The sequence below is a fragment of the Cryptomeria japonica genome, chromosome 2 (assembly GCF_030272615.1).
Source record: "Cryptomeria japonica chromosome 2, Sugi_1.0, whole genome shotgun sequence".
NCBI lineage: Eukaryota > Viridiplantae > Streptophyta > Pinopsida > Cupressales > Cupressaceae > Cryptomeria > Cryptomeria japonica.
The window spans coordinates 155,090,475-155,234,653 of NC_081406.1; the positions used below are offsets into that span (position 1 = coordinate 155,090,475).

Here is a 144,179-nt window from a genome sequence, read left to right on the forward strand (position 1 = left end):
GGAAATGCATTTTTTGGAGGCATCTTAGAGTGCTTTTGACCTCACCATTGTGTCCAGGAGGCCATTTCCATAAAAATCGAGTATAAATTCGACTTATTTTGGCGAGAATCATTTTTTGGGTGTGGAGGAAATTTTCTGCCCAATTTGAGCGGTACGGTACGAAATTTTCGGAATTTTTTTCAAAAAAATAAAAATAAAAATTTCTGAAAATTATTTTCCAGTTTGAAAATAAAAATAAAATAAAATTTTTTGGAAATTATTTTTTGGGATCCGTACCTTCTGCCCAGTCAATAGCGCACAGTCAACACCACGTCAGCAATCTAGTTGGCTGACAAATCACCCTGCCACGTTAGCAGCCTTGTTGGATGCCACATCACCTACCAAATCACTTGCATAGTCAGTGCCAAGTCAGCGCCCAATCAGCCATGAAGTTTGGGCGACGATCATACGACCGTCAAATTTAACCCCACAGTCCGCTGACGTCATCATTTTTTCAAAAATTTTGCAGGCCCCTCTCATTGAGCTTTTTGATTTTGTAGTTCAACTTCAAATGGCCATATCTTGCTCATTTTTGCTCCTTTTTTGGTGCAATTTTTTTTGAAATGGGCTAAAATTTCGTGTACTTTCATGATGGATAGATTTTTCATAATTCTCAGTTTTTGGTGACTGTACCTGTCCAATCCCCGTTTCAGGTGCCGTTTTTTTTGAAAGTGCATTATTTTTTGTCTACTCTCAGAATATGCTATCAGTTTGTAGCAATTGTGGGTAGAAATTGTACTTTCATCATATGGTCTTATTTGGCCAATTTGGCATTTGTATTGCATAGATCTATCTTTCTGATCTTTTGCTTTATAGTTATCAGCCTATTGGGGCAGTTGTAAAAAAAAATCAGATGTCCACCTTGCCATTGTTTGCAAGTGACCTATTGTACACGCACTACATATAAAGTGCCAAAATCATCATTTTTGGGGGGTACTTTGATTGAGTGAATTTGGGGGGGTGTCTCTTGTGCTTTTGTGCTCTTGTGTTCCTTCATTTTTTGCTGCTATGGGTTCTTCTAAGTTTCCTCTCTTAACTCCTCATAATTATGCTACTTGGAAAATTGATGCATGGAGTAAACTTATGGAAAAAGGACTAACTCATTACATTGATGGAACTATTGTTGCTCCTGCTGATCCTAAGGTTGATCCAGTTGGTCACTTGGATTGGCTTACTAAAAATATCATGGCAATTGTTACCTTAAGAAAGTATGTATCAAATGATCTCATTTTTCATATTGAGAAGTGCACTCTAATCAAGGATGCTTGGCAAAAGTTTCAAGACTTGTATGGTCAAGTTGATGAGATTAGGGGATATCAAATTAATAGTGATCTCACCATGTTGGATCCCAAGAACTTTGATACTATACAAGATTATGTCACTAAGGCAAATGAGTTGAGGGCACAACTCAAAGATTGTGGCATTGATAAGAAGGATACTCAATTGATCTTCAACTTGATAGGCAAGCTTCCACAAGAATATGCAACATTTGTTTCTAGTTTCCAAACCCATAGGATGACAATGGGTTCAAGCTACACAATGCCTACATTTGATGCTTTCAATGAAATGTTGATGATGGAACAAACTAAGTTGATAAGCATGGGCATTCTTAAGGCTTCTAAGTCTCAAGCATTAGTGGCAAATCAAGGGAACAAAGGAAATCAAGGAAAGGACAACTCAAACAAGAAGAAATGGCAATCAAAGCCTACGGACAAAGCACCATCTTCTCCACAACAAAGAGATTCATCCTCTTCCAAGAGAGATAAATCACCAAAGAGGGAGAGACCTACTTGTGCCTATTGTAAAAAGGTTGGTCATGAGGACCGTCGTTGCCATTCTAAGAAGATTGATGAGCTCACACATATCATCAAAAAACATAACATTGATTTGCCTAATATCTACAAGAAGGATGATTCATCAACTTCCACTTCCTCACATTCAAAAGGAAAAGGGCAAGCATTCATGGCTTCTACAAGTGGGAAGACTCGCTCTTTTGGGACAAGAAAAGGAAAATCTCTTTGTGCTACAACAAGTCATGATTCAGAGAGATGGCTTCTAGATTCAGGGGCTTCTCATCATATGGCATCTTCGCAATCTATGTTCTCTACATTTGAGCCTTGCACCATGCCATAGATTTTGATGGGCAATCATATATACATGGATGTGATTGGGAAAGGATCTATTGACATTGGGGATAACTCCTTCAATGATGTGTTGTGTGTACCCCACTTGACAAACAATCTCCTTTCCATATATCAAATCACACATGGCGCAACTAAGAGAGTTGTGGAGTTTACACCTGAGTCAGTTTTTATTAGAGACTTGGAGACTAGAGCTATCATTGCGACTGGGGTGGTTGATCATGCATCTCAGTTATACTCCTTTTTAGATTTTGTTGATGATGATGATTTCACATTTGATGATTCTACACATGTTGATCACACTTCTTGTGATGGTTCAGTTTTTGAGGAGAACTTTGGGCACTTGAACATGGGGATTCTCACATGTGACCCCATTCTTGAGCCTTGTATTTCATCTCCTCATATTGATATCACATCACCTACTGCACCTAATGATGCAGATAGTGCGACAGTTTTGCCTTCATGTGATTCAGTGCAACGGGATATTCATTGTCTTCCAGCTTCAGATTCATGGGATGATTACTTGACAGACATTGCAGGTTTGTTTGTGGAATCCTACATTGCAGATTTGGGAGACATCATTGATGACATTCATCTTCTCTTTGATGAAGGTGATCCTTCTTCGATTGTTGTGAGGGAACCCTCTCTTGTTCATTCTCTACATGATCATTCTTTCGAAGTTGACATGATTGTGGATACTTATGTACAACAGTTGGAGGAGGTCTCTTTGTTTTTTGAGGAGACATGTGAGTCTTTGGGACATGTTCTACATCCATCTCTACTAGATCTTGGAGTGCCTTTTTTAGAAGTGTGGCATAGTTTACCACCTTTGGAGGGGGTATCTTTCAGCATCGACATGGGGACACTTGAGCAGTTTTCAGAGATTCCTTTCATCATGAGTTTTCTTCATACATCTTCCCTTCATGATTGGGGAGACTTCATGGATACACCTTTGGTTTTGTTTCTTCCTAAGGGGAGGAATGTTGTTCGTCGTTCGTGGAGCAGTTTCTGCATACATCGAGCTTCTATCATTGGTGCAGATTCCACATTGAGGGGGGGCTTCCTAGCTTCTCTGCTTCTCTCATATGGGGGGGACTTTTTCCTCACATGGGGTTTTGTCCTTCACATACTTCTATGAGAGTTCTTTGTATCTAGTTTTCATCTCTCTTTTGGGGGAGGGTTTTTTCCCATTGGGTTTTTCTCTCTTTCCCCACTTTGTGAGAGATTTCATTACATTGGTTTTCATGCATTTGCATTTGTACATGGGTACCTAACATGGCCTACTAACCGGGACCCATCTTGCATTGCTTAGTTGCATTGTAGACTTAAGTGCATTCCCCTATGTTGCACTTAAGGGGGGGTGTTGGTGTAAATAATTATTCATCTAGGATATTATTACACTTAAGTTTACTTAGGAAATGCATTTCATAGTAGTTTGGGTATGAGACACTTGGGTGTTTGTGCCACATTGGGATAGTGTGTGTAGGAGAATTTCCACCTTTTATGGTGTTGATCTTGTTGTTACACTCCACATTCAGTGGGTGATCCACCTCATGTGGACTATTATATTATTTCTCCTACCTACCCACACCTATTTCCTACCTACCCTTGTTTCTTATTGAGCCACATGTCATGTTTGTGTGCTCACATATCCCTAGTCGTGCCTATATAAGTAGGCTCATCTACATTGTATGTAATTGAACAATTGATCATTTATATATTGATGAGAATAAAATTTATTCTTATCCTATATTTTGTCTCTATTTTACTTTTCATTGAGCTCTTGATCTTAGCAAAATCTCACAAAAACAACAATAGTGGCCCATACACTACTTCCATGCCTCCAAAGGATATTCAAGTTCCTCGAGACTAGAACGCTAATAATAACCCAAGTTATCATAGGGGGCCGCAACAGTACACAAGCCAAGGTCAGCCGCAAAAAGTGCATGCTTCCCCTAAGGCACCTATTTTCCCGAACCAACTAACTGCTGCCGCAAACCAAAGCCAAAATACTAAACCCTCTCAGGTAGAAAAGCCTTCCAATAATTAAGAAGTTATTAGGCTTAGGCCAATTGGTGGCAGATGAATTCAGGAAGGTCAAAATCAGTTTGTCCCTTGCTGAACTAATGAGGGTTTATGAGGTCAGAGATGTAATCTTGGGCAGCCTTAGAGAGTCATTGTCAGCTCAATCCAAGGGAGGCAATGAGAACTCAGGACAAAGAGCTCCACCAGAACAACCTCTGAAAGTCAATAACGAAGTAAGAGAAAGAGGACCAACAAATCCTAGAGGTGTAACAGTTAATTATGTTGCACATGCGGAATCCTCGGTTGATCAGTCCATGGGATCTGATTTTGGAGTGCATGCATAGGGAAGAGCTCAGGATATTTCGGTAATGAACAATGATATAGTCCTAATAGAACCCACTATCAATTTGTTCACGGAAAAGTTGGAACCCCCACCTTTCTTACTAGCACTTAGAATCTTTGGCAAAAATCTACACAACTGTCTCATAGATTCAGGAGCTTCAACTAATGTTATGCCCTTGTCTGTATGTACTGCTTTAGGCCTAACCCCCACCAAGACTAACCAGAAAGTGACACAATTAGATAAATCCGAGGTAAGTGTGGTGGGTGAGTTAAATAATATCCATATGCAGTTGACGAAAAATATGCGCATTCAGATGGACATTGATATCTAGGTAGTGGACATTCTAGGAGCATATGGTATGTTGCTCAACTGAGACTGGACCTGCGTCCTTAACGATTGGTTGCATTCAAGATTTACCCATATGTGGCTGCCATGGAGAGGACTAGCAAACCAAATCCGAATTGAGTATGAACCTAGGCTTAAGCTAATGATTATTGAGTATAACCAGACCAATGAGACTCTGTTTTTGGAGTTTGATATGGGAACTTACATAGCTGACATAAGTTCAACAAATGAAGTTTTGTTGGTTCAATGTTTGAATCCAGTTCTGAATCTGGAAATAATTATAGAGGATCATGATGATGTGACATCATCACCAGAGGAAAATGAGTTGTTTAGCAGCTTCAGAGACTTTTTCTGCAAATGCGTAGAACAAATACAACACTTGAACTGCATAATTTTCATTGAAGACCTGCTTCTACTCAACTAGTGCAGGGTCCACAATGTTGCCCATTCTTAAATAATGTGTTCATTATGTAGGGCAACATTAAACCAGGTATGCAAGAAACACCTGGATGTGTTAAGGACCCATACATTTAGCCGAGAAGGTACTGCTTCGCCCGTAGTTCCCGGAAAGGAAGTCCCTAAGCAAGAAAAGGATGGAATGAAGAACCCGAAGACTCCAACCGGTAGGGTGACTGACCCAAATTAGACTTGGACATTAAGGTTTGATGGTTCAAAATCCAAGCAAGCAGCCGGGACAGGAATAGAATTAATAAGCCCTACTGGCAAAACTTATTTAGCTGCCTATAGACTGCAATTTCATTGCACTAACAACATAGTAGAGTATGAATCTTTGGTTCATGGACTGATGTTGGCCATTAAAAAATGAGCCCGAATGTTGCATTGTTTTGGGGATTCAAAGGTAGTGGTCAGACAAGTTAGGAAGCAGTACACCTGTCAGGATAAAAGACTCAATGGTTATCACAACCGTGTGTGGGATATAATGGAAAGTTTTGATTATTTCAACATCAAAGCTATTCTCTGGTCACAAAATCAGGTCGCTGATTCATTGGCACAAGCTGCGAGCTCATTGGAATCCCTATCAATGCAGAGTTTAAAAAAATTCACGGTTGAGTTGACATCAGTCTCATCCATTATGGACAATGTCACTAACTTCCAAGTGTTCGATGACAACAGGCACATCATCGACTTCATCACGAGCTCAGATGTGTTTGCAACACAAATTATTGGTGAGGAAGAACTTCAGGAAGCCGAGATCGACATGAAAGGGGTCTTGAATGCCAAGACAAACACTATTCCTAGAGGTATGGTGCAACTGGAAAGGATCTTTGACTGGGATCAACTCAAGTCTCGTAAGGAAGGTAATTCCGAAGGAGGCATCTGTGATAAAATCAACGTCGGCACGAAAGAAAATCAAAAGAATGTGTTGATTGGGAAGGTATGCACATCTCAAGAAAGAGATGGAATCCTAAAAAATATGAAGGAATTTCCAGATATCATTGCTTGGGGGTATCAGGACCTTAAAACTTATGATACTTCAGTCATAATGCATACTATACCACTAAGGCCAGATTCAAAACCATTTAGGCAAAGGCAGCAACAAGTAAATGCCCTCTTAGAGCCTCTGATCTATCAAGAAGTAAAAAAGTTGCTGGCTGCTCGCATTATTTTCCAGTAAGACATTCTACTTGGGTAGCTAATCTTGTTCCAGTAAGGAAAAATAGCGGTGAAATCCGATTGTGCGTAGACTTCCGCAATTTGAACAGAGCATCAAAAAAGGATAACTACCCACTACCTTCGTTGGATGAGGTCTTGTAGATGGTCAATGGGTCCCAAATGATGTCATTTCTAGACTGATATTTCGGGTACAACCAGGTAATGGTTGAGTACGAGGATTGGCTGAAGACCGCATTCACCACCAAGTGGGGAGTGTTTGCTTACAGAAGAATGCCTTTTGGTCTGATCAAAGCAGGGGCAACACTTCAGCATGCCATGGACATTGCCTTCAAGGACCTCGCGGGCAGGTGCATAATCATTTATATGGATGACCTAACAGGCGTTCTCCAAAAGAAGAGAAGACCATGTGAATGATCTGCATAAATTTTTTCAGTGTTGTCACCAGTTTGGGATATCTCTAAATCCCATAAAGTGTATGTTTGGAGTGACCGAAGGTAAGCTTCTGGATCACGTTATTTCAAAAAAGGAGATCTCAATTGATCCTGATAGGATCAAAGCCATACTACAGATCAACCTCCCTGCAAGCAAGAAGGAATTGAAATCATACTTCGGGAAGATAAATTTTGTTAGAAAATTTATAACCGGATTTGTAGAGATAGTCTGCCCGCTCAATGACATGCTCAAGAAGGATGCCAAGATAATGGACCTCGGTAACCAAAAAAGATTTTGAAGAGGTCAAACAAGCTATTGTCCAAGCACCAGTTTTGGTAAGCCCAGATTATCTAAGGCCATTCTACATTTACTCTTTTGCTTCTGAACACACCTGTGCAACAATTCTAACTCAGCAAAAGGAGGAAGAAGGGGAACACCCAATAGCATTCATGAGTACTCCACTAAAAGATGTTGAGCTAAGGTACCCCAATATCGAGAAGCAGGCTTACGCATTAGTTAAGGCCATTAAGAAGTTCCAACATTATATATTAAGGAGTAAGATACATGCCATAGTGCCAGATGTTGTTGTGAAGACATTGCTAATGCAAAATGAGTTGGGCGAAAGGAGGGGTCAGTGGGTCACCATCATCCAAGAGTACAATATTGAGATTAAGCCCATGAAGCTAGTAAGGAGTCAAGCTCTAACACAGACCCTCATGTCGGAATGTTCAGGAATTGTACACCAACAATACCTACTAGAACAAGTCTCGCTAGACAAATGGTACGATGACATAACATTTTATCTTCTCAATCAAAAATGTCGATCACATCTCAATCCAGTGCAGAAAAGGGATTTAAGGATGAAGAGAAGTCATTTTATGCTGCAAGGAGTTGTCCTGTATCAGAGAAATCATGAAGGGATTTACTTGAGATGTGTAAATAGAGAAGAGGCAAGTCACATCATAGAGTAATTCCACGCTAAGTATGGAACAGGTCATGGGTCAGGCTTGGCAACAACCCATCAAATCCTAAGGGCAGGCTATTATTGGCCCACCCTATTCAGGGACACTCATGAACATGTGAAGACCTGTCACGTTTTCCAAGTAGCTGCAACCAAGGAGCAAACCCCAACAATGCCGTTGCGGCTAGTCGTAGAGGTAAAACCATTCACTCAATGGGCACTCGATTTTATCGGTATGATCAATCCACCCTCCTCTGCGCAACAAAGGTACATTCTAACCACTTTTGATTACTATACGAGGTGGTCTGAGGCTCAATCTTTAAAGCAATGCAATGGTGATGTTGCTATTAAATTTCTAGAAGAGAACATTATTACACGCTTTGGATGTCCTCATGCTTTAGTTTGTGATAACGGTCCCGCATTTGCATCATTAAAATTTTCTAACTGGGCTTTTGATTATGGGATAACTTTAAAGTTTTCATCTAACTACTATCCCCAAGGGAACGGTCTAGCTGAGTCCACCAACAAGAACCTGTTGCAAGTGATCAAAAAACTGCTTGACAAAAACCCGAAAGATTGGCACACCCAACTTAGGTTCGCCCTTTAGGTAGACCACACTAGATGTAAGTTGACCATTGGAACTTCACCATACCATTTGGTATATGAACTTGATCCTATTTTCCTCATACAACTGAGAATTCCAACCCTGGAGTTCATGCAAGAGCATTTAGGGATTGATAACATTGTAGAGGCCAAGTTGTCTCAACTGCTATATTTGGAAGAGAAAAGAGACAACGCCATTGATAACTTTGCCAAGCACCAGGAGGTGGTCAAGCATTGGTTTGACAGGAGAGAAAAGGTGAAAGCCTTCCATATTTCTGACCTCGTTCTCTGCTAGGACAAAGCGCATGAGCAGAAAGGAGAGCACGACAAATTTGAAAATCTGTGGCTCGGTCCTTTCCAAATTTTTGAAATTCTGGGAGAGAATGCATTTTGATTGAGGACCCTAACAGGTGAGGACGTTCCCTTGCCTATAAACGGTCAACTCCTTAAGCATTACTTCCAACCTTAGGTTTCCTTTGAAACCTTTCTTATGTAGATATTAGGGTAGTCTTTCCGCTTCCCCATTTTAGTTTAGTTTGTTTCCTGTTTTGGTTTGAGTTCGCTTTTTGAAAGGGAGTTTGTGTTCTTTGTGCGACATTGGTACAAAGTCGAAGTTTGGCAACCTTTTGCTTCTAGGATCTTAGCTCGGGTACGACACTTAATTGTCGGAGCGCCCCATAGAGAGTTCGGATCAGTTTAGATAGCCTTTCATCGCAAAATCTTGTTTCTTGTCAAAACCCATCCTCGACATCGTGATTACTGCACAATGCATTTTAATAATCGCATATAATTAGTTGTTCATCAATGAGACACTACGTCAATGATAAATCCGAAGCTCTGCTTTAGCGACCATTGTTATGCTCAATCCTGCGTGGGCTTCATTGCCTACAATACCAAAAAAAAAAAAAGAGAAAAAGAAGATCAAGAGTAAAGAAACTTGGAACGCAATTTAATATCAAGCAGAAATTTGGCAAAATGACTGCAGGCATCTCTACAGGTATCGAACGAAATAAAAAAATTCTTCTATCGGAAACAGAACAATCTCTGTGAGCTAACAGGCGATAACTCTGTCGGGGCTATGAATGCCTGCTGGTAGCAGGGCTCTATCCAGGTTGCTTTTGAAGTATCAGCCCACAAGATGACTTGACATAGTGAAACGTTGATGCTTCAACTCTTTCTAAGATGGAGTGAACTTCACTTGCACACACTGGCTAATCTGATAACACGTGATTTGATTTGACCCGCAACATCATTTGGTTTTGAAAGACCTTTCTCTATCCTCTCCTCTAAATTGTGGTGGTTAACCGAAGATTCTAGGTTCGGTCCGGACTAACGTCCCTGAAATGACTTAAAGCATTTCTCCAGCAGAGTCGCCATTTGTTGTGCATTGCACACACTCCTCGTTGCCGACAGGATCCCTCGTTTCTCTTTTCTGATTTTCATCTCACCCCCGATGTGGGATTTTGATTTTTATCCGCCATTTGAGATGCAACAGGTAGTAGTGAAGAAATTATCCTGCAGGAGAGTGAGCCTGCCCGATTCCTTAAGTCCTGAGGAGTTTGTAAGAGGTCAGACATGATCCCGTCCATGATGAGAAGGTTGAATCATGAGCCATGCAAAGAGATGGGGTGTCTATTAATTTAAGTCACAGGGCCAAGGGGTGAATTTGTAGAGTCTCGTAATTTTAGATGTTCAAAAATCTCACAAGGGAGACTAGTTTTCGCATAAGTTTGAAAATCGGCTAAGTAGGCAAGAATGTCAGTTGTCCATGGGTTTTGCATAAAGGCCTTTTAGGCCGAATTTGGCTTTAACATTAAAACTTTTCGAAAATGCCTTCCAGGCCGAAATTCGCTAATAGAAGGGAAGGCGTCATTTTAAAAAGTTTGCAAACCCCCCCTTTTTTGCCCGAAAATGGGAAAAGGTAAAAGCATAAACCTTAAAGGTGTTTGCAAAAAACCCTTCTAGCCCGAAAATTGCTAAAATGAGAAGTAAGGTTATTTTCATAAAGTTTGCAAAGTGAGCCTTCAGCTGGAATTTCAAAATAAGGAAAGGCGTTTATAATTTAAAAACTTTTCAAAACGCCTCTTTTGCCCGAAAATGAAAATGAGGAGTAAAGCACTTAATTTAAAAACTTTTCGAAATGCCTCTTTTGCCCGAAAATGAAAATGAGGAGTAAAGCGCTTAATTTATAAACTTTTCAAAACCCCCCTTTTGAGCCGAAAGTGAAAATCGAGAAATATATAAGTTAGGCATCACTTTTAAAAACTTGAGAAAAGTGCTTTTGGCTCGAAAATTCCAATACAAGGAAGGCGTCACTTAAAATGTTTTCAAAAGTGGGTTTTAGCAATAAAATGGGCAAACATGAAAATTGCGCAAGTCATGATAAAAGCGTTATTTTTATAAACTTCTCAAAAAGTCCTTTTAGCCCGAAAATGGGCAAACATGAAAATTGCGCAAGTCAAGAAAAAGGCGTTAAACTTAAAACATTTTCAAAAGGCCTTTTTGGCCCGAAAATGCCAATATGAGTAAGGCGTGAAACTTAAAACAATTTGCAAAAGTTGATTTCAGCCCGAAAATGGGCAAACACAAAATCGTGAAATATATAAGTGAAAGCGTAAAACATAAAAGGCTTTTTCAAACGCCTCTCCCAGCCCAAGATCAAGTTGAGGAGAGAGGTATTTTCCTCACGCGATTTTGTAGAGCCTTCCTTTGCGTCGAAAATGCGAAGTTCAGGAGTGTGGTGAAGGCGTTAGATTTTGCATTCACCTCTTTTTCGCCGAAATACAAATCGTGTAAGGAAAGGGGGCGTTGTTCTTAGGCTTTTCAAAATCCTCCCTCAGCCCGAAAAACCCTTGTAGTCCAAGGTCGCGCAAAAGGAAGAGAAGTTGAAAGGCATTAGACTTTGCAAAATCGCCCATCTCCGAAATTTCAAGAATCACACTTTGCAGAAGGTCATTTTTGGCTGAAGATCATTCTGCATTGGGCAGTTCGCCAGGTAAGATTCGATTCTCTCCTTCAAATCGTTAATTTGTTCAAAATTGGTCATGATGTTTAACCAAATGATAGAGAGTGGATTAGAAAGTGAATTTTTGTAGGTTATGATTTTATAAAACATCAAGCACAACATGCAATAACAATAGCCACCTAGGGAAATTAACCGTTGAAATAAAAAATTCAGACTTAGAGAAATTTTGAATATTTTAAATCTAAACTTAAGCAAAACTCTTTTCCCAGTGCGAAAGATTGGCAATCATCAAAATATCCGAACCTTGAGTCGCAAGATTGAACATATGCCCTTGCCACTGTAATCAATCGGAAGTAGCATTTGTGAAACCCGCTCCAAGCAGCGAAATTTAAATGAGACCAACTTAATTTCCCATTTCATAACATTTTGTTTCCAAATAATCAGGCTCTTTTTATTGAAGAATCACACTTTTTCGAATTCGATGTTCCCGTTGATCATTGGTTTTATGCGCTAACATCGTCCTCTGTTTTAGCTAACCCTTTTCCATTGCTATATCTTGTCTCGTAATCCATGTCTGGTTGTGCAGGATAGATGCCTAAATCGGCGGTTGAATCCTCAAAGACACCTGGTGCAACCGGAACGTCTCGGGTTTCCAAGTCTGATATTCCCCGCAGAGGCAAGAAAATGAAGTACCAATACCAAAGGGGAGGAGTTAGGGAGTCGAAGGTCCAAAGTGTATGGGAGAACATAGGGGACACAGATTTGGGCCACATAGACATTCAAGATTTCAGGAACAGGGTATACTCTCCAAATGCCTATGGCAAGCCCAGGCGGATGATGGAGAGTGGTATTGCTCAGGCAGTTGGTTTCCCTTCGGCCGTACAAAATTATGAACTAGTGGTTTAGGCTGCTAGACATTATCAGCCAAAAACCAGATTAGTGGTGCTAGAGGGGATGGTGCTAGCTGATTTCACACCTGAGGCCATTGGGGAGGCATTTGATATCCCATTTCCTGATAATCCTATTGCTACAACTATTGATGAGGTGCAGGTCGTTTATGACATGAATCCTGCTAAATGCAAAACATTGATAAATGAAGAATGGTACAAAGAAAGAAGACCCCCAAGCATTAGGATCAGTAAAAAGACCCCCATAAGTGATTTTCATAACGAGCATGTTGATATGGTCACCTTACTCAACCGGGTTATGGGACTCTCTCAATCTAATTTTTTTGAGGAATGGATGTTTTACTTTACTGAGCAAGTCTTCACTGGGAAGTCCAAGTTTGATTGGGCTTAGATCATCAGCGAAAATATCCATACACAGCTGATCGAGTTTGAAGAAAAGAAGTACTTTACCATGACTTCATACTTGATTTACATATTTGCCTGACACCGGCCACTGACAGGGTTAATCAAGAAAGGTGAGATCGGGAATGGGCCGAATCAGGAAAAGGTGTATGAATGCTACCCTTAGTTGCATTATTATGACATTGCTCAAAGAGAAGAATAACATTGCCTACACAATTGGTCAGTATGAGCATGTCAATGATGCCTTTACAATGCGCCTAGTTAGATTAATGCAAGGAGGATTGCACATAAGGCTTTCAGAATAGGCTATCATTTTGATCCAGAAATATGGTGCATGGTTTATCCAATTCCCTAGGTTCACATACATTAGAATAACTGGCTTTGAGGGAACACCATTCCGACTTCCATGCTATCCATCAGACAAAATAGTCCTCATGGAAGTTGCAAGACAAGCGCACTCAGCAGGTAGTCTACTCAGAGATAAGAAGCAAACTGGTTTCACCTTCCCCATGATTTTGGGTACCCTTGATGTGCATTTCAAAAATTCGGTGCAAGCTGAGGAGTCATTTGCTGAATTGGCGTCCTATGGCCTATAGGAACATTTCCCTAGGAAGTGCTTCGATCATGATAATTTGGCAAAGAGAGCCCATGATAGGCTCTACAGGTTAAAGACGTCAATAGAGGATTATTGGAGCAATTGTTTCGATGACTTTGAGGTCCAACGACGTGAGTATTCTAGGCTAAGTGTCCAGCAAATGCGGCTTTATGAGTACTGTCAGGTCCCAGATCAGGTGACAGATTATGGTAATTGCTTGCAAGTCCGAGAATTTGAGGCAATTAAATACCTCTTGCCAGGCACTGATTGGACTCAGGACCCAATCACTGATTTTGAGGTAGTCATGGAAGCTCCAAGGAGGTATACCAATTACTGGCTATCCCAACAAATTGAGAAACTGACCCATGAAGGGACCCAATTCACATACAATCTGATGGGCAGTCTCGATTCCTAGTCTTCAGAGGATGAAGGCACCTCAAGCACACCAAAAGAAGAGGTTGAGAAACCTAGAAAAAAGAGGAAGAAAGCAAGAGCTAATAGAGGGACTCAGACATCAAAAAGAACAAGGAGAGAAAAGATCCCTATCAGGAGGTCAGAAGTTAGTTCATCATCCAAAGACCCTAGTTCGGAGGATGATGTAGTTGAACTTGAATACATACCCACTCCACCTTCACAGAGTGATGTTGATGCATTCGAGGCAAACAATCCTCAAGCACAAGATGAACAAGATGCAGAGGTAAGGGTCGTTGGCCCTAATGAACCTAGAAATCAAGTTGAGGAGGGAGAGATTGCACCTAATCAAGAGGCTGGTAAGCATGAGCTCACACAAGGAAGTAGGCATGAATTACAATTGAATAGCAATGGCAAGGATGACACCACCATTGAGGGAGATCAAAAGGAGGATGAGACTCAGGAACCCGACAAAACTAAAGAGCAACCATCACAAGAGGATACCTGACATTTGTTCAGCGAGGTAGGAGAGAACTCAACCATGAGTAAGGGATTGGATACTGCATCCGTTCCTTCTATGAATAATCAATTGCAGGTAGGCAGTGAGCCAACTGACGCCTCCAAGGGGCAGAGTGAGAATTTGGCAATTACATCTGGACAGACCATCCCTCAGGACTGGCTAATTGCTCGTGTACAACAAAAGGCAGTCGTCAAGCCACTTATTAACCTAGAGGATATCTTCTCTCGCATAGGAGAAATAAAATCCAAAGGTAAGAAAAAGCCCAAGACCTACTCCAAGATCACTAAGGATGAGCAAACGAGCCACACCATTCATATTGCCAACCCACCTGCAGATAAACCAGCAGATCAGATTGCATTAGATGATTATAGTATTGCGACCATCCCAATAGGGCGAGCCACCAAAGAGCAGGAAAGGGAAGAGTTCAAAGATTTAGTGCAAAATATGCTCAGACAACTCGACGAAATGACTGCTAAGAGAGACATGTACCGAGTTTGTGTCGAGCAAGCTGAGGGGTACATTGATCACTTGTTGAAACCGATGCAACATGCCACTGAATCCCATGTTCCCCCATTGACATTGGCACAAAGGACTACAATAGAGTTTGAAGGAGTGCGTGATACCGCCAAGGTCAAGGAATGGATTCGGGACATTAAAGAAAAGGGAGAGCGGATCATTAAAGATGTGAAGGAAATGGCCCACCACCGAGAGACCATTCATGTCAAGATGTTTGAAGTGAAGAGTGAATGTTTCAAGGTCCATGAGGTGGTTGGTGTGATTCTTCCCCTCATAAGGGCTCTTTTCTGGACCCACACGCAAATTCCCACATTGCCTACCATCCTGGATCCCTATGACATTAGCACTTTCAAGGAGTGGTATTGGACTAGCAACATGAAAAATGATACGAAAGATACCATTAATAAAGAGCAAGAGGAGTGTGAGGAAATTTTGTCAAACATGAGGGATCTTGGTGGAAAGATCCTCAGATCAATGGTCCTTGGCTGGAAGAATAGTATGTCCGATAATGAAGTACAACCAAGGTGGGAGGATAGGCTGAGAATTGATAAGGTAGTATACTCCATAGAGGACCTGAAATTTGCCAGTGGGCTGCATGCGGACATATTAAGTTTTAAGGCTCATCGGTCCGACTGGAAGGATGGATTGAAGCATGTAGATCGCCACCTGGAGGGTATGCAATACAAAATACACCATCCTCCTATGCCTCCAAGCATGGTGTTGTTCCAACTATGCATCAAATTTCAGGATTACGTTCGAGTAGAGCGTACAACAAGTCGAGACATCTAGAAGGAGTATTTGCACGATGAGGCTGAATTTTTGGAAAAAGGGTCCATAGCAGAGAAGGAAAAAGTGCTTTCCTAAAGTATATGTTCCTTTTTAAATCTTAAAATGCACTTTTTCAGACATAAAGTTCTTTCCTAACTACCAAAGCTATTGTAAATTTTGAGCTCCGTGCATGTGCACTTTTTGGAGTAGCTTTATTGGGTAGTTATTGATTACCTTTTTGGTAGTTATTGTTTCCCCCTTTTGTTGTTGTTGACTTTTTGCCTCCCATTTATGGGTATGGGCAGTTTTGATTAGAGGATGAATCTGGCCAACTTGTCCGAGTTTAATCTTGGCCATTCATCCATTTTGAGAACTCTATATAAAGGAGTTAGTTTCTCCTTTATTTTAGGTAGAAAAAAAAGATTGTTGCCAAAACTCTGGCAAAATATATACAGAATTTAATTGATGTTAAAGTTGTCTTTTTTACTGTGAGTGCATGTTCCTCTTCTCCATCTATTTTATATTTCTTCAACTGTATTTATTTTCAGACAGTTTATTTATGCATGTATTTGATGGAAGTCTTGGTTCATACCATTAAGAAATAGTTGCTTATTATTCCCTCTGCATGGATAGTCTGAGCCCTTTTTTTGTGCTAAGTTTGGTTGTTAGATTTGAATGAGTGGGTGTAAGAGTCCATCATTTGTATTTAGCAGCTTGAAAATTCAAAATCCTTAGATGATTGCATTGGTTTTTACCTAGTTGTGCTAATTAACTGGCAAAGTAATTTCTAGTTATTTTAAGACTCACGCCTATGTGTTCAAATATGTTGTCTTAGTTAAATTAGCTAACTATTCTTATTTACTCTTTATCCTTATCTCCCCCCTTTTTCCCTTTTTTTATTAAAAGAAACCCGCAAGTCAAGTTGAAGTAGCATCAATTAGAAGCAAATCAGATGAAATAGGACTATAAGATTTTAGGGAACCTGTGCGAAACCAATTTCGTCTAACCGTAAGTCCCCTTTGTGTTTCCAGCAAAACACATCAACTACTAAGCTATCCTGCAGTCAAGACTTGACAACCAAAACATTGAGGTCATCCCCATTGATCAATTTAACACAACATTAGGGAGGATAGTGTGTAGGGGAAAAAGTGACACTAAGCAAACATGCCCTAATCTCACTTTCAATCACACACTTGTGGAATACGAAAGAGCCTAGAGGTATCACACAATTGGCTACTTCCTTTTGTGGAAGAGAAAGCCACGGGCTACCTATTAAGATTTCTATTCCTTTGTTGCAAATGATAGATAGAGTGATGCAAGTTCAACTATTAACCCTAAAGTCTAAGTATGAACTAGTAACTTTGAGCACAAGATTGTAGAATTGAGATTTAATGATGAAAAATTGTAAGGATAAGAGGAGAAATGTAAATGTGTACCTTGAATGGCTTTGATTCTGCAAGATCTACCGCTGAAGCCGTTGAAGCCGGAAGCCTGAAATACTGAAGTTGCTACCTCTAAAACTGCTAAAATTCACTGAAACGGACAAGGACCAGGGCGCCCAGCGCCCCTGTCCTGGCAGGACCAGGGTGCCCCACACCCCTGTCCTAGCTTTCTGGGTTGGAATTTGGTGTGAAGTTCTGTCTCGGTCCGCTTCCGTCAGATCTGCAACTTGCGGCGTCCTTCGAATTCGGAAATCTGCACTTATATCTGAAAAGGGTTGTAGGTGGCTATATAGGGTTTTGCCTTAGTCAAACCCCCGCTTTGGTGATTTCCACCTCCACGAATAGCCAAGTTGTATAGTAAAAGTTGTGTATGCAGACCTTGTGTGTGTGCAAGATCCTAAAATGAAAGTAAGCAAACTAGAGCAACCTAGAAAGTAAACCCTAATTGCTTGTAAATGATAATGTAAATGCTCCAAATCAAGATGCAAAGTGATCTAAAGCATGAATACAAATGATATAATGAGGCTTATGCAAAGACATGAAAACAACATGAAATCATACCCAACCCCAAAGGAGGGGTACAAGCCAATCTTCAGTCGGTGATCCCCTATTGCTCTTCAATGTCTTCAAAGCCCTAAATGGATGAATGAAATTGATGAATGCTTGATGGATGGATGTTGAATGTTGTTGAAGTCTTCAAAGATCTGCTCTTTCGCTGCATAGAAGGCCCTTGAGAACCAAAATTCGGATCCTTTCCAATGAAGAAAGAGAGCTCTTATATATGAAACCCTAGGTCTTAATTTCAACTTTAGGTCGACTTAGAAATTGAATCTGCCACCAATTTCTTGGGGTTAAGCTTTATTTTATGATTGGATCGCGCTCCTAAAATTTCGGGAGAAATGTCCGGGACCGTGTGCACTCCGAGCGCCATGGTCCTCTCCGGGCGCCATGGTCCCGACAACTTTTCACCAAATTTTCAGGGCCATCGGATATGATGATTTTAGAGAGAATCCCGAAGTTATAGCTGATTTCAAGATGTTTTGACCCCCGAAATCAGGCCTTAAAGTTCAAAATAGGACCTAATTAGGGTTTTAGATTAAATGATGTATTGAAAGAATAAAATGAAAGGGGCACACTTTAATGAAAAGGGCCCAACTTTATGATATGGGAGATGATAAAATAGAACCTTAGACCTAATTAATTTAATTAATTAAGTGCTAAAGGGGAAACGCAATGCAAAATGCAAAATGCGTCAAGGCGGGTGCTAAACTAGGTGTGAAATTGTACCACCCTAGCAAGTGCGTACAATTTACGACGCTGCGGATAGAGATATAGAGAGAGGGAGAGACATATGGAGATAGTGATATATGTATGTATGCACACACATGTGTGTGCGCGCGCGTGTGTACATACACACTATATTCAGAGAGAGAGGGAGAGAGAAATAGAAAAAGATAAAAGAGAGGGAGATGGGGAGGGGAAGAGAAATAGAAAGAGATAAAAGGGAGGGAGATGGGGAGGGGAAGGGGAAGAAAGAAAATAGAGAGATGAGAGTGGGAGGATGAAGAGAGAGAGTAAGAGAGAGGAAAAGAGTAGAGAAGGAGAGGGAGACACATCAAGAGATATTGAGAGACATAAAGACATAAAGGGATAGAGAGAGAGGGATAGTGAGAGACAAAGAAATAGAGAGGGAGATATATATAAAGAGAGATAGAGAAGTAGAAGGAGAGGGAGTGTGAGGGACATATATAATGACAATGTGAGAGAGATAAATCTAGAGAGGGTGAAATAGAGAGATAAATATGAGGGAGAGATATAGTTTGACCTAAACAAATAGGGTTCCTAGATGGAAGATTTAAATTCTTGATATCTTAATTCTTGCCTGGGAAACATGTGAACGGGAACAACAATCAAGATAGAATGCTTTGCTAGTGAAGCTTGATTTTGATAAGGCCTATGACAAAATGCAATAGAGATTTATTAACAAAATATTACAATGGTTGGGTTTTGGTTTCAAAATATGTAAACATGTTCAAATGTTATTTCAAGATGCAAATGCTCAATTGGTGATCAATAATTCATTGTCTATTTCATTTCCCCTACAAGAGTCCATTTAGAAAGGTTGTCCTTTATCATGAGAAAATCTACAACCCATACATTAGAGTTAGTAAGTAGGATTCTACATAGTTGATGACTCATTACACCCAATAAATAGTTGAAGCAAACACTAGAAGTTTTTATTTGGGTCATGTTTTGAGTATGCACATCAATCTAATAGAGATCATAGCAATAGGTCAATTTTGGTCTAGTGAGAAAATTTGGAATCAAAACTTTCATTTGGGTATTATTGGTCCTAGTTTATCATATATGTGTATATCTTTGGTTGTAACAAAAGCTTTGCTTAAAATCACCTCTATGAATACCCTCCTATGATTAGCTAAGCTTAAAGCAAAGGAGATTTTACCCACTCTCAACAATTGTCCTTTAAACCTTCTTAGCCTATTGATAAACCAATGGTTTTCCTTATTGATGACAATTCTCTAGCCCTAAAAGGAGTTTCAAGAATGTTAAGTAGCAATTTTCGAGCACAACAATTGTCATCAACAAACTTATTAACTTCAACTTCAAAACAACCTAATATCACAACCTTCAAATTATCTAAAAAGGAAAAATAGAAATGTGAATAAATCAAAAGACATGAATAACTTGAAAAAAAAAGAGAAAAAAAGGTAATAGAACCTTATGTTCAAGCATGGTGCATATAACTCAAGGCAAGTTAAAGAAAAGCAAGACAAAGGGAACGGTAAAATTTTCAACGTCCAAGGTAAATGTTAGTGCTCCTTCACCATACATTAAAACTATTCTTTGAACTATATATTGAGCGACAAACTTGTTTGCTGGATTAGAGATATTGAGCAACTCTCTTGTGGATTTCCAAACTAGTTATGGACCTAAATAGCACAAAATTGTAGAACTCTTGCTATTTTCTATCTTTTTACATACAAAATTAACAATCTAAATATAAATCAGTCATAAAAAGGATCTTATGTAACAATAATTTTTTATGCTATAATTATAATAATGTTTTTTTAATTCTTAGTCGAGATAGCACAATTTAAAGTAAACTCTACTATCACAATGAAATTCAAATATATTTAGATCATCATAATAATTGATAATAATTTAAATTATGAATTATATAACAAAAATACAATTGAAACAATATTGCACAACACAATTATTTGTAGAAAAATCATTGCTATTAAGAAACCTCACAAAAAATTCATTATTAAAAAACTTAAACAAATGTCTTGTGAATAAACTTGGAGATAATATCTTCCTCCTTTTCCCAAATAGTATTTCAAAGATCTAATGCAAGTCATTCATTTAATATCAATTGACATCTTCAAATTCATCTCAATATTAATTCCCAATGAAAATTCTCTTAAATATAGGAAATTAATGTACATAGGGCCCATACAAAGTTACTGTACATTTTAATAATATTATTATTATATTTCATTAATAAATCAATTAATAGCAAAGATTAATAGATTTATTAGTTAATAAACATTTTTATTGTTTTATAATGTGATAAAATTATTTATATTATGAGGTTATAAACTTTATAGTAGAGTATTTTATAGATGTTTATTTACAACCTATGTATGGAACCCCAATAACATTGTGCTCTAACAAATCTCCATTGACATACATTTTTATAAGCTTTACCTGCATTCTTCTCAATGGTGTCTAACTTCATCTGCAAAACCGTGTCTTTCTTATATTTCTTGTTGCAAATCCTCCAGTAACATAATTTCAGTACATCACTCCATTTTAGTTTTCTACAGGTTCTATGAATGGTACCAAGAAACCCATTTGAGTTAAAAATTGTGTGACATGTCCCACTGATGTCTTTTATGTTTCTTTGATAAGCTTTTAAATTCAATTTCTACCACTGCTGGGTAGCATCAAAATTTTCTCCTTATGAGGAAGTATTGTTCATGCTTTCACAACTAGATTGCATCACACAATGCTTATCTCCTTCAATAATTTCATTCGATCCATGCTTGTTGTCAAAGTGGTCTGAATTGTATCTCTAAATGTCGGATGCACTTTCTTGGTTATTTATTCTTGATTGATCATCAGCCACTACATTATTTCCTCACTGTTTATTAAAATGGGATATCAAGGAGCCCTTGCTTTTCTTTTATGGACCTACTCTTTTATTTTTTCTCATTTCAGAATGTCATCTGCAAGTCAGTGTTACAACAATGTTAAATCAACTTGTAATGCTGCAAAAATGAGAGACTATTCAAGTTATGCATATACAAATATAATAATCATGTGAAATGAAGATAATTAAACTAATTACAGTGATGAGTTAAATTTCATATGAACTTTCGTTTTTTGTCACGGTCCTCTTGTTATCTTCATTTGTCTCTGGAATCATGAATCACTATAGTCTAAGCCCTAAATCATCAATTTAATGATCAAATGATAGTATAACAAAAGAACTGAATCAACTCATACATTACCACCCGAAGTCTTATAGCATGTTATCATGTTGCTTCAGCCGTAGAGTCCTTTAAGCATGATTATGAATGAACTGTTGTCATGCCCTCAAGTAATGGAAGTATGAACTAGGGCCTATTGGCAAGAGGGGGAGTATTGAGTAATGGATGCTTGAGTATAGCAACTAGCTAACGCACGAAATTCACCTAACTGCGTATGTCATTGGCACATTAATAAGTTAAAATTAACCAAACATATACAAAGGAATAAATGGGTAAGTGATAATAATATTAGTTATAAAATAATCTAGCAACATGGTTACTCCCTAATAAGAGTTTATGATGGTGTGATTTAAGTGTGATTCTTAGGAAAAAATTGCTACTAGACACATGTTCCTTCATCACATAAGGACTTAGATAAATTATCACGTTATTCACTAATTGGGGAATGAAGGTAGTATAGTTGATAAGTGGAAACTCCCAAGTGATTTAACCTTAAAATATGTCACAAAGGATACCTAAAGCTATACTACATTAGCATTCATCTCAGGGTGTGCATAAGGAGTTGTTTCACATTTTCTAATAATTAACAAGTGATACTATCAATCATTTTCACTTATCAATGTGTTAAGAACATAACTATTTTGGGTTGTTTCATTCTTCAAAAAAAATAATGGCTTAATATCTACTTTCGTGACAAAAAAAAAACGGGTTGAGTTGTGTCACGCCCTCAAGTGAAAGTAATGGGCATATGATAACTGTAAAAGATCTTTGCAAATCTGATTGGCCTCATTTGAGACAGCAGATGCAATGTCAACGTTTGGATTGCTGGGAATGATGCTTTGGAAGGAGACTGTGGCCTCCTTCCATCCAATAAGCCTTTTCCTGTTTGTGGGATAGAATTGCGCTTTTAAGATGTGGGTGAATTCTGTTGTGGGTGCGGATATAGCATAAGTAGGTGGATACACTAGAGGTGAAGCACGCTTACAAGCTCAAGATTTAATTGCTTACTATAGCATTAGTACAGTTAAATTCATTCCTCCTCAATTCTAAATGCTGTTATTAAATGCTATAGAAATCATCTAAAATGGTTACTTTTTAAAATATTATATTAAAAAGCAGGTTGAAAGAAAATAAACAAAGAAAGCAGAAGAGTACTACATGACCATGAACTCACACATTCACATAAAGGTACAAGCTTTAATAGCCAAACTGTTCCTCGGACCTCATCCAATAAATATATATATAATGAAATAAAAATGCCAAATGAAGGGACAGAAAATTCGAGGGGCTATACTGTCGCAAAAGAACATTAAGTAAAATCAATTCTCCAAACACGGCAAAACATTGAATCCATTCCTGAAGGCCCAAGATGTATCTTGCAAAGCATTGTAAAGAATGTTCAATAACATGATTATGTGTGGTCCAATTTTGGCCAACCTTGATCTGCTTGTGCCTTTACATATTCAGCCAGCAACCGAATATCTTCATCACTAAGCCGTGGACCAAATGTACACTGTCCTCTTGGTGTACACTTCTCGCCAAATCCCTGAAAGGTGGTTTTAAAAAATACACTGAATTATTAAGAACATAAGAAATCATAACTATTGCAAATATTAATATTATAAAAAAATGCATCTTCAAACACTGGATCTCATAAGTACCAAGGAATGCTTATTGTTGTAAGTTATAAGAGCATATATAGATTGTCAGAAACAAAAATATAGTAAAATTGTTTTTCTAGTGCAATGCCAATATTGTCATTTCTCCATTTACCAATACTTAAAAAATTGTGGATTTGGGATATACTGGAAAAAATATAAGGTGAAACTTACAGGCATTCGAGCTTTCCCATAATATGTTAAGTTGAATATGTCTTCTACTGTTGCAACGCCATTTCTACAAAACTTGCATGTAAAACATTTTGAATATGGCCCAAGGACCTTGAGGACGTAAGTCAAATTCACACCAATTCACTGTATTTACAAGAACATACAATTGTACACTGAACAATGTTTAAGAACAATGCCTGAAAAAACCAAGAAATTTACCTGTGACCTTACAACATCAAAAACGCATGCTAAGAGAGCATTCAATGATAAATGATATGTCCTCATGTCATGTCCTCATTCAAGACTGAAAGACAATAAGAAGGACGAAAGTAATCTTGGCAAGCATCAATTAAGAGAGAAGGTAGCAACTGGAATAAGGAAGAGTTAGCTAATCACAGGATTAGTTATCATCGATAATATCGATCATACACCTTAGCAAACAGAGATCGGCATTGTTAAGCAATATGGACTTAAGAAGAAGATAATTAGTTATCAATGATTAAGGTGGCAGCAATCATTCAAACCGATGTTGACTATCATCTAATTGTTACCAGTTATGAAGAGACATGATAATAAAGATTAAATGTCAAACAGCGATTGATATATTAAGTCGACGATCATCATTTGTCATGAGAGGGTGTAATTAGCATAAAGGAAGGAAGACATTTATGAATAGGCATGAGACATGCCTTTTTGGACATAACTTATCACCCATTCGAAAGATATAAGGAGTCTCTCAATCTCACTTCGGAAGGCACAGAAAAATATCTTATTCCTTATGCCGTAATTTGCAGAACTACAGCAGTAACCCCTGGGCACTAATTGATTGCATAAGGAGCGATACTTATAACAGTAACAGCAACGTATCACCGTAAGGGAATATTAATCCTTACACCTGTGTACTTCACCAGTAAATCAGACACAACAGCATTCAACGAGGAGCACTGCACATCTTTTCATCTCAGGGAGAGCAAGTATACCCAACATCTGCTAATCATACAGAGAAAGCAGACTTCCATCTGCATAAATAATCTATTCATCATACACAAACACTGAGTTTCCCTTGTTGTTCACACATATTTATCTCTGAAATAGCATGGAATCTATATATTACAGTTATCAGATACTTGTGCATAAGAGAAACGAGACTTGCCTGAAATCGCCCAAACTCGGCGAGTCTGAGTCCGAGTCAGGCCAAACGAGTCCTAGGGGCTCGGACTCGGACTCGGCCGAGTCTGGAGAGTAAACTCGCCAGACTCGCCGATTTTGGCTCAAAATCGCCAGACTCGGCTAGACCTGAGCCCCAGACTCGGCTACTGGCTGGGTTAATAAAATGACAAAAAAAAAAAACATTTTAAAAAGTTTTTTTAAAAAGTAATAAGTTTTTTTGGAAGGGCGAAATTTGACATTTTGGTCTCTCCGTCAGGATTATTTTATGGAATATAACATTTAAGTATATATTCCATATATACTGTCAGGATGTTTGAGAGTGGTTTCGGGCCTCCAGGAGTTATATTGCAAAATCTAGTTTTTGGAGGATTCTTCAGTTTTCCAGACTTAGTCAAATTTCAGGATCAGGACATTCCAGACTTAGCCAAATTTCAGGGCATTTGAAGATCAGGATGACATTCCAGACTTTATCACTCACCAACTTGACCTAGCTTGGACCTTCAAGAATGATACTCACTCACCAAGCAAGACCCAATTAGCAACAAGAGCAAAACCAGGCCCTAAGGAAGACTCTCAAAGAAACCCTAATTCAGACTTGTAATAAGTTTTTTTGGCCTCGCGGGGCGCTGCCCCTCGACCTCGCCCTGTATTGCGACAGGGAGCGCGCAAGGGGCGCTGCCCCTTGACCCCACCTTGGGGGCGCTGCCCCCAAACCCCCGTTGAAAAATATGGGGGAAACTGCGTCGATAGAAGTAGAGAAAATTTAACCTACGAGTCTGACATTGATTGGATCGACCAGGTAGATATAGAGGTTGAGACTGTAGCCATGGCAGAGGAGGAGCGGAGAGCACGAGCACAGACAGGAGATTCAGAGGCAGATAGTGACACGGGTGTTCCTGATGTTGGTGAGCATGGCATGGTGTCACGGGGAGCGGCTATGGCAGTCGAATCATCCAGGACCTACCTTAGACACCTTCGTAGGGGGCTGGAGCCGAAGGGTGCAGGCTCCTCTGAGCCATAGACTTGTAGTTGTATTTACCTTTGGTATTTGTATGAAACATTTGATGATGATCATATGATGACATGGATTTTTTATTCCATGAGTTTTGTAATATTGTATACATTTGACAATATTTATATATCTATGTTTGTTATTTTCTTCAGCTACAATTTGCGTTTATGCTTATGTGATTGATGTATACTTGTGTATGTAATCAAATGAGCCGAGTTTGATGATGTTATTGTGTCTTTAAGGTGTATTCAATAAAGGGTGTCTGAAACAAGTTTTAAATATTTAAAAATCTCTAAATTTCTTGAGTTTTTCACTATCCCGAGTCCAGACGAGTCTGGAGCCGAGTCTGACGCCGAGTCCCGAGTCCGAGTCCGAGTTGGCCTTGCCGAGTCCGAGCCGAGTCCGAGTCCCGTTTCTTTGATCAATACATTTTGATAATTCATATTATCTACAAAGGACATTAGAGTCTTCACAATCATATTATCATCCCTATTTCATAAATCACCAGTCTGGGACATTACAGTGGTATCAGAGCATAATCCTGCCAACCTGTGGAAAATAGTCCATGCAAACCTTTCGACGCAAAAGAGGTACGTCAGCCATGGCAGAACAGCTAGCAACTGAACTTACAACATTCATGGAGCAAACTAATGATAAGTTTGAAAAGACCAATCAAGTAATCCAACAAGCTATTCAAAGTATGAACAACGATAATCATGGGAGACCTATCCCAAACTCAGGAAGAGACACTCATTCAAACCATTCTGAGAATGAACATTCAACCCAAAGCTCAGCCCTTAGGCCAACCATGCCTCCATTCCTACCAAGAGAAGAACCTAGTATGGAAGAAGAGGAGCCATCAACAAACAGTGTAGAGGAACTTGCACAGTTGTATGCTGGATTAGATCCTGAAGTACAAAGACTTATTCCCTTTAAGGAATACTATGAGGTCGAGACCGAAGTTAATCCGAATAGAAGAAAAAGACACACCGACAAAGATCTCAAGTCAAGGATAAGCAAAATGTCCTTACCCTACTTTGATGGGTTGGGGAAATCTACTGCCCAATCATGGGTCCAGAAATTGGACACATATCTATCACTAAGTTCTATGACGGAGGAAAATGCCATCAAGTTTGCTACTCTTCATTTAGTCGGGACAGCTCACGATTGGTGGCATCACAGCCTCATCACCCAAGGGCATCAAGACATTACAATTTATGTCGAATTCACTCAAAAACTCATCAAAAGGTTCGATCAGAGGCACCCAGAGTGGTACTTCAAAGAATTAACACTACTCACTCAACAAGAGTCCGTTGAGGACTATGCCAATGAATTCCAAAACTTAGCAGTCATGGTACCGGATCTCTCTCAAGGAAGGCTTACGTAGGACTCAAAGAGTCAATTAAGAAGATAGTAAACCCATTGGAACCCCAAAGTTTGGGTGAAGCTATACAAAGGGCCATCAAAGTTGAAGCCAACTACTCCAAAGAGAAACCGAAATATATGTCCAAAGCATATCCAAAGAACCCTTGTATAGATGAAGATTATAAGGAGGAAGGAAGACCATGCCACTTTTGCAAGGAAATATGGAGACCTGGACATAGGTGCCAAACCAAAGATGGCCTAGAACAAAGAGAAGACCTAAGGAGGAAGAATCTATGTTTCAAATGCAAAGAACCTTGGAGACATAGCCATCAATTCAAAAGGGGTCAAATACATCAAATAGAAGAAAAAGAAGAAGATATTAAAACATTCAAGGAAAAAAAAAATTAGCTTGAACATGAATGAATACTATTCTACACAGGTTAACATTATTGTAATTAAAGTAGCATCAATATAAGAAGGTAGATATCATTAATGAAATTGCCTAAAGAGATTTAATAATGCATATAGATATAGAACAATCAGGATGAATGACTTGTGAAAGGGTCCATCCTAGAACATAAAGATCCTTAAGGACATTACCTTAAGGAGTTGAGCAATTTGGTTCCAATCAGTCAGAAGAGGGAAGTGAGAATGGTGGTCAAGATAGTGAGGGCCGCCAAGTAGATGCTTGGTGTAGGAATGGCTCAATAAAGACCCCATTCCTTCCAAAGAATAAGTAGGGGAGTAAGTATGTGGAGAACAAATAAGGGCCACCAAGTGGAGTAAGAAGGTTGTAGAGAACAACCTCTCTTAGGCTTGGTGTAGAAATGGCTCCGATAGGCTCTCCCTCCCTCCCAAGAAGAGGATGAGAATGGCACAAAAGCTAACCTGAGCCGCCAAGCAGAGCAAGTAAGTCTCTTAAGCTTGGTGTAGAAATGGCTCAAGGGAAGTCCCCATTCCTTCCAAGCATAAAGAAATGTAGAGGAATTATGGCACAAAGAAGGCAGTTCCTCTCAAGATTGGGTAAATTGGCTCAAGGAAGCCAATGTCCCTCAAGTGGATAGAATGGCTCAAAGAAGCCAGTCCTTCTCAAGTTGGGAAATGGCTCAAGGAAGCCAGTCCTTCTCAAGTTGGGAAATGGCTCAAAGAAGCCAGTCCCTTCCAAGTTGGACAGAGATGGCTCAAGGAAGCCAGTCTCTCTCAAGTGGACAAAAGGGCTCAAGAAAGCCAGTCCCTCCAAGCTGCAATAGAAACTAAGTAGTAATTTTCTAACATTTATCATTACTTTGATTTATATGATTTGTATTGGTACTACTAATCTATGTGCAGGTTCATCCAAGAAAAGAAGACAAGGAAGAATTGCTTGAGGACAAGCAAATTCAAGAGGGGGAGACTGTCATATCCCCATTCAAGACTGAAGACAATAAGAAGGACGAAAGTAATCTTGGCAAGCATCAATTAAGAGAGAAGGTAGTGTAAGCCAGTTAATTAGTAAATAAGGCTTTTATAATGCTTTAAAAGAAAACAATAGTATTAAGTTATATCTACGGGTAGTTAGTTGCCTGACGGTTGGTGGCCTAACCAACCGCTAACTCTTTATATTGTAAACTCGTAGCACATTTTGGACACATTGGATTGGAGAGGAATATGATATACATCTGTGTTACATGAATTTATCTTGGTATACTGTGTTGTGTGTTATTGGTTCCGTGCTAATGTTTTACTATGCTCTAGTGTTATAAATTGTATATTGATGTTCTGTATGCTACAACCTGAACCACTTAGGCTACTAACATTTTGGCGCCGTTGCCTAAATCGAATCTGGAGGTCTCAAGAGGGAAAGCTGGCGGGATGGAAGTATAATGGGTCATCCATTCGACCAAAGTATCCTGGTGACACTGAGCGCTGTCTCGACTGATACGGTACGGGCGGAACTCAACGTGAACCAGGTGGTACATGATCTCCTGGGTAGCCTTCCACAGTTGTTGGCACGTGTACTCGTGGAACGTGAGGAGAAACGAGAGAACACACGAAGGGAGCAACGTAGGCAGCAAGTGCTCCAACAGTATAAAGCAAGGACTCAAAGGGAAGAAGAGCAGAGGGACTACACACAACGACGAAACCACCGCAGTTCCAATAATTAATGCCAAATACACTCAACAAATATTGAAGCCAACAAGCCTTGGAGGAACAAGAAGGGAACCAAGAAGACATAGTAAGAAGATCCCTGCGTATCCAGGAGCAACTGGAGAGGCGCCTGAAACTCTACCGGATAGTTGAAGAAAGAGGGAGCCTGGCGGAAGGTTCTCGACAACATACACAAGAGTGGGACAGGAGTCACAACAGCCTGGAGGCATTAGGCAGTAGTGATAATTGGGAACAAACAACCGCGCCAACCAAGTCATTTAACAATTCCCAGGATAACTCGGGGAGTACGAGGAAGATGGCACATAACCCCGAAAAACAGAAACTTCCCAGATTCAATGGACTAGGATCGGAGGACCCCGCTCGCCACCGTAAAACTTGTGTCACCATATGGCAGGCCAATGGCGAGGATGATGAAGATAACTGGCTGAAAGCATTCCCAGCCACCCTCCGTGGAATTGCCATTGACTGGTACATGGACCTACCCACCACTTCGAAGGATACTGGAAAAAACTTGCTAAGGCATTTGAGGAGGAGTTTCGGCTACTGCGGGACGATGATGAGATCGTCGCAGAAATATACAACACCAAACAGGGCAAGAGTGAGACGGTACGGTCCTACTACCGCAAACTAAAAGAATTAATTGGCAAAATGGACAATACACCGACCGACGGGTTAAAGAAGCGATGGTTCATTGAGGGTCTACAACCATCCCTGCAGAAAAAGATGAAGGTAGTACCCCCATCCACTTTCATGGAGGCATACAATAGAGCCATGGATATTGAAAGCGAGAACAAGACATCGAAGGGCAAGAAGCGCACAAGTGATGAAGATAGTAATGATCAGGAAAGCGAGGAGTCACGAACAATACAAGCACTCCGGAAGGATATGAGACGGATGATGCGGGAAATGCGGACGCAAAAGGAAGAAAGTAGGGAGGGCAAGGACCTCTGGTGCACAGAGTGCAAACTGGAGGGACACACAAAAACCAATTGTCCAAAGAAAGCTTTTTGTGACATCTGCCAAGTGTTGGGGCATGCTATTAAGGAATGCCCCTACAACTTGAAGGCAAGGAGTGCCCACGTACTATATACTCAAGAACAAGCAACACCACCCACTACACCCTCCAAGAACACAAACTCAGACGCGTCACCAGGTGGCTATAGGAATAGCCAGAGGGGGAGTAACAACAACAATAATAATAATACCCCATGGGGTCGCATCCAATACGATGCAAAAGGGAGACCAATGATACAATGTCGACGATGTAACGAATGGGGCCATTTTGCAAGCGACTGCCAGAGTGGTGTTGGACAAGGAGGGCTACTCTGCAAATGGTGTGGGTCAGGCAATCACGAAGATACGAAATGTCCAAGGCAGAAAGGCGTGAACATGTTGGAGGTAGTACGGCCAGAACCAGAAGTACTAGCCATTACCCGATCCCATACAAGGAAACTAATATACCCTGACCCAGGTACAGAAAAGGGAAGACTAAAAGAGGCGGGCACAGAGGGAAGTAGAAAGGGAAATGAGTGAGGAATGGAGAAAGCCAGTATCCCACAAAACCACCAACACCATACGAACCGACTCCGAAACAACCATAATGAAACAGCTACTACAAACCATTGTGCCGGTCCGCGTAGTGGATCTGTTGCAGACACTACCACAACTGCGGATAGGTATAAACCAAGTGGAGGAGACCAAGAAGGAGGGGAAGACGCCGAACCACAAGGAGGAAATGGAAGAAAGGAACCACTCAAAGGAGACCAATGACCCTATGTTGATGACAGTAGGGGTAGGCAGGACACCAGCCATAGTAGAAATGGAGATTCTCGGGTCCAGGCTTACTAACACCATCGTAGACGGTGGGTCTGTTGTAAATGTGCTACCTGAGGAGACATGGAAAACCTTGGGGAAGCCGATGCTCTGGCTGCTTGCCTTCCACCTCGTAGGAGCCGATCAGCATGGCATCAAACCATTGGGCACGCTTATGGGCCAAAAGGTAACTATCGGGACACAACACTTCTTTCTAGATTTCATGGTCATATTGTTGGAGCGGAAGGGATATGATGCACTTTTGGGAAGAGGATGGCTTGTCACGGCCAAAGCAGGCCACAACTGGAAGAAAAATACCCTTTCCATTGAAAGTGAGGGGAACAAATATGTCATTGACCTGCGGAACCAGCAGGTGAGTCAAGAAATGGCCTCAGATTCTGGCTCGGAGGAGGATGCCGCAAGGGAAAAAGGTGAGATAGAGCCGAATGAAGAAGGGGTGCTTCGCCTCGGTAATTGCTCAGAAGATGAGACAAGTTCTCTCAGTGGACTATTCCATTGGCAAATGGAAAACTATGAGATCTTCCAGCCAGAGTGCAATGTGTTGGAAATCCTCGAGTTGGGAAATGATGACACCTACCCGTCACAATTTGTTGAGTACAAGGAAGGAGGGGCAGAGGTAGACAGCACCCCAGCACACCAATTTGACAAAGAAGTGGTACAATACGAGGAACCAAAGGTTCAGAGCACCAACCTGGGAGATGAAAAGGACCCAAGAGTAATAATGGTTGGAGATGATTGGGACCCTGTACTAAAGACGGTGGCATTTAAGATATTCTTGGAGTATAAAGATGTGTTCACCTGGACTTATAAAGATTTGAAGGGAGTACCCCCAGAACTATGCGTACATCGAATACCTTTGATGGAGGGGGCAAGGCTTGTGCGGAAACGCCCCTATCGCATGAATAAGAACTACGCTGCCAAGGTGCAAGAAGAAATAGAAAAAATGCTAGACACTGGGATCATTTTTTGAGTGCAAACTAGTGAATGGGTTTCCCCCATTGTTATTTCCCTGAAAAAGGAAGGAAACCAGATCCTCATTTGCGTGGACTTCAGAAGCTTAAATGCTGTAACCATTAAGGACCCGTTTCCGATACCGTTTAGTAATAGTTTCCTCGAAGAGGTAGCAGGGCATGAGATTTACTCCTTCATGGACAGCTTTTCCGGCTATAACCAGATCAGCATCGCGGAGGAGGACAAACTCAAAACCACATTTATTGTGGAAGATGGAGTTTTTGCATACAACCGTATGCCATTTGGGCTATGCAACGCTCCAGCCACTTTCCAGAGGATCATACTCCACATTTTTGACAAAATGGCCACTGGGAACTTCAAGGCCTTTTTGGACGACTGGTCAGTATATAGTGATAAGGAAAACCATTTGAGGATACTGGGGGAATGCATGGACCGGTGTCGACGAGCAAGACTTGCACTCAATCCCAAGAAATGTCGGTTCCTGGTGGCACAGGGGAGATTACTCGGCCACATAGTCTGTAAGGTAGGGTTAAAAACAGACCCAGATAAGATCAGAGTTATTCTCGACATGGATACCCCAACAGATGTTACAGGGATAAAATCCTTCCTTGGCCATGTTGGCTACTACCGACAGTTCATTAAAGGATTTGCAGAAGTGTCCCTTCCACTTGAATGCCTAACAAGGAAAGGGGAACCATTTGTATGGGACAAGGAGTAGAACGAAGCCTTCCAAGAACTCAAAACCAGATCGGTAAGTGCACCTATTTTGGCATACCCAAATTGGGAGAATAAATTTCATGTACATGTGGACGCTTCTAACTTTGCAATTGGAGCCATCTTAACGCAACCTGGATCCTCAAGCTTAGACCACCCAATATATTTTGCTAGTAGGTTACTGTCAAAGGCAGAAAGAAATTATAGCACCACGGAAAGAGAAGCCTTGGGAATGGTATATGCAGTACAAAAGTTCCACCATTATCTTTTAGCCACACCATTCACATTCTTCGTGGATCACCAAGCACTCATGTACCTGGTGAACAAACCGGTTATTCAAGGACGGGTAAGCCGATGGTTGATCTTGCTTCAAAAATTCACCTTCAATGTCGTGGTGCAACCAGGGAAAAGTCACGTAATGGCTGATCACCTATCTAGAATAAAATCCAGGGAGCCAAGGGAAGGAGGAGTGAGCGAAGATTTCCCTGATGGCCATTTATTCAAGATAGTTGTGTTACCTTCCTGGTACGAGAAACTCGGGCAGTATCTTTCTACAACAACATTTCCAGGCGACATGGCCCCAAGTGAGAGAAGGAAGCTCGCACTAAAAAGCACCACGTTTCAATTGATCCAAGGGCTTCTATATAAACTAGGGTCGGACGGTATCCTGCGAAGATGTGTCCTGGAGGAAGAAATTCCTGGAGTCCTAAGAGAATCTCACGAAGGACTAGCGAGAGGACATATGGGGCCGGATACCACGGCACGGAAAATTTTGCTAGCAGGGTTCTAGTGGCCTACACTCTATGCAGATGCGAGGGAATGGGTGACCAGCTATGACACATGCCAAAGGGCAGGTAAGCCACTCAAACGAGACTTCATGCCCCTGTTCCCGTCCCAACCACAGGAATTGTTCGAAAGATGGGGACTAGATTTTGTAGGACCTCTGAGGACGAGCAAGGTGCATAGATGCCACTACATTGTGGTGGCTACAGAACACCTCACTAAGTGGGCCGAAGCCAGAGCTTTACCCGACAACACAACCTTGAGCACCGCCAAGTTTCTCTATGAACACATTGTGACCCGGTTCGGGATACCCCTGCAAATCACGAGTGATAAGGGGGTACACTTTGTCAATCAAGTAATACGCAATATGACAACAGAATTCAAGATTTTCCACACATTGTCTAGTCCGTACTATCCCAGGGCGAATGGCCAAGCGGAGTCCACCAAGAAAGTACTTGTAGCTATTCTCTACAAGACGTGTGGAGTAGAGCAAGGGGATTGGGAAGAGTGATTGCCAGCAGTATTGCGGGCCTACCGGACAACGTACAAGGTGACAACGACACACACCCCCTTTCAGCTTATGTATGGACAAGAGGCAGTGATGCCAGTAGAATACACTGTGCCAACCTTGCGGATAGCAGTGCAGAATAGATGGGAGGATGAGGAAAGCCTAAAGGAACGACTCATGACCTTGCAAAAATTAGATGAGCGCCACCTAATGGCACAATGGGCCATAGAAGTGGCTCAGAACAGAAGAAAAGCTTGGCATGATAAACATCTAAGGCAGATGAAGTTCTCGCCAGGGCAGCTGGTACTCAAGTACAATGGCCGGAATGAACTTCGACCAGGTAAATTTCAACTTCGATGGCTAGGACCATACAAAGTAAGGGAGGTGGGAAAAAATGGAGCTATTAAATTGTCCAACTTGGATGACAGTCCCATCAAAGATCCAATAAATGGATCAAAACTAAAAATCTACAAAGAAAGGGAGTCCATAGCCATTAATATGGTGGCCATTAAAATGGTGGAACCCATAGGTGGCCACAAGGACAAAATGATGGTGATAGGAAAAAATAAAATAGCCAATTTCCACGAAGTCCAAACAGAAATATGGGAAGGTAGAGTAAAGTGGAACAAAGAAAAAATGAAGAGAGAAGAGGACGGAGAGAGAAAAAGAATAAGAAAAAACGCAAGGCAAAAATATTTAAAAATAAAAGACTAAGGCAAAATATCAAAAAATAAAGCCAAAACATTAAAAATGATAGCAAGGGAAAAATATAAGAAACGCGTAGGATACGCTAAAACCCGAAAAGTGAAGGAAAGCAAGGAGAAAAGGCGGCACATCACTCATACCACCGTACGCACACCGAGGGAAAGAGACGCATTGCACGCACAGTGGGCGTACGCGGGGTGAGCATACGCAGGGTGGAGGAGAGAGTACGCAGCGTGGAGGAGAGAGTATGCAGCAGCGGGGAGGGGAGCGTACGCAGCGAGGAGGAAAGCGTACGCAACGTGGAGGTGAGTGTACGCAGCGGGGAGGAAAGCGTACGCAGCGTGGAGGTGAGTGTACGTAGCGGGGAGGAGGGCGTACGCAGCGTGGAGGTGAGCGTACGTAGCGCGGAAGGGAGCTGTGACGTGGAACGAGGACACAACATCAGCGGCACACAAAGCAACGGCGCGAAGGGGGAGAAGGCGGCACGTAGGGAGAAACGTACGCACCCACCAGTGTACGCAATCAGCAGACGGAGGGGTGGCGGAATTCGGCTACGGTGTACGCAGCCCCAGGGAAATAGGCTATGGATTACGCGGCACCTAAAAAACGCAACACCTTAGCCACAGAGTATACACCCACAGCCCTCGGGTACAGCACCATACACGCACGAGATGGTGAAAGGGAGTCACGGCAACCCTAGAACGGGAAGTTACAATATAAATTACAAAGCCAGTACCTCTAACAAGCAAGCAATGGCCATGCCAGGAACCAGCAAGAAAAGCCAGGAGAGGGCATCGGAACAGGTGAATGTAGAGAATGCCACGTTTGAAGGAGTGCTTGGAAGCGAGTGCAGGAAGTGGTGGGAAAACAATGAGGAGGACCACCCCCTAAAGAGTTCATTGAAGAAAGCAGAAGTTGATAAAATCATTTTTATGCCCATCTTCAACCTAAAAGAATTTGAGCCTATATTGCGTGCCATGGTCCATGGGTATGAGCAGGACAGGCATAGATCAGTAATTGACTATTTGGGACAGACAGTGGTCATTTCTTATGCACCCAAGCAATTCAGCAAGGTTTTCGGCATTCCCAGTAGCGGCGATTCAGCTATGAAACCGTCAGCAAGAATGCCTACAGAAGAAAAGAAGTGGCTACTGGAACACATCTGCGGCGACGCACTCACAGAAGAGCAATGGAGTAGTTTATGATGCGATAGAAGGGGCCTGAAGAAATCTTATCTCACCTCACCAGAGTGGAGATGTGTCCTGGATATCCTGAAGAGTAAGCTAACAGCAGCAAGCCGAGCATCCGATGTTGCAATATGGATGCTACGCCTCAGGCACGGATTGAGTAATGGCAAAATTTACAATTGGGGCCACGTCCTTTCCAGCCGGGTGAAGGAAGCCATGCTCCTCAAACACAAGACTCTATACGTGCCCCATCACCTCATTGCCCTCTTCTTGGAAGCATTGAGAACTCAAGTGGCGTTGGAAAATAGAGGAGGTTTTGTGGCCTCAAGCCGGGTAGAGCCCTACAAGCCAGCCATGCATTATTGGCTACACCTGGACACTTTTACAGTAACCACAGAGACAACACCGAGGAAAAAAGCAAGGCAAGAACTGGCAGGGAGCATAGAAGATGGAGGAGAAGAAGACAACAACTCTGAGGAAGAGGTAGAGACAGGGGAAGAAGAAACATACATATCATCTTTAGAGGAAGACGAAGGAGAATTCCGGATGGAGCCAATGGGCATGGAACAGGAAGGAGGACACGTAGGAGGTCTGCGGTAGGTAGGGACAGAAAGCCGTATGGGGGGCATACCAGCCGTACCAAGATGGGGAGTAAGGAAAAAGGTACTTTTCAAACCAGCACAGATTCCCATCACGGCACAATTGGTAACTTGGGTCACAGGGACCCCATCTTAGTTAGTAGACTTGAGGGGACATAGTGCTAGGGCCCACACCCTCCATATAAACACACCCAGGGGTGTGGAAGCGGCTAGAGCTGTCGCATTGGTAGTGGCACCAATAACTGATCCACTTGCAACCATGGAGGTAGGAAATACCGAAGGGGGAATACACTGTGAAGGGCCAGAGGGAGACAAAGGAAAGGGGACCAAGGAAACGGACATGGAGACAAAAGCAAACAGCCTACTAGCGAGATTCCAGATGGACATAGAGGTTCCACCTCCTTCACCATCACTGGGGCCTGATCAGCAAGAGGAGAGCCTGAGGATTGAAGAAATCGGGATAGGGCACAGTACTTCCTCACCAGCAGAGGGGATCCGAGAGTGGGAACCGGTTGCGCAGCATTTTCTTTCCGAGTTGGAAGTAATGAGGGCGGTGTTGTGACCTTTTCACACATCGCCCCATTGCTAACGGGGACCCCCTCTTTGCTAGCTTCCTGCGTCGTTAGGTTAGGGTTTTGGTTGCTTAGTGGGCAATTTTGCGTTTTCCGTGCCCGAGTCTCAGAGTTTTGATCATGCCTAGTGCCATCTAGGGTTTTTGAAGTGTTAGGATCAAGTTGCAAAAGATGATATTTTTAATGATCCTAAGTTTTGCTAAGTGTTTGAGCATTTGAACGTTAACGTGTTTTTAAACACGCGCATCAATGATTTTAAAGTGCTAAGATATTCACAGACCTTTTGGAGTTGTTTCTCGCTCCTAAGGTAATTTTTAAATTGGTTTCACACTTTATTCCAACATTTTCTTGGCGTTTCGCTCATATTTTTGGAAAATTAGTCTAAGTCCAGTTAAATTTAAAGTCGTTGAGTGATTTTGAGTGGTTAAAATGTTAAAATCCTAAGGGAAATCCATATTCCAAGGGTTAAAGGGTCAAAATCCATGCTAGAGGTGATTTTCCCCTCACATTCTAAACTACCCAACCCATTCCCCCACACAAAATCCATACTACACATGGGTTTCCCCTGGAATCCATACTGGCCACTAATTTCCCCCACTGTTTATCCACACCTGGAGCGATTTTCCCCTGGAGATGCTAAAATTTGGCTAAGTGTTAGGATTTATCCAGACACCCATCGAATTTCCCCTGGGAGTGCGGACTGGAGTGCAAGGATAATTCCATGCCTGGGTCGTTTTTCCACCAAGATTTTTGTAACAACTAAGTTAGAATTTTTGTCCAGATTTTTGTCCAGACAGGGATCGATTTTCCACTTGGAACATTATGAAGAGTTTTTTGAGTCCGGATTTTTGTCCAGACTGAGGTCGAATTTCCACCAGGGAGGTATTTTTTCAAGTTAAGTGATTTTTGAGTGTGGATTTTTGTCCAGACACCCATCGAATTTCCCCTAGAGCGTGATTTTTGCAAAATGAGTGCATTTTTGTCTGGATTTTTGTCCAAATTCATATCGATTTTCCCCTGGAGGGTGATTTATGTGCATTTTGATGATTTTGAGCATGGATTTTTATCCAAGCATGGGTCGAATTTCCCCTATGGGGCAAATTTTGACACTTAAGCGATTTTTGAAGGGATTTTTTAATCCCAACCTATAGCGATTTTCCCCTGGAGGCTTTATTTTGGATTTAAATTGGAATATTTTAAATAAAAAGCCCCATTTTGATTGCTTTTAAATAATTATTAAAAGATTATTTAAAATTTAAAAGCAAATTTAATAACTTGCAATAATTATTAAATGTTTGAATCTTCTAGAAGCAAGTTAGGGTTTCACCAAGCAAGTATTTATACAAGTGTTTTTTATCCCACATTGCTTGTGTGGTGAAAGTTGGAGCTGAAAGCAAGTATATGAGAGGAACTTCAGCATTATTTTATTATTATTTCTGCCAGGTGTCTCCATGAGAGCGATTTTTTTTTCAAGTTGGGAGAATTTTTTAGCAAGGCGTTTTTGTGAAGAGTGGGATTGAGGATTCATTTTTCTCCTTTTTTTTTCCAGCTTGCTGATTTATTCCTCTTGGCTGCCATTAAAGACCAGTTTCATATTTTCGATTTTGCTAAATTCGGCGATTTTTTCCAGATTTAGCAATTTTTGGTAAAAGTTGGCAAAATCTTGTTTGGAGACCTTGGGCGATTTTTCCTCCACCATTGTTGCTTGCTGTTCAGTCCTTCATTTCTGCAGATTGCTGCCATTAACAACAATTTTCAGAATTTTGAAAATTTCGATTTTTTGCTAAGGCAAATTTTTGTGTTTGGGGTTTTCAATCCCAACTTGGGCGATTTTTCCAAATTATTGCCATCCTCCATTATTGCAGATCCGAGCTATCCATTGGCATCAATTTTCAGATTTCCATTTTAGCGCTAGACTTGGGAAAATTTCGATTTTGCTTGGAGGCCACATTTTGGTGGATTTTTCATGCATGTTTTCTAGCCTGCTGATTCGCTTCAGATCTGAGGTTTGCTTCAGATTTTGACCTCCATTAATGGCTGCCATTAATTTTCAAACTTAAGTTTTTATTGCCCAGCCAATTCTAACTTAAATATTTAGCATTTGGAGACATTTTGTGGAGTTTTCTGTGCACTTTTTAGACCATTTTATCGCTGTTGCAGGTCTGAAACTCAATTGTTAGGCGGTTGTCCTCAAAAAATTTCATTTCCAGCCACCTAACCAATTTTGGCGAATTTGCTTGGGGCTGTTTCCTAAGCCATTTTTCATCATTTTTAGGGATTTAAACCACTTTTCAAGGTGCTGGTAAGTCTGAAGTGTTCAATTTTCAAACTTGTCCTCAGAAAACTAATATTTACCAGCCATACTTACATTCCGGAAAATGATTGTTTTCATCAATAAAACTGATTTTTATTGATTTTATGCACATTTTGAAGATTACAACATATTTTGAAAGTCTGAATTTTCAGGTTGTCTTCAGAATTTTGACCTCCATTGTTGACTGCGGAAGGTGTCTTCAAACATTCATTGTGTGAAAACACAACCTTTCACACCTTTCCTAAGTCATCATCAATCCGGTATACTCCTTTGCATTCTTTGCTTGCATATTTTCTAAGCGTAAGGAGGTATAAATGAATTTTTATGGAAGGCTTCCATGTCTTAGTGTTGTCACACATTGAACGTAATTGCTAAAATTTACCAAGTATATGGATTATTTTCCTGACTCCATGCTCTAAACTAGCTAAATCTCTAGAAAGTCAAGAATTTTATTACAAGTATTTATTTTTATCCTAGGACTAACTTCCAGTTTCGTACAGGTGCGATGTCGAAGTCAGGATACAAGGAAAGGAAAGAGCTGCTGAAGACTGGATTTTATCCAGAGTTCAAGATTTCATCCAGATGGAGGGAGATCATTGATACCAACATGCATTTCCTAGACTTCAACCGGATGCAGCGTCAGATGTTCGGATCCAGAGATCAAGTTCCTTCTCCAGCATATGCAAATATTACGAAGAGTGGCATTTTCCATGCCGCTAGGTTTCCACAATCCATACAGTGCAGTGAGTTGATCCTGGAGTGTGCACAATGTTACGATCCGCTCACAAGAATGATCAAGAGTCCGAAGGGTGTTGTCATCGCCTACCTTGCTGAGGATGCCATTGCTGAGGTATTCGGAATTCCACGCAGTACAGACATGAAGGATGTGACCAAGGAAGATTATGCAGACAAATACACGAAGAAGATGGGTGTATGCAAGAGTTTAATTAATAAAGAATGGATGATTGAACCTAGGAATCATCATTCCAAGGCTCCCAAGACACTTATGTGCGTAGATTTTAAGGAGGATTATAGTGATTTGATATTCCTACTCAACAGAGTGATGGGAATGTCGCAGGGAGCAATATTTCATGGATGGATGTTCTACTTCATCCAGGATTGTCTTAAAGGAACACTAGTGAATTGGTCTAAGATCATAAGCGACAATCTGGATTTTCAGTTGAGGAATGTAGAGCGGTCCAAGTCATTCGCCATGACTTCTTACCTGGTGTACCTGCTTGCACGGTTTGTTTCATACAGAGGATTAATATGCACAGGTCAAGTCGGGAATGGACAAGGACAGTTTAAGAGTTATGAATGCTACCCCCAGTTGAGTATGCACAGAATTGAAGATACAAGAGAGTGAATGATGCATTCACTATGTACATCACACGGATGCTGCAGGGTGGAATCCACAGAAGATTGTCCAAGGAGGCAACAGAGTTAATAGAAAAATATGGATCGTGGTATATACAGTTTCCCACTTTCACATACCTCAGGATTCATGGGTTTCAATCTGAACCCTACAGACTTCCTAGGTATCCTACTGACAGAATGATATTGTTGGAAGTGGTAAGACAGCTTCTAGAGTTCGATGTTATCCAGAGAGAGAAGCACAGGACAGGAATGACATTCCCTATTTCAGTTGGGAAGACGTCAGAGGTCTACCAATCCGCCATAGCTGCCAACACTGCAGGTGAGGAGATTGCATTCTACAGACTTGCCACCTACAAGAAAAGAGAGAGATTCGATCCAGACAAGAAGGTCGGAAGGATCAGAGGAGAGAAGTTCACTCATAAGGTTGACATAGAGGATTATTGGGCTAACTTAATGGAAGAACATGCCTGGAGAAATCAAGGCTAGAGGATGTGAAGAAGAAACAGAAGACTATCATTCCTTCACCCCCTCCCAGTGTCTCATCAATTGAAGTGATTGAAGTAACAGAACAGAATAAGGAGACTCAGCAGTGTTCCAACACAGTGATACTACCTGAGAATACTCAGGAATTTCATGCCACAGCAACATCTGCACCTCCTGATGAGAATGATGACCAGCCGGGATCTCCTACTGTCCTTTTGGAAGTTAGTTTGGGAAATGGTGTATATGATTGGACCAGGAATAACCCTGATGATAATGATGAAGTTATCTCGGCACTGAAGGACCTTGATCGAGAAATATGTCTTGATGATGGTATAGAGATGACCGCTATTCTTGAATGGTTGAGGAAGAGTATGGAAAAAAGTAAACAAATGATAAAAGTACAGCCTATTGAGGATATTGATGACTACCTAGCTAGGAGTGCTAAGAAGAAGGAGCCCAAGAGAGCGGAGATTTTGTCGCACATAGCTAGAGATGAGACGGGAATGCGGATTGGGCAGATTGTTGTTCCTAGAGCCGACGTGACAGTGGACATTGCTACTCCCATGGATTTCCAAATCACTTCAGTTGCCCTTGGTCGTCCATCCGCAGGGCAAGAATTTCAGGAGATTGGTGACAACCTCCAAGCAATCAATGCAAAGTTAGACACAGCGATTGCGAAGAATGAAAGGTACAAAGAAGAAAATATTAGACTCAGAGAGTATATTGCAGGGACAAGGCGTGGAGATCCCACCCTTATTTCCCCTATTGTAGTTGACCATGGAATACATTCACACTGCGAGGTAGTGAGAGGTACACACTCAGAGGTGGAAAAGTGGATTGAAAGCACAAGAAAGCAGGCAGATGATTTCCTTACTCAGTTTGTCCAAGCATATGATAAGACAACAACGCTTGTATTCAGGATCCAGTATTTGGAGGGAGTTTGGGAAGAATTTCGGCCTATCCAAGAGAAGACTATTCCACGCCTCCAGGCATTGAAGAAGGTTCTTAATTCCATTTTGGTCAGCGAGAACATTGTGCACAGTGGAGACATATATAATTTCCATGGCTGGTATTGTGCACTAGCTCTGAAGAAATCAGCTTATGAGAACGCCCAATCGAGTTGTATGGAGATGGAAGGATTAATTCAGGACATTCAGATGAAGATCCTTGCCTCGATTGAGGAATTATTGGGTGTTGATGTTAGTAATGCTAGTGGTTTACACTTAGCCGAATTAAGAGACAAGATAAAATTTATGTATTTTTGCCAGTTGGACTCTTTGCAGAAGAGTCAGATAGATGACTTAGTCTCTTTGTTGATTCACGTTCATAATTCGCAGAAGCTCATGCCTGAATGGGAGAACACTTTGAATGCTTGCTCGGATTCATTGGATGTGATTGATTTACAGCAGGATACCTTGCCTAGCATTTCCATGGAGGAGTTAGATTCAGTTTTGGCTAGATTCTTGGAGTATGCTAAGAGAGAGAGAGAGAGATGCAGGGAGGAATCTTCTAGAAGATTCCCTATATGATGACTAGGTATCTTTCTATTGGGCCATATGTTGGTGGCACCATTTTTTATGTAACCCTAATTAGGGCAATTCTAGGGTTTTGTTGGCATGATCTCGGTCGTTGATCTTAGGTCAATCTGGGCCATCCATTTTGTAGGAGACTCTATATATGCCCCTTTGTCTCTCATTTGTAAGGGAGAGTTTTTGTGGAATTGTTGGTATATGCTATAGCTATTTGAATCCTAATCATTGTTCAATTGTTGGTGATTTTGCTCTTCAAGTGTTGTATTTGCATTCATGGTTCTCAATTCCTCCAAGTTAGATTAGAATTTAGATTAGAATTTATTTTCATGTATGTTAGATTGAATGAAAGATTTGTTGAGTATATTTGTGTGGAATCCTTAATCCATACCACTAGCCTCTTTCTGCTGGTAAGTGCGCCTTGTGTGGTCAACTGGAGTTTGAGTAAGCATAACTTCAACTATTATGCGTCCGTTGACAAGCATCAACTTGGATGGTGTCTTCGTTTGATGGTAATAGTTTGAAAATCATTAAGTATACCTTAGATGATTGCACTAAGCTTGTGTCAATACCTGATTGTGAGACCTTGCCTGGTTTGATTCCACTAAATCCATTCATCATTCCCTACATTCTTAGGATTAGAATAGATTTCTTGAACCCTATTCTTTTTCCCCCTTTTTTAATAAGAAGTAAATCCAGAGCCCTATTGATAAATCTTAAGTTGTCAGCATACCTATTCCGCATCATTCATGATAATCCAAACATTTGCGTAAGTCCCCAAAGTGAAACACAGCAATTCACATCAACCACTGAACTTACCCACTCGTCAAGACCTGACATGTAGAAAGCTTGGAATCATTTTAGTTGATCTCATTCTTAGCATCTGAGGTGATTTTGTTCAAGAGAGGGTAAATTACTTTGGTAATTTATTCTGTATTGTTATGTGCATAAAAAACACATCAACAGGCAGCCACGGAGAGGATGATAGATCATTCTCGAGGATTTGATATGCCTGCTATAGTAAGAGCAATGGAAGCACAATTGGCGTTTATGACAGAAGGCTACGAGAGGGAGTTCTCAGAGAAAATTAGGAACCAAGGTTGGCCCGACACGGAAACTCCGGAGATAGTAGCAGAATGGGGAGTACCACAGATCCTTAGTGGGCATACAGGAGGTAATCAAGAAGTAATGAGAGCTCTCACTTCCATGGAACGGACTTTCCGTACTACATTCTTACAACTCCAAAGGATGACCTGGAAAGCGAGCAAAATGGAAGGAGTCCACACCTTAGCCCTACAACGAGAGAGTGAGCTGAAAGAAAGGATCCAGGCTATAGAGCAAGAAATGGTTCAAGAGAGAACCACGCGACGGGAAACAGAACGGAAGTTGGCTGCCTCTGAGAAGGACCGAATGGATGCACTTAGGCTTCTGAAAGCCACTCGAGAGAAGCAACTCCTTGCTGAAAGGGACCTGAAGATACTCTGAGAACGAACCACTACGGGAACAAGGACGTCCTCTTGTCTCTCTAAGTAGATATTTCTTGTTATTTTGCTGTGGTGTTCGTCTGGAAGACAAACAAGTTTTGGGGGGGGATGATGTAAGCCAGTTAATTAGTAAATAAGGCTTTTATAATGCTTTAAAAGAAAACAATAGTATTAAGTTATATCTACGGGTAGTTAGTTGCCTGACGGTTGGTGGCCTAACCAACCGCTAACTCTTTATATTGTAAACTCGTAGCACATTTTGGACACATTGGATTGGAGAGGAATATGATATACATCTGTGTTACATGAATTTATCTTGGTATACTGTGTTGTGTGTTATTGGTTCCGTGCTAATGTTTTACTATGCTCTGGTGTTATAAATTGTATATTGATGTTCTGTATGCTACAACCTGAACCACTTAGGCCACTAACAGGTAACAACTGGAATAAGGAAAAGTTAGCTAATCACAGGATTAGTCATCATCGATAATATCGATCATACACCTTAGCAAACAGAGATCAGCATTGTTAAGCAATATCGACTTAAGAAGAAGATAATTAGTTATCAATGATTAAGGTGTCAGCAATCATTCAAACCGATGTTGACTATCATCTAATTGTTACCAGTTATGAAGAGACATGATAATAAAGATTAAATGTCAAACAGCGATTGATACATTAAGTCGACGATCATCATTTGTCATGCGAGGGTGTAATTAGCATGAGGAAGGGAAGACAATTATGAATAGGCATGAGACATGCCTTTTTGGACATAACTTATCACCCTTTCGAAAGATATAAGGAGTCTCTCGATCTCAATTCGGAAGGCACGGAAAAATATCTTATTCCTCATACCGTAATTTGCAGAACTACAGTAGTAACCCCTAGGCAATAATCGATTGCATAAGGAGCGATCCTTATAACAGTAACAGCAACAGAAACGTATCACTGTAAGGGAAAATTAATCCTTACACCTGCGTAATTCACCAGTAAATCAGACACAACAGCATTCAAGGAGGAACACTTCACATCTTTTCATCTCAGGGAGAGCAAGTATACCCGACATCTGCTAATCATACAGAGAAAGCAGACTTCCATCTGCATAAATAATCTATTCATCATACACAAACACTGAGTTTCCCTTGTTGTTCACACATATTTATCTCTGAAATAGCATGGAATCTATATATTATAGTTATCAGATACTTGTGCATATCAATAATTATATATCAGCAATTTCATTAATATCAATACATTTTGATAATTCATATTATCTACAAAGGACATCAGAGTCTTCACAATCATATTATCGTCCCTATTTCATAAATCACCAGTCTGGGACATTACACCTCACTTAATCAAACTATAAAAGATATTAATGATTGCAAAAAGACATCTGAAACCCCAAGAACATGACCAAAATAAGAGTGTATGAACTCACAAATTTGGTATGAAAAGATAGATTAGCAGTTACCACACAGACATGAGAAAGGGAATTAAAACTATTTGCATACATAAATTCTCACTCACTTGTCACTAAGAAATCATGATCACTTTTCTGGACATATTTTCTCTACATAAGGCAGATGCTGCAGCCTACAAGAAGTTGATAATATATTTATAACAGTATATATTCTCATATATATAATACTGGTAAACTGAATTGATTTTCAAGTTGAGTGAACCCCTTGTTAAAATATCTGCTTGATAAACTATGCGCTTGTAGATATGATAAATTGTATTTTTTGCTGGACATAGCAGCCCAATATTAAATTTTGTTAAGATAGACCTATGTTTCAGTCCACTTTTGGGACAAATTTCTCTATCTGCACATGGAGTAGTCATCCTACTTTCAGGACCTCTGATGTGGCTTCAACTACAATTTCTCCTGTGTCAGAAATCAGATTGTTCTTGTAATATCCCTTGGCTAATCTGACCCTGTTTCGCTTATTTGAACCCCAAGGAATATTGTCAAACACTTGGCATACAATGTTTGAAGCCACTGTAGTGAATTCTTTATTTGTCTTCTTTGGGTTTGTAGGCCGGTATTTCAATGGCTGCCTTGATATATTGGTTTGATTCTCCTTATATGCAAATCCCTTGTCAAATATATATAGCTGTTCAACCTTTCTAAATCCCCTTCTATAGAACTCAAAACTACTGTAGCGCACTGTTCACGGCACTGTTCACGCGCACTGTTCATGGCACTGTAGCGCACTGTAGTCTCTTTCAATCTGCAAACAAACTCTGAAATAAACCCTCCAATCAGCTCAATATTGACTTCTGAATGAAGCCAATTCTCACAAGCATAATTAGATGATATTGCACACCCTCTATATGCTGTTACAATGAAAAAGCCACGCTCTCCAATGCCGACAAGCCTTGAATCCTGCAGAAACCCTTGGTATTCTACACTTCAATGCTCCAGAGAAACTTCAATCAAAAACTCCAATCACATAATCAATCCCCCTTCTCTTCTTTTCAAAAGCCTTATATATATTTCCCATGAAGGTTTGATTTTCTCCAATAAGGCATTAAATCAATTATTGATATTAAATGACATTTAATGATATAATATTTTCACTTTGTCATTTAATATTTCACCTTGGTAAAAGAGCCACAATTAATTAATTAAATGGTCCCCTTTAATGATACTTGGACCCTTACTTAAGTTATAATATAAAATTATATTATAACTTAATAATATAAGCTCAAAACATTAATGTTTATTTAAACTAAATAAACATTAATATCTCCATTAATATTCAACATTTTTTAACGCCGTCTAAAATGGGAGCTGACATGATGAAGCTGCATATGACCATACCCCCTTTACTAAAAATAGCAAGGGTCCATCTCTAACATCCCAAGACTTACTAAAAATAGGAAGTAGAGCAAATGATGTCCAAATGATGCCAAACGAAGACCAAACTGAAGCACTCTGAACACTGGAGATGATACCAATCCTCAAAAGACCCTCTATCCAACACATTAGCCCACGAGGGTCAGGATAATAGGCTAATCTCACAAAATCCAAGTCTGCTAAAATGGGGACATTACAGTTCTTTACATCCAACAGGTGGAAAAGGCAAAAGTATGCAAGATTACGATTCACCCACTTACTCACAAGTCCGAATACTACTTATTTATAATGTGTAAGTAATAAAAAACCAAAATTTACACCCACTAATGCATATCTGTATTAACCGAGGGAGCTCTGTGACATTGAACCCTGGAAATAACTCCTGTTGTAAAGAAGTTCTCAATTGAGTTCATAATATAAGAGGATTGGCTTTTATGACTTCATTGATATAAGAGGGTTGGTATCAGTACCAAAATAGGATGACACTCCAATATAGCAGGGTCAGTTTTCAACATGAAAAAAGATACTTTTTATTTCGCAATATAATAAGGTCGGTTTCGATTTTACTAGGAAAATGCCTTGTTCTCATTGTATAAAAAGGTTGACTTTAGTTCCACAGAGATGATTAGCATAGAGGGTGGTCTAGTTGTCATCTCCTGATCCTGATTATTCTATTAGGCCTCTCATATTTATTGGGTTGGATTATATGCAATTTGCTTGGTACTCTGAATAAGTGAGTCCAATTTCTATTCAGAATACAACGATGAACATTAAATGGTGCCCATTGATGATATATTTCATATTTTTTAATGGCCATCTTCGCATCTTGCCTTCCAGATTCCGTTTAGATTTTCAGAGTACAATGAATATAAAATACTTGTACTAGTTGCTAATCCACCATGTGTCAATTCAGGTACACGGAAGGCAGTTTGTAACAGAGTTAGAGCACTTCAATTGCCAGAACAATGCAAATGTTTACATGCTTGGTCACATTATACAAAAAACTAAAAGTGAATGTAGAGCCTTTAGGCATAAATGTTCTCAATCACGGCTGTACAGAAATTTATTACAAGGTTAATTACCCACCTCAAAAGCAAAACTAAAATCAAGCAAATACCTAACGTGTAGATTTATTAATCAATAATTTATAATCCTGCATCACCGTATTTTATGCTTTTACTTGTGTTTAATTAGCATTGCTAAATTCCAAGCTTCTGTTCTACTTTAGAGACCAACAAGTTTAAATCATGCCATCTTAAACATGTTTAGGAATTCTCTTGGAAGTACTAGAATTGTTAAGTCTCATAAACTAATGCCTCCTTTTTCTCACACAGTGAACACTTCAGATTCAGACTAAGATTTTCTTTTCATTTATTTCTCTGGTCCCTGATTTGTCCCCCTTCCATTTAGGCACAGCCACTACTGGGAAGCAAGTTTACCTATACCTTTATCCATAGTTACCAGCTTTGGAAATCTGGATTTGTACAAGAGGGGAAGAATACTTAATCTGGATCTGGATTTATACAAGAGAGGGAGAATATTTAATTGGCTGGGAAATAGGCTTGCAGAGAAATGAAATTTTAGTTTTTCAAAAAAGTAATGATAAGAAAATGTCTGGATTGGGCATGACCAATTAGTTGTCTGGAAAAAGTGGATCCAGAAGGATTTGGTAACAATGTTTTGAGCGCTTTGTCTATTTTGTTTTAATTTTGATCAATTTAAGATCAAAATGGGACACAACATATTGTTCTAACAAATTATCTTTGAACACTGTAGAAATGGTGAGCAAATGGCATATACAAATTATACCATTTTGAAGAAGAAGAAAAAACAGAATAATATATAATATTTTTGATTCAGAATTTTGTTTTTTACAGCTTGATAATACATTACATTTCAATATGACTTATAAAGCGATTATTTTCCTGTGTATAGCCTCCCAAACTAAACTACAAGAATAACTACTCAAAAACTAACATTTATATACTATTATTATTATTTTATCTCACCTAATATTAATCTATATAAACTAAACTAAGACGTAATAATTCCAACATTCCCCCTCTTATTACATCAACCCAAACAAAGGACGGAACACTACATGAATTGAACACAACAGCCCATCTGAAAACTTGATGAAGCACCTCCACCAAGTCTCCTTGATCACCCAAAACACACCAAACTGAACCCATCAACAGATGTCCTGACTGTCAAACCTACAAATACTCTATACCACATGAGAGACCATCCTCAATGCACTCTAAGAGAGCAACTCTTCTCCAAAAGTCCATCACTACTCTAAGTGTGTCAAAATCCCTCCTCTAGTACCTGCATATGAGAGAGTAACTCTCCTCCAAGACTCCACTTTCCTCTGAAAGTGTCAATATCCCTCCCCCAAAATCCCTCCCCCAATGCTATGATAACCAAAGCCCTCCTTTGGTGTACAAAAAGAACTATATCATTGTAGATATATTAATCCCACCCTATTTCAGAGATTACACTATCCACAAGTACTACTAAGAAATGCCAAGCCCCTCCTTGCTCCATAAAGGGACACACATTGAAACTCATGCTTCTCATGCAAAATATCATCTTTAACTGAGGAGTTAGCTTGAGATGATAAAAATCCTCCTACCTACAATTTGAAAGTTGTGCTTAATTCCTGAAAATGTTATTCCTCCTCACTATCATGGTGGAAAGAGTCTTCCTTGCGTATTGCAGAACCACAATCTTTTCTCTCACTTTTAGTTGCAGTGAGAGCTTTATTTGTTTTCAACTTTCCATCAATGAGATCTTTGGCACATTGAAGGCAATTTATTTGAATGTGTCCATCTTTCTAGCAATAGTAACATTTGAGGTCTTTACTCTTCCTTGTTGAAAAGTTACACTTCAAAGTGTTTTCCTTAGTGATCAAATGATTTTTATTAACTCTACTTTCTTCATCAGTCAAGGAAGAAATCATAGTTTCCAAACTGGGATTAATTTTGTTTAATGTAAAAACAACATCAAAACTTGAAGGCTTGCTACTCAATAACATTGCTTTAGCATCATCATTTTCAATCTTAGAATTTATACCACCAAGTAATTTAGAAGATATCGAAACATATTGATGTGTTGAACAACACTTTCCTTTTCTTTCATCTTTAGGCCGAAGAGTTTCTGTTTGATTGATATCTTGGCACTGAAGCTTGAGATCCAAATAATGTATGAAAATCTTCTCAAATTTGTTTCGGCATTTTTGAAAGATCAATGTGATGAAAGAATCTGGTAATCCACGACCAATAAATGTTGTCGCATTGCAATTTTTGATTGCCCATTGTGTTGCTTCCTCTGCATCCTGTGGCCTTTTTATGTTTCCAATCACAATATCCCATAAATTGTTTTCAATTAAAAGAAACTGCATCTTTATTTGCCATGTACGAAAATCATGCCCCTCAAATTTAGGAATAGTAATTAATTTTTCCATTACAAAATTTCACTCTTTTACAAAACAATTAACATTAGCTGGAATTGGAAACATCCATTATTCATCTTATTATATAACAAGATCTACTTATATCCCCAATATTCAACTAGCTTTGTAAAGAAAGAATATTCTTCGAAGGTAATGACAACCAAATTGCTGAGATTTCATACCTTCCATACTAAAAAGAATACTGGCACTTCTTTATTCAAAATAGGCTCCATGCTCAATGCCAATTTTCTTGCAATCTATCTTATATTCATTTAAATCTTTAGACACCAATAAAAATATTGAAAATCTTCACCATTATCTTACAGCCTTTATATGCAGAAAGCATTATTTAACAGCAACCTCAAAATAGAATTATGCATAAACATCCAACTAGCAACAAATAAACTCATGGTAGGTGAGGTCCTCAATAGTTTCTCTATTCCTTATATGACAATATCTTCTGCATCAAACTGCTCGTTAAATACAAACGGTACCTTCAAAATATTTCTGGGTTACATTCTCCTCGTCATCTTCTTTCAAAAATATTTTAAGTTTCAAGTTTTGTTAAAAAATGAGAGAGATATTGCAGTTTTAGTGAGACTATGTTAGGTTGGTATTAAAAAACACCATTTTAAAATTGAAACAATCTCCCAACAGAAAAATGGTGCTGCGCTACTCACAGGTATAGAAGGATACCATTGAGAAATGGGAGCAAATGGTATATACAAATTACACCATTTTTACAAAGAAGAAAAAAGAAGAGTAATATATAATATCATTGATTCAGAAAAAAAAAATTACAACTTGATAATATATTACATTTCAATATGGCTTGTAAAGCCATTCTTTCCTGTGTATGACCTCCCATACTAACCTACAGGAATAACTACAAAAAATAACATTTATTTTATTTACTAACTATTGACTAATCTAACATTCATTTATTTATTTTAATTTATCTCACCTAATAGCAATATTAATTTAAATAAACTACACTAAGATGTAATAATTCCAACAAACACTACAAACGGGAAATATCAGAAAAGAGAGAAAATAGATGTATTGTGAGATTATGTTTGCTAAAGAGAGAAAAAATATGTGCTAGAATTAGGGCAGTCCAAATGTGGGCTAACCTTTCCAGGTCTCTTATTGTTAAAGTTGCACCCTGCAATCACAAAAGCATCTTTTAATCAGATAAATAAATAGAAGACTACTTGGATGACCTTTGTTTGCATCTGGTTCTTTCATCCCTCAAGTACTTTATTTTGTTTTATTATTTTTTTAACAAAATAATGAGCTGCAGGACATCTTGAAACTTGTAGCTAGAAAAGGGAGAACAACTTACAGACTGCAAAATATTGCCACCTTCGTAGTGACAGCCAATGCATGCTTTTTGAAATATGGCTCCTCCCTTTTGACTGCCTAATGTCTGGGCCAATGATTCTGACATGACCAAAGAAAGAAATACATACACATATTTCAGAATATAAACGTTTTTTCTCCTCTAAAGTTTTAAATATCAAAACAACTTTTATATTTTCCACTATTCATCAATAAACATTTGTTAAAAGTTGCAAATAACAGTGCAAGAATTAGTCTGACCACACTAAATCTGTCTTAATACAAGTAGTAGCGAGAATTTGATTTCACATTTAAAAGAGTTACAACTCACCTGTCAAAAAAATAAAATTACAAATCTAGAACATAGGAACAAGGCATGGATAGTCTTCCAATGCGGTAGCTAGATACAATTCACATATTAACAACTTGGTACTGCATGTCCAACAATCAACTAAGTTTAATTTCAAACATGAATAAGGCATGAACCAAAAAGAACTAGCAGAAAGTCAAGAAGTGAAGAAACTGCAAGGAACAACAGCAAATGACAAACTAGTTCCAAAAATTGAAATTTTCTTATTAGAAAAAATGATGGGATTAGATCTGACCACTCTAATTTTCTTATTATCCTCCTTCCCCTCCACAGCATTTACAGGGAGAAGCCTACCAGGCCTCTATGCTTAACGCTTCAGGTTCAATGCAGAGGTGGCCATATGCAAAGGACTGTTTAGCTTCTCCAACCTCCACCATATGATGGCTGAACATGCTCACAATAGAACTACAAAGCGGGGTCTCTTTGTTGAATAGTAGCTATGGTTTGACCAACCATGCTCTCAATGAAATTATATATCTCCCCAAGGTTGGCAGTGTTAGAATCCCATATCTAATCACCATGAAAACTGTAGCTATATCAAAGTTATGTACATGGTATCTAACCCAAAAGCATCGCTTTTCACCTCTTCCTTCAGCCTTGATCCCTGCTTCATCTTGTATTTGGCCTGCCAATTCCACTCATGTGTCATGATCATTAGTTGCAGAGATTCCTGCAACTCAAACATCCTTTTGGACCTTTTCAATAGAATAATCAATAAAGTAAGACGCATATCTGATTTTGAACGGTTTGATGAATTCCTTCTTGAAGAAGGATCATATAGTACATCTAACAAATAGTGATTGCAAATAAACATCTATGCATCTCTCACATTTGTTACAATCTATTTAATCCACTCAATTTTAGTCTAGCTCCTTTCAAAGTTCCAAGGAAATGACTTAGCAGCTCTGTTAGTCTTCCAACCCAACATACCAATCCAGATTAGGGTCAACACACACTCAAGGGTGTTGAGACATGGACCAGCTAGGACTCGAACCTAGAACCTTCCATACGCTGCCGGAGTGCTCTACCACTGAGCTACTGGCCCCTCTTGGACCAGTCCATCGTCGGTCCAGGTGTGGCTTATTTCCAACACCAACCCCCCCCTTAAGCCACACCTCTCATGTGCTTGGGGCTCCTAGCCTGGACCTGGCTTTGATACCATGTTGAGACATGGACCAGCTAGGACTCGAACCTAGGACCTTCCATACGCTGCTGGAGTGCTCTACCACTGAGCTACTGGCCCCTCTTGGACCAGTCCATCATCGGTCCGGGTGTGGCTTATTTCCAACACCAACAAAGGGGTCCAATGGATATGCTTGCAGGCAGCTTTAACCAATTGCTTGGCTGCCCTGCACACACATGCTGCATCTATCACAACCTGCACCATATTGTCAGGTACAACCTACTCAATGGCAGATCTAAGAATCTGCAACTAGAACTCCACATCTTTGCGATTCCGCAAACAATCAATTGCCCTAAGTAAGGCCCCTACTTAAATGTGACCATGATGTTGATGACTGAATGGTGTCTAGTACATGTCCACCCATCCATAATAATGTTGCACTCATGTGAGACCCATGTGGCCTTCATTTCTTTGATCAATACTTTTTTCTTGATATAGTTCTTATCCGTGATAATAATCCTTGGTTTTATCTCCCTCGGACCCACATGTAAGGCCCCAGTTTTGCAACCTTGGACATGGCCTCTATACATTAAGAAGAGTAGGCAACATGGAATAGAATGCTATAGGCAAAGAAGAATTTGCAAACAACATCATTTACCTCATCTTTAATCTGTACAGTGAACATATCTTCCACAAGGTTTGAAGCTAAACCAACGTCTTTACATTTCCCTTTAGGTTTTAAAAAACTCAATGCAAAAGTAGGAAATTGCAGATGTCAACTACCAGTAGTTCTAGAAGGTTTTGGTTCCAAGGTAATCAAAGGTGTGAATATATCACTGTTATACAATCTGATTATCACTACCATCTATTCAAATGCAAGCTCATCACATACCACAACCCCTTTACCAAAGATGTGTAGGAGGTGTCTATTCATGCTAGTAGTGCTAGCTTAATATTGAAAAGGGAAAAATGGTATTTCCATAGGTGACTCCAAAATTAGTTATTTTGGCTGTGCTGCCTAGGTAATAGAAGGCATGGATATGTCACTATCATACAATCCAATTATCTCAGAAATCTATAAAAATGAGAACTCGCCATATACCCCCAATCACTTTGCAAGAGATGTGAAGGATATGCGCATTCACACTAGTAAAGCTGCCTTAATATTGAAGAGGGTAAAATGGCATTTTCTGTAGGTAATTCCCTCTGAATCAGTTATTTTGTTTGTAAAGGAGCTTTCTTATTAAATGGATCCTTGGAATATTTTGCAAACAAATTAAAAGGGCAATCAAAATTAACAGTACTTGCAACTAAACAAACACTTTGAGAGTTCTTTCCTGTCATCCTTTTCCTTCCTTCACTTCCATTGCCAATATCTAGGTTCCTGAACATGTTTAACTCCTCATTTCACTTAGGGTAAACAAACTCATATTGACACTACAAAACAAAAGAAAGCATATTATTTACCACATAATTTTTTTGTCAAGGCCTACACACCAATATTCCCTTCTCATTTTCTGAATTTGGGTCGCATGAAGAACAGGAAGTAGGGGATATGTGTAAGTTGAAATCTTTCTTTGAGTCATCTAAGACTCCTAAGACATTATTTGATTAGTCCATTGCAACTAAAAGATAAAAACAATTACTGGTTGCTACAAATACAAGGATTTTCCTTCTATTTTTTACTTCAAGTCACACAAGGCACAAAAGAAAAGCATACATAGAAGTTCCAATACTTCTTTAAATTAAAGACGATTAAAATATTATTTGATTATCCCATTGCAACAAAAAATATTTGAAGATGCGAAGGAGAGTATGCACATCTCAAAGGAGGAATTCAAGAAGGATGGCGAGGTGTGAAGATGCGAGAGAAAAAGACAAAGCAAGCTCAAGGAATGGAACAATGGAGTAAGACTTACCACACCAAAATCCAGACTTCATCAACACATTCAAAGAATGTCAAGTCATGCAAGGGATTGGGTGGGATAGCTCTACAAGTAAGAATCTACAACGAACTTGGATCCAAGATCAAGGTCCGGGGTATCCGAAATTCCAAGAGGATGATGGTGAAAACAACAACAAGAGATCAAGCTCCACATTTTAGAAATGCAAGGCAACGTCATCATAACATCAAGGAATTACAACTACAGAGATTCACATCATGAGGTCAAGGACTCCACCAAGGAATCCAAATCCAAGACAAGGAATTTCAAGATCAAAGAGTATCAAGGAGACATGTAGTGCAAGATTCCCAAACATGAGAATGAGATGCAAAGTATCACAAAGAGAAAGATTCTTGAATCTCAAGATGGAAAAGTGAAATATGATCAAGGAAAGAAGATAGTTTCAGAAGAGTTAAGCAAAGTTAGACACTTGATCACCAAGATGATGCAATTTGGGAATATAGGTCATCACGTCAAAGGGCTTGGAAATGTTGAGTATCAAGAGTCAAGACATATATATGTTGAGGTGGCACCCAATCATCATCAACCAATCTAGTGATGCCACTTCAACATGTCTAGGTGCATTGAACCTAGCTCATAAAAGGAGGAGTAAGTAACATGTGGCACTACATCAAATATTATTCAATGTACCTAATCTCATTTCTCATTGGTCTACATTCAAAGAAGGAAATGTCCAAAATGTTGTAATTTTCTCATTGGTCAAAGAGGAGTTAGTTGTAACAAACCCTAATTGGGGTTTGTCTTGAATAATCTCAGCCATTGATTTCAAATCAATCCTAGCCATTCATATGTCAAATCAATCCTAGCCATTCATATGTAATTGAAAGCTCTATATAGGCTTTGCCTTCTCATTTGTAAAGGTTAATAGAGCAATAGATCAATAATAGATAGTTAACAGTAGAGTAGGAGGAGAGGACAAGAGATTGTTGCCAAGACTATGTTGGAATAAACATATGATTTTCATTGAATATATGGTGGATTTTATGTGTTGTTTCCAAATGTTGCATGGTTCCTACTTCTCAAGCTTTAGATTTGTTTATATGGAGTTGAATTAGTTGAATGGAAGATCTTATTGTTGATTAATGGTGAACCCTATATGTTCATACCATTTGTGATTTGTTGATTGCAAAATGTAGTGCATGGTTAGTATGAACTCGATTGAAAGCTTAACTTCAATTGCTCTATGCTCATTGTTCATGGTGTTGATGTGCATAAGTAAAAATAAAAATCATTTGCATACCCTTAGGAGATTGCACCATCTTTGTGTAGTTGTTTCTTCGTGGAAAAGCAAAGCTTGGTTTGGTTTCACTAAGTCAGTAATCATTTCTTGCATTGTTAGGTATTAGCTTAGATTTCCTTAACCTTTCATCTTTTGTCTTTTATTTTCCAAGTCAGATAGTTTCTAGTTCTACATTCCAGCAAAACGTAAGACCCTTTGTGTTACCAGCAATATCACATTGATACACTTAGTCTATCCAGAATATAAATTCAATTGTTCGCATTGTAAACCTTGGGGTTGCCTTGTTTGATCACGAAGGTTAGCATTCGAGGTTTCCTTGTTCAAGAGGGGATAGAATTCTTAGTATTTTATTGTGTTTGAGGTGTCATAAAAAACACATCAACACTAGAGGGGTACAAGGGGACAGATGCAAACCCTTGAACCAAGGATTCAAGGGCTTAGCCCACGAGGCAAAATTTTATGTTACTAAAAATTAAATTAAAAATTGACATATCCAAAGAGAAAATCTAGGTGGTTCATGCAAAAAACCCTGATGAAATTATATCAATTTTTATATATAATAAATCAAATTAAATATTAATATATTTACTATTAAAAAACTTAAATGCATCTCTATAAATGGGGTTGGTGGTGTTGAGGCCTAGAGAACGCAAAAATATGCCAAATGGGGACCACCATAGAATTTGGTGGTTAGAGTTAAACTTTGATGGAGCCCCATGAGGCAATTCGATAATTTCAGGCGCTAGTTGCATTATCCAAGATTGGGATGGAAAGATAGTCAAGCGTATGCCTAAAAGGCTACCAAACAAAACAAATAATTAGGCGGAGATGTAGGCTCTAGTATTAGGATTGCAACTATACTCAAAATTAAATTTAAAAAGAATTGAAATTGAAGGTTATTCCATGATCATGGTCAATGCGATAAGAACAAAGACAACCCAAAGCTAGAAGCTTAGAGCATTGGTGGAAAAGCAGTGTTCCATGGCTGTTGGGGATGGGGAGACGGGGGGACGGGCTTCCGGGACAGGGGAACAAAGGGAAAAAGTTACGGGGACGGGGGACTTGGGCCGGGGGGGGGAACGCCTTTTCGTGGAACACTGTGGAAAAGGTAATTGACTTTGTCGCCAAGTTGGGTAACTTTACAATCAATCATCTATATCATGAGGCCAATGCAACAGCCAATGAACTTGCCAACTTGGCAGCTAATTAGACAGAATGCTTGTAGTATACGAGCGATCACCTGAGGTAACATACTTCCACATTGATTGGTGAAGTAGGTGAAGCACTTGCAAAAATCATTTTTGGATCACCCGAAGCATAGTGTGGAGTTGGCCAAGGACGAGATCGCGAAGGAGCATTCATCCTAATTAATATCTACGCATGTGAGTGTTGGTAGCAACAATGCAGGAAAACTGAGAGGGGGGGGGGGGGGGTGAATCAGTTTTCACCAAACTTAAACAAATTAATCTCAACCTTAGATCTGATCAAGAACAGCAATAGCAAAGATAAACACCACATCAACAACACATATAACACATGAATTTTTGACGTGGAAAACCCGGTTAAGGGAAAAACCACGGTGGGAACCTACCCACAATATGATGATACTCTGCAGTAGTATGTGTAAATATTACAATGGGCAATGCACATCCATTCAAGCACACTGCCTAGAGCTCACTGCTCAAAACAACAAAGGGCAACAACCCTGGGAAGGCTCACTGCCTTACAAAGATTGGACAACAATCCGGTTTACATGAACTGAAAGAATAGCATCTCCAAATGCCTGATCACAGTTCCGGTTAAGCACACTGTCTGCACAACAACGCTTCTCTGCTCTTCTCCACTACCGAAGGATAAATTTGCTTGTTCGCACATACATTACTCTCACAGATCATAGATCCAACCGTAGACACACATCTTACATGACTACAACACTTATTTATACAAATCATCAACCTTAACCTTAAGGTCGGCTCAACACATAAGACTTAATAACAAAATTACATCACACGATACATAAATCAATAACTAGACCAATACAACGTCGGCAAAGACATAGCATGGACCCAAATCAAATCCTCAAACATGCAACACCACCAAATATCTCGTCAAGATCATCTACAACGCGCTAAACCACCGAATATGTCGCATAACACGAAGAATACCACTAGAACAATAAAATCTTCAATAACGTGCACCACGATCAACGCATACCACCAAAACGCATAGAACACTATCAGAGAACATCAACAAGCAACGTGAATTCCATCGCAATAATCGCAACAACTCAGATAACAAGATTCATCATTATTTCATCACCGGAGTTCAAGAACACCAACAACAAACTGAAAGATATGCTTGTGAAGTTCCAAATCATGAACCACTTGATTTGAGGACACACATGAACGTCCCAAGCATTCTCCAAATTCCGCACAACATAATGAATCAATTTCAAAGCAATACAATCCAGAAGTCACAACTCTGCACTACAGAACCAAAAAAAAAACAATCACCACACCGGATCACATAACTCGACTAAATCACCTTTCGGAACACTAAAACTCATACTGAATCAACTAGAGATAAGTATCTCAAAACCCATTAATCCGCATTGGCACATCTGCAACAGATCACCAAAACAACTCTCTACAACATAGGAATATGTTGACATCGATGACAACAATACATTCCAACAACTCTAATATCCAACAGTGAGTTGCTGCTAAGGTATTAAATTCTGATAAGAGTGTAACCATTGGCAATAGCTGTGAGTTCACAAAGGGAGGTATGGATATACCTATCTACCTCGCTCACGCAAATAGATGTCTTTTATCGATGAAATCAAGGATAAGATGCTGAAGTGTGTGTCCAAACCCACCATGAGTTGATCTTGCATGTTGTAAAGAGAATGTTGGAGGAGGCCTTCATGGCGTCAAACCATAGGTACAAGATAAAAACGGACATCTCATAAATGTTCTTGGCCTCCCTTGTAGATTTGGGAGAATCGGTAGAATTGATTGGGGCGCTATGCAAAAGACTTATAAGGAAGCAATTCCTAGGTGACTTGGAGGATTGTCTATTGATGGTGGTCGAGGGCCATGAGATTCCTCTTCCTACGGACTTTTTTAACCTAAAGGCTCGAGAGATGGAGATGGAGAGGTTTCCATTGGTATTCACAACCATGCATTCTTCCCTTCCCTGTCATTGCTAGACTGCTACAAAGAGTGCCCTTTTTTTGAAAAGGATCCTTGGAATGGAGTCAATAAGGGACTTGAATGGCTACAAGAGTACATCAACAAGGAGCACCTAGACTGAAAACGACTGCAACCATGGTAAATAAAAGTATTTAGGAAGAATAAAGGTAGTTAGTGTTGTGAGGTATTCACACATCGCCCCATTGCAAATGAGGACCCCCACTTTTCGCTTTCTAGGATTAGTCCTCTTAGCTTAGTTGTTGGTCAGTCTTAGAGTCTTTGTTATTAATCGTTACATTCAAGAGATAGAATTTCTTGAGTAGCCAGAGAGTTTATCAAGTTAGGTGAAAAGGGATTGAATGAGGTGTCTTCCCTAGGGTAACTTTTAAAGATTAATTTGACATGGACATTGAAGTGACTTAAGATTTGGGGTATGATCCAATAGAGAGAAAGAAGTGAAGAATTGAGTTTAAAGTTGTTTGAGATCATGTACCTCTCTAAGGACTCAGGGCGAATTTTTGCATTTAGCTCCCGTACCTTGCCAAGGGTCAAGAGCGAATTTGGAGAGATCATGTCCCTTGCAGCCTATTTAGAGCGAAATTTCTCATAAGGCCCCCTTTTAAAGGTTAATTTGGAATGTTTCATATTGGAATGGGTGAAAGACTTGAGGATTGAACAAATTGAGCAAAGTTAGGTGAAAGGACTAAGTCAAGAGTCTTTCCAAAGGATATGTACCTTGCTCCCTCACTGGAGCAATATTTGCCTAAGTACCTTGACCTCGTACCTCACTCAATCTTGAAAGCGAACTTTTCAAATTGTATACCTTGTAGAGGTTTAAGAGCGAGTTTTCTAAGATTATGTACCTAGCTCAAGAGTCCAAGTGAATTTCTTCCATAGGTGCTCTTAATGGTCAAATTGATGATGCTTCCATGTGGAAAGATTGGAAAACTTACGGCTCAAATCAACTAAGTGAAAGAGAATTGAAGAAACCGAATAAAGGATCAACTCCAAGTTGCATACCTTCCAAAGGTCCTAGAGCGAATTTTGAGTTATGTACCTTGCTAAGGTCCTAGAGCAAATTTTGAGTTATGTACCATGCTAAGGTCCCAGAGCGAAATTTTCACCAAGTGATGTACCTTGTTGAGGTCCTAGGGCGAATTTTGAGTGATGTACCTTTCAAAGGGTCCAAAGCGAAATTATAGTGTACCTTGCTGAGGTCCTAGAGCAAATTTCATCTCCAAGTCATGTACCTTGCAAAGGACATAGAGCAAATTTCTTCACAAGGACATGCACCTTCCTAAGGGTCCAAAGTGAATTTTTGCCAAGATGTGTACCTTGCAAGGGATCAAGAGCGAATTTATCCAAGTGAGCTCCTAGAACAAATTTTGAAGTACTGTACCTTGGAGAGGTCTTAGAGTGAATTTTGTCCAAAATCAAGTATGTACCTTTCTAAGGGTCCTGTTGACGTGTATTTTGTACACTGCCTAACACAGAATAAAATACCCAAGGGTACCTTATCCTCTCTTGAATAAAGCCTCTGATTGCTGAAGATGTCGCGAAGAAGGATCAATTAGGATGACTCCAAGGTTCTGTAATGTAGGGTCTCTACGTGTGGATAAGCACCAGTGGTCGTTTTGAATGTTGTTTCATCAAGGGGCCTTACGTTTCCGTTCAGGAACAGATTTTCCTAAAACTAACAAGTTCTCAAAAAGATCAAAAGGTAGGGTTTGCAAGAGATGAATCCTAATTTAATCCTAAGAATGACTCAATGTAGGCTAGACTTGGTAAGATCCGACCAATTTCAGTATTGCCAAGGAATTACAACTCTACTGAGATTGATGCGATCTTCTAGGGTGATTATTGATTTTCAAATCATCAAGAATCATAGACACTACCATGAAGGTACATGTCAATAGTTCAATAATGACTGAAGGTTTAAGCAATCCAAATATTTCCAGTTGACCACACAAGGCGTCCTTACAATCAGTAAGAAGCTAGTGGTTTAGAATGTGAATCTCACCAAAGATCAAGCTCAACACTTAGTCCTTCAAATTTAAACACTACTTCGACTGAGAATGATTCAAGAAAGTAAACAACCATGAAGATAACCACGAGAATTGCAATAAAACACCATAAATTCAATATTTTATTGATCTCAAAGTCAACATAGACAACAATTGCTTGAAATTCTTTCTTCAATGCTCAATCTTGCTACAAAATAACTTTCTTCTCTCCAAAAGCTCTAATTCTAATTCTAATATCTCCTTTCTAATTACAAAATGAAAATGAATGAGGGTATATATAGCATCCTCAATTACAATGAACGGCCCAGATCAAAAGAAGATCAACGGCTGAGATTTTGACACCTAAACCCTAATTAGGGTTTTATTACAAAAAGTTCCCCTTTTACTGAACAATATTAAATGCATAGCCAAATATTTAATTGGCACAAAAATCTAGGAAACATAGACCAATGATAATTAAGGTGCCACATCATCTATAACAACCTCTCTTCTAGAACCTTGTTCCCTTTCCAATGCTCCTTCTTAGCGTATGCAGTGAATCTGGACACAATTCCTTCAATCTCAGCAATAGGAATCTCTGGAAGATTCCTCATTCGTTCCTCCAAGTGGATGACCTGATCGAAAGCTTTGAGAAGAGCTACGTCCCATCCAGGCTCGAGTTCTTTGATTGTCTCAATCAGGAGCATAGTGGCGAACATTTGATCTCTTTGCTCATCTGTGATAACATTCTCATCTTTGCAAAAGATGTCCTTGACCTTCTCCTCCAACTCTTGAAGATTCACATCTGTCTCATCTTCAATCCTCCTGCCAAGAATAGAACACAACACCTCAAACACCTTGTCCTGAATCGGATGAATGACCTCCTCAACTTGATTGCATTTGGTACTAATGTCTTCGAAAAGAACTTCCTTCATCTGAAGTAGAGTTGACCACTGAAGTAAATTATGAGCTCCTCTGTGAGGTAGTCCTGCATATTCAAAACTCCTGATCAAGGCATATATGATGTACGAGCTCATGTGGAATGACTTGGTAGCCTTCAGTCTTCTCAACTGCACGTCCAAGCAATGGCTAATAATTATAGCCCAATGAATTGTTCCTTTCCCTTGAATTATCACTTGGATGAAGTAGAACATCCACTCCTCAAAATAGAAGGCTTGAGGAGCCCCTGTAACTCGATTGAGTAAAGTTATCAAATCTCTATACTCCTCTTGGAAGTCGATCCTATGTGGTGTGTTTGGAATCTTGCTCAGGCGAGGACGACTTTTGAGTAACCAATTCTTATTGATGATGCTTAAGCAGGTGTCTGGATCATCTTCGTACATGGATCTAGCTCCTTCCAAGCTTTTGTAAATCATATCTTTATGTTCTGGCAGATGGAGAGCTTCACTGATAGCCTCTTCTGAAAGGTAAGCCAAAGTGTTTCCTTCCTTAGACACGATTGATCTTGATTGTGGGTCATAATGGCGGGCACACTCGATCATCAGCTCATGACGCTGGACTGCTAGAGGGAAGCCGACCGCCTTGATAATGCCACTTTCAATTATTCTCCTTGCGACAGGTGATGGCTTTCCGGTGTAAGGGACCTCTCGAAACTTCTTCACACTGAAGTTTCCCAGGTTGGTATCTCCAATGTTGCTCCATTTTGACACGATCTTGGTCTCCAATTCTTCATTCCTTTGATCTTCCTTCATGAGGGCTGGACGACTGGTGGATGCTCCTGCCTTTGGGGTCGCCATCTTGATACCTCTTCTTGAGAACTAACTCTAAAAAATGATGCAAAATTAAGAAATTCGCTAGGTAAAATGAAGATCGAAGTCTTCTAGCAAATGCGCCTCCTTTCAACAAAATGGTCTTCCTCACGAGCCTCAACTCCACCACCTTTGTCTTCAATGCCTTGAGGAAAATTCGCTCCACCTCTAGCCTCCAACAAAGTTCGCACTCCTTAGACCAGATTTCGCACTCCTCCTTGCTTCTCCAAATCGCACTTGGATAGATGATTAAATGATGGATTAAAATGCTTCAAAACACCACAACTATATAGGTGCTCATCATTGCAATTTCCCATAGGCCGACTTGGAAAATAGGCCAAAAATAAATAAAAATTAAATAAAAGAAGAGGCCGACTTTATAAAAAATATTAAAATACCCCAAGCGCTCTATTTTTGAATTTAATTTAATAATAATTAATTTTAAATGCCTCTATCATTAAAAATTTTGATTTTTTAAAGGCTTAAATTAATTATTAAATGATATGCGCCCTTATTAAATGTCAATTTAATTTTTTAAATATTTTGGAGTTTTAGCGAAATTGGCATTTAATGTGTCTTAGAGGACATTGGCACCTAGGCATGGTAAAATATTGATTTGTAAGAACCTCGCCTTGGTCCCTGGGAGAGGGACAGGAGCGCCTTAGTATTTTGGCCTTGTATTTCTTGCCTTTCACGTTCAAAGTCTCTTCCAAGACATCCAAAATGGCACTCTTGCTTGGAACTTTGAGTTTAATTCGTGCGACCTTTGGAAGGAGTGTACCTTAAAACATTTTCGCCCTGGTCCCTTGGTGAGGGACAGGAGCGATCCCACCTTTGTCCTTGGACTTTGTCTTCCAAATCGCCAATTCATCATTGGGGGTAAACAAATAATCTTCATTCGTCCTTTCAATGCATGCTTCACTCGCCCTCTCAAGACAAAATGAGTTCTTCCAAGGATTTTCACCCTGGTCCTCCAGTGAAGGACAGGAGCGATTTTTGCATTTGTGCTTAAGATAGTTGATTTTTGGGGTTGATTCCTTGTTCATCGTCCTTCAAAAGACATTTTTGACTTTGCATATCCTTGCCTTGACGTGGTTTTGGAAGGGAATGGTTGTTTCTATAGAAATCGCCCTGGTCCTCCAGTGAAGGACAGGAGCGATTTTTGCATTATTGCACACATTCATGATCATATCAACTTCCAATAACCTTCAAGGCGAAAAACGTCATTGCTTACTCCATCTTGAGTGTTGGAAACGAAAGTGGCATTCTAAAATTAGGCATACTTGAAGATTTCGCTCTGGTCCCTTGGTGAGGGACAGGAGTGCCTTAGCCATTTTCATCAAGTCTTGTGGTCTTTGCAACTTCGTCCTTCCTTGTAGCACTTTAAATATCATCGCAATCTTGTGTCTTGGCCTGGATTCGTCTAAATTTAGAGGGGAAGACATGATAGTGTGTTTTTCGCCCTGGTCCCTGGGTGAGGGACAGGAGCGCCTTGGCCATCATGAGCTCACTTATGTTTTGCAAACTTTCAAAATTATCTTCAATGGATCGATTATGCCTTCCTTCATTCATGTCAAACTTGAAACTCGCTTTACTTTTGCCAAGAATTTGTCTCTTGAGAAGATCGCTCTGGTCCCTTGGAGAGGGACAGGAGCGCCTATTGCAACTTGGGTCGATTTTCTCCATTGTGGCCCATTCAAGTTATATTCAACGAGCAAAACATACTTCCCTTGTCCTCCTCAAATCGCGAAATCACTTAAATCTTGCAAGGATAATGCAAATTTGGAATTCAAGCTCCGGTCCTTCAATGAAAGACAGGAGCGCCTTTATCTTTCTAGGCCAAAAGTTCAACCTTTCATTGCTAACGACTAAGTCTGGATACTCCATTATGCTCGCTTCATCTTTCCTTGCATCCTTAATGCTCCAGTTCGATCAACCAAGACCCAAAATGATCAAAACAAGCCATTTCGCCTTGGTCCTTCAGTGAAGGACAGGAGCGAATTCACCCAAAACCTTAAAAACTTGTCATTTCTGAGTCTTCAAAATCTTCAAAATCTTCAATTCACGTCCGATCATATCCCCTGGCGACCCTGCACAAAAATATTAAAACAAGTCAGTAACCAAGATGCACAAAATATCAATTTCGCCTTGGTCCCTGGGAGAGGGACAGGAGCGATTTTACCTCTATAAGCCAAAATATCCAAAATTTAGGTCTTCAGTTACTTCACAAGGCATAATTAAGTCATTTCCAAGGCCAGGAATCGGTTATCAAGCCATCAAAAATTTGGTCAAAAATTACCCAGACAAAAAAATGCACAATTCCATCATTAAAATGCTAACACTTAGACAAAATTTGAATGTGCCCTCAAAAACCCTGACTGGACCTATCCTGAGACATACCTGACCTTCCTGACAGGCTCATCCTATTTCAAAACTTGCAACCCTCGGGAGGATGCTCAATAACCTTCAAAAACTTGACTAGACTCGGCCTGAAAATATCCAATAGAAACCCCCTAAGGCTTAACCCTAGTCTAGAAAACTCACTCACTTAATCAAAACCCTAAGAGCAGAGAGAAGAACAAGCAAAACAAAAGCAAAAAGAGGGGGTCCCCATTTTAATGGGGCGATGTGTGAAATGGTCACAACAGGTCCAAAGCAAATCCTTCACCAAATGATGTACCTTGCTAAGGACATAGGGCGAATTTTATCATGTGTACTTGCAAGAGTCATAGAGCGAATTTTATCATGTGTACCTCACGAGGGTCTTGGAGCGAATTCACCACTTTGTGTACCTTACTAAGGTCCAAGAGCGATTTTTTTATCAATTCATGTACCTCCCAAAGGTCCTAGAGCGAATTCCCCAAATAAAGGTATTTTGGCACCAAATTGATTTAAAATTCGAATTCCAAAAGGGAGAGCTTGAATGTGATAAATCGGCCAGCATTGAGGAAGATATTTATTATTTTGTTTTATTAGACTAAGTCAGCCTTATATCCAAGAGACACATCCTTTTACCCTAAAGCACATATATAAGAGACATTAAATTAATCATTTTAGCATCAATTCAGAACATAATACCTCTCTAGCAGCGAATTTCACCAGCAGGACAGCGAACTTCATCAAGCATCAGCGATTTTCAGTCAACATAAAGGCGAATTTCAATCATTAAAGGAGCAGGTCCGATGCTTTGAGAAGGCGAATTTATCATTGGAGCATCAGGTTGGAGCAAATTTACCCAGTTAAGAGACCTATCAACCAGCAGATTTCATCATTAAGATAGCCCAGATTTGCCCTAGGATATTAAGTTTACCTTCCACACAGTGAATTCATTGATTATTGTCAGTCCTTTGATCAGATTTAGTGAAAAATCCCATATAATCAAAGCAAGAGATCAAGTCAAAATAGGAGTATGTAAAGGTTATAAATCATGTGTGTTTGTACTACACTTGCTTTGTTTTGCAGATATGTAAGGAAGATGATACTACTTCGAGGCAAGATGAGCAATCAAAAGATGAAGGAATGACTTGACCATGACACGTACTTCCTATCACCATTATCTGAGATCAAGAGGAGACTTCATCAGCAAACACAAAAACATCAAGGAAGGGAAGATCTCAAGATCTTCGAAGGCTCTCACCACATCATGATAGCATGAGGATATCAAAGGCTGCAAAGAAGAAATCATCCAACTACCTCAAGGCACTAGAGCATAAAGGAAGGATCACCTACATAATGGAAGAATGTTTGACAATCTTGAATTCCCTTCGGGAATCCAAGAATCAAATTCAGTACATTGAAGACCTACATTCAACCAAGTGCACCATCCACTCAAAGTACATCATGAGCAAGAGAAAGTCAACCAAAGTCATCACAAGACCTACATCGAACATGATTGAAGAAGCAGATAGTTTCAGAAGAGTTAATCAAAGTTTGCTTCTCATCATCATTACACTAAGCAAACTAGATAATGTTGAGTATCAAGAGATATTGCTCAACACTCTTTCATGATAATGAATCAAATCAAGTCTACAAGTGCAAGATTGAGGGGGCAGCCCAGTCATCCCTTCCAACAATCAATGAAGTCCACATCAACGCATCTTGATTCAATGAACCAAGCTCACCCATGAAGGCACAAACTTCGATGTACCTACCCCTGATATCTATTGGTCCACACTCACTGAATGTAATTTTCTCATTGGTTAAGGAGAGTTTGTTGTAATAAACCCTAATTAGGGTTTTGATTGTAAAATCTTGGCCATTGATCGAGAATCAATCCTGGCCCTTCATTGTAAATGAGCTCTCTATATAAAGCTCAAGCTCCTCATTTTGTAAAGGTTAATAGTGAATAGAGTAGTGAATAGAGAATAGAATAGGATAGCAATTAGAGTAAAGTATGAGGAGAAGGCAGAAATTGTTGCCTAAGTTGTAAATGAACTCCATTTTCATTGAAGTTATGGTGAAGTGTGTTGTTTCTTTACAATGTGCATAGTTTCTTGTTGGATCTTCAAGTTAGATGATAAATAATTAGATTGAATGGAGGAACTTGTTGAATGTATTTATGTGGAATCCATTTCGTCCATACCACTAGCCTCTTGTTGCTTGTAAGTGCGCCTTGTGTGGTCAACTGGAATGATATGAGCTTAACTTCAAATTGTTATGTGTTCATTGTTTATGCATTAACTTGAATGGTCATCAATGTTCGATGGTAATGATTTGAACATCTTTGAAATGTCCTTAGAAGATTGCACTGAGCTTGTGTCAAATAGTTCAGTTTGATGGTGAGACCTCGCTCGGTAGGATTCCATCTTCTCACATTCTAGGCTTTAGAATAGACTCTCTCAACCTTTCACCTTTTGCCATTTTTTTTAAAACTCAAGCTAGTTTAGGATAAAACAAAGCATCACCAAATTGAAATATCAGATGATCAAGTTCTAGCAAATCAAGCATTCAGGAATTCAAACATAAGTCCCCTCGTGATTCCAGCATAATCACATCAACCAACAGAGCTTATCCACAAGTCAAGACTTGACATACAAGAACCTTGGAGTTGTCTCAAGTGATCCTTAAGCCAATCTTCAGCATTTGAGAAGCTTTGTTCAGGAGAGGATAAGATACTTTTGGGTATTTTATTTTTTGTTCGCATGTGCATAAAAAACACATCAACAGTTAGTAATTTACAAGAGTATATCAAGAAAGATTGCTCCAATTTTATGTCTTTCGAGCTAGCTTTATGTAGATAGTAGATGGAAAAGTATGTATGGTTCCCAATTTTTTATAATTGTGAATCCTGGGATGCAATGATGGTCATAGTCAAATCAGATATCATGTAAAAAAAAACTCTTTGATAATATAAAGGGAGTATGTCATGTCCCTGTGTTGAGACATAGACCAGTTAGAACTCGAACCTAGGACCTTCCATACGTTGTTGGAGTGCTCTGCCACTGAACTACTGGCCCCTCTTGGACCAGTCCATCGTCGGTCCGGGTGTGGCTTATTTCCAACACCAACACCCCTCCCTAAGCCACACCTCTCGTGTGCTTGAGGCTCCTAGTCTGGACCTAGCTCTGATACCATGTTGAGACATAGACTAGCTAGGACTCGAACCTAGGACCTTCCATACGTTGTTGGAGTGCTCTACCACTGAGCTATTGGCCCCTCTTGGACCAGTCCATCGTCGGTCCGAGTGTGGCTTATTTCGAACACCAACACCCTGCAAATAAATACAACTGATTGCAGCTTTAGGAATTAATGGGAGACCAACCAGAATTAAATACATCCCTTTATAGCAAAAGGGCCTACTCAAAATTTAATACATTAAATATAAGAAGTGTTCAAATAATAGACAGCCAACATTGAAGGGGCACAATACCAAGGCAACTAAGCATGTAAAGTTATAATGCAAAGGTAGCCAGCCATTGAGAAGCAAATATATTATTGTTGTTTTGGGCCGACCTCCTTGAAAAGTCACCCCTCTTGGGTGAAAGGGTGTATTTGGCATGGTATATAAGAAGATAAGTTTGAGATGAGAATGGGAGAAAATTATGGAATATCATTCCTATTTAGAGCAGATAATAAGGAGTAAAAATCAGTATTATGGATTATGAGTTAAAAACCTGTGATCATTCAACTATTGCTTGAGGACAAGCAATTTTGGGAGGGGTGGACTGTCATGTCCCTGCAAATAAATACAAATGATTGCAGCTTTAGGAATTAATGGGAGGTCCACCAGAATTAAATACATTAATTTATAGCAAAAGGGCCGACTCAGAATTTAATACATTAAATATATTGCCGGCCAGAATTTAATACATTAAATGATAGGCAGCCAACCAAGGTAGGGTTCAATAAATAGATAGCTGCCCTTGAAGGGGCACAATACCAAGGCAGCCGGCCATATAATGTTATAATGCAAAGGTAGTCAACCATTGAGAAGCAAATAAATTATTGCTGTTTTGGGCTGACCTTGAAAAGTCATCCCTCTTGGGTGAAAGGGTCTATTTGGCATGGTATATAAGAAGATAAGTTTGAGATGAGAGGGGGAGAAAATTATGGAAAATCATTCCTATTTAGAGCAGATATAAAGGAGTAAAAATCAGAATCGTGGAGTAGCTATATGGCAGATTTATGAGCAAACTATTGTAGATCATATTGCAGATTGTGAGTAGAAGATCAGTAAATCATTGTTTATTGCAGGCTGTAGCATCATTATTCAATTGTGGTATGTGTAAATATGTGTGCGTTATGTATGCTTGATATACAGGCTATAATATATATGTGTAATAATGTATTTGATGAATAATCCTTACAGTTATGTGGAATGACTAGATTTCCAATCTGTTTGTCAATTTGCTGCAACCAACCATGAGGTTAGGAAAGAAGTGTACAAGGAGGGAGAAAATGTTATGAGGTCCTCTTATAAGCATGTCACCTCACGGTGGTGACAGATAGTCCCACGAGGCCAAGGGGGTGCAAGGAGTGCCCCACCCTTGGGCTTAGAAGGGAAGGACGCTTTGGACACCCTATTGTGACTTCCCCTCCAACCACAACAATGGTTGATTATTGGAATGGATTCAATGGGATCTCAATCATAGACAGTGAAATAGGTGGCACGAGTAGGGAGAGTAGATACAAGCGTCCTCACTAGGTACACCACCTCATGAAGGGTGGACGGTGGAAGGCCACGTGAGGCCAAGAGGGATGATATATCCGCTGTTGGGTCTAGGGTAAAGAGTCGCTTCGAGCACCCTATCGTGTTCCCTTATATGGACCCTTATGATTGAACCTAAATAATAAATTATAAATATTACATGACTAGGATGATTATGAATATATGTTCTCTAACCCTAGTAGTAATAATTGATATTATGCATTGTATTTTTCAATGATTGCCTAACATGATTGCGGGATCTCGACTAGGATTTATCTTGTTCAACAATTTAAATTGATTAATGATCTCTAATTCTATTTCATTCCTTGCTTTGCTTGAATTTGTGATTTTAAGGCAAAAACTAGGGCATTTACAAAAGGGAGCATTAGAGTAGTCCTTAAGATTGCAATTTACCTATCAAAAGAAAACTAAACGCATATAAAATTTTATAAAAGAAAAATGTAAACAAAAAAAATTAAAAAGAAAAATCATAGAATAGGGCATTTTTTTGTCCCTCTCCCGTCCCATCTCGACTACCTTCTACCATTGAACTATGTAACCCTACCTGCAATAGCTTCTGACGAAGTCGTGCAAGCTTGCAGATGTCAATTTTTGAACTTCACAAGATGAATACAATGAAATTTGCACGAGTAAATCACACAAGTAAGTCAAGAGATTTTTTAAACAACTTTCCACCCATTTAAATGCCTTTACATGCCTTTAAAGACCGGAGGTTTTCTCGCCTCCACTCTTTCCTATCGGCGCCTACACACGTGGAGTAATGTAAAACTTCAAAATAATTAATAAAATTCTTGGCCTCGGCCTCTTACCGATCAAAAATAAATAAAAAAAAATTGGCAATCCTACCAATTTTTAATTTTTTGGATTAAATGCGAATTTTTGGCGAGTTTTGACTAAACTTTATACATCAACTAGTGTCTATAGATGTATAAATTCTCTTTGCTAAGTGACTTTTGGGCTATTGTTTTTATCAATGGGGAGGACTATGGGCATCAAATATGAAGGCAAGTAATGATGAGCAAGGAAAAACAATGGTATTGTAGCAAACCCAAGGAGTTGTTGTGAAGAGCACATGATAATACTGAGGAGGGGGGAGCGTGAATCAGTATAATAACAAACTTTTACTTTTCACAACTTGATTAGTCACAATAGAAATTCTTCAAAACTTAATCAATCATGAATGCAAGATCTAGCAAGTAGAAACACAAGAAGAACACACGATTTACATGCAAACCCTTGCATGAGAGAACCACAACAAAATATTGCTTATATTAAAAACTTCTTACAAACTTCGTAGGCACCAACCCTCAAGAGACACCAATCCCCTTTAGATGATTCATAGGCACCAACCCATTGGAGACACCAATCCCCACAACTGAGCACCAACTCAGCAAGAGGCACCTATCTCTTTGAAAATGAGGCACCAAACTCCAAAAGAATAAAGTGAAAAGTGTTGGATCTTCTTCTTGAATTACATCTGATACTCTTTCACAAATCTGCTCAAAAATTGCTTCTTAAATCTGCTTATGTTCTTCAGAAATCTCTACTCATAGATCTGCAATAATTCACCCTTAAAGTCTGCAACAACTCACCTTCAAGGTCTGCTCATACTCTTCAACAATTTCTGCTCATAAGGTCTGAAACAATATGCTCATAAGGTCTGCAATAATCTTCAATAAAATCTGCCCATAGATGTGCAACAAACTTCAATAATTACTGCTCAGATCTTCGCTGAGGTCAGCTTAAAATCTACTTTTAATAGGACGAATATTCAATGAATCGCTTCAGAAAAGATCTTCAAATGAACTCTTATTTATATCAACCAAAACACCCCTTCACCAAACGGTCACATCTCTTCAAGCAGGTCAGCCAAGGAGAAAGTAAGTATTCTATTTAGTTTAAAATTTTGCCCCTTCACCTATATCCATGAGGTCAGCCCAATCAGAAAAATTCAATTTTAAATTATTTGCAGCCCATAGATTTGGGTGCACCACTCAAGGGGGGTCATCCTTATAAAAAGGATATTTAAAAGCATTTTTACAACCCATAAATGGGTCAACTCCAAGAGGGGGTTGGCCACATTTAAGAGAAATATTTTACAATTTTTAATCCACAATTTATCTCCTCCTTGCATGAAGACACCTTGATAATAATGCCATATATTTGGCACAAACTGACCTTCATCAAATACAACGTGAAATGCACATTGACATCAATGACAACAATTTCCAACAATCTCCCCTTTTTGTTGATGGCAACCCTATAAAGAAATAAACTTGGAATGCAACAAAACCATACATCTTCCCCTGACTGAGGGTTCCCCCTTACTCTACTCCTTCCCCTTTGCCATCAATGGCAAAGGCTTTCTGAGGTCAAAACATAAGACAATGAATAGCCCACCCTAATCACATGCTTCACTTGAAGAACTTAGTGAATGGATGAGAGATACATCACTCCCAATTTCTCCCTTAGATATTCAAAAGTCTCTTTTGGAAGAGGCTTTGTGAAGATGTCTGCAATCTATTCCTTTGTAGCAATGTACTCCAATTTCACTTGTTGAACAACCACCTACTCTCTTAAAAAATGGTATTTGATTGGAATATGCTTTGTCCTAGAGTGCATAACCGGATTCTTTGAAATATTTATTGCACTTTTGTTGTCACAAAACATGGAAATCGGATGCTCATACTCAACCTTAATTATCCTTCAAAGTTTGTTTCATTCATAGAACCTATGTGCAACAAGTTGCTGCTCCAATATATTCTATCTTTGTTGTAGATAGAGAAACTGAAGCATTCTTTTTACTCAACCAAGATACAAGATTGTTACCAAGGAAAATTGCTCATCCACTTGTGTGTTTTCTATAATCAATATTGTCGAGCCAATCTGCATCCATTTATGCTATAAGGATGAAATCTTCACCTCTTGGATACCACAACCCAAAATCCATAGTGTCCTTTAGATATTTGAATTCTTTTGACTGCTTGTACATGAGTTTCCTTTGGTGTTGCCTGAAACTGTGCCACCAAACCAACTGCTTGCATTATATCGAGTCTTGTAGCTATCACATATAATAAACATCCAATCATGGACCTATATAGAATTTGATTGGCCTCAAGAGATTCATCATCCTTAATTTACATCCGTAGCCATGAGGGTACTCACTGGATTGTAGTCTTCCATCCTAAATTTCTTCAACACCTCCTTAATATACTTGGTTTGTGAAATAAATATTACCTTATCTGATTGGGAAATTTTGCAACCCAAGGAAGGACAACTCACCAAGCATTGGCATTTCAAAAATGATATCATCCACGTAGACAATAACAATCAACAAATCATATCCTTCATTCTTGATACGAAGATTGCTATCCGCAATTCTCCATTTTAAGCCTTTCTCTTGAAGGCACCTATCTAGCCTTGAGTACCAAGCCCTCGGGGCTTGTTTTAATCCATTAATTGCCTTCTTTAGCTTGTAAACATAGTCCTTATTCTTTGATAGAAGAAATCGATCTAGTTGTTCAATGTACACTTCTTCCTCCAAGTTTTCACTGAGGAAGGCTGATTTCACATCCATTTGGTAAACTTTGAAGTTCTTAAAACTCGCAAGGGCTAAAAACATCCTTATAGCTTCCATACAACCAACAGGAGCAAAGGTTTCTTCGAAATCAATTCCTTCAACTTGAGCATATCCTTTGCATACAAGCCTTTCTTTGTTCCTTACGACTTGGCCATCCTCATTCAATTTGTTTCTAAAAACCCATTTAGCGTCGATGACATTCTTGTCCTTAGGTCTTCAAACAAGTTTCCAAGTTTCACTCTTCTCGATTTGATCCAGTTCCTCTTCCATAGCCTTTATCCAATACTTCTCTTCACTTGCTTCTATAAAGCCCTTTGGTTCTATTTTGGAAAGCAAGCACAGATTTGCATGTTCTAATGTGCTAGTAAAACTCCTCCTTGCTGAATCTTTGTATATTTGTCCCCAATGATCAATTCTTTTGAATGATTCTTCTACAAAATTTGGATGGAGTCTTAGGGGGTGATTTTGATGGTGTCTTTGGATTCTCTTGCTTAACTATCTCTTTCTCAGTTTCCTCCTCTATTCCTTCTTTGCATGTTTCCTCAATTTTTAGGAACATCTTCTTGAACTTCTTCATAGTGTCTTCCTTCATCAACTTTCACATTTGCACTTTCAACAACCTTGTGCATCCTTTTATTATAGCATTTGTATGCTTTACTTCTTATGGAGTAGCCAAGGAAAAATCCTTCATCAACTCTAGAATCAAACTCTCCTAGATCTTCTTCATGTCTCCTTATATAAAATGTGCTTCCAAATACTTTGAAATACTTCACTATTGCAAGTCTCCCTTTCCATAACTCATATGTCATCTCGTTATTGTTTACTCTAATTTGTGCACAATTTAAAATGTAGACTGTGTTGATGATGTGGCGTCAGAAGTAATCCTTCAGGGCCGATTAGTAGATACCAAATATGTGAATGGCCTATCGGCCTTACATATTTGGTAAACCAATTTACTTATGCATTGATATCGAATATATTGCATCATCGGGTTTTGATGATTAATTATTGAAGTTGTTTATAAGGTTTGTTAGATAAACATTGGACAATCAAATTACATAACCGATTGTGTTTAAGTTATTAAGAATCGGTTTGTGTATAATCGATGATGTTTATTGGAAGCCAACTTAGGTTGTTATGGAGAGACACATCTTCTATTGAAAAGATATCGGATTTGATATATATTGATAATGCGTCTCCCTCTTGGAGTTTTAGATATATACACAATATACTCAAATTGGAAGTATACAGCGAGTTCAACCTCATTATACATACGAGGCAAATTGAAGATATAATCAGTAGATATATGCCTACAACAGATCGAATACATATGTGACTTATACAGTTCGAATCTCACATTCATATCTCTAATTCGATATTTATATATATCACCTTGTATGGTAAATTGTTGTATCCATAGAGCTTATAGAAGTAAAGCCATTTTGTAAATCATACTTAGACCTGATTAATATAACTGAGAATTTTGTGGCTGGGTTTTTCGCCTTCATAAGGAAGGTTTTCCCAAGGTATCTTGATGTTCATACTGTTCATTGTGGTGAATTTTGTTTCTGCTATAATCTGATCACTTAAATTTAACAAGGTGTCAGAGCCAGGTCCAAGCTAGGAGCCCCAAGCACACGAGAGGTGTGGCTTAAGGGGGGTGTTGGTGTTGGAAACAAGCCACACCCAGGCCGACGATGGACTAGTCCAAGAGGGGCCAGTAGCTCAGTGGTAGAGCACTCCAGCAGCGTATGGAAGGTGCTAGGTTCTACCTTGTCATGCGATTGGGGATCAAGTGATTGATAAAGACCTTGTCATGCTAGCCTTGAATGGTCTGCCTGATTCATGGGAGCCATTTATCCAAAGCATAAGTGGAAGATCCAAATTACCTAAGTTTGATCGACTCCGTGCAGATTGTATTCAAGAAGAATCAAGATTGACCGCTAGAGGAATTATCAAGAGTTCTCAAAATGAAGATACTCATGTTCTTGCCACTCAATCTACCAAGAAACGTAAGTATTGGAAGAAGGGCAACTTCAAAAGGGAATAGAGATTTCAAATCAGATTTTGCACCTGATTCTAGGAAGAGGAAGAGAAATCTCTCTCGCATCCAGTGTTTTAGATGTGACAAGTTTGCTCACTTTGCAAAGGATTGTTTGACAAGACCTAATCATCAAGGAGCAAACATCAATGAAGTCTCATCTCAGAAGGAGGTTGAAGATAACTCCCATGGTTTTCTTTTTTTATCAGCATTATCAAGCAATGTTCCTACGAACAGTCATACCTGGTTAATTGATAGTGGAGCCTCTCAACATATCACCGGTTATCGGGAGCACCTTTCTAATTTAGTGGAAAAAGAGTCACATCTTCAAGTTATTATTGGGGATGGTGCACGCTATTCCGTAAGAGGATTTGGTGCCACATCTCTAAACCTTGAATCTGGAGTTTCTCTACACCTAAGTGATGTGTTGTTCGTGCCAGGGATCAAGAGAAACCTTGTGTCTATTTCAGCCTTGGAGGATAAGGGATATCAAATTGCATTTCTGAAGGAAGAGTTCTTGCTTGGCCTAAGAACTCTAGCATCAAGATTGCTCGTGTGATAAAAAATCGACATGAGAGTTTGTATAAACTCTCCACTCTTCTAGTTCAAGCTCTCATTCATGATTCTTCCAATTCCAACGAACTTTGGCACTAAAGACTTGAACATCTCCACTTTAGGGCTCTTCCATCACTGGAAAAGATGGTAAAAGGTATTCCTAAACTTAATCATGTACATGATGGTACTTGTAAAGGTTGTCCTATGGGTAAAAATATTAAGAGTCCTTTTCATAGCAGTGAAAGTGGGTCTAAAGAAATTCAGATTTATGTGAACCAATGTTATTTCCATCCCTAAGTGGATGTTTATATTATGTAACTTTTATAGATGACTACTCTAGGAAGACTTGGATTTATTTCTTAAGGTCTAAAGAGTCTGATGAAGTCCTAGGTAGGTTTAAAGAGTTTAAAGCTCTTGTAGAAAATTTATCTGGAAAAAAAATTAAAATTTTAAGGTCTGATAATGGAGGTGAGTACACCTCGAGTAGCTTTCGTGATTTCTGTATTAAGGCAAGGATCAAGAGGGAGTTTTGTGTTCCTTACAACCCTCAACAAAATTGGGTTGCTGAAAGGAAGAACAGATCTATTGTTGAAGCAGCAAAAGCTATGATTCATGATCAAGACCTTCAAACTTTTATATGGGCAGAAGCCTCTAGAACAGCAGCGTATGTTCAGAACAGATGTCCTCATCGGATATTACAAAATATGACTCCTGAAGAAGCCTTTTCAAGTATCAAGCCTGATATCAACTACCTAAGAATATTTGGTTGTCCTGTGTATGTTCATATTCCCAAGGACAAGAGAACCAAGTTGGAACCTTCTGGCAAGAGAGGAATATTTGTGGGCTACAGTGAAACCTCCAAAGCCTACCGTATTTACATTCCTGGTCAGAAGCAAATAGAAGTTAGCAGGTATGTCACATTTGAGGAAGATGTTGCATTCAGGAAATCAAAGGGCTCATGCATGGAGATAGATGATGAGACTCCTCAAGACATGGATGTTGATCATGCTCCTGAGATTCAGTGGGAGACTACAAAACTTGATACGAGTGATGATCCAATTGAACCTTTGGATCCCACTGATGGGCCTAGAGATATTGTTGTGTCTCGAAAGAGACCTCTTTGAGCGAGAAACACTATGCATGAAGCAAAACAGTTTGCCACTCTTAGAGGCACATTCAGAGAAAGTAAAAGACCACAGAGATTTTCTAGTTATGTTGCATTAATGTGTAACTTATTGAATCTGAACCTTCTAGAGTAGAGGAAGCCTCAAAACAACAAGTTTGGAAAGATGCAATGGATGAGGAGTATCAATCCATACTCAAGAATAATGTGTGGGATATTGTGCCTAGACCGAAAGGGAAGTCTGTTGTATCTTCCAAGTGGTTGTACAAGATAAAGCATGCAATTGATGGTAGCATTGAAAAGTATAACGCTAGATTTGTGGCTCATGGGTTCTCTCAACAAGAGGGAATAGACTACGAAGAAACATTTGCTCCTGTTGCTCGCTATACTTCCATTAGAACCATCATTGCCATTGCAGCAGCTAAGGGATGGAAGTTGCATCAAATGGATGTGAAGACTACTTTTCTCAATGGTGTGATTGAAGAAGAGGTCTACATCGAGCAACTTGAGGGGTTCGTTATTCATGGAAAAGAGTCTCATGTGTGTAGGTTGAAGAAAGCCCTATATGGTCTTAAACAGGCTCCTCGGGCTTGGTATGAAAGAATTGACAGATACTTAGTGGGTTTGGGTTTCTGCAAGAATGATGCTGATCCAAACCTTTACTTCAAGGTATTCAATGGTGATATGTTGATCTAGGTACTTTATGTTGATGACCTATTTGTTACTAGAAAAGATCATCTCATTCATAGATGTAAGGAGTTGACTTCTGAATTCGAGATGAAGGACTTAGGACTCATGCACTTCTTTCTAGGGTTGGAAGTTTGGCAGAGGCCCAATGAGATTATCCTAAGTCAAGGAAAATACACCATCGATATCTTGAAGAGATTTGGTATGACAGATTGTAAATCTATGTCCACACCAATAGAAACTAACTTGAAGAAATTGAGGGAAGTTGCAGCTAGTTCAGATCTTGTGAACCCTACTATGTACAGGTAGTTGATTAGGTCCTTGATGTATCTAGTTAACACTAGACCAAATATTTGCTATGCAGTGAGTGTACTTAGCCAGTTCATGAGTGAACCTAGACAGATACATCTAGTTGCAGCCAAGCATATCTTGAGATACTTGCGTGGCACAGTTGGATATGGCTTCAAATACTCTTCCAGTGCGAACCTGATTCTTGAAGGATATTCTGATTTTGATTGGGCAGGGAGTGTCACTGATTGGAAGAGCACCTCTGGTTGTTGCTTCAGCTTGAGATCTGCTATGATTTCCTAGTGTAGCAGGAAGCAGTCTTCTATAGCCCTAAGCACGACAGAAGCAGAATACATTGCAACATGTGTGGCAACTCGAGAAGCAATGTGGCTTCGTAAGCTCCTTGCAAGATTGTTTGGACAATCATTGGAGCCTGCTACCATTCATTGTGATAATCAAAGTTATGTAAAGCTTTCTGTCAGTCTAGTGTTCCATGACAGAACAAAGCATGTTGAGATTCAGTACCACTACATCAGAGATATGGTACAGAGGAATGTTGTTCAGTTGAGATACATTTGTACTGAGGAACAGACGGCTGACATTCTCACCAAGCCTCTTGCGAAAGTGAAGTTAGTGCATTTTCGAGACAAGCATGGAGTTGTGGAGAATGAAGCCCTTACTGAAAGGGAGTATCAGCATCAATAATTACTTGATATGTATTGTTATGCATTTTTCTCTGTGAGAGAAGTTTGAGGTTTCAGCCCTTGTTATGCATTCTTCTATGTGAGAGAAGTTTGAGGTATCAGCCCTTGTTGTGCATTCTTCTCTGTGAGAGAAGTTTGAGGTTCCAGCCCTTGTTCCACCCTCTGCGAGTAGGTAAGGTGGATGTCATGTGAGAGACTCCATGACTTAGCATTTGTGTGTATTCACCCTCTGGGAGTAGCCATGGTGCTTGTGTTCATTTGTATTAAGAAGGATTCCTCCCTAGCTAAGAGGGAGTGTTGATGATGTAGTGTCAGAAGTAATCCTTCAGGGCCGATTAGTAGATACCAAATATGTGAATGGCCTATCGGCCTTACATATTTGGTAAACCAATTTACTTATGCATTGATATCGAATATATTGCATCATCGGGTTTTGATGATTAATTATTGAAGTTGTTTATCGGGTTTGTTAGATAAACATTGGACAATCAAATTACATAACCGATTGTGTTTAAGTTATTAATGAATCGGTTTGTGTATAATCGATGATGTTTATTGGAAGCCGACTTAGGTTGTTATGAAAAGACACGTCTTCTATTTAAAAGACATCGGATTTGATATATATTGATAATGTGTCTCCCTCTTGGAGTTTTAGATATATACAAAATATACTCAGATCGGAAGTATACAACAAGTTCAACCTCATTATACATACGAGGCAAATTGAAGATATAATCAGTAGATATATGCCTACAACAGATCGAATACATATGTAACTTATACAGTTTGAATCTCATATTCATATCTCTAATTCGATAATTAAATATATCACCTTCTATGGTAAATTGTTGTATCCATAGAGCTTTCAAAACTGAAGGCATTTTGTAAATCATACTCAGACTTGGTTAATATAACCGAGAATTTTGTGGCTGGGTTTTTCACATTCATAAGGAAGGTTTTCCCATTCATACTATTCATTGTGGTGAATTTTGTTTCTGCTATAATCTGATCACTTCAATTTAACAGACTGTTGTGTGAACCGTATATCTCTAAAAAGCATCAAATAAGTTTAACTAATTCAACATAGCTCTGGCCATTTCTCAGACTGTTCTATTTGTTCTTTCCACAACGCCATCTTGTTGTGGAGTTCTTATAGCTGAAAATTGTCTTCCTATCCCATGCTTTTCACAAAAATCCTCAAATTCATTGAAGGTGAATTCTACTTGTCTATTTGACCAAATGCATTTGATCTTAAAACCTAATTCATTCTCCACTAGGGCTTTGAATGACTTAAAGTTGTCAAGAGCTTCAAATTTCTATTTCAAAAATGTATCCCAAGTCATTTTAGAGTAATCATCAATTAATAACATAAGATACCTTTCTTCTTGCATGCTTCTTGTTCTGGTTGGAACACAAAGATATGTATGTAAAAGCTCCAACAGTTTTGATGCAAAATATTCCTTTGTTTTAAAACTCACTTTAGTTTGCTTCCCAAGTTGACATTGCTCACAAGTGATGATTGCAATCTTTGAGATCCTTGGCATATCTCTCACGACTTCCTTATGATTGATCTTGACAAGATTGTCAAAGTTTAGGTGCCCCATTTTCCTATGTCATAACCAACTCTCGCCTTCTTGTCGCATGAAACATTTTGGCTTTTAATTTCCATAAGGATGTAGAGATTATTAGATGTTACAAATGTTGGCATTTGTGTTGTCATTGATGTCAACCGGTATAGGAAGGCTACCGGTATAAAAGATGTATGTGCAGCACTATCATGGATGCATACAGGATGTGATATCTTTGATGTCACCTAGTGTTGCAGGCCACCGGTAAGGGAGAGAATGTCATTCAGTACAATGACCATTGGAGTAACCGGTACACAAGTTAGTGTTTGACTTGTGTGGAAAATATGGACAAGAGATCGGTATGATATAACAACCGGTAAACGATGACATTTGTGAGTGGGCAATATGTTGGGTTGTTGATTGTGATGAAAAGGCGGAATGCTATCAAGAATCACATCAACACCGGAGGAGAAGGATGTACAGGTCACCGGTATGCTGTGTGGATGCAAAACAGCAGGACTCCCACTTGACAAAGATGCAGTCACCAATTTGAAGAGATGACTAACAGTGAATGTGCCTCAACTGGATCACATGTGCCTATTTGAAGATATGCTACTCAAACAAGGAAGCCATATTGGTGCATAGTAGGATGCAGATGAAAAGGATCCACTCCCACCGGTAAGTGGAGCTTATCTCCTATTATGCAAAATGTGCATCATAGTTCTGTGAGATAAGACAGGAGAGTTAAAGGCGAGTGTTTGAAGGCTCACACCGGATCCATCGATGAATCACAAAGATGCCTCAGGTGCATGAAATCAGAGATGTGGACCAGATCAAAAAGAGTTGGCATGTTGTGCCACCAGGACAGAGAAAGGAAGAGTAAAGAAGTGATAGGTTTGTCACTTTGACAAACCAGTTGAGATATGGTTCGGGCTGATGATTAAGAAGGCAAGGCTGAGCAGCTGCAGATAGAGAGTGCAACCGGCATGAAAATGCCTAACATGGAAACAGTTGAAGGTTGATGACATGGTGTCATCAAGGTGTTTACCGGTAAGTATGTCCACCGGTAATGCGTACAAAGTGCAGATGCAAAAGACTCCCATCTAATGAGGATGTGCATAAGGTAGGTTAGCAAATGTGTTGACTGGTCGAGTGTTCCACCAGAAGAGAAGCCGAGTGCAAGGTAGAGAGCAGACAAGTTAGGGTATAACCAGCAGGATTTGTGAAACGATAGATGAATCCGGTATTGTGTGTTGGTCGATGACCGACACAGATGACCTAGCAAAGGTGGATGCCGACATAGTGGCCACGTGGAGGTGAAGTGGCAAGCACGCACAGGTCAGTGTGATGGGTCGGTGAGGTTGTTGCCGACTAAGTCTGCATTTATGGTCGACCCCGAAAATCATGGAAGTATTGCAAGGGTTTGCGGCTCGAGGTCAGACGGACAACAGAGATCTAGGCTGATTGCTTGACCAGATCGAGGCAAGTGAAGGGAACCACGAAACCATTCTTGGTGATCGACCAAGAAATCCGTTGACAGGTTAAAAGCAGACTGCTAAATGTGGAAGGCGTGATCAGGAAGGCACGACAATGGCAGGATTGATTGATGAGTTACAGTTCATCAATCTAGGTGATCAGATCTTGTGAGATCTGATTGGATGTGGTTTGCCTCGAGGTCGATGAGGAAACCCTAACCTCTTGAAGTTTGAATTGGTTTTTGGCGGGAAAACCAGTTTATAAATATGCAAGCCAAAATCGATGAAGGTTGTCGCTGGATGAGAGAGTATTGCTGTTGTAGAAGTGAAATCAATCAAGTGCTCACCAAGAGAAGAAGAAGAAGAAGAAGAAGAAGAGACTGAGTGTGAGGAAGAACAGGGTTGAAGTGTTCAACCAGCATCAGTGAGGCTACCGACAATCAGCCATTGAGTCTGACAGAGGAGTGAACCAACAGTGACCAAACCGGCAGAGAAGAGTTGCAGAAGAATGCAGAGAAGGCAAGGAGAAAACCGGCAGAGAGCAAAACTGGCAGAAGAGCAGAACCAGCAGGGAGAGTACCGGTAAAGAGAGAACCGACAAAAAAGAAGAAGAGATTGAACCGGTGTAGGTTGTAGCAGGAGAAAAGGTTGCAGCAGTGAGAGGGTGAGCAAAGAAGCGGCAGTGAACTGGATAGAAGATCCAGTAGAGTGATTTGCAGAAGAGTTACAAAATCCATTTGTAACAAGACTATTACTTTTGTATTTGAATATACTCATAGTAGACCACTGAGTTGGAACTTGGTGCGGGGGTTGTAGCTCCTTGGATTGGTGCCCTAAATCAAGGGTTGGTGCTCCTTGGGTTGGTGCCCTAAAATCAGGGGTTGGTGCTCCTTGGGTTGGTGCCCTAAATCATAGGTTGGTGCCCTAAACATTGTAATCAGAGATTCATTGTGAGGCTAGATTGGAGCAGTAGACTCCAGCCGCATTTCTCACCGAGGTTTTTCCCATCTTGGGTTTTCCTCGTATATGTTGGTGTTATGTGATGTCTCCTTCGTGTGTGAGTGCATTTGTGATTGTCTCCCATCTAACCGATAAGTCTACTTTCTGTTAGAACTGATAACCGGATACACACATAGGAGAGATAAAAGAGAAAAGTTTGCGAACCACTGATTCACCCCCCTCTCGGTGGTACATTGTGTCTAACAATATATGCATCTTCTATCAATTTTCTATCTTTCTTGATTTCACATCCTCCGGGATGAAATGTAAGAGTGTGCCCTTGATCACACAATTGACTTACACTTAGGAGATTCTTCTTCAACCCTTTGACATATAGGACATTCTCAATTTTTGTTTTTCCTTTGTCCAGACTAAGTGTCCCTTTCCCTTTTATATTTCTCTTAGTATTGTCTCCAAATTTCATTGTCCCTTCATCCGTTTATTCGAGAGTAAGAAATTTACTTTTGTCACCTGTCATGTGCCTTAAACAACCATTGTAAACATACCATCTATCTCATTTGTTTTGTGCATGTAGAGCTGTTTGAACAAACATGAAATCTTCTTTCTTTTCTTGCACCTACTTCTTCTTCCAAACCTCAGTTGATTCCTCATTTCTTTTGTCAAGAACATCCTCCTTGTTTTGTCTCGAAGGCTCAACAAAAATAGTTATGCAAAAACGTTGTGTTCAAAATTGTTGCATTTGTAGCATATAATGTTATAATCCATTAGAGAAGCAAATCAATTATATTTCTTTTTGGTGAAACCAAGATTATCCCTTGTACAACTTCTACAATCTACCGCTTTGTGACCAAAATGATTGCATGAAAAACAATAGCCATGAAAGGAATGACAGAACCTGGTTATATGTGGTTGTCTTTTACAAGAGGACCTTTTGGAGTTGTTCTTGTTTGCCTTTGGAGGTGGATTGTTCATTTGTGGGACTTTATTCTCCTCCTTGATCTCCTCTTTTTTGTTGTCTCCCTTTTGGTGGAACTCTTGAGAGCTTTGATGTAGCTTTTTGCCTTTTCTTCATTTTCTTTTGTGGCAGATTCGCAGCTTTAGAACTTGCAGCCTCCTTTGCCTTCTCTTGATATTCAACAAAACCAAGACCAGTCTAAATAAATGGTGACCTTTGTGAATTGATGATATCATCTAATATTTCAGTGCTTTTGTCAAACTTCAAGCTTCGATACTTGTTCAATGAATTTCTCCAACTCCTTTCTTAAAGAAACAATTTCAAGTTCTAGTTTTTCACAATCGGATTCCTTTTCCTTAAGCTAATTTCTTATAACCTCCTCAATCTGTTTTGCCTCTTCTAATTGTACTTTTAAATCTACAATCATCTTATCTGATTTTTCAAGATTTTGTTCTAGTTTTTCTCAGCTTCACTAGCCTCTTGAATTCGTACCTTTTGTTTCAAAATTATTTTCTTGAGCTTCAAATTTTCTCTGTAAGCATAATGGAGTTCTTCCTCAAGATCTGCTTCCTCTTCATCTTCATTGCACGTCTCTTTTTCTAGTTTTCCTTTGTCTTTATCATCCTCTACTTCCATTGCCATGAAGAGCATTTCTTCTCCATCACTGCTTGAACTTTCTTTGTTGCTTCCCTTTGATGAGCTATTGTTCGTCTTTGAATAAAGACTCTTTTTGTATTTGCAAGATTTCTTTTATTGACCTTGTTTGTGGTTCTTCTTATGATGCTTTCTTCCTTTCTTTATGTGGTGGTCCTCTTCATCCTCACTACTTGCATTCTTATCCTGTGGACATTTAGAAGCAAAATTTCCTATTTTACCACAATTAAAGCATTTGAATAGAAACTTACCTTGATATTTCCTAGATCCTTTCTTCAACCTTCTCAAGAAGTGACATTCTTCTTGATTCATTTCATTGCATGAACTCTCTTGGTTCACATAGCTTGTTCTGTCCTCTCCTTAATGCTTTAAAGATTGCCTCTCTTTTTTGATGGCTTGTCTTCAATCCTCGTTTCATAGGCAATAAGGATCCCATGCAACTTGTCGCTTGTAAATGTATCTAGATCTTTCATTTCTTCAATTGCTGAAACTTTGGAATCAAAACTTAAGGGCAAAGACCTTAGTACCTTTTCAACAATTATGGCTTCATCAACATCTTGACCGAATCCTTTGATTGTGTTCACAATCCAATCAACGTGAAACAAATAAGGGGCTATGTTCTCTTCTTTCATCTTAAGGCTTTTGAATGGGTTTGAAGCTTCTCCTTCTTCACTTTAACATCTCCTTCATAGATAATCTTCAACTTATCCCACATGTCCTTAGCTGATTTGCAATGCATAACCTTCACAAACTTGGATTTGGATAATCCACACAAAATTGCATGCTTAGATTTCGCATTATTCTCACTCTCTTTCTTCCTGCTTTGATCCGTTGTGGGAGTTGACGGGGGTGTGTAGCCATTTACCACCAATTCCCAAATATCATATCCTAGGGCATTCAAGTAGGTTTCCATCCTTATGCTCCAAAAGGCAGAATTTGTCCCACCAAATAATGGTGCCTTGTTTGATGAGAAAATATGTCCTTGCCCAACCACTATAGATCTACTTCCAAGTGTTAAGTTTAGTGATCAGATTAGATAAACAATAATTCACACAATTGCACAGATATTATCCTAGGAAAACCTTCCTCTTGAAGGTGAAAAAAACCCAGCAACAAAGTTCCTTATTATATTTATTAATATGCAAGATGTCTTTACAATAGATTTGCTTCACTCCTTGAAGCAGAATGAATCAATTGATTGCACAATCCAATCTGCAAATCACGAACTTGTGGAGAATTTATATGATCTACTGTATATAGATATATCACTGCTAATGGATGATTGACTTGTTGAAGAATACGATCTGCTTGTGTGATCCGAACTGCTGGAGGATAGTAATGATTAAATGCCTTGGAAGTGAAGAGGAACGGATCTATATATCCATGCATGGGTGATGCCAAGCAACACGCCTTCTCTAAAAGTCGGCTTATCATTAGTCAACACGCCTCTTCACCAAGTATCGGTCACATTATAGCTAACCCGTCTTTTCACCAAGGGTGGCGGGATTAACAATTAGTTAAGTTTACAAATACAAAATCGACAAGGATATATACATTAAATCGGTGCATATAAATCGATCCCATAAAATGTCTAAGGCCGGAAGGCCAATTAGACATTTAGATTTGCATTGTCGGTTTAGGGAAGAATACTAACCGGCGCTATAAACATCAACATCAAGTGGTTAGGCTACATCCGAAAACACTCACTCTAATACCAATTGAAAAGCACACAACTATACTGAGAGGGGGGATGAATCGGCATAATAACAAACTTTTACTTATCACAACTTGATTAGTCACAATAGCAATACTTGAAAACTTAATCAACCACAAATGCAAGATCTAGCAAGTAGAAACACGAGAACACATGATTTACATAGAAACCCTTGTGGGAGAAAACCATGGAAAAATATTGCTTATATTAGAAACTTCTTACAAATTTCATACGCACCAACCCACAAGAGACAACAATCCCCTTTAGATGTTTCATAGGCACCAACCCACTAGAGACATCAATCCCCACAACTTAGCACCAACTCAGCAAGAGACACCTATCTCTTTAAAAACGAGGCACCAACCTCCAAAAGAATAAAGTGAAAAGTTTTGGATCTTCTTCTTGAATTAGATCTGATCCTCTTTCACAAATCTACTCAAAAATTGCTTCTTAAATCTGTTTATGTTCTTCAAGAATCTCTGCTCATAGGTCTGAAATAATTCACCTTCAAGCTCTGCTCATACTCTTCAATAATTTCTGCTCATAAGGTCTGCAATAATCTTCAATAAAATCTGCTCATAGATCTGCAACAAACTTCAATAATAACTGCTCCTTAGATCTGCTCTAAGATCTGCTTAAAATCTGCTTTTAATAGTTAGAATATTCAATGAATTGCTTGAGAAAAGATCTTCAAATGAACTCTTATTTATACCAACCAAAACACCCCTTCACTAAACGGTCACATCTCTTCAAGCAGGTTGGCCAAGGAGAAGTAAGAATTTTATTTAATTTAAAATTTTGCCTCCCAAAATGAGCACCTATATTTATGAGCTCGACCCAATCAGAAATTTCAATTTCAATTTCAATTTACTTGCAGCCCATAGATTTGAGCGAATCACTCAAGGGGGGGGGCATCCATTATTAAAAGGATATTTAAAAGCCTTTTTAGAACCCATCAATGGGTTGGCCACATTAAAGAGAAATATTTTATAGTCTTTAATCCACAATATATCTCCTCCTTGCATGAAGGTGCCTTGATAATAGTGCCATAGATTTGGCACAAACTGACCTTCATCAAATACAACATGAAATGCACTTTGACATCAATGACAACAATTTCCAACAGTTTGTATTTTGTACACGATTTCTATGCTCCGAATAAAGCAAACATATAGCATATAGGTACATTGTTTTCTTTGCATAGAACTTCCATTTTGTTGCTTCATAGAAGTGATGTCTGGTTGAGCACTTTCCTTGAATTTCAGTCACGTACATATTCAAATCAGCAACAAAATATTTTATGTATATGCGTAGTGAATTGCGTCAACTATAAGTTGTGAAGTATAAGATTTGTGTTTTATTGTAGCATTCATTATATGTTAACTGTATACTGACGCTCTCATTCCCAAACCCGGAGAAGGGAGTCCTGGACAAGAAGCAACACTTTAGGAACTTTAGTCGAGGATACTGCACCTTGGACACTGCCGATTGTTTTGACAGATGGATGTTTTAAGTTGTGTTAAAGTTACTTCCAAAAATAAGAAGTGAAACTCTGGCACAGTAATTCAAATAAATTATTTCCAACATAGTGTTTGCATGTGCATGTGTCAATAGCCATTCATATGTGCACAATGCATACCCACAGACAGCAAAGTGTGATCAAACTTGATCTCATGGCCTAAATATTTCAGCAAACAATTTACTCAAGTGAGATTCATTGAATAGAATAGCAACGTGAAGCTAACACAGTATGCCTTTGCCTAAGCTTGTTGTTTACAGGCTTAACATCTATTTTTTAGAGCCTGTGGTCATCAAGAACTGTATTGCAACTAATGGTCCCATGAAATAAAGTACAATTAGAAAAGAAAGAGAACCTGTTAAAGTTAGAACCAGAAAGACAAAAAACTCAGAAATCTAAAACTTAGAAAACTCATAAGAAAAAGATAGACACAATTTTATCCTGGGAAAACCCTCCACCTGAGGGTGAAAAACCTAGCCACGCCAAAAATGAACCTTTTATTAATGTCACAAATCTCATACAATACTCACAAGATTAAGTAAGCAAAGAACTAAAAACGATTGTTAGCATTTAACAATCCACAGTAGAATCTGAAAACTGTTCAAGAATGACTGAAACTTCTACAAGACAAATAACATATAAAACAACCTGCAACAAGGATAATCATCACCAATAGAATACGAAGAGTTGAAAAGATACAAAATTACTGAAGAAGATACTGAAGCGTTGAATAAGAGCCTGACAAGAAACTCATCATATCAATACGATCGCAAATGCATATGATCAATATGATCTCACTGAAGAACTTCATGCACCACAAAATCAAATCGCAACACGTCTATATGGACACGACAAAGCTTGAAGAATACCTAAGGCGGTGGAATATGAAATGCCCATGCCGACAATTACCATTCATCCTGCTTCAAAAACCGTTACCAAGAAGAGTTGCATAGTTGTAGACACCGTCACACCTCTCGACGGAAGAAAAACGATAAAGGAGGAAGACGCAATCATTAAGCATGAGGCTCCCATGAGTCATACTCAATACACAAGGACGGTGACAGATATCAAAGCTCGTTACACTTCCAGCTTAGAAAAAATCAATATTATCAAACAGTAGAACGAACTGAGAAGAGCTCATACACGATAAATGAAAAACATCAGCAATACGATTTCACAACCATCGCAGGAATAATGACGTCTCTTGCTGCTATCAACATTAACACTCCCTCTTAGCAAAGGAGATATCATTAGATGAAGATTCAAAACATGACAAACACAATGGCTACACCCATATGTGTAAGAAGAAAACAAAACTTTATCACGGATTCTCTCAACGTGATAACATCATGGATTCACTCAACATATTGTTCACCATGGCTACACCCATGAGTGAAATAAACACAAGCTCTCATCACGGAGTCACTCAACGTGATGTTGTCATGGAGTCTCTCAACATGACATACATTATGGCTACTCCCATGAGTGGAAAGAGAAACAAGGGCTTTCACCTCAAATTTCTCCATCACAAAGAAAAATGCATTACAACATAAAATGAGAATCACTGGAGCTGAGACTCTCTCTCAACAAGAGCATCATTCTCCACAATGCCAAACTTGTCTCTAAAATACGAAAACTTCACTCTAGGAAGTGGCTTGGTGAGAATGTCAGTTGTCTACTCATCTGTGCAAATGTACTAGAGCTCAACTACTTTCCTTTGAACCATATCTCTTAAATAAAGATACTTGATTATCTTTCATCTCGAATTCCGAAGCTAACTCTTCCTTACATTTAGAAATAAGATCATTCTCTCCAGTAAGAAATAAATCAACATAAACAACTAAAATTAATGCTTTATCATCAATTACCTTAAAGTAGATATTTGGATTTGCATCATTTTTGAGGAAACCCAAGCACAGTAAATAATGATCAATTATTTCATACCATGCACACAAAGCTTGCTTAAGGCCATACAAAGCCTTTTTCAATCTGCATACATGTGATTCTTTCTCATGAATCACAAAACCATCTGGCTGCTCAATAAATACCCCTTCTTCAATTACACCATTCAGGAATATTGTCTTTACATCCATCTGATGAAGTTTCCATCTTTTAACTGTTGCAATAGCAATGGTAGTTCTGATTGAAGTGTACCGAGATACAAGAGCAAAAGTCTCCTCATAGTCTATACCTTCCTTTTGAGAAAACCCTCTAGCTACGAATCTTGCTTTATGTTTTTCAACACTTCCATCAACTGCATGTTTAATTTTGAACAACCACTTAGAAGAAACAACAAATTTACCTTGAGGTCTAGGAACTATATCCCAAACGTCATTCTTGATGATAGATTGATATTCTTCCAACATTGCATCTCTCCATACTTGTTGTTTTGAAGCCACTTCAAAACTTGAAGGCTTGGATTCAATAATATGACTCATTAAAGCAACATATCCTACAAACTTATGAGGTCTCTTACTTTCTCTGAAAGTACCACAAGGGGCTGAATATTTTTCAGCCTCTTGCATAGTATGCTTGGCCCACAAAGGTCTCTTCTTGTCACATGAAACATTACTTGGTTCAGCAGAGGTATCTACAAGTTCAACAGAATCAATATGATCTTCTAATTCAGGAGTCTCCCTTTGAATCTCAAAAGGGGAATCAGGGGCAGCAAGCTACATCTTTTGCAAGCTACATCTTCTTCAAATGAAACATCTCTATTGATTTCAATCTATTTTTTACCCGAAATGTAGACTCTATAAGCTTTTGAGGATTCACTGCAACCAACAAAAAATCCCTTCTTACCTGAAGGTTCTAACTTAGACCTTTTATCTTTAGGTACATGAATGTAAACTGGACACCCAAAAATTCTGAGATGACTAACTTCTAGTTTAGTACCTGTGAATGCTTCTTTAGGAGTCATTTTGTCTAGAATTTGATGTGGACTACGATTCTGAACATAAACAGCTGTCCTACAAGCTTCTGCCCAAAGAAAGATTTGAAGGCCTTGATCATGGATCATAGCTTTCGCTGCCTCAACAATAGACCTGTTTTTTCTTTCAGCAATACCATTTTGTTGAGGATTATAAGGGACACAAAACTCCCTCTTAATCCTAGCTTCATATTCATAAATTTTGAAACAAACCAGAAGTATATTCACCCCCATTGTCAAATCTTAAAACTTTGATCCTCTTATCAAACAAATTCTCTACTTGAGCTTTGAACACTTTAAATCTAGACAACACTTCATCAAATTCTTTAGATTTCAGAAAATAAATCCATGTCTTACAAGAAAAGTCATCAATGAAAGTAACATAGTACCAAAAACCACTTAAAGAAGCAACAGGCATAGAACCACACAAGTCAGAATGAATCAACTCTAGAATTTCTTTTGCTCTACTTTCACTAGAGTGAAAAGGACTTTTAATATTCTTACCTAGAGCACAACCTTTGCAGACACCATCATGATCTTGATTGAGCTTAGGAAGACCAATGACCATCATCTCCATGGAGGAAAGAGTTCTAAAATTTAGATGAGCAAATCTTTTATGCCACAACTCATTAGAGGTCATGGAATCATGTGCTAAGGCATGAATAGGACAAGTTGAAAGTCTATATAGACTCTCATGACGAACATCAATTTCACGAGCCGTCCTAATGCTAGTGTTCTTCTTCCATACAAGAACTTTACCTTCAGCAAATGCAACTTTATATCCTTTATCTTCCAACGCTGAAATAGAAATCAGATTTCTCTTGATTCCAAGAACAAATAGCACATCACTCAGATGAAGAAGAATTTCTTAATCTAAATGAAAGGATGTGGTTCCAGATAACAAGCATCATCACCAATGATAACATGCAAATGAGAATCCTTTTCAATCAGATTAGAGAGATGTTCACGATATCCAATAATATGACGAGAAGCTCCACTGTCAATCAGCCAAGTAGAACTATCAGAGGGAACATTACTTGAAAGAGCAGAAATAAATAAGAAACCCTCTGAATTTTCACTTGATTCTCTATGAGGAGAAGTATTTTCAATATTTGTGGCAGCAACTTGATGCTTAGGTCTCTAAAGACATTCTCTAGCAAAGTGACCAAACTTGTCACATCTGAAGCACTGAACCCTTGAGAGATCCCTCCTCTTCTTAGGTTCAAGAGCTGAATCGGAATTCCTATCTCTATTCCTTTTGAAATTTCCTTTCCTTCCTTTCCTTTTAGAAGTATGGGCAACAAAAACATGATCTTCTTCATGATGAGATTTTTTCTCAATTCCTCTTGCCTCCAATCTGCATTCCTCTTGAATACAATCAGCTCTCAAACGATCAAACTTGGGTAGTTCATTTATTCCACTATGCCTTGAATGAAAGATTCCCAAGAGTGGGGAAGGTCATTCATGGCCAACATAACTAGGTCTTTATCCTCAATAGAATCTCCAATAGCATTGAGTTGATCCTTCAATTCTGTAATCTTCATAAAGAAAGAAACAACAGATTCACCTCTAGCCATTTTAATATGAAGGAGTTGTCGTCTCAAAGCTAGAGCTCTACTAGTGTTGTTGAATTCATACAAGCTTTGGAGGCACTCGAACATCTCTTTGGCTGAACCCAACTTGGATATAATAGGTACTAGATAATCCTTAACATAATCAATTAGTATCTTTCTTGCCATGAAATTATTCTTTCTCCATTGTGCTTTCTCAGAGTCATTCGACGGTTCATCTACAACAGACTTCACAAAGTTGAGAAGATCATTCTCTTCAAGCATAATAAGAACTCTGAATTTCCATGAGGTATAATTAGCTGCACCATCCAACCTATCTTCAACTTTGAGTCCATTCACCATCATTGAAAAATGAAATAAACAAGCTAAGCTTAAGCAAAGAATATTTCAAAGCTAAGCAATTTGGTTTCGGGATCTTTTCTTTAGACCCGCTCTAATACCATGTTAAAGTTAGAACCAGAAAGACAAAAAAACTCAAAAATCTGAAACTTAGAAAACTCATAAGAACAAGATAGACACAATTTCCTGAGGGTGAAAAACCCAGCCACGCCAAAAATGAACCTTTTATTATTGTCACAAATCTGATACAATGCTCACAAGATTAAGTAAGCAAAGAACTAAACATGATTGTTAGCATTTAACAATCCACAGTAGAATTTGAAAACTGTTAAAGTATAACTGAAACTTCTACAAGACAAATAACATATAAACTTCCTGCAATGGGGATAATCATTCACCAATAGAATGATTATAACTGAAACTTCTACAAGACAAATAACATATAAACTTCCTGCAATACGATGAGCTGAAAAGATACAAAATTACTGAAGAAGATATTGAAGCGCTGAATAAAAGCCTGACAAGAAACTCATCATATCAATGATCACAGATGCATATGATCAATATGATCTCACTGAAGAACTTCATGCACCACAAAATTAAATCGCAACACGTCTATACGGACACAACAAAACTTGAAGAATATCTATGGCGGTGGAATATGAAAAGCCCATGCCGGCAGTTACCATTCATCCCGCTTCAAAAACCGTTACCAAGAAGAGTTGCATAGCTGTAGACACCATCACACCTCTTGACAGAAGAAAAACGATAAAGGAGGAAGACGCAATCATTAAGCACGAGGCTCCCATGAGTCGTAGTCAATACACAAGGGCGGTGACAGATATCAAAGCTCGTTACACTTCCAGCTTAGCAAAATTCAATAATATCGAACAGTAGAACGAACTGAGAAGAGCTCATACACGATAAATGAAAAACATCAGCAATACAGTTTCACAACTATCGCAGGAATAATGACATCTCCTGCTGCTATCAACATTAACAGAACCATGGTTATTGGGGGCCTAACTCCAGATATCCAAATCATGTGAACCATATGTCCCAGGGGAAAGGAATATCTGGCAAGCAAGCTGCACTACATTAATGGTACAAATCCATTCCCACAAGTGTCATGATGTGGTGCGCTTTGTACCACATGTATTTGAACTCTGAGCTTGAGCCAGTGAGGGTCAGGGGTCAAAAATCTATTCATGCTTATTAGGATGGCAGAGTTCAAAAGCTTCGCTATGAAGAAACTATCCACCAAGGAATATGCACAGTTCACCTGAGGCCAGATTATTTGGGCAAGAAATACATCTCATTGTCAAAGGAACCATCTCAACCTTGTCAATAGTGGTAAAAGTCAAGAGCATCTATAGTCTCAAAGATATTGCTGAATTAAACACCACTAATTATTAGACTGTACCTACTTTCACAGCAAATGTTTACAGACATAAAAACAATGAATAAGCATAGTCATTTCATGAAGGAAGCAAATTTCGGCAGATGCAATTTTTGGATTCCACCAAGACAGAAATTAAAACCTTGAAAACATATTTTATAGAAAAGGGCAATTTAGTTTAAGGGTTAGTAAAAGTGAGCGTAACCTTAAGATCATGGGTGAGGTTCAAAAATTCTCCTCACAACAAAAAACCGGTCCATAAGACTAGAGGACATGTGGCAAGATTGTTGCAATGTAATTATCTAAGTTCAAATCCTCCTTACACACAGCCATAATTCTAGTGAAAATGTGGTAAGATTGTGTGCTACCCAATGCGATCCAAGCTTACCATGCACCACGTTAAAGCAACAGATAAAAATACCCAAGATCTACCCAGCTTTTTAAGAAAATAATCAAGGCTACCTTAAGAATTTCAAGCTGCCTCTTACCTCACCCAGGATTGACTAGGGTTAAAAAAAAATTAATTCCTAAATGCATGAATTGAATTCGCTTTAAAGCTTCAATACATTTTTAAGTTATTTTTTCAAAGTTCAACAGTGACCTTGTGTTGCACTGATGGATGCTATACTGATAATGCCGGCCACCAACAAAGAACTAAGTTTGTGGTTCCTTTGCTCCTTTTGAAACCCTTCTCCTTTGTTCAAACAAGCTCCATTCCCTGATACAAAATCTCCATATGGGCTTGACCCGGCGATTACTGTAACTGCATTTCGAAATAAACAGGGCCACAACATAATGCATACCTTGACAACAAAGCACAGAGTAAGGTCTGGAAATACGTGTGGAAAACCGGGATGTTGGGTTCTGTTAACAAAGACAAAGTATTAATAGCATTGTCATTTGATTCAATGAGCCATGCATTGAATTGATGAAGTGTGAAGCAAAGAAGAAAGCATACCTTGGACAGCAGACAAGGATGTTTTAGAACAGGGCAAGTAATACACACCATTGTATTCAATGTGTTTTTCCAATGAGATGACGACTTCGGTCTTTCTTCAGGGCAACAATCAAAAACAAATTGATGGATAGATTCTTTGAGAACTGCTAACAGGGCCTTCTAATTTGAATGCAGAAGTGTGTGTTTCAGATTTTCGCTCATATATATCTTGAAGAGATGAAATGTGCATACTTACACATTTCTCCTCTGTTTGGGCTCACTTCGGCTCTTGTCCATTATCTGACGATTAGTGTTTGGATAACATATTTTAGTTTTATTTAGTGTTTGCCTCTTAATTAAGGCTGGGCTGTTTTTTTAATCAAAAATATATTTTAGTTTGTTTTTTAATAAGTATGGGAAAAAAAAGGAAGCAAAATGAAATGAAATGTTGAGAAAAAAAATTGTGAAGTGACATGTCATTTTTTTAATTTCTTTTAAGTTTGTTTTCAATTTTAGAGTAATTACCTTTTATTAAAATAAATAAATATTTTGATTTATTATTTTTTCATAATTAAAAATTTGTATGAGAACACTCCAACTTATTTAAAACTAAAGAGAAATTGAAGACATGGATTATGTCAAGCATATATGGAATATTATGATCCTCATTTCTTAAAGATAGAATTTTAATCTCAATTTATAATTCAAAATAAACCAATAAGGTACAATAAAAACAAATATGTAGCATTGAGACACTTTTTCAAAGATTTTTTTTTATTTTCAATATTTTAAGAATTTTTATTAATTATTGCTTGTGTAGTGTTGGTGATTTTAATTTTTTTGTGTTTTTGTTCTATTTTAAAAATTCAATATTTTTTGTGTTTCATAAATTTGTTGTGTTCAATACAAAGTGAAAGTGCTTTCATCATATGTATTTATCATAATATTTTGCATTTTTGTGGTATTTGTGTTTATCACAATATTCTCATTTTCATTGCAAAAAATCATTTTGTGAGAAAAAAATGATATTACATGTAGTAGCTATTTTATTATTTTTAATCATACACGAATTACTTTGAAATTGTGTGATCTAATTCATTTTCAAGAGCCCTAAATTTATATTGTTGTAACAAAACTCTAACAAAATAGTTCTTAGACCCTCTTTATGTTATCATTTCAATTGAATTGTGAAATGTTGTATCAATATACCAACTTATTCTATTCAAGCTACCATTACCCTAGATATCTACTAAAGTGAACACAAGAAAGAGGAAGCAATGCAAAAGAATTGGATATGAGAATGTTACTATCACACTATATTTCCCTATGTTTGAAGCATTTGGCTCCATGTGTGGATTTTTCAAGCATTAGGAGATTAGTTTGTTTTTTGTTTTGTTTTGTTTTTTAATAAAAAAAATAAAATAATAATAATGTATAGATTTATGGGAGTTTAGATTAGATTAATAAATGGATTTTCTTTTGTTTGTTTGTTTGTTTGTTTGTTTTTTCTATTTTGTTTTTTCTAATGTCTTATGAAATTTAGATGCACTTGCTTATTGTTTAAAAAGAAACATCCATGCTTACCCTTTCTTTATGAACCAACAATTATTGATGTCAAATCAAATTTTAAGAGATCTAAAGGTTAGGGTTTAAAAACTCATAATCTAAACCCTATACCATATTCACTTACATGTCTATATTTATTTTTGAGTAATTGAAACAAATTTGGTAGTGTTATTTAGCAAGCTTTAAATCATTATTATTATACTTATATTTACCAAAGATTTTGTTTTCATAGGGTTTTCTAAGAGTCCACTAGAGAATTTTTTAAGGGGCTTTTCAATGGAAACAACTTAGTTCACAAGGAACACACAAAAATCTAATTTATTTCAAAAGATTACATTTAAAAATATTTAAATTTTGACTATTCATCTAGAAATTAATAAAAAAATTATTCTATTTCATTATGCAAAAGATAATAAGTCTTAATTGTGTGAGCATGTTAACAAAGGTATTAAAATACAAAACAAAACAAATCTATAGCTCATAGAAATGTTTGATGACTCTATACAATTAAGTGAATCATTTGGGTCTTATAGGTCAATAAGGCTTGAAAAAAACTGGAGCAACATTGTATTTTTGTTGGCCACCCTATTGGACAACAAACTTGGAAGGGGATTAATCTCCATACCCTTCTTGTGTGTGTGTGAAGGTTTAAGGGACAAGAAATTATTTGACATGCATAGGAATCTATGAAGCCTTGGCTTTTCTAAAATGGCACTAGTTTTTTTGTAATGGTCTTTACATTGATCAGGAAAATAATTGGTGGTATCTTATCTTGTAGTGTGAAAAATGCCCTCTTTACTATTTTTAAAAAGGGGAATTAAAGCCCTCCTTGATCTCATTTCTAAGGTTGTTGGGAATATTTTATTCTAGAATGAAGCCAAGGCTATATTTCATCTTTTCAATCAAGATCGTGAAACTTTTGATGTAGTTATATCAACACTCTCAACTAACATGGTTCACAAAATTGGTGTTAGATCTTGTCAACCTTGGTGGAAGAATTGGAAGTGGTATTCCAATACTGTTTTTAAGAATTATAAGCCTCACGGTGAGGTAAATGACCAAAACTATGTAGTACAAAGAACAATGTCAATGATCTACACATGCAACACAACTAGCTACATACACTTTCATAACATGTTATCATAAGTCTCCCAAATCATATGAACATGAACCTCTAGGAAGAAGCTATTGAAAGAAGAGAGAAAATATGTAAACCATAACATATCCTTCTACTAGCACCTCAAAGTGTTATGATTTGTCAAGCATGATTTCCTTACAACCTCAAATAAAAAGTCATAACAACACCCACCCACTCAATCTCATATAGATCAAATGCAACATATGTATCATATAAATTAATTTGGATGTAAGCCCCTCTTGCCAAGGAAATCGAAGTCAAAGTATTGATACCATAACCATGAAATCAAGCCAATAAACATCTCTTATGATCCTCATAAATGACATAATGAATCAACTCACATGCACAAGGAGATAACCATGCTAAGCATCCCTCAAACAAAACCCTCTAGAACTAACTATTCATAGCTCAAGATTCATAATTATGAGAAGACAAAGCATAAAACATAATGCATATAAAAATAGGATGTGTAATACCTATCAGATGATAAATCGTCAAGTAGAACAATAGTGGGGAATGAGAATGCTCCTCCATGATAACCAAGTCATCACAACTCACTCCAAGAACAATCTCCTCTATAGGTCCATATCCAAAAATGTCATTAAAGAGTACCCATCTCAACATAAGTGTATAATCCTAAGAGAACTCTAGCCTCCCCTACATCTCTAAGTATCCATGAGTGCCTACCAGCAATTAATCCATGCTCAAATTCAAGTGTACCACAAAATTCCCATGAAGCTTCTAAGCACATGACCAATGTACTCAATACCAAGAGAAAGTACAAGAGTATTGTCAAAGCTCCAACCATATAATTAGGAACGCAAACTTGACATCTTTACCTAACATCTCCTCTTAGAAAATCACATAAAAAAATGTAAACATCACAGTCTCAAGATAATTTGTATCATGTCAAAACTCTAATATGATATTTTTTGTATCAGTGTTTCGGATCGCACTCTATGATCCATCATTAAGATATAAGAAAGCTAAGAGAGAAATAAAATTAATAGTTACATAATATGACTGGTTTAAAAAGAGGGCTAGGGGAGAGGACAAATGAAAACAACAAATAATTAAATAAAATAAAATAGAAAAAGAGAGAAAAGAGTATATTAAAGGTTCAAAGTAAAAGAGAAATACAATAACAAAAACATTGGCTAAGATAATTAAAAAACCCTTTCCTTTTTAAAGAAATCTTTAAAAAAAACCCTTTCATTTCTTTCATTAGAAAAAGATTTCCATCCCACATGCAAACCATACCTTTCACATGTAGCCTTTAACATTCCCTATGTGCCCAATTTTCATGCATTGTCACATGCAAAGATTTTTTTGTCATTTTAAGGAATTTTTTTTGTCAAGTGCAAATATTTTTTTGGGAAAAGAATATTTCTGTAAGAAACAACATATTCCAGCAATAAAAAGAATATAACGTGGCGAGCTTTTTCAGGTGACCTAAATATTTGGGAATATACTATTGATGACATCAACTTACATGTACACCTTTCAAGCCCTAATTTTTATTTTGACCTAGTCTTGGTTTTTGGGCCATAACTTGGTCATGTAGGCTTGAAAAAGTGCAAACCATATATTATTAGAAAGCTAGATCTAGTGCCAATTTGAATTTGTAGGTGGTTTTGTTAGATTTTGCATCATTATTTTTGTACCACGCTTCCAAAGTCATTATTTAGTTTTGCGTTTTTGGGGCCATATCTTGTACATCTGGACTCCATTTTTTCGGAAATCAAATATCGTCAAAAATCTCTCAGAGTCTTCTATCCAAATCTCAACTCCTTTTCTATAGAATTTTCATTAGGTACTCAAAGATCTTAATATTTTCCTTTTCGGGTCTCTATTTGTATTGAGGGTTTTTGTTTTTGTACCATTTTTGAGATTATCTTGAGTAGTGAATCATGTATAAGGTTGTAGATGAAAATATTGTTGAAATTGTGTCCTAATTTATCACATTATGCTTTTCAACTCTTGCTTGAGAGTATATTAAAATCTCAAGTTGCTACTTCTCCACTTGTAAAAACAACAGTTGTACCTTATTGATTGAGACTCTTATTCATGTTAAGCATGATGATTCATCTATTTGACTTCTTGATTGGGAGATTTTTATCATAAGTTGTGGTTGCAAATGCCTTATAGGGATGCACACAAAATGGGATGCACACAAAATGTAGAATTATAAACAAATGCACATGCACCTCAAGGAGAACTCATCTTATGGAACGGGATATGCAGAAAAACGATTTTATGAAGAGCCTTTGTAAAATTTCAAGGTAATGCAATAGACAGAACTCAACAATATATGCTAGCCTCCTCACTGCTTGTGTGGTGATAGACTTTGAATCTACATAAAGATAGCTATCGAAACATAAAACATGGGAATTTTTTGTCAAAACAAAATGTAGCACTAGAAATGTGGGAGGAATGACACTGAGATATGCACACAATACTTTGTTGAAAGGTTTAAAAATTTGAAGTAACTACGTGAGATGCAATGTGCGTGTATAGCTAATTAACAAATGTGCATGAAATAATTACTGGCCAAGTATTTCCAATACCTTTTTAAAAGGTTGAGCACCTAAATTGTTTGTCGAGATACCACAAGAAGATTGTATGTTTTTCATATTGACAGTGAGATAGGAAAAACTGGTAAGTTCAGAGATTCAAGTGTGGATTTGTATCAAAATGAAATACAAATATCAAGGATTTGAATTTATGTCCGTATTTGAATGTACCCTTCTCCAAATTTTAGATATGAAGTTGGGACGCCTGGGACATCTCAGTTTGGATAGTTCATGGGGATAGCATGGAAGAGGGAAAAAGATCTCCTTTGTCACAGAAGATACTTGAGAGTAGTTTGGCTCATGCAGCAGGCTTTCCCATATCAGCCCAATGTTCAGATTTAGTCTTAAAATGTGTGAAGTGCTACAACCCCGAAACCAGAGAGGTCAGAACGATTGATGACAAGTTGATTGTCAAGCTGGATAGTCTTTTCTTCAGCCTCATTCTCCGATTGTCGGCTAGAGATCAATTTGTGAGCATTAATCAACAGAACTCGCAACAATATTTTCTTAGCAACAAAAATCAGTGTCTCGATACTATAGCAAGACATTGGATGCAGACTACAAAAAGAGGGAAATCCCAGCTACCCAAAACCCTTTTATAGATCCCTCCTTGTTGAAGAGATACCCAATATGATTGTTCTACTTCACAAGCTAATGGGGAATGAAGAATCAAGTGAATTCGAGCAATGGATGTATTTGTCATATGTAAGGGAAGTCAATTTATTGTCTGGGGGAAGTATTATTAGTGACAATTTGTATGCTCAAATGGTTTGCTTCGAACAAGATCAGTATTTCTAGATGACTTATTTTCTCTTTTATGCAATCGCTGGTATGAGGAAATGGCCATAACTCATTACCAGGGGGTATGTACCAATGCTTGACAAATATATGAGTTTTACCCATAGCTGAAACTAAAGGAGAGCTGCAACCGTTTCCTAAGAATAAATGACGCCTTTACAATGTTGACAACAGGAGCACTCCGAGGGAACCTCGGCCTCAGGATTTCTCTAGAAGCTGCAAATCTTATAAGGCAATATGGGAGTTGCTTCATTGAGTTTCAAAGATTCACTTACTTGTGGATTGGTGGGTTTAATGGATATCCTTTCAAATTGCCAAGGTATGTGGATGATAAGCTCATCTTGATAGAGCTTTGTAGATAGCTTGCTGAGGTTCACAAAGATTATAAAAGTACGAGGAAAGATGGCATTTCTTTTCCCATCGGCCTGGGTTACTACAACTGCAAATCAGTCTCAGATGCTCAAGATATTGAGCGTTCTTTGGTGAAGATCAAAATCTACATTCGCACTATGAGGTATCCATATAACAACCAAAAAAAATTTGTCAAAAATAATTTGGATTTGGGCCCAAGTCATTATCATCTTCTAGGAATTGAAGATTTTTGGGAAGACTACAAGGATGAGTATGAAGTGAGGAAAAGAGATTGGATGTGCCTCACATTAGATAAGATCAAGCATTTTGGTTTAGGATGGGATGTAAGTGGAATTGAAGATGATCTTGTAAATTTGATAGATCCACTCTATTTTGATAAGATTTAGTTGCAAATATTGCCACTTATTAATTGGTCAAGTGACAAAGTAGGGGAATTGGGTGAAAGAACTGCTCATATCATCAAGAGGTTAGAAGAATGGGTAAGGAAGAAAATGATTGAAGCTACTGCAATTAAGCCTACAAACCAAGATAACTCATCAAGAACGAGAGATGATAAACAAGAAAGTACATCTTCCTCTACTCCTACTCAAATTTCAGCCTCTACTTCTAATTTGTAGCAAAGTGCTCAAGGTGGTGATGATGGTGATCATCCAAATAAGAAAGGTCATTTCAAAGGTATGTGTGAGAGTGATTCAAAGATAACAAAGAGGAGATCCAAGCTTACGGACAAGTCATTAGATACAATTAGAGAAACAACTGAAGGAGGAAGTGAGAGTCCTACAAATTGTTTTGATAGTGAAGAACCAATTCCCACCATTTCTAATTCTTCTCTTATTTCATCCCTTCCTCATGGCATGCCTCCACCTCCTCCGCAACTTTTATCCATGTTGATTGAAGATTCCATTCCAAATGAAAATCCTTTCTTAAACATTCCAGATCTATCTACCTCTATGGAACCACTGAATACATAGATCTTAAGTGCTTCACATCTTAATGCTCCCTCTTGGTTACAGTAAAGCTTGCTTAAGAAAAGGAAAGTCACTAAACTAATCATTCCCAAATTTGACATAGTGACCAATCTGATCTAGAAATCAAATAAGCACAAGAAGACCAAGACTACATCAAGGTTAACGATTGATCCTTCCTCTGGGAACATGTGTTGAAGTGGCTCAACCTATATCAGAGAAGAATGTGGAAGAAGCCAGTGTAGCTGATTTTGAATTTACCAAGATAGATTTTGGTCCTTCATCATGTGAAGGTGATGTTCATAATTTTTTAGGTGTATGTAGCTAAATTAGTGAAAAGGATAGAGAAGGAAAAGAAAACCAAGGACCAATTGAAACAATAGGTGCAGGCTTTGACATCGTACCTTAAGTCAATTGTGGATTCATCTTCTATGCTTATAGATGTCGTTCTAGCTTCTTCAATTCCTCTTTATAAATGTGTTATGGGTAAGTGCACAAAGATGGTGGTCAAAAAGGGGGGTATAAATGAACACTTTTTTTTCTGAAATTAGGTGAACCTGAACTGGGGGGCAAAATTTGAAAGTCATCCACTCAAGATATGAAAATAATCAAAGAAAAAGTATTGTAGTACTCTGAATCTAGTTTCCAAACTACTAAACTTTTTCAAAATTGGATAAGATTAAGGGGGTTAAATCCTTCACGCACGAAAAACAGACCCTGATTTTTTCTAAAAAACATAACATAGTGTCTGACGTGCGCATCAAAAAAGTCATAGTTAGATTTAGTATTTTGACAAATCCTTTGGCAAAAAGATATTTAAGAGTGAGCACTAGAAGATGTGTATTTTTTGGTAATTTTTTGTTGAGTATTTTTTTTTTAATGATTTTTCCAATCGAGCACATCCTGAAAATTAGGTACCTTTTCATGCGTGAAGCATAAGTTGCACTAAACAAATCGAAAATATAATTTTATTTTTTAAAAATTATAAAGAATCAAGTGCACTACAATAATATATAAAAAAATTTAAATTTGGATAAGTATATCAAAAGTTATTAAAAAAATGGTGCACCTATGTCTGTGAGAACTACGGAGACACTGGTAAAAGAAATTCAATAATAATATGTTATTGTTGTTCAAATTTTAAAAAAATTATATGGTTAGAAAGCTCAAAAGATGGGTGAAAATATGGTGGCAATTTTAGAAATACCCACTTGATGAAGTGTAAACCTAATGATGACAAAGTCGAGAAACCAAGTTGATAAAATAAAACACGTCAAAAAGGAGGGAAATGGAGGGAAATCAAACTTCCAAACCGTAGCTTTGTCATCCAGACCTATTTCCAAGTCTAAACAGTCAAAAACGCATACGGGGTACTTATGGTATAAAAAGCGCGTACGGGGTACTTATGGTGTAAGAAGCGCGTACGCTCTATCTTAACTATAAATAGCGTGTATGCGCTATGTTTACTATAAATAGCACGTACGCCCTACATTTACTATAAACAACGCGTACGCACTAAGTTTGTTTAAATTTTGGGAGTGTGTATAATATGATATTGTATATATAATATGTGTATATATATATAATATATAATTTTTTATATATAATATATAATGTTTATATATATATATATATATATATATATATATATATATATATATATATATATATATATATATCAAGTAAATATATACACACATATAAGTGTATAGTCTCCCCCTCTCAAGCGCGTACAAGGTGCCTCTCTCTCCTTTCCTCCATAACCTATCCCTCTCTCTCTTCTTCTCTTCCTCTCTCCCTCCATACCACACTGCAACTATGTCTGCACTTCTATAGAAGTAAGTGGATTTATTTCTTGTCTGCAACTTCCTCTTTGATTTTTATCATGTATGCTCTCCTAAGAAAATTAACTGATGGACTTGTGTGTATATTGAATAGGAGGAAGAAGGGTCTGAAATTGAACCGCGGGTGCATTACCGTGACAAACAAGGAAATCTAGAGCAATACTCTTCTTGGATGTGTTTTTAATGAGCAGAGCAGATGTGGAAAATAGTGTCAACAAAGAAAAATGATGAGTCAGACTACCTGCAATATGTTTTTCAGAAAAAAACAACCGATAGTAAGAGAAAGAGGGAGAGTAACACAGATGATGTCACAGAGAATGATAGTGGTGGATATGCAAGAGTTCCCATGTTGTTACAAAACACCTGTCATCTAAAAAAATTGAAGTTTGTTGTAAGCATGGAAGTGGTAGTATATGATGATCATCACTTGTCAAAAGCCCTGGAAGGGTACATACCCATGAAAGAAATCAAGTGTGTAATTCCTATAGTCACAATCGAGATCAATTCTATAGCTTTGCAAATTTAAGAAGCCTTGTTGTTTGTTCGCTTGGAGTCTCTCTTATGCTAACAATGGTCTAACTTAGCCATATCAAAACTAAACTACCGATGTTCTATTGTATGATGTTTTATTCATAACTTTAAATAATATATCATTTTATTAGCCCACCATATGACCCCTTAGGTGTCATTAGAGGTCATATTGTTTACTAAGAGGTCATATGGTGTCCTATGACCCCTTAGGACACCATATGACCCCTTAAGACACTATATGACCCATAACGACACCATATGGTGTCCTAAGGGGTCATAAGATGTCATATGACCTCTCAAGACACCATATGACCCATAGGACCACCAAATAATGTCCTAAGGGGTCATATGGTGTTCTATGACACCTTAGGACACTATTTGGTGTCGTTATAGGTCATATGGTGTGCTAAGGGATCATTTAGTGTCCTATGACCCCTGAGGACACCTTATGACCCCTTATAAGTTGTTAGGGGTCATGTTGTGTTCTAAGGGTCATATGGTGTCTTATGACCCCTTAGGACACCATATGGTGTCGTTATGTGTCTTATGGTGTCCTATGACCCCTAGGACACCTTATGACCCCTTAAGACACCATATGGTGTCGTTAGGGGTCATATGGTGTCTTAAGAGGTCATATGGTCTCCTACAACCCCTTAGGACACCATTTGACCCCTTGGGACTCCATATGGTGTCGTTATTGGTCGTATGGGGTATTAAAAGGTCATATAGTGTTATATGACCCCTTAGGACACCATTTGGTGTCATTATGGGTCATATGGTGTGCTAAGGGGTCATATGGTGTCCTGTGACCCCTTAGGACTCCATATGACCTCTAATGTGTCATTATGGGTTATATAGTGTCATAAGGAGTCATATGGTTTCCTATGACCCCTTAAGACACATACATGGATGCCTAGGATACCATATGACCCCTAAGAATACCATATGACCCTAGAGAGGGAGAGAGGGGGAGGAGAGGGATGGAATGGGAGAGAGATACACCTATGAGAGGAGGAGAGTGAGATAGATAGATAGAGACTGAGAGGGAGAGACAAGAGATAAATGAGAGAAAGAGAGATTGAGAGAGAGAGGGGGGGAGACAGAGAAAGAGAAAGGGAGGGGGAGAGAGAGAGGGAAATAGAGGGAGAGATAGAGATAGAGAGCGACATAGATAAGGGGACTCAGAGAGAGAGAGAGAGAGAGAGAGAGAGTCCGAGTGAGAGGGAGGAAGGGATGGAATGAGAGTACAAGAGACTGGAGAGAGAGAGATGCGAAGAGAGGGAGAGACTGAGAAAGAGAGGTAATGAGAAAGGGATAGAGGGAGGGGGAGGAGAGAGGGAGAGAATGAGAGAGAGAGATACACCTGAGATAAGGAGAGAGTGAGATAGAGGATGAGAGGAAGAGACTTCAGAGATAAAGAATGAGAGAGAGAGAGAGAGACATAAGTGAAAAATAGAGACTTGATTCTCTTCCCTTCTCTCTTCCTCCATACCCCTCTCTCTCTCTCTCTCTCTCTCTCTCTCTCTCTCTCTCTCTCTCTCTCCCTTCTCCCTTCCTCCACATCCCTTCTTATCTCCCACCCTCCCTCCCTCCCCCCTTCTTCCCCCCCTCTCCCTCTCTCCCTCTCCCTCCCTCCTTACCTCTCTCCCTCTCTCTCTCTCTCCCTCTCTCTTTCCCTCCCTTTTCCTTCACATTTTCTTTACTACAAATAGTGTGTATGGGGTACTGAGCCTATTAGTTCACTGCCTTGCCATAACATTTTTTAGGCGTAGGAGCACATACGCACTACTTATTACTTTTAAATGCGTACGGAGTACTGAGCCTATTAGTTCGCTGCCCTTCCATAACATTTTTAAGGCGTACATGCTAATTATTAATACATGGTGGAAAAAAATACTGTTGGGCTTGCCAACATTTTATGGACTAACAACGCGCACGTGGTTATTAATATAGCGCGTATGTGGTACTTAGACATAGTTTTATTTCCTCAAGAGCCTCAACGGCCTCAAAAGAAGTTTTTGAGGTCGTTGAAGGCCCCACTGCAACCATGTCTACACTTCTATCACTGTTTTATACATAGAAGTAAGTGAATTTTTTGTTTTTGCATGATTTCAAATGATTGAATTGTTGTTCTTATTAGTTTTCTCAATATTATTGTGATTGTTTAATAGTTTTGATTCAAAAAAGTAATGATAAGATGCATATTTATGGTTATTTGTTTGTTTATGAACTTTTGTTTACATATATATGTAATATGATTCTATTTAGGACGATCGATATCAACTATGGGAAAGAACAAGCGAGGAACAATGGAACAACGAGAGGCTGAAAAGGAAAGACAAAGACAGTGTATAAAGAAATTACGTGACATAAGAACAATGGGAGAAGAAGGAATGTCATCCTCAACATCTCAATTCGATTTACCAGACGAACATAATGCACCTAATGCAATTGAAGAAGATACCACATTGAATAATCAATTAAATGATAAACATACATCTTCTCTATTTGGTGAATTGAATATACATAATGCACCCATGTTAACATCTCCTAGAATCATTTGTAGGAAACCAAAGTATCTAATTGACATTGATGAGAATATATTGAAGCCAATGCCCAATAAAATGAATGAACAAACTTGTAGGAGAGTGGTTAAATAATATGGCAAAAATATTTTGAAAACTTAAATCAAACTGCAAGATGTCAATTAATTGTGTTGGTGTAAAAAATTATTCAGCTTAGATATTATTACACTTTAATTAAATTTACTTAGGAAATGCATCTCATAGTAGTTTGGGTATGAGACACTTGGGTGTTTGTGTCACATTGGGATAATGTGTGCAGGAGAATTTCCACCTTTAATGGTGTTGATCTTATCTTGTTGTTACACTCCACATTCAGTGGGTGATCCACCTCATGTGGAATATTATATTGTTTCTCTTACCTACCCACACCTATTTCCTACCTACCCTTGTTTCTTATTGAGCCACATGTCTTGCTTGTGTGCTCACATATCCATATAGCCTTGCCTATATAAGTAGGCTCATCTACATTGTTTGTATGGGCAATCAATCTATATCTTGTAATGATCCAGTTGATCATATTTTGTATCTTGATAGAATACAATTTATTCCTATCATATATTTTGTCTCTCTTATTTGTGTTTTCCATTGCCTCTAGATCTTGGAAAAATCTCACATGGTATCAGAGCTAGTTCATGTCTCACATGGTATCAGAGCTCTCACATGGTATTAGAGCCATTAGAGTGTCATTGGTTTGCCAATTGAGAGAAATTTGATGTTATTTGGAGTTTGCATTTTGGAGCTTTCTATTGCAGGTTATTATTGAAGCTTGATGGGTCAAATATGAGGTTACCATTGGATCGAGGAGGTCCAAGAAAGTCATTTTTGCCTTTTGTTTCATCCAAATCGGACTTCGGAAGCCAAATCTAGAGACATTTGAAGTTTGAAGCTGCGACGGAAATTCTCCAGAAATTATAATTTTGCAGGCAATTTTCAAATAATGATATCTCACTCATCCGAACTCTTTTTTTCGAGAATTTTTTTTTTTGTTTTGGGGTATAATTTCATGATCGGTACAGTGGTGTAGGAGTTTTCTGATTTTCGGATATAGGTTTTTTCGAAAATCGTGAAATCCCAATTTTTACAACTTTGGAGGCTTCATTTGGGCTCATATGGACTCCTTTTCAGGTGCCATTTTTTTTGAAAGTGCATAATTTTTTGTCTACTTTCATAATCTGCCATTTGTTTGCAGTGATTTTGAGTAGAAATTATACTTTCAGTATTTGGTCATTTTTTGCCTATTTGGTACTTGTATTTTGCTTGGATCTCAGTTTAGATCACTAGCAGTATTTGTTGAAGTCTCTTATATCTCATTTTGAGAAGTTGTAATAATTGAAATTAGAAGTCCACTTTGCCATTATTTTCAAGTGCCAACATGATCTTTTTATGGTGGGTCAGTTGTTCATTTATATCTCTTGGTGAAATTCCATTCAGAGGCATCTTCATCTGCAGTATTCTACAAGGCTTCTTTGTTGGTGGCATCATTTTCATGTTTCCACATTTGAATATTTTATCATGATGTATGCTCTTGCTTGAGCAATGTTGTACTCGCACAATCATAAAGTGTCACACTTATTTGTATCTTGTCATTGTTTACTATTTGATGTAATCCTCTTGTACACGTAGTTTAAGAATATCTTGTGAGACTTGGTGCATGGCTCCAGTTGAGACTTAGATTGTACATTTTTGTGCATGGCTCCCACGAGACTTGGATTGTACCAGTATTTCTGCTATTTCTGAGTATCCAGATGATGCTCACAGTAGGTTGTCTCCATGTTTGATCTTCATTTTGTTGCGGCGAGTGATTCATCGTCATCGACTTGGTACCTGGTTTTGTCACACTGACATTATTGGTGCAACATTGGCTCTCTTTCTTCCTTATGGGGAGGAATTTTGGTCATCATCATTGGACCATCTTTGCAGGAGATTCGACATTGAGGGGGGGCTTCATGGTCTCTTCTTCTCTCTTATGGGGGGGACATAGTTTTGTTCTTCTCATTCATCATTGAGAACATTGTGTGATTTCATCTCTCTTTTGAGGGAGGGTTTTTTCCCATTGGGCTTTTCTCTCTTTCCTCATTTATGGGAGATTGCATTTGCATTTTTACATGGGTACCTAACATGGCCTAGTAGCCGAGACCCATCTTGCATTGCTTAGTCGCATTGTATACTTTAGTGCATTCCCCTAAGTTGCACTTAAGGGGGGGTGTTGGTGTAAAAAATTATTCATCTTGGATATTATTACACTTTACTTAAGTTTACTTAGGAAATGCATCTCATAATAGTTTGGGTATGAGACACTTAGGTGTTTGTGTCACATTGGGATAGTGTGTGTAGGAGAATTTCCACCTTTTATAGTGTTGATCTTATCTTGTTGTTACATTCCACATTCAGTGAGTGATCCACCTTATGTGGAATATTATATTGTTTCTCCTACCTACCCACACCTATTTCCTACCCACCCTTGTTTCTTATTGAGCCATATGTTATGCTTGTGTGCTCACATATCCATATAGCCTTGCCTATATAAGCAGGCTCATCTACATTGTTTGTACGGGCAATCAATCTATATCTTGTAATGATCTAGTTGATCATATTTTGCATCTTGATAGAATACAGTTTATTCCTATCATATATTTTGTGTCTCTTATTTGTTCTTTCCATTGCCTCTAGATCTTGGCAAAATCTCACATGGTATCAGAGCTAGTCCATATCTCACAAATTGTTCAAATGATTAAAAATTTGAATTTTAGAGAGACAATGAAAATTCCAGGCCTAAGATCATCTGAAAGTAACAGTGAAAGAACTATTGTGAGAAATCTATTTGATGCATATCAAGCTATTGGTTCAAAATCACGTACTAAAGATTCTAATGCTACTCAATGTGTCATTACATCAACCATAATGAGAAAGAAAACAAAAAAATATCGTTTGCTAAGCAAAACAATTAAGTCATTAAACATTAGTAGAACAACATTAAGTAAAGCATTAAAGAGGCGAGAAAAAATAGAGGAACCTAACAATAATTCTCTTTGGGCATTCTCAACTAGACTACCCCGCAAAGACAAGGTTGTTGTTGATGCACTAAGAACATTAATTGAAATTTTTTGGCATGACAACACAAGAGTTTCGCCTAGCCAAAGAGATGTTGCTAGAAGGTGAATCGGGTTTACAAATCATGAGACACATGCCAAACACTATTTGGATATGACTCAAACTAAATTTTATGAAAGATTCCTTCAAAAGTTTCCTCAAATAAGAATTTCTCAAAGATTTTTTGAAATGGCAAAACCTTTTTATATTAAGATTAATCATGTACGCACCACATGTTGTTGTAGGATGCATATTGAATTTTCCATGCACTATGATATTTTTCATCATATTTGTTCTACTTTGCACACTAACGATGTTTTGCAGGAATGCAATATACAAGCACCTCCTAAGTCGATAAGATAATTTATTTCAAGTGTGCTATGTAATAGACATGATGGTTGCATTTATTATAAGTGTAGACACTTAAAATTGTCCACTCTAATTAAATAAATATTTTATTTATTTAATTATTTAAGCCTAATTCTTCTATTAATTAAATAAATCTTTATTTGTTTAATTAATTCCTTTATCCTCTTCTAGCCTTATTTCTCATTTAAATAAATACATTTATTTATTTAAATTATCCTCTGCCTAAATTAAATAAATATCTTATTTATTTAATTAATCCCACTTCTTCTATTAATTAAATAAATCTTTATTTATTTAATTAATTCATTAGCTTTTTCTACCCATGACACATGTCATTCATCTCTTAATTCATACACTACCTACCCCTTTCATTATTTTATTATTTCTTTTACCTACCCTCTAATCATAGCCGACCTCCTTTTACACCTCTCAATCTTATCCCTCCATTTCATATAGTGCCTTCTATATAAGGAGATGCTTCCTTCATTATCAAACCCTAATCATTCTATGCATTCTAATCAATCATCCTAATCACTGATCTTAAGGACTTGACTATACTACGATCCTACTTGCAACCACATTCCGTTCTTTGTTGAGCTCTTGTGCACATAAAATCTGAGAGCAAATATATCAAACAAGATCAATGGAGATAGGAAGAATGGAGATCAAAACCCTATTGGACATGTAATGGTATAATCTTTGTGATTTCATTTGATTTGCATTGTCTTAGGTAATCTTCATATGTTATGGTGGATCTTTGTTGATTGTTAGGCTAGGATTTTGTGGTTGAATTCATTTAGCCTTTCAATTCTGTTATTATTGTATCCATTTTCACCATACACATTTTGGCACGCCTCGTAGGACATGGACTTCTCTTAGATCTATGTTTTTTGCAGATTTTTCTAACCCTATATTGCTATTTTGTAAAACAATTTGGAGAATAACCTTGTGCAGCTAGGGTTTTGGACACAAAATCAAGATCTTGGAGAGATTCGATCATATCTCACAAACGGCTAGGAAATTTTGCATCAAATTTTTTTTGTAGGTTGAAGAAAGTATCAGGAGCTCTCAATCCAAAATTCAGAATTTGTGGAGCACATTTTCATTTTCTATGAAATTTTTATGATTTTTCATAAAAAAATTAATTTTGAGAGCAAATGAGAGAATTTTTTGGATTTTCTTACATTTTTGGAAATCTCTCATAATTATACATAGGATCTGTTCTTTGTGATTTTAATTTTGATGCAAAATATGTCCCTAAAAATCAGATCTTTAAAAATTAGGGTTTTTCTTTATTTTGATCAGATCTCACAAACAGATTCGAATTTTGACATAAAAATTTTTGTGCAGCTCAGAAAAAGTATCAGAAAGATTCAGTAAAAATTTCAGATTTTTTGGATCTATTTTGCATTTTGTATGAATTTTTTATGATTTTTCATAAAAAATTAATTTTGAGAGAAAATTAGCGAATTTTTCGGATTTTCTTACATTTTTTAAAATCTCTCAGAATTATACACAGTATCTATTCTTTGTGATTTTAAATTTGATGCAAAATCATTCCTCAAAAATCATATCTTTGAAAATTAGGGTTTTGCATTATTTTACTCATATCTCACAAACTGCTTGGATTTGTTGCAGAAATTTTTTTGTGAAAGTTTGGAAGACCATCAAGACTCTCCAGTAAAAATTTCAGATTTTTTGGATCGATTTTGCACTTTATATGAATTTTTTATGATTTTTCATAAAAAATTAATTTTTGGAGCAAATTAGCAAATTTTTTGGATTTTCTTACATTTCTGGAAATCTCTTGAAATTTTACAGGTGGTATTTTTTTATGATGAATCAGATCTTTGAATTGGTCAACAAAACGCATTATTGAAGGCCCCTATTTCACAAAGTCTTTTGGATCTAAAATTTACTTAACTTGTGTGCTTGCAGGAAGGGGTGATTATTTCAAACAATCCAAACTACTAATAAATCTTTGTTGCAGATCCTTGGCAAGGGTTTTTGGATTTTAATTGTGTGCCTTGTTTTCATAGACTAGCAAACACTTCAATTGGTGCACTAAAATTGAATCATTCTCTTTTGTGTCTTGAGCAATAGGCTCTTTTTGTTTAATCTTTAGAGGGCTTGTCTTCCCGTGTGGTCATTAGGACTACTAGTGAGAAGAGGACGACCCAAGTGGTAGCGAGGAAAAGCCACCTCTTCCGAACCACTATAATCAAATGTATTCATGGTGAAAACTATGAATAACGTGTGCTGATTAGTTCATACCGACACTATGTCTCCCCATAAACCCGTTTGATCAAATTTATTTGATCAGTTGTAGGGTGTAACCCCTACCGGTTGGGAGCCTTCTGTATTTACAGAGCTGAAAGTGCCGCATGTATGGCCACACGTGCGAATGCCCTTACTAGCACCTTTTTGTTTTAGAAGCCCAAACCCTTCTAGTTGTTGGGGCAGGAGGTCGGACCTCTGGTAGCGGCCCACACACATACGGTTCTTAGTAGAGATACAAAGTTCGCCATGGGGAGTTTTCATGGGGACTGATGCTTGGCTGACCCGAGAAGTGAGTGTCGAGGGTGGAGCCAGTGAGGTCAAGCATCTAAGTATCCGCTCTGAATAGCGTAGCCTCGGGGGTAAAACCGCATGTGGGATCAACAAATATTGTCTTAGCCAGCCATAAGAATTGTGCTTGACTTATGTTAAACATTCAAAACATTCAAGACCAAACAGCAAAACATTGTGTCTTTTGTGTCTTCAAGTGTATGCAAAACATTTTTACATCAAACAACACACTTTTCTTGGAGTCATTTTGGAGTCTAAACACTAGCAAACATTGAGTCCTCATCAACATTGTGTCCTCTTGTCACGAAAAACAGTCAAACAGTCAGATTGAGTCACAACAAAAACGACTTCATAGATTGGAAAAATTGCACAAATTTTATAGAAACGCGTCTGTGTCTATTTTAACAACGTCTGCATTGTCTAACCGCGTCTGTGAAGGGCAGAATAGCGTCTGTGTTTATAATAGCGTCTGTGTGGAATATAATCGCGTCTGTGTCGGGTAACCGCATCTGTGAAGTATACAGTCGCGTCTGTGTCCAGAATTGAAAAACTGTTACAGTCCAGCAAACATAAACAAGAAAATCTCAGAAGCGCGTCTGGGTTAAACAGAGTAGCGTCTGTGTCCGGAAACCGCGTCTGTGAAGTATACAGTCGCGTCTGTGTTCAAAATTGCAAGAAAATTTCACAGTCCAGCAAACAAAAGAAATCAGTTTCGGAATACTTGAGCTTCCTAGGTTGTTTCTTCAGGTTTCATCTAGCATTCAACCTGTCCTTGGGTCTCACATAGTCCATCATTGCTTCACATCTCATGTTAAATTCATACTTGTCTAAACTTGAGTCAAAAGGTCACTTGCTTGTCCTCATCATACTTTGTCAACACACTACATACAACAACACTTTGCTAAGTGGTCCCTCATCAAGGTTTCTTACCTTTGGGTCTCATTTGGTTTTACTTAGAGTCAAGGTCAACTTACCTCATCAAGAGAAACTATCCTCTCTTTGGAAGTCACACCTACTCTACTACATACATACTTGGTCTTACACTTTGGACATTGCAAGTACACCTCAGATTCATTTACATTCCATCCAACTCTTGGTCTTCCATACTTTTTCCATTTTCATCTAGTCTCACACATCTTGGTTAATACCTAGTTCATGGTTGAAACCCGACTTCAAAAATCTAGGAGAGAAACTAAAGAGGCTCAAGAGTCCGCAAACATAAGTTCTTATGAGTATGACAACGATTTATTTTTCAATCCGGAGCACACTACATTACCTGACATGGATGCCTATAGAAACAATCCAAATGTTGAGAACATGGACACTATAAACAACAATGCTACACACAATGACAATGTGGACAACTTTTCAGTACATTCAGTAGATGTGGAAGAATCCATTATGAATCCCCATTTCAATCGATTGGTTGAGGAAATAATGAGGAGAGATAGACAATACTTCTTACACATGATGGCACAAAGTGGAGCCAAGATACCTCATGATTTTGACATGTCTCAAATAATGGAACGTAGACCTTTGCAACAACCTCACTCCAATATGGATCAAAGGAGACCTAATAGTGGAGGAAATAGAGGACCACATATGGTACCTGAATCACCATCAGCTTTGCTTCAAAAATCAGAGGTCCCACATACACATGATCAAACATATGATACGCACCTTCGTAGACCATTATGGAAGTCTTATGGAGAAAAATATGCTCAATCACATATCAATGCTAAGGATCAACCACCAAAGCAATGGGATATTCCAAGGCATGCTCAAAATTTGGACACAAGGAAACCTCATGTCAAATTTGGGGGCAATACAATAGAACATGACATGCCTGTAGAGTATGGTATACATGCACAAAATAGATATGGTGTTCCTCAACATGAATCTATACCAAGTGGTCCATATATGCAACATCATTATAGACCTCCTCCATATGAACATGTGTATGATCAATATCATCCATATATGCAACATGCACCTCCTCCAATGGGTACCTCAAACATAGGATATGGTCCAAGAAGTCGATCTCCACCTAAGAGCAATTTGGAGCAACAAATCAGGGACTTACAAAAGAAAATGGAGGACATAAATACACCGAAGCCAACATACACAATGAGAGACATATGCCCTTATCCATTTGACAAGAGCATTCCAATGCCTCCTTTTCCTACACACTTTGTGATGCCTAAATTTGATAAGTATAGAGGAAAAGGGGATCCTAAGGCGCACATAAGACAGTTTTTCACAGCTTGCATTGAGGTAGCAACAGAAGAGACATATTTGATGAGATTATTCCCACAAAGCTTAGGTGATCAAGCTATGGAATGGTTCTCCCAACTTCCACCTGGAATTAAGTCATGGGGTGACTTAGCAGAGGCATTTATTCAACATTTCTCCTACAATATAGAGACAGACATATCAGTCACTACTTTGTGCAACACCAAGCAAAAAGAGGGAGAATCTTTTGCATCATTTTTACAAAGATGGAGAAATCTAGCCAGCAGATGCTCTTGTGAGATTCCACAAAAACAAATGGTAGAGATGTTCACCCAAAATGTTAACAAAGAGATTGGTTATGACTTAAGGAAAGCTTGTTTGTCTACCTTCAAGGACGTTATCGAAAAAGGCTTAGCAACAGAAAAGGTCCTAATTGAACAAGGAGTCATTAAGATATTTAAGGAAAACAAAGATGACTTTAAAGGAAAAGACAAGCCAAGATTTTGGAATAAAAACAAGAACACAGTCAATGATGGTGTTGTTGATGCCAACATAGTGCGACCCAAATTCATCTTTTCAGGATCAAGTTCTACAAACAATCAAGTAAATACTCAAACAACTTCCAGATCACGAAGGAAGTACACTCCATTGGGAGAACCACTTGAGTTAGTTTTCAAGAAGCTTGTGGCAAACAAGGTAATCACAGTTCCAGATTTTCCTCCATATGAACCAAAGGTTAAGCCGAATTGGTGGAATGATGATGAGTATTGTGAATTTCATAAGAGCAAGGGTCATAAGATATGAAATTGTCATCGACTGAAGAACATCATACAGGATCTCATTGATAGAGGTGACATTGAGATTGAGGGACATTCGTCTAATCAAGAACATGAGATGTTTAAGGAACCATTCCCAAAACATGACAAGGGAAAAGCTAAAGCCACAGATGACCAAGCCAACTATACTAGAGCACCTTACAACTATGATTCAACTATCAATAATATCTCGATGGACAATTACGTCTCTACTATTATCATCAAGGACAAAGCATCTGAGAATTCTACTCAGAGACCCAAGATTGTCCTAAAAGGTGTTGGATTTTCTTTCGAACCTACCTCTGAATGTCACGTTACAACCCGTCAAGGTAAAATTACTTTGCAAGGTGCTCCAGCTAAAAACACCACCTCTTCATCAACCAAACCTGAGTATGACCTTGTAGAATAGTTAGGGAAGACACCCGCGCTCATTTCAATCCTTGAACTATTACACATATCCCCCGCACATAATGCTATTCTTGACAAAATCTTGAGAGAAACTGTTGTTCCTACTGATCTGAACGTGGACCAGTTTCAAGCCATGGTGGGATACCTTTCCATTCCACACTCCCTTACATTCACAGAAGCCGATGATGCCTCCATATGTCAGCCACATAATGCACCATTACACATTGAAGCCTTCATACACAAACATCGAATAAAACGAGTCCTGATAGATGGAGGAGCAGGTCTGAACATTTGTACATTGAGCACTATTAAACAATTGGGATATTCCGACAAAGCTGTGAATTCTACAAACAAAATCACCATCAAGGCATATGACGATGAAGAGCGTTCATCCAAGGGCACAGTCACCTTACCTCTCAGAGTTGGGCCAGTTACAAAGGATGTGGTTTGTCAAGTCGTAGACATCGATCTCACATACAACATACTCTTGGGACGCCCATGGATTCATGAAATGAGCGCAGTCCCATCTACATATCATCGATGTATCAAGTTTCCACACAATGGAGTTGAAGTGACCGTCAAAGCGGATCCAAATCCATTCATATATTGCAACAATTTGCGACCTAGATCAGAAATAAGAATCCCAGTCAATCGCGAAGCTGTTCCTTCATCGGCATATGTGGATCCTGGATCCTTAAAAGCTTCTACATCCAAACAAGCAGAGCTAAAAGAAAAGTTCAAGATTAAAGACCTAGGATGTGGTGAGTATATATTTCATGTTGACCAACTCCCACTGTCTCCTAAGACATTCAGTCTACAAGAACAGTCTATAAACAATTTGCAAGGAATTGGGTGTGAACCACCTAGTGTTGTGGCTATTGAGTCTGAATGCAAATCTCCTCTAGTGGTGCAAGCATCTCTTGATATCAATAGTCCTAAGAGTGGTTCCAGAGAAGAATCTATTGAGCGTATTGCTAGCCCTCTTGAGAACTCACATAGCCTTACCATTTCATCCACTCATTCCATTTCCACTCCGCTCCCAGACTTGGATCAACAAGAATCACAAAAGCCCTCACTCATTGGGGATCAAAAATTAAGCGTTGAAAATAAAAATCTAAAAGTCAATAATAAAGAAAAGTCCTTTAGTCCAAATCAAAATCAAAAGCTATTGGACTCTCCAGAAATTAAAGTCAAGGATAAGAATCCTATGAAGCAAAAAGAGAAAGAGTTGATCTCCCCTAATATCAAAATAACTGGGGGCAAAAGTTCTAAAATTTTATGTCAAAAAGCATACTTGTTGATCCTAAGTCTCCATCATGCTATCATACTTTCACTTCTTTTTGCAATCTTAAGCCTTCATAACTCATCCACTTGTTCCACACATCCTTTCCCTTCTGGCAATACATCAAGGACCTTTAATGGAGCTTCCTCAAAGGACTTTGTTATCAGGGATGCCCAAACTTCTTTAGGTGACATGCATATGAGCCTGTGTAGTCCACACACTAGAAATTCTACCTTAGTTCCTTCAACAAGGAAGACAGTCACTCGAGATACACATCATTCAATCAAGGAACAATGCAGCTACAATCATAAAGTCAAGCCTCGCACATTTGAGGTAGGCGACTTAGTTCTCAGAGAAAATCCCAAAAATTAGCAAGACAGAGAGAAGAAGGGCAAGTTTGAACCAAACTGGCTTGGTCCCTACATTGTTACAGCAACATATGGATCTGGTGCGTATCAGCTCTCAACTACAGAAGGTGAACCTTTGGAGGATCCTATCAACAACATGCACCTTCATAGGTTCTACACATAGCTCTTCAGAGTATCCTAATTCAAAAATACAAAAAAAAAAAAAAATTCAAAAATACAAAAAAATTCAAAAAATTCAAAAATACAAAAAAAATTATAAAACAAAAAAATTGTTACTTGGTGAAAACCTGGCAAACAGGCACCTTGTGACACAAAAAAATCAAAAAATTGGAAAAAGTAAAGAGAAATAATTTCGTCCAACGGTGAAAACCACTTCGGTGGCGCCCTGGGCAAGTACCATGGTGAAAACTGGGTCACCAGCGCCATGCGTAGAGACATTGCTCCTCCCTCCTTCAGTATTCTCTTTCATCCTTTCACTTTGCACACACTCACAACCTATTCGTTCACAATAAACTTACCCATTCCCATCATGGCTTGTCAATTGATCTACCCAAGATGGGTTAGCCATTCATAATAAGCATTCCTTTTCATCCCTTTCCATCCATAATAAATCAGATCCTATCTGTGGCTAAGGCAAATCCTACGTCTAGTAATGGGTGTGGAACTGAGAACATCACATGTTTCGAGGAGTACAGTTTCTTCCAGCTTTCTTCAGTTTATCCGTGCACAATCCACAATAAAGCAACATTTGCGCCACCAATCCCCAATAAAGTTTCATCTTCTCCACAATAAAGTATCAGTTTCATGGATTCGGTCAGTTTCAGATGAGACACAGCAACAACAATGGGCTTCAACAAATCAAATCTTTCAACAGACTCAGACAACATTATGGTTCAGTGCTATTTATCCTTTTTGTGAAAGTAAACATTGTGACCACAATCAAATAAGACTTATACAAGTGACAAGAGACACTAAACTTGAGGACTACAGTGGATGTTGGTGTCGAGTCTTGGTTTTCTTTTGATTTCATCTTTTTTTTTGGTGACATGTCTTTTAGCTTTTCCGGGATGTCTTTGACTAGAGATTCTATCTCTAGGATGTCTTTGACTAGAAAGGCGAGGATGGGGTATCGTCACCCATTTTCTTTTGCTGTCTGTGGATTGTCTCTTAGTAATGCTATGACTTGTCCAAGGATATGAGGACACTGTGAGTCTAGTATGAACTGGGGCATTCCTTGTTTGTGACTGTCTTATCTCCATGCAAACAGGTACAATGACTTTCTGGGTCGAACATATGCCTCGATTGTCATAACCTACTTGCCATAATAAAGCTCAATGATGTAACGCACAAGAAGCTCTTTCACTTTCATATCTTCTGTCTTCCATCCCCCTTTCTTGATTGACTTCCATCGTCCTTCTCGAGTCTGCGTAGCCTGCTATCACATGACTGAGTATAATGACACACCAAAAACATTTGCATTTCATGTAGTTGCACCTACATTACCACATATAAGCATTTCATACATACATATAGATATCACAATTACATCACATCCTGCACACAACACCTATTAGCACAATTTACATTTGCATTATCATATTCATCTGCATTACTTACATTCACATTTGCATCATGCATACACATATAAAACAAAAAAAAAAAATATTGCATTGCATCATATACATATTTGCATCCATATCATAAGCATCACATAAGAACATCTCATCACATAGGTACACATGCATATAGCTGCCGCAAAGATGCATCATCTCATATATATATATAAAGTGTCATGATACAATGATGTCAAAATCATATGGCTACAATCACCCGCAGGTGTCTACATCATTATACAAAATGGTACAAAACTGATACAGAGGAACTCACTGATCATTCATGCCAACACTATTGGTAGTGCTAATCCTATCCATGTCATGGTATCCCATGCCACGTGTCCCACCCTCATCTCCAGTCTTGGATCCTGGAATACTCGTCTCAAGGCCTCTCTGTCACCATCTCGATCGTATGGGATCAACTCCCCATCGATCGATATCCTCATAATCCTGTACACATCCTCCAAGGTGACTGTCATCTCACCCATCGGCAGATGAAACGTGCACGTCTCAGAGTGCCATCTCTCAGCTAATGCAGTCAGCAGTCCCATGTTCGCCCGAAACTCAGGCACATATAGCACATGTCTCAAACCCATCTCCTCAATAGCGCCTCTGTCCTCGGCTGTCAACTCAGGTTGCAACTTCTGAATCGACGGGAATCTCTCTCGTGACTTTAGCATCGGCAAATACTCCTGCAGTCAAGCAAATCACTCATGTCAGTCATAGTGGCATTCCCTGTTCATCACAAAATGCTACTCGCTATCTGCATATTGCTATCTATCCTAGTGACACTCACTGTTCATCACAAAGTGTTGCTATTTATCCTAGTGGTACTCACTGTTCATCACAAAGTACTACGTGTGTGACACTCCCTGTTCATCACAAAGTGTTACTCACATTTGCACTCCATGTTCATCACAAAGTGCTGCTCATATTTCAGTACTCCCTGTTCATCACAAAGTACTATATCTTGGTACTCCCTGTTCATCACAAAGTGCCTTGATCTATCCTAGTCTTCCTAGAGGACCTTCTTGAGTGTATCCCCTCAGCAGCTTATCCAATCGACAGCATATGTTCATCACAGAACTGCCGATTTGACCTAGAAGATGCAAATTCATACTTTTCAAACGCAAACGTGCTTACATGACATAAACCCGCTCAAAGACTGCATAGACGTGCCTGAAAAACACAGACGCGCCTTCTTGACACAGACGTGCCTATGCTCTGCACAGATGCATTTGGACGTTTTTTGACACTTTTTGGACCCTAGTCTAAGCGCATTTATTACCCTATTCGACATGCATTAATGACAAAATTAAATGCGTCAAAGTACGAGGAGGTTTGGTAGTACTCACCGGCTCTCCTGCCTCTGCTGGCCTCTGAAATCGACGAACACGGTCGAATCTATGCACGAAAGCCATCGCTGCTGACTGCTCCTACTCTATTTTCGCTCTGCAATGTTCTCTCATGGATGTGTAGATGACAATGAGGATGTATTTTCTCCCGTGGTCTATCTTATAGCCTACCCTAGCCCTCGCATTCATTTCCCGAGTCAGTCTTCCTCATCCCATGACTTTGTCACTTTATTCGGTCAGTCCATTCTAGCCTTTCTTTCTTATCGAGAGATTGTCTACAATCTTTTCAAACATTTTCATCCAATCTCTCGAGGGGGCATATCATTCCCATACTGGGGCAACTCTGTATCAGTTCATCTTATCTTCTTTGAAACAACGCGACAAGCTGCATTGTCTCAAAGAGGGGCAAAATGTAGACACTTAAAATTGTCCACTCTAATTAAATAAATATTTTATTTATTTAATTATTTAAGCCTAATTCTTCTATTAATTAAATAAATCTTTATTTATTTAATTAATTCATTTATCCTCTTCTAGCCTTATTTCTCGTTTAAATAAATACATTTATTTATTTAAATTATCCTCTGCCTAAATTAAATAAATATCTTATTTATTTAATTGATCCCACTTCTTCTATTAATTAAATAAATCTTTATTTAATTAATTAATTCATTAGCTTTTTCTACCCATGACACATGTCATTCATCTCTTAATTCATACACTACCTACCCCTTTCATTATTTTATTATTTCTTTTACCTACCCTCTAATCATAGCCGACCTCCTTTTACACCTCTCAATCTTATCCCTCCATTTCATATAGTGCCTTCTATATACGGAGATGCTTCCTTCATTATCAAACCCTAATCATTCTATGCATTCTAATCAATCATCCTAATCACTGATCTTAAGGACTTGACTATACTACGATCCTACTTGCAACCACATTCCGTTCTTTGTTGAGCTCTTGTGCACATAAAATCTGAGAGCAAATATATCAAGCAAGATCAATGGAGATAGGAAGAATGGAGATCAAAACCCTATTGGACATGTAATGGTATAATCTTTGTGATTTCATTTGATTTGCATTGTCTTAGGTAATCTTCATATGTTATGGTGGATCTTTGTTGTTGTTAGGCTAGGGTTTTGTGGTTGAATTCATTTAGCCTTTCAATATTGTTATTATTGTTATCCATTTTCACCATACACAATAAGATGCCTTGTTTGGAAGGTTTTTGTGCTATATGTGGTGGTTTGCAACATTTACCAAGATGCGTACATTTGGAGAGCACACATGAAATTGGTAGGAAACTAGTTTCTTTTGGAAAATACAAGACAATCACATATGGAGTTAAAGATGGAAAAGATTTGAAGAGATGTGAGCAAGTGAAAAATGATATATGTGTAGCTGAATTTATGAAAATATTTCAAGAGAAACTAGTTTATGAGTACATAATTCATACACATAGAGCTCGATGGTTAGATGAGCAATTCAAGATATGTAAGGACACATTTCCTCTTGGCACCATTGTCTCTATCGTTGATTTTGCTAAAAAATATACATTACAACCTCAAAATGAAGTGCAATCTATGTATTATCATTCTACACAAGTTTCTATTTTTGTACACATAGCATTCATGCATGCAGATGATAGCACATAGGAGGATAGAAAGGTTGTAAAAGAGTATCACTTCTACATAAGTGATGATCGTACTCATTCATCGGAGTTTGCACAAGGACTCTTTAAAGTTTTCTATGATAGTTTAAGGGAAAGGAACATACGATACAACTGACACTTAATATGGTCAAATAATTGCACCACACAATTCAAGAATGCAAGGATGTTTTATTGGTTGACAAGGATGCACATGACAAGCGATGTACAACATTTTTGGAATTTCACTAAGGCTGGACATGGTAAGGGAGAGCATGATGGTGCAGGAGCATGTGTAAAAAGAGCCCTAGCTAGAGAAGAATTGAAGTACGAAGGTGGTGTTGAGTTGATAGATGCAGAAACAATTGTGTGATGGTGTAAGTCTACGATGGGTCCAGGTAATCCAGGTACGTCAATGGTTCATAGATATTTTTGGTTGATCACTGAATCTAACATTGAAAACTATCTAGATTGTTGTACAGTTCTAGGATCGAGTGACATGCACTCATTTATGAGTTCAAATGCAAGTTCACTAGTAATTTATACGAGGCAGATGGTATGTTTTTGCTATTCATGCATGTATTGTTTGTGGGAAGAATGTGAATCACAAGAGTGGGTTGACAAATGGTCTTGTAGACCGTTGGTTCCCATTGATACATATCAAAATCCCAAAGCACTACAATTGAGCCAGATGGAGACATCAGTGGATTTTGACCATGTATTTGACCTAGTGGATTCAGGTGATTTTTTGAGTTAATTTTTTGCAAGTATTCTTTTTGGTTCATTTTGTTGTACATCATACTTTATTTTTGGTATTAATTATCACTTTATAAAATGTAGGTCATGTGTATGCAGTTGTTGCAGAAGAGAACAATGAAGAAGGAACGAATTACTATTTGTGTCGTTGTGTTGAGCCTAAAAGAAAATTGACAACCACAATCATTGACGGAGAGGGTATTGAGTACCCAATAGGGTCTATTGTCGTGACAGGAACATGACTTAGGAGATACCCTATCAAGAATTATGATGTTTGGTTGTTCGAGGACTTTGAAACAAACAAACATATTCTTCATTTCTCTAACCTTGTTGTTGCAACAAATATTCATTTGATGAAGTATTGTGGTAGATCTCATAACAAGATTTTATGGAAAGTTCGTGAATCTGACCACAAGGCAATACTTGACACAATACGGGTTAGAGCCGATCCTGAAGGCTCACTTGATTGATTCTACGGTTCAGAGTAGAATGATTTTGAGAATTTTGTATATTTCATTGACGAATTGTTCTATATTCATTTTTTGTATATATAAATGCCCATGAGCTGATTTTTACATGTTTAGGGGTGTAATTTTGTATATTTAAATGGCAATGAGCTGATTTGTACATATGTAGATGTCAAATTTTGTATATTAAAATGGCGATGAGATGAATCGCACATATTGTAATGCCAAATTTTGTATAAAATCCCATGAGATGGTTTGTAAGACATTTTTTTGTATATTCAAATAGCCAAGAGTTGATTTGACCATATTTAGAGACAATTTTGAATAATATGTGACAATGTTTTATGACTGTGTCTATGTTTTGTGACTATGTTTTGAGTTTATGTGATGTGATAAGGTCAATCATGAGAATTCTTGATTCTTGTATAATCATGGAGAATTATTTGAGTCATTATCGAGTCATAGTTTGATTCTAGATACAATTTGAGCAAAAATTGTCATTATTGTAAAAAAAGTTGTAAAGCAACTTGTACATCGCATCAGTAGGGTATGATTCTCAATGTTTCAGTGCTTTGGGATGCATGAGAGGAGAATGCCTACCGTAAACCTGTCGATCCAAACGTTCTCGTGACGTCGGTTTGTGCACACGACGAACCGAATCAATTCTAGCCTATCGTGCAACTTTGCATTGCATGCTACTCATAGTTTTTGCAGCAGACGAAAAAATGCTACCAATTGAAAATGGCTCCAATTTGTCAAAAACCGAGATAGGCCATTGTAGAGGAGCCTCACGCGACCCCACATATTGAAACAGGTTGATCATATGTGTCCTATATTGGAAGAAATAGTCCGTCAAAGTTTGACAAATTTTTGGACTCAGGGCACTTGAGAGATCATGCCAATAGGGTATGACTCTTGACGTTTCGACGCTTTTGGATGCACAAGAAGAGAATGCCTAGTGTAAAAATTTCCACTCGGACACGTTCGTGACGTCGGTTTGTGCACACGACGAACCGAATCAATTCTAGCCTATCCTGCAACTAACGATTTTTGCAGCAGGTGAAAAAAGGCTACCAATTGAAAATGACTCTAAGACGTCAAAAACCAAGATAGGACATTGTAGAGGAGCCTCACGTGACCCCACAGGTTCAAAAATTGATCATATGTGTCTTGGATTGGAAGAAACAGTCCGTCAAAGTTTGACAATTTTTTGGACTCAGGGCACTTGAGAGATCGCGTCGATAGGGTATGACTCTCGACAATCTGACTCTTTGGGATGCATGAGAGGAGCATGCCTAGCATAAACCTTCCCACCCAAACATTCTCGTGGTGTTGGTTTGTGCACACGAGGAACCGAATCAATTCTAGCCTATCCTACAACTTTTCATTGCATGCAACTGACGGTTTTTGCAGTAGGCAAAAAAATGCTACCAATTGAAAATGGCTCTAATTCATAAAAAATAGAGATAGGCCATTGTAGAGGAGCCTCACGTAACCCCATAGGTTCAAACAGATCAATCATATGTGTCCGGGATTGGAAGAAACAATCCGTCAAAGTTTGACATTTTTTTGGAATCGGGGCACTTGAGAGATCGTGTCGGTAGGGTATGACTCTCAACGTTCTGATGCTTTGGGGTGCATGAGAGGATCATGCCTAGCATAAACCATCCCACCCTAACGTTCTTGTGACGTCGGTTTGTGCACACGATGAACCGAATCAATTCTAGCCTATCCTGCAACTTTGCATTGGATGTAACTAACGGTTTTTGCAGCAGGCAAAAAAATGCTACCAATTGAAAATAGCTTTGTGTCATCAAAAAATGAGATAAGCCATTGTAGAGGAGCCTCACGTGACCCCACAGGTTCAAACAGATCGATCATATGTGTCTTGGATTGGAAGAAACAGTCCGTCAAAGTTTGACAATTTTTTGGACTCAAGGCACTTGAGAGATCACGTCGATAGGGTATGACTCTCGACGTTCCAACACTTTGGGATGCATGAGAGGAGCATGCATAGCGTAAACCTTCCCACCCAGACGTGCTTATGACATTGGTTTATGCACACGACAACCAAAATCTGACCATTGCGAGCGTGAGGGTGCTCTCACACCACACACATATTGTTGTTTATATTCATATTATCATTTTTTGTTGTTTATATTCATATTGTTGATTACATAGGAAAATATTCATTTAGATTTATAAAAGGGAAGCCACCAAATACAATGAATACACAATAATGAACTGAATAAAAGGATTTTTGTAGGGTTAATTCAACATTTTAGAAATTTTATCAAATCATATTCCACGATTGCAATGTTTTATATCATAGATTTTTGTTGTTTATATTCATATTGTTGATTACATAGGCAAATGATCAATTAAATTTATAAAAGGATAGCCACGAAATACAACGAATACACAATAATGAACTCAGTACATATTTATTGGATCGAATATCAACATTTATATATATAAAAAAAGGCATGTCTGCCAAGTCAATACAAGTATTACAAAAATGTGGCATATGCCATGTCCAAATCGATATACAATAAAAATGTAGAATATATCTACATGTATTGGTCATTATATGACCAAAACTAACACTATATGATCCTAAAATTCTGGTGGATCATCAAATTGACTTTTCGATGCAGTACGCGACTTTGTAGATGGTTGTAAAACCACAATTCAAAAGCCAAGTTAGAATTCTTTTGTAGAAAATAGTTCACAATTAACAACATAACTATGCATTTAACTATAATCCCTTTGCAATTGAAATGTAGATTACCTCATCGGTCGATCTAGGAGCTAATGTCTTCGCTCTCCTTTCCTTGTCACTCTTAGGAGTTTTCTTGAAGACATACTTAAAAGGATCCACGTTATGGTCGTACTGCGAAGGGGTCTATTGTAGATTAAATGTACAATTAATACAATGTATTAACATAAAAACATCAAAAACACTTAAAAGCTATAATATAGAGAACAATGGCATACTGGTGCCTGAGATGCTTCTCCAATGGACTGTGGATGGCTCACCATCAATGGAGAAACTGTCGCTATTACCTATACAAAAATAGATCAAAGATTAAATACAATTAATATAATGATAAGTATTATAGGTTAAAAACAATTAATGTAATATATCAAACAAAAGTGTACATATCAGATCCTGAGATGCTTCTCCAGTGCACGGAGGAGGGCTTGCCATTGATGAAGCAGCTATGGATATTTCCTGTATGAAAAAATTATAAGATTATAATATATCACAAGTTCACATGTACGCGTGCATATAATCATGAAATCAAGAAAATAAAGTAGAGATACATATCTCCGCCCTCTCTTGATCCATGGGCGAATCATGTGCATTCAACAAATCCACATAGCTCAATGGTCGTTGTACATGTAAAATAGACAAAAAACACTAATCAATCTACAAACCTCAACTAATACTTGATTTTAACATTTTCAAACAATTGTAAAACTAAAAATGTGTTCAATTACCTTCTTCCCATGTTTTGGCGTCTTTGAGGAATTCTTTTTCTTAGGACGAGGCTTAGACGCGGAGGGGATACCCTAAAAAAACAAAATTAACATGAGATATTAGTACAGATAATATATTAAACATAATTTAAAAAATCTAAAATGAAATTACTTGCATATTTCATTAAAACAATACATAAAAAGGGTTGTAAAAAACACGATACCGTATAGCCTTGTAGGCCAAAATCGATCGTTGAGAGCGTGATGTCATCAATCTGGGACATTTGGTCCCCTGTCAAAACCTACAAACCAAAAATTGGACCAAGCATTAAAGATAGTTAGTATATCTTGTAATGTTTTTGAATTCAAAGTGTACTATTCTATTTTAACATGTTACAAAACTTATACCTCAGGCATCGAAGTTGCAGCTGTAGTAACTATGAGAGGAGTATGGGATACCGTTGCTACATCCTGAAATGCATATTATTTGACTCAATTTAAATCAATGTATAAATGAAAATTCATTTATGTAATTACAAATTTAAAGTGACTGATAAATAAAATGCTATGAATTCAAATCAACACACCTGTGTCTGTCGCTGATGGGCAAACACCATGTCCATCAACTCATCTATCAAAGCAAAATCCTCAGTTGTGCGGGCTTGACATCTACTCCCGTAAATCATGCACAGATGAGATGTGGATCCATCTACACCGGCCACATCATCTATCCCTAAGCATATCCCCGAGCAATTGACACACAAATGCTGAATGGGCTATCTGTTGCCATCTGGAGCAACTAATGACTCATCATCTAGTACATTAGGGTGTGCTAATGACATCCCATGTTGGATGATGGCACCAGTCAATGTTGTGACCGCCTGAAGAGTCTGTAGCTCCATCGACTCTTTCAGCTCTACCGGGATAGCATGATGCACCTTGGGTTTGGGTGTTTATGGTGAAAAGTGGAAACAACAATATTGAAAGACTAAATGAATTCAACCACAAAACCCTAGCCTAACAACAACAAACATCCACCATAACATATGAAGATTACCTAAGACAATGCAAATAAAATGAAATCACAAAGATTATACCATCACATGTCCAATAGGGTTTGAATCTCCATTCTTTCTATCTCCATTGATCTTGCTTGATATATTTGCTATCAGATTTTATGTGCACAAGAGCTCAACAAAGAACGGAAATGTGGTTGCAAGTAGGATCACATATGAAAGTTCAAAAGCTTAGTGTAGTCGAGTAATCATCGGGCACTGATAATGAAGGAAGCATCTCCTTATATAGAAGGCACTATAAGAAATGGAGGGATAAGATTGAGAGGTGTAAAAGATAAATGGTCGGCTATGATTAAAGGTTAGGTAAAGAAAATAAGAAAATAATAAGAGGGTAGGTAGTGTAGGGATTAAGCGATGAATGACATGTGTCATAGGTAGAAAAAGTTAATGAATTAATTAAATAAATAAAGATTCATTTAATTAATAGAGGAAGTGGGATCAATTAATTAAATAAAAGTATTTATTTAATTTAGGAAAAAGATAATTTAAATAAATAAATGTATTTATTTAAATGAGAAAAGGCTTAGAAAAGGATAAATGAATTAATTAAATAAAAAAAGACTTATTTAATTAATAGAAGAATTAGGTTAAAATAATTAAATAAATAAAATATTATTTTATTTATTTAATTAGACAAGACAATTTTAGGTGTCTACATTTTGCCCCTCTTTGAGACAATGCAGCTTGTCGCATTGTTTCAAAGAAGATAATATGAATTGATACAAAGTTGCCCCAAGATGGGAATGATATGCCCCCTCGAGAGATTGGATGAAAATGTCTGAAAAGATCGCAGATAATCTCTCGATAAGAAAGAAAGGCTAGAATGGACTGACCAGATTAAATAGAGTGACAGAGTCACGTGATAATGAAGACTGACTCGGGAAATGAGGGCTAGGGCTAGGGTAGTCTATAAGATAGACCACAAGGAGAAAACATCCTCATTGTCATCCACACATCCAAGAGATCAGTGTGCGGAGAGAAAATAGAGTAGCCGCAGTCAGTAGCGATGGCATTGGTTCACAGATTCGATCGCGTTCGCCGATTTCAGAGGCCAACAGATGCAGGAGAGCCGGTAAGTACCACAAAACCTCCTTGTACTTTGCCGCATTAATTGTTGTCATAAATGCATGCTAGGTAGAGTAATAAATGTGCTTTAGGTATGTCTAGAAAAAAATGTCAAGCGAGGTAAAAATGCTAAGGCGCGTCTGTGCAATATGTAAGATGTAAGTGCATTTATGTAATGAAAGCGCGTGTATGTCTTCTAGGCCAAATCGGTAGTTTTGTGATAAACATACATTGTCAATTGGATAAGCTGCTGAGAGGATACACTCAAGTAAGTCCTCTAGGGAAGACTAGGATAGCAGATAGGGCTAGGATTGACAATTATGTGATAGAACATACGTTGCCAATTAGGAAACTACTCAAGAGGATACACTCAAGCAAAGGCCCTAGGATATGATAGGCCGAGGCACTTTGTGATGAACAGGGAGTACCAAGACATAGTACTTTGTGATGAACAAGGAGTACTAATATGAGGAGCACTTTGTGATGAACAGGGAGTGCAAATATGAGCAACACTTTGTGATGAACAGGGAGTGCAAAAAAACACATAGTACTTTGTGATGAACAGGGAGTACCACTAGGATAAATAGCAACACTTTGTGATGAACAATGAGTGTCACTAGGATAGAGTATCATAAGCACTTAGATAAAAAGCAGTATTTTGTGATGAACAGGGAATACCACTATGACTGACACAGTTGATTTGCTTGACTGCAGGAGTACCTACTATGCTGGAGTCACGGGAGAGATTCCCATCGACTCAGATTTTACGACAGAAGCTGACATTTGAGGATAGGGAAGCGATTGAGGTTATGGGCTTGCGACATATTCTGTATGTGCCTGAGTTTCGGGCGAACATGGGGTCGCTAACTGCGCTAGCTGAGAGATGGCAGTCAAAGACTTGCAGTTTTCATTTGTCGATGGGTGAGATGACAGTCACCTTAGAGGATGTTTACAGGATATTGAGGATACCAATCGATGGGGAGTTGATACCCTACGATCGAGATGAAGATAGGGATGCACTGAGATGAGTGTTCCAGGATCCAGGATTGGAGACGAGGGCTAGACACGTGGCTTGGGATACCATGACACATACATGATTATCACTACCAACAGTACTGGCAGGAGTGATCAGTGGGTTCCTTTGTCCGGATAGGGCGACACGAGGGGTGGCTTCAGAGGACATAGGGGCCAGGAGAGATGATCTTGGGGCGGGTCCTTCCAGGGCTCAGACTCTGTCGAGGCCAGATGGCTTCGAAGGAGGGAGTTCATCATTACCTTAGAGGGCTCCCTATGTATCAGTTTTGTACCATTTTTGTATGATGATGTAGACACCTTTGGGTGATTGTAGCCATACGATTTTGACATCATTGTATCATGACACTTATGATTTTTGAGATATATATATATATATATATATATATATATATATATATATATATATATATATATATATATATATATATATATATATATATATATATGAGATGATTCATCCTTGTGGCAGCTATATGCATGTGTACCTATTTGATGAGATGTTTCATGATGTATGTTTCTATGTGATGAGATGTTTCGTGATGTATGTTTCTATGTGATGGTTATGATATGGATGCAAATATGTACATAATGAAATGCAATATTTTTGTTCTTTTATGTTTTTATATGTTATGCCAATACAAATGTGAATGTATGAAATGCAAATGAATATGATAATGCAAATGATTATTTACATGATGAAAATGTAAAATGTGCTAATATGTGTTGTGTGCAGGATGTGATGCAATTGTGATATCTATATGTATGTATGAAATGCTTATATGTGGTAATGCAGGTGCAACTACATGAAATGCAAATATTTTTGGTGTGTCATTATACTCAGTCATGTGATAGCAGGCTACACGGACTCAAGAAGGACAATGGAGGTCAATCAAGAAAGGGGGATGGAAGATAGAAGATATGAAAGTGAAAGAGCTTCTTGTGCATTATCATCATTGAGATTTATTATGGCAAGTAGGTTATGACAATCGAGACATATGTTCAACCCAGAAAGTCATTGTAACAGTTTGCATTGAGATAAGACAACCACAAACAAGGAATGCCCCAGTTCATACTAGACTCACAGTGTCCTCATATCCTTGGACAAGTCATAGCATTACTAAGAGACAATCCGCAGACAACAAAGAAAAATAGGTGATGATACCCCATCCTCGCCTTTCTAGTCAAAGACATCCTGGAGATAGAATCTCTAGTCAGAGACATCCCGGAAAAGCTAAAAGACATGTCACCAAAAGATAAAATCAAAAGAAAACCAAGACTCAACACCAACATCCATTATAGTCCTCAAGTTTAGTGTCTCTTGTCACTTGTATAAGTCTATTTGATTGTGGTCACAATGTTTACTTTCACAAAAAGGATAGATCACACTGAACCATAATGTTGTCTGAGTCTGTTGAAAGATTTGATTTGTTGAAAGTCCATTGTTGTTGCTGTGTCTCATCTGAAACTGATTGAATCCATGAAACTGATACTTTATTGTGAAGAAGATGGAACTTTATTGCGGATTGGCAATGCAAGTGCTGCTTTATTGTGGATTGTGCACGGATAGACTGAAGAAAAGTGGAAGAAACTATACTCCTTAAAACATGTGATGTTCTCAGTTCCACACCCATCACTAGACGTAGGATTTGCCTTAGCCACAGATAGGAGCTGATTTATTATGGATGGAAAGGGTTGTGAAAATGAATGTTTATTATGAATGGCAAACCAATCTTGGGTAGATCAATAACAAGCCATGATGAGAATGGGTAAGTTTATTATGAATGAATAGGTTGTGAGTGTGTGCAAAGTGAAGGATGAAATCGAATCCTGAAGGAGGGAGGAGCAATGTCTCTACGCATGGAGCTGGTGACCCCAGTTTTCACCATGATACTTTCCCAGGGTGCCACCAAAGTGGTTTTCACCGTTGGACGAAATTTTTTTCTATTTTTCAATTTTTTTGTGTCACAAGGCGCCTGTTTCCCAGGTTTTCACCAAGTAACGATTTTTTATTTTTATGATTTTTTTGTCTTTTTTAATTTTTTAATTTTTTTGTATTTTTGAAGTAGGATACTCTGAAAAGCTGTGTATAAAACCTGCGAAGGTGCATGTTATTTATAGGATCCTCCAAAGGTTCACCCTCTATGGTTGAGAGCTAATATGCACCGGATCCATAGGCCGCTGTGATGATGTAAGGACCAAGCCAGTTTGGTTCGAACTTGCCCTTCTTCTCTCTGTCTTGTTAATTTTTGGGATTTTCTCTGAGAACTAAGTCACCCACCTCAAATGTGTGAGGCTTTACCTTATGTTTGTAGATGTATTGTTCCTTGATTGAATGATGTGTAGCTCAAGTGACTGTCTTCCTTCATAAAGGAACTGAGATAGAATTATTAGCATGTGGACTACACAAACCCATATGCGTGTCACCTAAAGAAGTTTGGGCATCACTGACAACAAAGTCCTTCGAGGAAGCTCCATTAAAGGTCCATGATGTATCGCCAAAAGGGAAAGGATGTATGGAAGAAGTGGATAAGTGATGAAGGTTTATGATTGTGAAAAGAAGTGAAAGTAGGATAGCATGATGGAGACTTAGGATCAACAAGTGTGCTTTTTGACTTAAAATTTCAGAACTTTTGCCCCCAGTTATTTTGGTATTAGGGGAGATCAACTCTTGCTCTTTTTGCTTCATAGGATTTTTATCCTTGACTTTGATTTTTGTGGAGTCTAGTAGCTTTTGATTTTGATTTGGACTAAAGGACTTTTCTTTATTATTGACTTTTAGATTTTTCTTTTCAAATCTTGATTTTTGATCCCCAATAAGTGAGGGCTTTTGTGATTCTTGTTGATCCAAGTCTGGAAGTGGAGTGGAAATGGAATGAGTGGATGATATGGTAAAGCTATGTGAGTTCTTAAGAGGGTTGGCGATACACTCAATAGATTCTTCGCTGGAACCACTCTTAGGATTATTGATATCAAGAGCTGCTTGCACCACTAGAGGAGATTTGCATTCAGACTTAGTAGCCACAACACTAGGTGGTTCACACCTAATTCCTTTCAAATTGTTTATAGATTGTTCATGTCGATTGAATACCTTAGGAGATAGTGGGAGTTGATCAACATGAAAGATATACTCACCACATCCCAGGTCTTTAATTTTGATCTTTTCTTTGATCTCTGCTTGTTTTGATGTAGAAGCTTTCAATGATTCTGGATCCACATATGTCGATGAAGGAATAGCCTCTCGATTGGCTGGAATTGTTATTTCTGATCTAGGTCACAGATTGTTGCAATATATGAATGGATTTGGGTCAGCTTTGATGGTCACTTCAACTCCATTGTGTGGAAACTTGATGCATCGATGATATGTAGATGGGACTGCGCTCATTTCGTGAATCCATGGGCGTCCCAAGAGTATATTGTATGTGAGATCGAGGTCTAGGACTTGACAAACCACATCTTTTGTAACTGGCCCAACTCTGAGAGGTAAGGTGATTGTGCCCTTGGATGAGTGCTCTTCGTCATCATATTCCTTTATGGTAATTTTGTTTGTAGAATTCACGGCATTATCAAAATATCCCAGCTGTTTAATAGTGCTTAATGTACAAATATTTAGACCCGCTCCTCCATCTATCAGGACTCATTTTATTCGATGTTTGTGTAGGAAGGCTTCAATGTGTAAAGGTGCATTATGTGGTTCGCTCATAGAGGCATCGTCAGCTTCTATGAATGTAAGGGAATGTGGAATGGAAAGGTATCCCACCATGGCTTGAAACTGGTCCACGTTCAGATCAGTAGGGACAGGAGTGTCTCTCAAAATTTTGTCAAGAACGACTTTATGTGCAGGGGATATGCATAAGAGCTCAAGGATGGAGATGAGTGCGGGTGTCTTCCCTAACTGTTCTACAAGGTCATACTCAACTTTGGTTGATGAGGAAGTTGTGTTTTTGACTGGAGCACCTTGCAAAGTGAATTTACCCCGACGAGTTGTGACATTACATTTAGGGGTAGGTTCGGAAGAAGATCCAATCTTAGGTCTTTGGGTAGAATTCTCAGGCGTTTTGTCCTTGATGATAATGGTAGAGACATAATTGTCCATCAAAATGTGATTGATAGTTGAATCATAGTTATAGGATGCTTTGGTATAGTTGGTTTGCTCATTTGTGGCTTTAGTTTTTCCCTTATCATGTTTTGGGAATGGTTCTTTAAACATCTCATGTTCTTGGTTAGATGAGTGTCCCTCAATCTCAATGTCACCTCTATCAATGAGATCTTGTATGATGTTCTTCAGTCGATGACAATTTCCTGTTTTATGACCCTTGCTCTTATGAAATTCACAATACTCATCATCATTCCACCAATTTGGTTTAACCTTTGGCTCATATGGAGGTAGATCTGGAATTGTTATTATTTTGTTTGCCACTAGCTTCTTGAAAATTGATTCTAGTGGTTCTCCCAATGGGGTGTACTTCCTTTGTGACCTTGAAGTTTTTTGAGTATTCACTTGATTGTTTGTAGAGCTTGATCCTGAAAAAACAATTTTGGGTCGTATTATATTGGCATCAACAACACCATCATTGACTGTGTTCTTGTTTTTGTTCCAAAATCTTGTCTTGTATTTTCCTTTATAGTCCTCTTTGTTTTCTTTGAATATCTTAATTACTTCTTTCTCAATTAGGACCTTCTCTGTTGCTAAGCCTTTTTCAATGACGTCTTTGAAGGTGGACAAACAAGCTTTTCTTAGGTCATAACCAATGTCTTTGTTAACATTGTGAGTGAACATTTCTACCATTTGTTTATGTGGAATTTCACAAGAGCATCTACTAGCTAGATTTCTCCATCTTTGTAAAAATGATGAAAAAGATTCTCCATCTTTTTGCTTGGTGTTGCACAAAGCAGTGACTGATATGTCTGTCTCTATGTTGTATGAGAAATGTTGGATAAATGCTTCTTCTAAGTCACCCCATGACTTAATTCCAGGTGGAAGTTGGGAGAACCATTCCATAGCTTGATCTCCTAAGCTTTGTGGGAATAATCTCATCAAATATGTCTCTTCTGCTGCTACCTCAATGCAAGTTGTGAAAAAATATCTTATATGTGCCTTAGGATCCCCTTTTCCTCTGTACTTATCAAACTTAGGTGTCACAAAGTGTGTAGGAAATGGAGGCATTGGAATTCTTTTGTCAAATGGATAGGGATATATGTCTCTCATTGTGTAAGTTGGCTTCGGTGTATTTATGTCCTCCATTTTCTTTTGTAAGTCCTTAATTTGTTGTTCCAAATTGTTCTTTGGTGGAGACCGACTTCTTGGACCATATCCCATGCATGAGCCACTGGGTGGAGGAGGAGCATGTTGCATATATGGATGGTATTGATCATACACATGTTCATATGGAGGAGGTCTATAATGATGTTGTGTGTGCGTATAAGGACCACTTGGTATAGAGTCATGGTGAGGAATGGAATATCTGCTTTGTCCATGTATACCATACTCTATAGGCATGTCATGAGTTTGTTCTAGTGTGTTGCCCCCAAATTTGATGTGGGGTTTCCTTGTGTCCAAATTTTGAGCATGCCTTTGAATATCCAATTGCCTATGTGGTTGATCCTTAGCATTGGTATGTTATTGAGCATATTTTTCTGCATAAGACTTCCATAATGGTCTGCGAAGGTGAGTATCATATGGTTGACCATGTGTATGTGGGACCTCAAGTTTTTGAAACAAAGATGATGGTGATTGAGGCACAAGATGTGGTCCTCTATTGCCTCCACTATTAGGCCTTCTTTGATCCATGTTGAGGTGAGGTTGTTGCAAAGGTCGATTTTCCATTATTTGAGACATGTCAAAATCACGAGGGATCTTGGTTCCACTTTGTGCCATCACTTGTAAGAAATATTGTCTATCTCTCCTCATTATTTCCTCAACTAATCGATTAAAACGGGGATCTATAATGGAGTATTCCACTTCTGCTGAATGTACGGAAAAGTTGTTCATATTGTCATTGTGTGTATCATTGTTGTTTATAGTGTCCATGTTCTCAACATTTGAAATGTTTCTATAGGCATCCATGTCAGGTAATGTAGTATGATCAGAATTGAAAAAGATATCATTGTCATATTCATAGGAACTCATGTTTGCAGACTCTTGAGCCTCTTTATCTTTTCTCCTAGATTTTTGGGAACGGGTTTCAACCATGAACTAGGTATTGACCAAGATGTTTGAGACTAGATGATAAAAATAAAAAGAGTATGGAAGACCAAGAGTTGGATGGAATGTAAATGAATCCGAAGTTTACTTGCAATGTCCAAAGTGTAAGACCAAATATGTATGTAGTAGAGTAGGTGTGACTTCCAAAGAGATGATAGTTTCTCTTGATGAGGTAAGTTGACCTTGACTCTAAGTAAGACCAAATGAGACCCAAAGGTGATAGACCTTGATGAGGGACCACTTAGCAAAATGTTGTTGTATGTAGTGTGTTGACAAAGTATGATGAGGACAAGCAAGTGACCTTTTGACTCAAGTTTAGACAAATGTGAATGTAATGCAAGATGTAAAGCAATGATGGACTTTGTGAGACCCAAAGACAGGTTGGATGCTAGATGAAAACCTAGAGAGATACCTAGGAAGCTCAATAAGTCCGAAACTAATTGTTCTTGTTTGCTGGATGGTAAAAGATTTTTAATTTTGAACACAGACGTACCTGTATACTTCACAAACGCCCTTAAATGACACGGATGTTATTCTGTCAGACACAGATGCGTTTCTGAGATGTTGTAAATTCAAAGTTTCTTAAAGACATAGACACATTTCTGCCCTTCACAGACGCGGTTATATGACACAGACGCGTTTCTGGAGATTTTGTGCAATTTTTCCAATGTGTGAAGTTGTTTGTTGTGACCAAATCTGAATGTTTGACTATTTTTCATGACAAGAGGACACAGTGTTGATGAAGACTCAATGTCTGCAAGTGTTTAGACTCAAAATGACTCAAAGAAAAGTGTGTTGTTTGATGTAAAATTGTTTTGCATACACTTGAAGACACAAAAGACACAATGTTTTGTTGTTTAGTCTTGAATGTTTGATTGTTCAAAATAAGACAAGCACAATTCTTGTGGTTGGCCAGGACAATAGTTGTTGATCCCACATGGGGTTTCCCCCGAGGCTACACTATTCAGAGCGGATACTTAGATGCTTGACCCCACTAGATCCACCCTCGACACTCACTTCTTAGGGCAGCCAAGCATCAGTCCCCACGAAAAATCCTTGTGGTGAACTTTGTATCTCTACTAAGAACCGTATGTGTGTGGGCCGCTACCAGAGGTCCAACCTCCTACCCCAACAACTAGAAGAATTTTGGCTTCTAAAACAAAAAGGTGCTAGTAAGGGCATCCGCTCGTGTGGCCATACATGTGGCACTTTCAGCTCTGTAAATACAGAAGGTTCCCAGCCGGTAGGGGTTACACCCTACAACTGATCAAATAAATTTGATCAAACGGGTTTATGGGGAGACATAGTGTCGGTATGAACTAATCAACACACGTTATCCATAGTTTTCACCATGAATACAATTGTTTATAGTGGTTCGGAAGAGGATGGCTTTTCCTCGCTACCACTTGGGTCTTTCTATCCTCACTAGTAGTCCTAGTGACCACACGGGGAGACAGACCCTCTAAAGATGAAACAAAAAGAGCCTATTGCCCAAGACACAAAAGACACTGGTTCAATTTTAGTGCACCAATTGAAGTGTTTGCTAGTCTATGAAAACAAGGCACACAATAAAGATCAAAAACCCTTGCCAAGGTCCTGCAACAAAGATCTATTAGTAGTTTGGATTGTTTCAAATGATCACCCCTTCCTGCAAGCACACAAGTTAGATAAATTTTAGATCCAAAAGACTTTGTGAAATAGGGGCCTTCGACAAAATGATTTTGCTCTCAAGGCAAGTTGCACCAATTTTGTTAGCTAGATATGAAGATGTTAGCTCAATATAAACCAGATGTGAAACATTAAATGCAAGACAAAATGGCGAAAAATGAAAACCTTAAATGAGGAATTTTTTTTTTTGAAAACACAGACGCGATTTTACCCTACATAGACGCGATTTTACTCTACACAAACGTGATTTTACCCTACACAGACGCGATTCCACAACACAGACACGTTTAACACCTCACATACGCGTTTCTGCAAAAAAATGCAAAACAAAAAATCCTGCAAGACATAGACACGATTAAAATGATCACAAACGCGATTAGATCTCACAGACGCGATTAAATTGCCCACAGACGCGCCTATAATGAAAACTTGCAATCTGGAAAATGAAAATATTGCCGGAAACATAGACGTGGTTCAGATATTCACATACGCGATTCGGGAACACAGATGCGATCCTGCAATCTGCAAAAAAAAGTGAAATAATGTCGAAGACGCAGACGCAATTCCAGATGTCACAGACGCGACAGAGAAACAAAAACGCGATCCAAGAGTGCGCAAACGTGAAAATATAAAAAATGTTGTCGAAATTGTCAGATCTGCAACTTCAAAACACAAATCTACAACAAAAAATGTTAAATGCAAAAGGGACAAGAGTCCCATCGAGCGTGCCAAAATGTTTATGGTGAAAAGTGGAAACAACAATATTGTAAGACTAAATGAATTCAACCAAAAAACCCTAGCCTAACAACAACAAACATCCACCATAACATATGAAGATTACCTAAGACAATGCAAATCAAATGAAATCACAAAGATTATACCATCACATGTCCAATAGGGTTTGAATCTCCATTCTTCCTATCTCCATTGATCTTGCTTGATATATTTGCTCTCAGATTTTATGTGCACAAGAGCTCAACAAAGAACGGAAATGTGGTTGCAAGTAGGATCACATATGAAAGTTCAAAAGCTTAGTGTAGTCGAGTAATCATCGAGGGCTGATAATGAAGGAAGCATCTCCTTATATAGAAGGCACTATAAGAAATGGAGGGATAAGATTGAGAGGTGTAAAAGATAAATGGTCGGATATGATTAAAGGGTAGGTAAAGAAAATAAGAAAATAATAAGAGGGTAGGTAGTGTAGGAATTAAGAGATGAATGACATGTGTCATAGGTAGAAAAGGTTAATGAAATAATTAAATAAATAAAGATTCATTTAATTAATAGAGGAAGTGGGATCAATTAAATAAATAAAAGTATTTATTTAATTTAGGAAAAGGATAATTTAAATAAATAAATGTATTTATTTAAATGAGAAAAGGCTTAGAAGAGGATAAATGAATTTAAATAAATAAAGATTTATTTAATTAATAGAAGAATTAGGTTAAAATAATTAAATAAATAAAATATTTATTTAATTAGACAAGGCAATTTTAGGTGTCTACAGTTAGTATATCTTGTAATGTTTTTGAATTCAAAGTGTACTATTCTATTTTAACATGTTACAAAATTTATACCTCAGGCATCGAAGTTGCAGCTGTAGTAACTACGAGAGGAGTATGGGATACCGTTGCTGCATCCTGAAATGCATATTATTTGTCTCAATTTAAATCGATGTATAAATGAAAATTTATTTATGCAATTACAAATTTAAAGTGACTGATAAATAAAATGCTATGAATTCAAATCAACACACCTGTGTCTGTCGCTGATGGGCAAACACCGTGTCCATCAACTCATCTATCAACGCCAAATCCTCAGTCGTGCGAGCCTGACATCTACTCCCGTAAATCGTGCACGGATGAGATATGGATCCATTTGCACCGACCACATCATCTATCCCTGAGCAATTGACACACAGATGTTGAATGGGCTATCTGTTGCCACCTGGAGCAACTAATGGCTCATTATCTAGTACATTAGGGTGTGTTAATGACGTCCCATGCTGGATGATGGCACCAGTCAATGCTGTGGCCGCCTGAAGAGTCTGTAGCTCCATCGACTCTTTCATCTCTACTGGGATAGCATGATGCACCTTGGGTTTGGGTGCTACGGGGTGACGACTCTCCACGGCTACTCGCCTGCGGGCTCCAGGTCTATCTTGGGAAGAGCCGCCACCTCTACATGGAAATCTCGCATGTTAAAATAGTTTGACCGCACATTGAGCACAAACACACACTATACTTTTCTCAAAAAATACAATGGCACCTCATAATTATTACAAGGTGGATCATCAAAGACCATCCACCACCTTTCCCAAAAAATATCTTCATCTGCACATTGATACACCAATGTATGGGAAACCTCTTTGCATTAAGAGGTAAGGACTGACCAGTTTTAGGATCAACAAAAAGGGCACATATTTGTTTTTTAGTGATATTTTTGTTTTTCACTCCCTCGTATGATAACCCATTAGCATAATATGGATGACACCTATCCCTAAAGTTTCCCCATTTTGTAATTTGTGTGGAAATAGCTATGGCACCACTAGCTAATGTTTCTAGGCTAGTGACGAGGGATTTATGATGCTCAAGTTCAGATGTTTTCAATTTATAAATCAGTCTATGTATTTTAGATGTATTTTGCCCTAACTGATTAATTAATTGCTCTTGTGTTTCAGGGGTGTGATCAAAAGGAGGAATTGGGGGTGTATCTTGTGGGTTTTCAGGAGGTGCATTTTTTGTTCTTGTTGTGGATTATCAGAATCTGGTTTCTGAAACAAAAAATGAAAAAACCTAATCAAAATTAACGAAATTAAATTCAAAACGTAAAATAAATTGAACAAACGGGAAAGAAAGACAAAAATTAACAAAAACTAACCTTGATCCATAGTGTCTGGAGGAGAAATGAGACACCCTATTTGTGGTTTGGTGGAAGAAATGGGGAAAAAAATGTGGCTGTCACGGGAAAATAACCCAATTTTTTTTTCTTTTTTTGACAGGTACCACATATGCGGTACTTTAGGGCTTATTAGTGTGTACGCGTTTACTTTCCTTAAAGCAGTGCATACGTGCTCATTTTCCTAAAAGCAACATGTACGCGCTACCTTTTTTAGGCTTGGGAACAACAGACCTAAGCACGTACGTATGATTTCAAATTTTATAACCGTGTACACGCTGCTTGTTTTTTCATGTTTTTTGGGTGGTGTCCACTTTTCTGACCACCATCTTTGTGCACATACCCTTATTGAAAGAGAGGTTATGGAAAATATTCGTAGAAATCAAATGGTTTTCATTGAGAAAGTTGGAGAAATTATAAAGAGGTAGTTGCTAAGGAAGAAGGGATTACAAAAGAACTAAGAGATGCTAAAAAGGAAGAGTCGACTTGGTAGGGAATTCTAGATGATCTCTATGAGCTAATCAAAATAGATAACAATGTTTTAATTATTGAAAACATTTCTCAAAGATGGAAGACTATCAATGCAAACTATGGATAACGATTATAGAATGAAAACTTATTAATTACAGGAAAATCTTACCAAAACAAGAAAAGCTTTTGACAATATGTGAGCAGGTGAAACTCAGTATTCAAAATGGCCTCTCAATTACTTCAGAATCAATAGTAAAGGAAGGGATCCAAAACATGGACATTCAAGCTATAAAAAGCAATTTTTAGAGTGTGAATGTAGAATTGTTTGATGGACATGCCTCTAGTATAGAGGTTATGAAGATATTGAGCAATATCTCAATCTCACTTGATATTTGCAACAATCATATATCCAACTATAAACAGGAGTTGACAGATGTTTAGGAAAATCATTATGTTTGGGGAACAAGAATGATCAACATGATTGTCCCAAAGAGAAAGGTTATGGTCTAAGCTCAGTAAAGGCATTCAAAAGTTTCAACAAAGCTAGATCTTCTTCACTTCAAGGAAAAGAGGTTGCAGTGCAGAACCCTACTTTAGAAAGTACCAAGGATGGATCAGATAGAGAAAGATAAACTTCTTAGTTGATTGTTTTTGGTTATTTTGAGTGACAAGGTCAAAATTCACACGTTTTGTTTGTTAATGTTATCTTTTGTAAAAAGTGACTTTGCTAAATGTTTGTAAAAAGGACATAAAATAAGCTTTATTTCCATAAATAAGTATTTAATAAACTTGATTAAAGCTTTTTTTTCTTCTTATAAATCAAAATGTAGTTATTAAGTTGGTTTCCAAGGTAGGTATAAAACAATTACTGAAGGAAAGTCTATATATACCAAGTTGTATTCATTATAAAGGACTTTTGAATTTTCATGAGAGGAGACATAAGACATTTATGGATTGTATGAATCTATAAAGTAATGAAATACAATTTTGGATGTGCATCCATTATGTTTTTCTAAATATCATTGTTAGTTTATCATGTGTTATGGATTAATTATGATCTTTGTATTCTAATAGTTTCTTTGTGAAGGCAATAGTCAACAATCAAAAAACTTTGTTTGAACCCTTTTTCATTTCTTAGTATTTGGAAATGGATATGTTTATGTGCAAAATGTATACCTGTCATTGAGATAATAAGCACATGCTTTAATATTTATGATATGATTCATTAAGTATTGAAATTAGTTTTGATTTTTCTTTTCCTTTAAGTACTTTCTAGTTAGAAGTATGTTTAAA

General features: G+C 38.3%; 1 protein-coding gene across 2 annotated transcripts; it reads right to left on the reverse strand.

The window, feature by feature from the left end:
• Positions 1–22,778: 22,778 nt before the first annotated feature.
• Positions 22,779–95,958, reverse strand: LOC131070568 (cytochrome c6, chloroplastic). Of its 2 annotated transcripts, XM_058006142.2 has the most exons (7): positions 95,661–95,958; positions 95,506–95,566; positions 95,304–95,420; positions 51,815–51,912; positions 51,603–51,634; positions 23,401–23,464; positions 22,779–23,114 (listed from the first exon to the last, which is right to left on the reverse strand). In XM_058006142.2, exons 1-7 carry the CDS (start codon positions 95,709–95,711, stop codon positions 22,980–22,982), a joined length of 558 nt encoding a protein of 185 aa, XP_057862125.2. In that variant the 5' UTR covers positions 95,712–95,958; the 3' UTR covers positions 22,779–22,979. The 2 variants fall into 2 exon arrangements, with proteins under 2 accessions (XP_057862125.2, XP_057862126.2); XM_058006143.2 differs by lacking the exon at positions 23,401–23,464 and having other exon boundaries at positions 95,661–95,957.
• Positions 95,959–144,179: the final 48,221 nt, after the last annotated feature.

Coding starts and splice junctions, on each gene's coding strand:
- LOC131070568 (XM_058006142.2), bottom strand. CDS start 95,711: ATGGTGTGTATTACTTGCCCTGTTCTAAAACATCCTTGTCTGCTGTCC. Junction 51,913..95,303: donor ATCCATCAGTGCAACACAAG/GTCACTGTTGAA, acceptor TGGTCATGTCAG/AATCATTGGCCCAGACATTA. Junction 23,465..51,602: donor ACAATAAGAGACCTGGAAAG/GTTAGCCCACAT, acceptor CAAGTTTTGTAG/AAATGGCGTTGCAACAGTAG.